At 55.4% G+C, this 117,182-nt stretch overlaps 8 protein-coding genes across 25 annotated transcripts; 5 read left to right on the forward strand and 3 right to left on the reverse strand.

Annotated features, from left to right (window-relative positions):
* Positions 1-10,665: 10,665 nt before the first annotated feature.
* Positions 10,666-12,636, forward strand: LOC138824310 (protein ZNRD2). Its single transcript, XM_070018114.1, has 4 exons — positions 10,666-10,768; positions 10,860-11,011; positions 11,126-11,210; positions 12,268-12,636. The coding sequence occupies exons 1-4, from the start codon at positions 10,750-10,752 to the stop codon at positions 12,609-12,611; spliced, it is 600 nt and encodes a 199-aa protein (XP_069874215.1). The 5' UTR covers positions 10,666-10,749; the 3' UTR covers positions 12,612-12,636.
* Positions 12,637-12,729: 93 nt separating this feature from the next.
* Positions 12,730-14,847, forward strand: LOC138824311 (leucine repeat adapter protein 25-like). The gene is made up of 2 exons (XM_070018115.1): positions 12,730-13,683; positions 14,043-14,847. The coding sequence occupies exons 1-2, from the start codon at positions 13,393-13,395 to the stop codon at positions 14,319-14,321; spliced, it is 570 nt and encodes a 189-aa protein (XP_069874216.1). The 5' UTR covers positions 12,730-13,392; the 3' UTR covers positions 14,322-14,847.
* Positions 14,848-16,450: 1,603 nt separating this feature from the next.
* On the forward strand, positions 16,451-36,294 carry LOC138824303 (EH domain-binding protein 1-like protein 1). Of its 8 annotated transcripts, none has more exons than XM_070018098.1 (21): positions 16,451-16,880; positions 19,290-19,347; positions 20,397-20,492; positions 20,818-20,871; positions 20,964-21,142; positions 21,221-21,363; positions 22,002-22,037; positions 22,145-22,210; positions 22,303-22,465; positions 22,571-23,315; positions 24,972-25,154; positions 25,631-25,788; positions 25,874-25,922; positions 26,841-27,455; positions 33,985-34,090; positions 34,213-34,271; positions 34,370-34,493; positions 34,736-34,835; positions 35,423-35,496; positions 35,578-35,692; positions 35,798-36,294. In XM_070018098.1, the coding sequence occupies exons 1-21, from the start codon at positions 16,777-16,779 to the stop codon at positions 35,895-35,897; spliced, it is 3,327 nt and encodes a 1,108-aa protein (XP_069874199.1). In that variant the 5' UTR covers positions 16,451-16,776; the 3' UTR covers positions 35,898-36,294. The 8 variants fall into 8 exon arrangements, with proteins under 8 accessions (XP_069874199.1, XP_069874200.1, XP_069874202.1 ...); XM_070018099.1 differs by having other exon boundaries at positions 24,978-25,154; XM_070018101.1 differs by lacking the exon at positions 24,972-25,154 and having other exon boundaries at positions 16,452-16,880.
* Positions 36,295-37,003: 709 nt separating this feature from the next.
* On the reverse strand, positions 37,004-39,915 carry LOC138824309 (potassium channel subfamily K member 7-like). Its single transcript, XM_070018113.1, has 3 exons — positions 39,594-39,915; positions 37,584-37,982; positions 37,004-37,362 (listed from the first exon to the last, which is right to left on the reverse strand). Exons 1-3 carry the CDS (start codon positions 39,910-39,912, stop codon positions 37,157-37,159), a joined length of 924 nt encoding a protein of 307 aa, XP_069874214.1. The 5' UTR covers positions 39,913-39,915; the 3' UTR covers positions 37,004-37,156.
* A 1,631-nt stretch (positions 39,916-41,546) lies between these two features.
* On the reverse strand, positions 41,547-59,528 carry LOC138824306 (mitogen-activated protein kinase kinase kinase 11). Of its 2 annotated transcripts, none has more exons than XM_070018107.1 (10): positions 58,237-59,528; positions 52,505-52,685; positions 52,164-52,312; positions 51,882-52,057; positions 51,515-51,758; positions 50,866-50,979; positions 49,696-49,831; positions 49,523-49,614; positions 44,245-44,622; positions 41,547-42,429 (listed from the first exon to the last, which is right to left on the reverse strand). In XM_070018107.1, exons 1-10 carry the CDS (start codon positions 58,973-58,975, stop codon positions 42,119-42,121), a joined length of 2,520 nt encoding a protein of 839 aa, XP_069874208.1. In that variant the 5' UTR covers positions 58,976-59,528; the 3' UTR covers positions 41,547-42,118. The 2 variants fall into 2 exon arrangements, with proteins under 2 accessions (XP_069874208.1, XP_069874207.1); XM_070018106.1 differs by having other exon boundaries at positions 41,547-42,453; positions 58,237-59,526.
* Positions 59,529-59,554: 26 nt separating this feature from the next.
* Positions 59,555-86,304, forward strand: LOC138824301 (pecanex-like protein 3). Of its 7 annotated transcripts, none has more exons than XM_070018088.1 (35): positions 59,555-61,263; positions 61,617-61,804; positions 62,017-62,116; positions 62,229-62,268; positions 62,370-62,465; positions 62,701-63,831; positions 64,269-64,392; positions 64,475-64,653; positions 65,091-65,181; positions 65,578-65,713; positions 68,209-68,369; positions 69,719-69,872; positions 70,379-70,411; positions 70,605-70,776; positions 70,888-70,998; positions 71,294-71,385; positions 71,541-71,650; positions 71,843-71,948; positions 72,061-72,153; positions 72,249-72,399; positions 74,257-74,401; positions 74,711-74,888; positions 76,393-76,501; positions 76,630-76,759; positions 77,531-77,589; positions 77,684-77,899; positions 78,693-78,946; positions 83,253-83,483; positions 83,662-83,765; positions 84,158-84,305; positions 84,410-84,640; positions 84,726-85,000; positions 85,080-85,213; positions 85,297-85,580; positions 85,656-86,304. In XM_070018088.1, exons 1-35 carry the CDS (start codon positions 61,111-61,113, stop codon positions 85,848-85,850), a joined length of 6,114 nt encoding a protein of 2,037 aa, XP_069874189.1. In that variant the 5' UTR covers positions 59,555-61,110; the 3' UTR covers positions 85,851-86,304. The 7 variants fall into 7 exon arrangements, with proteins under 7 accessions (XP_069874189.1, XP_069874192.1, XP_069874193.1 ...); XM_070018091.1 differs by having other exon boundaries at positions 68,227-68,369; XM_070018092.1 differs by having other exon boundaries at positions 68,248-68,369.
* Positions 86,305-89,066: 2,762 nt separating this feature from the next.
* Positions 89,067-102,630, forward strand: LOC138824316 (signal-induced proliferation-associated protein 1). Of its 3 annotated transcripts, none has more exons than XM_070018117.1 (16): positions 89,067-89,152; positions 91,432-92,214; positions 92,943-93,070; positions 93,156-93,332; positions 96,197-96,371; positions 96,920-97,023; positions 97,322-97,479; positions 97,572-98,181; positions 98,503-98,777; positions 101,010-101,228; positions 101,309-101,423; positions 101,504-101,612; positions 101,706-101,807; positions 101,901-101,955; positions 102,134-102,212; positions 102,286-102,630. In XM_070018117.1, the coding sequence occupies exons 2-16, from the start codon at positions 91,536-91,538 to the stop codon at positions 102,430-102,432; spliced, it is 3,132 nt and encodes a 1,043-aa protein (XP_069874218.1). In that variant the 5' UTR covers positions 89,067-89,152; positions 91,432-91,535; the 3' UTR covers positions 102,433-102,630. The 3 variants fall into 3 exon arrangements, 2 of the variants coding, with proteins under 2 accessions (XP_069874218.1, XP_069874219.1); XM_070018118.1 differs by having other exon boundaries at positions 89,099-89,177; XR_011371062.1 differs by lacking the exon at positions 102,286-102,630 and having other exon boundaries at positions 101,044-101,228; positions 102,134-102,167.
* Positions 102,631-106,959: 4,329 nt separating this feature from the next.
* Positions 106,960-116,098, reverse strand: LOC138824317 (transcription factor p65). Of its 2 annotated transcripts, none has more exons than XM_070018120.1 (11): positions 116,016-116,098; positions 115,423-115,449; positions 115,175-115,326; positions 114,857-115,005; positions 113,877-113,968; positions 113,396-113,527; positions 112,456-112,560; positions 112,037-112,249; positions 109,685-109,765; positions 109,519-109,590; positions 106,960-108,299 (listed from the first exon to the last, which is right to left on the reverse strand). In XM_070018120.1, the coding sequence occupies exons 1-11, from the start codon at positions 116,020-116,022 to the stop codon at positions 107,680-107,682; spliced, it is 1,650 nt and encodes a 549-aa protein (XP_069874221.1). In that variant the 5' UTR covers positions 116,023-116,098; the 3' UTR covers positions 106,960-107,679. The 2 variants fall into 2 exon arrangements, with proteins under 2 accessions (XP_069874221.1, XP_069874220.1); XM_070018119.1 differs by having other exon boundaries at positions 115,175-115,329.
* Between the last annotated feature and the right edge of the window lie 1,084 nt (positions 116,099-117,182).

A 117,182-nucleotide genomic window follows, 5' to 3' on the forward strand; every position in this document is an offset into this window, starting at 1 on the left:
GGCTGGTGGGCACGTGCCAGGTCATTTTCATTTCACACGTGAAGGTGGTGCTGTGACAGAATAGAGCAGGAGTCAAATCCCAGTACAGATGGGGAGGGGGAGCAGAGATGAAGGGAGCGAGGAGGGAACCGGAAGCTGGTCAGGAGGTAGGTCACGGAGTCCAGAAAGTCCCGAACAAAAGAACTTTATAGCTAGGTATGGTGGCACACTTCTGTAAGCTCAGCACTCAGGAGGCAGAGGCAAGAAAGTCTGAGGCCATCCCAGGCTACATAGTGAAATCTTATCTCCAGAAACAAACCCCTTCCTTTCTACCAGAGGCTGAAGGGTGATGCGGAGGGCACCTGGGAAACTGAAACAGCTGAAGAAGAGATTTTGCAAGGAGTGTGCAGAAAGGAGGTGTGGGAGGCGGGAGGAGCAGCAGGGTGAGGAGGGGAGAGAGCAACAGCAGAGCCGCGCAGGGAGTAGGACAAGGAGCTGTAGAAGCAAACAGCAAGGCTAGCTTCTGTCTGGGGTGCAGTGCTCTGAGAGTGGGCTCCTGGCATGCCCCAGGCAGCAGGAGGATGCTAATTGGGAGCTAGGTAAACTGAGACTGTCCAACACGTGGCATCCTCATCCTGCCCACCATTTCTATCTTCTCACCACACGTGGTCCCCTCAGCTCCCTAGCAGCTGCTGGTTTGTGTGTTCTGCAATCTGCCATCTCCTCTAAGATCAAAGACATAATCATCTAGATTATTAGGACTGCTCACGTGGCTATTTTACCGCCTCTAGTCTCATTCACTTGATGCCAGAGTGACTTTTATGTGTGTGTCTGCCGTGGGGCTTGAACTCAGAGCCTGGGCACTGTCTCTGAGTTCTTTCACTCAAGGCTAACACTCTACCACTTGGAGCCACAGGGCCACTTCTGATCTTCTGGTGGTTAATTGGAGTTAAGAGTCTCACAGACAGCTGGGAATGTAGCTTAGTGGTAGAGTGCTTGCCTGGCATGCATGAAGCCCTGGTTCGATTCCTTAGTACCACATACACAGAAAAAGCTGAAAGTAGTACTCTGGCTCAAGTGGTAGAGTGCTAGCCTTGAGCAAAAAGCTCAGGGACAGTGCTTAGGCTTTAGTCTCACAGACTTTCCTGCCAGTGCTAGCTTCAAACCACAATCTTCAGAATTCAGTCTCCTGAATAGGATTACAGGCATGAGCCATCAGCTCCTGGGCAGGATGACTTTTTTTTTTTTTTTTTTTGTCAGTCATGGGGCTTGAACTCGGGGCCTGGGCCCTGTCCCTCAGTTCTTCAGCTCAAGGCGAGCGCTCTACTACTTGAACTACAGTACCATTCTGGTTTTCTGGTGGTTCATTGGAGATAAGAGTCTCACAGACTTTCCCGCCCAGGCTGGCTTTGAACTGCGATCCTCAGATATCAGGCTCCTCAGTAGCTAGGATTACAGGCGTGAGCCACCAGCACCGGGCTAGAATGACTTTTTTTTTTGGAGTCCGGTTGTGGGGCCTGAACTCTGGGCCTGGGCGCTGTCCCTCAGCTCTTCAGCTCAAGGCTAGCGCTCTACCACTTGAGCCACAGTGCCACTTCCAGCTCCATGACTGGACCACCCCCCCCAAAAAAAAAAAATTCCAGGTTGAAGTGTAGCTTAGTGGTAGATTGTGTGCTCAGCACATGCAGGTCTTGGGTTCCAGCCCCAACTCTTCCAAGCACTTTACACCTTGGCTTAAAAAAAAAAAAGACCTTTTCTCACCTGGGCTTTCCATATTGTCCATTTCTCAGAGACGCTAAAGTTGTTCATCTGCCTGGGTGCTTTTTTCTTTTTTTTGGGTCCGGTCGTGGGGCCTGAACTCTGGGCCTGGGTGCTATCCTTCAGCTCTTCAGCTCAAGGCTAGTGCTCTACCACTTGAGCCACAGCGCCACTTCTGGTTTTTTTTCTTTTTTGCTTATGTAGTGCTGAGGAATGGAACCCAGGGCCTCATGCATGCAAGGCAAGCGCTCTAACACTGAGCCACCTTCCCAGCCCCTGCCTGGGTGCGTTTCCATTTTCATACCTCCTTTAAAGTTTGGTTTACTTATTGTATAATGCATCCCATTCCCAGAAAGATGCAACCTTGTCTCTAGACAAGGGAGGTGGCTCATGCCTTTAATCCTAGCTACTCAGGATACTTCTATCCTTAGGGATAGAAGCTCAAAACTAGCCCAGGAAGACAAATCTGAGATTTTTTTTTTTGGGGGGGGAGTCCGGTCATGGGCCTGAACTCTGGGCCTGGGTGCTGTCCCTCAGCTCTTCAGTTCAAGGCTAGCACTCTACCACTTGAGCCACAGCGCCACTTCCGGCTTTTTTCCTTTTTGCTTACGTGATGTTGGGGAATCGACCCCAGGGCCTCATGCATGCAAGGCAAGCGCTCTACCACTGAGCCACCTTCCCAGCCTCCTGAGAGATTTTTGTCTCCAACTAACCAGTGAAAAGTGGAAAGTAGAGGTGTGGCTTAAGTGGTAGAGTGCCAGTCAAGAGTGGAAAAAGCCAAGTGGGGATGCTACAGTTTGTTGGTTGATCAAAGGAAGAACATAAAAACAAAAATTCACCTTCATTTACCATGTACTCTGCACTGTTAGGTCCCTTCCCTCCAATACTGTTTCCTCCCAGTGACCTTACATGGGAAACCAAGGCTCTGAAGTTGACTCAGGGAACCTAGTAAATTAGTTTCAGGGATTGAACAAATCCAAGACTGCCTCATTTAAAATGTAGAAGAAGCTGGGTACCCATGGCTCATGCCAATAATTCTAGCTACTCAGGAGACTGAGAGCTAAAGGTCTTGGTTCAAAGTAGCCCTCGCAGAAAAGTCTGTAAGACTTGTTTCCAATCAACTACCAAAAAGCTGTGGCTTATGTGGTAGAGCACTAGCTTGAGCAAGAGCAAGAGCTCAGGGATAGCTCCCAGGCCCTGAGTTCAAGCCTCAGGAATGGTTCAAGTATAGTGCTCCATCACTTTGAGCATAGTGCTACTTCTGGTTTTTGAGTGGTTGATTGGGGATAAGAATCTCACTGGGACTTTTCTGCTTTGTTTGGCTTCAAACCATGTGAGATCCTCAAATCTCAGCTTCCTGAGTAGCTAGGATTACAGGTGTAAGCTACTGGTGATCAGTTCATAGTGGGTTCTTCTTCCCCAGTTTTTTCTTTTTGGTCGGTCGTGGAGCCTGAACTCTGGGCCTGGGTGCTGTCCCTCAGCTCTTCAGCTCAAGGCTCTACCACTTGAACCATAGTGTCACTTCCGGCTTTTTTTCTGCGTATGTGGTGCTGAGGATTCGAACCCAGGGCCTCATGCATGCAAGGCAAGCACTCTACCACTGAGCCACCTTCCCAGCCCCCCAGTTTTTTAAATTTTTTTTCCCAGTTTTGGGGCTTCAACTCTGGGCTTAAACCCTGTCTCTAAGCTTTTGTGCTCAAGGCTTGTACTCTACCACTTGAGCCACAGCTCCACTTCTAGCTTTTGTGATTAAATGGAGACAAGTGCCCCAGAATCTGGTGCTGCTGGCTCATGCCTGTAATCCTAGTCACTTGGAGACTGAGCTCTGAGGATAACTATTGAAAGCAGCTCAGACAGGAAAGTCTGTGAGACTCTTAGTTCTAATTAACCACAGAAAAAGCCAGAAATGGTGCTGTGGCTCAAGTGATAGAGTGCTAGCCTTAAGCAAAAGGAGCTCAGGGGTAGCACCCAGACCCAGAGTTCATGCCCCAGGGCTGGCAAAAAAAAAAAAAATCTCATGAACTTTCCTGCCCAAGCTGGCTTTGAACTGCAATCCTCAGATCTCAGCCTCCTTTGTAGCTAGGATTACAGGCATGAGCCACCAACATCTGGCTTTTCCCAGGGTTTTATGTCCCCGAGTCCAGTCCCTAGACTGGGCCAGCTATGTAAATTGGGAAAATCTTTAAATTTCTCTATGCCTCTGTTTCCTTATTTTCCACAGGGAACAATGAACTGATATCTATGAGACCCTGGTGCATGATGCATGATAAGGATTCAGTGTACGTCAGCTCTTGTCATTATGTCTGGGTCTGGAGGCCATGCTGGGCTGAGTGGTGGGAAGAGAACTGCCACTGAATGGGGCCAGCCCTGTGCCAGCTTTCATCTGGGAAGTTTATAGGCTCTGAGGAAAGATCTGGCTCTGTGGGTGGGGTTGGCAATGGGAAGGCAGGGAAGGACACTGCTCATTAGGTTGAAAGGGGAGGGACAGAGTTACAGAAGCCTTAAGGGCACAATTCTACCCTGAAGCATCTATCTCTTTGCAAAGATGCTGTTCTGAAAGTAGCAGTTACTGGGTCCCTTGAATGTGCCATTTAGTATGGGCAAAGACAAGCAAATGTGAGGCAGGATTAGACATGAAATGAACCTACCTTCATGCCTAATAGAACTTATTTTGTGTGTGTGTGTGTGTGTGTGTGTGTGTGTGTGTGTGTGTGTGTGTGTGTGTGTGTGTGTTGGTCCTGGGACTTGAACTCAAGGCCTGCGTGCTGTCCTTGAGCTTTTTGGTTCAAGGCTACCACCTCTACCACTTGAACCACACCTCCACTTCTGGCTTTTTGGGTGGTTAGTTGGAGATAAGAGATCTCATAGACTTCCTTGACCAGGCAGGTTTTGTACTATGATCCTCAGATCTCAGCCTGAGTAGCTGGGATTATAGATGTGAGCCACTGACGTCTGGCTGTTCTTATTTTTTTCTTTTCACCTGTAGTTTTCCCTGTGCTAAGGATTGGATCCAAGACCTTCTACATGCTAGCCACGGCTCCTCTTCGTGCTTCATACGTCACGATGCCAGCACTCTTCTTGTCAAGTCAGAAGGCTCTTCTGCCCTCACCACTCCTCATCCTGCACATGCAGGGTGAGTCTGCCAGTGACCACTCAGGCCCAGTGGAGCCCCAGTCCTGCCAGTCCCAGATCGGTGGCAATCAGTACATTTTTTTTGGGGGGTGTTGGTTGTGGGGCTTGAACTCTGGGCCCAGGCACTGTCCCTCAGCTCTCCAGCTTAAGGCAAGCACTCTACCTCTTGAGCCACAGTTCCACTTCCAGTTTTCTGAGTGGCTTATTGGAGATAAGAGTCTCATAGACTTCCCTGCCTGGGCTGGTTTTGAACCTCAATTCTCAGATCTCAGCCTCCTGAGTAGCTAGTATTACAGGCATGAGCCACAGCTGAATCAGTACATCTTACCCACTTCAAACCTTAGCTTCTTCATCGGCAGACTAGAATAAAGATAAGAACCAGCTCACAGAGGACAAAGTGAGACACTTCCTGAGAAGCTATTAGCTCAGTGCCTGGTCCCCCCAAACTACACCAAGTAAGCTAGGGAGCAGCTCGGTAATACGTACATCACTGTAGGGACATCAGGTTCCCTTGTCACCGGCTCTCATGGGGGTGATACTAGTGGACCCAGTCTGCCCATGGAGTAGGTTATATTCTGGATGAGGACATAAGTTTAGAAAACTCAAACCCAAAGTCATGTTTATCCTTTGCTCAGAAGGGAGAAACCCATCTTTCGTGTTCTTTGCTATACGGGTATCTTTAAGAAGAAATTCTAGAGCAAAGGACTTGCTTGCAAGATGTGCAAACACTGGAGACCCATTGGAGAATTATCTTAGATTAATATCCTCATCACTGTACCAGCTTGCACTTTGGTGACTTTTGGCAGAAGTACACCATTCTCTGTTGGCAAATCTTAGTAGTCCAATCAACAGGGCTGGACTAAAATCTAATGTGTCACAGATAATATTTAATTAAGGCTAGTACACAAGATAAGGACAACTTGAGATACTGACTTTGGCCTTGCCACTCAGGGTCCCAGGTCAGCAAATCCATAAATCCAGGTTTCCATTGACTTCTCCACTTGGTTTAAAGTGTTAATTTAGATACTGGAGGATATATGAACAACTCCAAAGACTTTGTTTGGGCCCTAAAAAAAATCTAGTGTGTCTGGTGCTGGTGGCTCAAGCTTTAATTCTAGCTACTCCAAACTATGATCTAGGGATCATAGCAGGGCAGCCTGGGCAGGAAAGTCCATGAGACACTTGTCTCCAATTTACCACCAGAAAGTGGCATTGTGGCTGAAAGTGCTAAAGCCCTAGCCTTGAGCAAAAGAGCTCAGGGACAGCACCAGGACCTCAGTTCAAGCCTCATGACTGACCAAAAAACCAAAAAAGAAAAAAGAAAAAGCTAAGAGAAGCCAGGCGCTGGTAGCTCATGCCTGTACCCCTAGCTACTCAAGAATCTGAGATCTGAGGATTGAGGTTCAAAGTCAGCCAAGCAGGAAAGTCCATGAGATTCTTATCTCCAATAAACCACCAGAAAACGGGAAGTGGTACTGGGGCTCAAGTGGTAGAGCACTAGCCTTGAGCTGAAGAGCTGAGGGACAGCGCTCAGACCCAGAGTTCAAGCCCCATGACTGACCAAAAAAAAAAAAAAGAAAAGGCTAGGGATAGCACCTAGCACCTAGCACCTAGGCCTTGAGTTCAACCCCTAAGACCCAGACCCAGCTGGCCCTCAACACAAAGTCTAGAGAGACTCTATTGACTCTAACAACCTTGGTCAGTGAGTTGAAGATGACCTTGATGAACCATTGGTAAGATCCCTGTTATTCTCATAAATCAGGAAGGCTAAATAGAGTAACAGTCAGTCACAATCAAAACCTTCTGACAGAGAATGGCAGACACAGCAATTGGTTAAGTTTGGGAGGGGTGGAGCAGGTATTTTCCTTAGGAAGGAAGGCTCTATTGGGGAGAAGGTGAGAGAGACAGAGATCATTAACGTCTCTCCTCCCATATCTCCCCAGGGTCTGAGTGTTCCTTCCTGGGTACCAAAACTATTGCCATTTCTCCCCTTCTCCCCTGCGACAAAAATCAATTCATTTCTTGTCAGTAGCTAGACCTTCACTTCTTTTTTTTTTTGGTCCGGTCGTGGGGCCTGAGCCCCAGACCTAGGTGCTGTCCCTCAGCTCTTCAGCTCAAGGCTAGCGCTCTACCACTTGAGCCACAGCGCCACTTCTGGCTTTTTTCTTTTTGCTTATGTGGTGCTGAGGAATTGAACCCAGGGCCTCAGGCATGCAAGACAAGCACTCTACCACTGAGCCACCTTTCCAGCCCCTAGACCTTCACTTTTTGTTCAGTTCACCCCCAATCCATGCCTTTCACCTGGAAAGACAGGTACTTCAGAGGGACAAGGGCATTTTATCCATCTCACTCTGCATGAAGGCCCCTGTTGAAGGACTCAGAGACAGGTAGTTAACTGGGTGACAGTGGCTCACGCCTGTAATCCTGGCTACTCAGGAGTCTGAGATCTGAGATCTGAGGATCACAGCTTGAAGCCACACCAGGCAGCAAAGTCCATGGTATTCTAATCTCCAACTAACCACCAAAAAACTGGAAGTGAAGCTATGGCTCAAGTGATAGAAGGCCAGCCTTGAACAAAAAAGTTCAAGGATAGCACTCAGGACCTGAGTTCAAACCTAGGACTGGCATAAAACAAAACAATAGTAGAAAAAAAAAAAGGAAAGGAAAGAGAAAACAGTTATTCTCAAGGTTCAGGACCTGTGTTGGTCTACAAGACAGTTCTGGAAGCCTGGACCACATTGTTTGAATTTCCTAGGTCCCCTTTTTACTGGGTTTCCCCTTCAGTGTAACTGATTAGGGTGGCTAGAGTTGCTTTCAGAAAGAAACATCATGGTCAAGTATAGAACCCAGAATTTAAACAATTAGTCCAAATATACCCATACGCCTCTCATTTTGATCATTACAAATGAAATACCTAGAGTAGTTGATCCCTTCCTGAGGACAGCTGTGTTCATTTAGTGATTAGACTGCTTGCTAAGGTGTGAGCCCAGATCATTTATAATAGGCCATGACTAGACCCGCTCTCTATAACAGTACTCAGCCAAAGGCTGTTCACTATATAAACAGCCTTGAAAAGCTTGTCCAGAATAAAGGCATGCATTCACAAGAGGCCTTGTGTCTCTGTTCACAAGACCTGCATGAACGTATGAGACAGACTGGTGGAGACCTCTCCAATGCCTCTCTCCTCGCATCTCCACACTAAATCTCCACAGCAGCCCTCTCAAATCCATACTGCCTGTTTCAGAGGAGGAACTGAAGCCTAAATTGGTGAAGTAAATTGTTCCAGGTGATAGAACTAGTAAGCAACAGATCCAGGACAAACCCAGGCATGCTTGATCTTAGGTCTGTGCCTTTTCCACCCTACAGTGAAGTAGAGAGAGAGGCTCTTAAAAGACGTGTTGGGGTCCCCTTGACTATTTGAAGAGGAGAAATGCAGGGAAAGCAGGTCCCATGGGTCAGCTCTGTAAGACCATGGAGACTGAAGTAAGGACTTCGGATTTTTGTCTCAGTGTGATAGGTCTTTGAGCAAAGCTAACATGATTTATATCTTGAAAAATTACTTGGTGGGAAGGGAGGAAATGAGAAAGAGGGAACAGCTGATGCTAAGCAAATGGAAAGAAATGTAAATATCACCCAATTTGGAAGAAATAGTTTTATTAACGTTCCTAGAGTTCATAAACTTTGTAGATTAAGATAATGATGATTATCATTGTGAAGGTTAAAATGTGTTTGTGACTTTAGCTATGTATAACTATGCCACAGTATTGTGAAACTTATGTAGTCAATCTCAATAAAGAAATATTTACTTGCTGGGTGCCAGTGGCTCTTACCTGTAATCCTAGCTACTCAGGAGACTGAAAACTAAGGATCACAGTTCAAAGCCAACCCCGGCAGGAAAATCCCTGAGACTCTTATCTCCAATTAATTTCCAGCAAGTTGGAAATGAAGTTGTGGCTCACATCAATGATAGAGATCAGGTTTCAGCAAAAAAGCTCAGGGACAGTGCTCAGGTCCTGAGTTCAAGTTCCAGTGCCCAACACACACACAAAAGAATTACTCATCTTCCTGCTCTGTAAAGTAGGAGCAATAGCAGTACCTGGCTCCATAAAGTCCTCATAAGAAGTAAAAGGGAATAGGTGGGAGGAGAAGTGTAAGGGTCTTAGTTGATACCAGGTAGAATTGGCAATTAAGTGGGTTTGGGCTATGGCAATGACCCCAGAGGGTGCACTGGGGAATACAGAATAGGGCTGGAAGGTGTGTGCATACAGGTTGGAGTACAAGAGATGGTTTATGGACAGTCCCTTTAGTCAGCCTGGGAGAAATGATTTGGGGTATAAGTCCTGAGTTAGTTACTGTGACGCCCAAGAGCCTGCTGGTGATAGAGAATGGAGAGGGGCACTGAGCTCATAAACAGGAAAAAACAAGGATGAGAAAAGGCAATTCTGGGGTTCCTAAAAGGATAAAAACATGGGGCTGGGAAGGTGGCTTAGTGGTAGAGTGCATGAAGCCCCTGGGTTTGATTCCTCAGTAGCACACAAACAGAAAAAGCCAGAAGTAGGGGTGTGGCTCAAATGGTAGGGCCCTAGCTTTTGAGCACAGACAGGCTCAGGGACAGAGCCCAGACCCTGAATTCAAGCCCCAGGACTGGAGGTAGGGGGGAAGAGAGGATAAACCCAGGGGCAGGGGAAAGAATGGCACTTCAGGTAAGATGGTGAAAGCATGTTTGTACAGTCAAACGAGGCTGCAGCTGAAATTATGAGTCTCTAGTTCTAGGCATCCTTTTCCATTGCTTAGGTTTGTAACCTTGAAGCCTATGTGGGAGCCCCTACGGATCCCCAACCTAATAAAGGAGAGGACATATATGGAAAAAGAACACAGGAGGGTTGGGGTATTAGAGGGCTTGTCTAACATGGGCTTGAACTCTGGGCCTGGGCGCTGTTCTTCAGCTCTTCAGCTCAAGGCTAATGCTCTACCACTTGAGCCACAGCACCACTTCTGGCCTTTTCTGCTTATGTGGTGCTGAGGAACCAGGGCCTCATGCATGCAAGGCAAGCACTCTACTACTGAGCCACCCTCCCAGTCCCCCAAAACGGTACTTTTTGCAGATTTGTTGTTGTTGTTGTGGGGCTTGAACTTGGGACCTGAGCACTGTTTCTGAGCTTTTTTACTCCAAGTTAGTGCTCTGAGTTTTACTCAAGGTTAGTGCTCTACCACTTGAGCCACAGCTCCACTTTCAGATTTTTGCTGGTTAACTAGAGATAAGAGTCTCAAAGATTTTCCTGCCAGGGCTGCATCAAACCGCATTCTTCAGATCTAGCTTCCTGGGTAGCTTTGCATCTGTCCCAGGCCTTGGTCGGAGGCATGGACAGACTGGACACTGCACAAGGAGGGGAAAGAGCTTAATGATGACCCCCCACCTGCCTGCCCAGCCCTGCGGGTCTGCGCACCAGGTCCGGGGCTCCATGCGCTGCAGCGGCTGCGTGATGCCGCCGCTGCCTCGCCGGTCCCGGGCTTGGCATGGCCGGTGTGGGAAGGACAACGCCCAGGCAAGCGGAGGCCGCCACGATTTCTCAAGCCTCCATCTACGGCGGGCAGGAAAGGCGACGCGGTGCAGACACTTCTCAGTCTGAGACCGGAGGAGCGTTACCGTGCATAACCGAGGAAGTTCCAACCCTCCAACGGACAGCTGACTGACGCCTGACTGACACGCCTCCTGGGCTCGGCCAACGCTGCGGTACACACGCCCCATTTTGGGCAAAGCGAAGTCGGAAGACCACAGAGATGCGTCACTTCCGCCCTCACATCGGGCCAATATGGAAGGGGCGGGACCGCACCGTAAATTTACGTCACTTCCGGTGAACCATTGGCGACAACGGCAACATGGCCCTGAATGGCGCTGGTGAGAACTGGGGTCGCGGGGTCCTGGGGCTGCGGAGTACGAGGGGCAGCTCGTTCCAACACCCCGGTTCTTTGTGCCTCTCTTCCCCCAGAAATCGATGACTTGTCCTGGGAGCCTCCGACTGAGGCGGAGACAAAGGTGTTGCAGGCGCGCCGGGAGCGGCAGGATCGCATCTCCCGGCTCATGGGCGACTACCTGCTGCGCGGTTACCGCATGTTAGGCGAAACGTGCGCGGACTGCGGGGTGAGTTAAGAGAAGACTCGCTGGAGTCACCGGGGATGGGCTGCGGGCCAGTCCGCACAGCTCTTAGCCCGCCCAGCATCTTACACGTGCCCCGTTGTGCTTTCCGGTCCACAGACGATCCTCCTCCAAGACAAACAGCGGAAAATCTACTGCGTGGCTTGTCAGGAACTCGATTCAGATGTGGATAAAGATAATCCCGGTGAGGAGCCGAGTGTGCTCGGTGGAGAAGCAGCGCGGTAATAGAGGCTCAGGAACAGACCCGGGAGGTGACAGTGGGGTCTGTGAGGGGAATGGAAGTTAGGAGCTTTCTCCTGTCTTCTTCAGAGAGATCCGTTTCATTAGGGGCACTAGCACTTTTCCCAACCTGAGGGAGAATGTAAGCTTAATCAGCTGACCTTCCTCCATTGTGAGACTGGAACTCCGGGCCTCAGGAATGCCAGGCACCTTCTCTACCACTGGACTGTGTTCCCAGTCCTGGGACACAATTTTCATGGGGAGATAAAGCCAGAGCTTAAAAAACTGATGACATAGTAGAAAGTGAAGTGTGCCTAGGACCGTAGCTCTGTAGTAAGATGCAAGGAGAACGGAAAGAGCTGGGCTTAGTGGACCATGGCTGTAATGTCAGCACTCAGGAGGCTGAGGCAGGAGAATGATGAATGAGTGAGTCAGCCTCGGATATTTAGTGAAATCCCATCTCAAAACAAAACATAGCCACTGGCTCATATCTGTTACCCTAGCTACTCAGGAGGCAGAGATAGGAGAATTACAGTTTGAAGCCAGCCTGAGCAGGAAAGTTTGTGAGACTCTTATCTCCAATAACCACCAGAAAACCAAAAGTGGTGCTGTGGCTCTAAGCGGTAGAGTGCTAGCCTTGAGCTGAAGAGCTCAGGGGCAGCACCCAGCCCCAGCCCCATGACTGACAAAAAAAAAAAACAAAAAACAGGGGGGCTGGGAAGGTGGCTCAGTGGTAGAGTGCTTGCCTTGCATGCATGAGGCCCTGGGTTCAATTCCTCAGCACCACATAAGCAGAAAAAGCCGGAAATGTCACGGTGGCTCAAGTAGTAGAGTGCTAGCCTTGAGCTGAAGAGCTGAGGGCCAGCGCCCAGGCCCAGAGTTTAGGCCCTACAACCACAAATACATAAATTAATAAATCAGGGAAAACAGCACAGAAAGAGCAGAGCAGTAAAGAGCAGGTGGCTCAGGGATGAGGTGAGCCAGATATCTTGACTATCCCCCCCCCCCCCTTCTTCTTTTAGCTCTGAATGCTCAGGCTGCCCTCTCACAGGCTCGGGAACATCAGCTTGCTTCTGCCACAGAACTCCCCTTGAGCTCTCGGCCCACACCTCAGCCCCCTGTACCCCGTCCAGAGCACTGCGAGGGAGCTGCAGCAGGGCTCAAAGCAGCCCAGGGTCCACCCCCTCCTGCTGCGCCCCCAAATGCAGATGTGGTATCTTGCACACAAGAGGCCCTCCTGCAAAAGCTGACCTGGGCATCAACTGAGCTGGGCTGTAGCACCTCTCTGGAGACTAGTATCCAGCTGTGTGGCCTAATTCGGGCATGTGCTGACGCCCTGGGTAGCCTGAAACAGCTGCAGCACTAAGAGACCCCCCCCCCCCCCAGAAAAACCCTCTAGAAAAACTGCTGTTCTTCCGTGTGGTTTGTTCTTTCCTTGGGTCTGAGTGTGCATGCCAGTCCCAGCTCCTCTCACATTTTTCTTATTCTCTGCTTCTCACCTTTTCCACTGTCTGCTCTTCCTGAAAAGATTTCCTTGAAAGATGAGTTGTGCAGCCAAGATGAGGGGTAGATGGTGAGGTCTGCGGTACTTGACGCTGAGGATGAGGTCTTAGCCACCTCAAGGGCATATCAGCATTTGTCTTCTCTTGGGGCTCTCCTTCCCTCCCCCCAAGCCGCCTCAGTCATTGCGGACCTGTGGCTTCCCCTCCGAGCACCTGGATGCTACCACCTGTATCATCTCGTGTACACCCCGGGTCCCCCGTCTCCTGAGCCCCAGTCTACTGACTCTCCACTTTCACATCCTTTTCCTTGGGAGGGTAATTTTGCAGAACCCAAAAGCCTCCAAAGAACCACACCTGCCTCTTTTGGCCTCTCTGCTCCCCTTTCTCGCTTCCCTTCCTGGCACCCCTATAGCTTTTCTCCTCTATGCCATTGCGGTCCTGCAGCCCTTGCCTTTTTAAGAGAGGCCCCGCCTCTGTGTGGGGGGTGGGTCGGAGGCGGAGTCGGTGGAGCTGGGGAAGGAACAAAGCGCGGCCTGCGGGCGGCGGCGGCGGCGCGGCTGGGCTCGGCGCTGCTCGGGGGCGGCGGGGCGGCCCGGGCGGCTCCCAAAGGTGGGAGGCGGCATCACCAGCCCTGCCGATTTTGCCATGAACGGGTTGCCCTCGGCCGAGGCGCCGGGCGGCGCGGGCTGTGCCCTCGCGGGGCTCCCTCCGCTTCCGCGCGGCCTCAGCGGCCTCCTCAACGCCAGCGGCGGCTCGTGGCGGGAGCTGGAGCGCGTCTACAGCCAGCGTAACCGCATCCACGACGAGCTGAGCCGCGCCGCACGCGCTCCCGACGGGCCCCGCCATGCCACCGGCGCTGCCAACTCCGGATCTGCAGTCGGTGCGCGTCGCCCGGTCAACCTCGACTCGGCCCTGGCCTCACTGCGCAAAGAAATGGTGAGTGGGTGGGCGCTGGAACAATGGGCAGTGCAGGGGGGTCACCTGCAGACAGCCTGGGACTCGGAGGTGTTTGCAGTAATTGTAGCCATGCATGGCATATTGACGGGCTTATGTTGCTCGTGTTCCCTTTATCCTGCTTAGATGGATGTTACCCCATTTTACAGATGAGGATCTGTGACTTGCTTCAAGTTACATAGCTCGCAGGTGCCATCTGTTGTTCCCCAAACTTTTGCTTTAGGAAGGTGCAAGTAGATTGGCTAGAGCTGGGGCCTGGGGCTGGGGGTTTTGGATTTCTGGAGGCAGGAGCTGGGGGGTGACCCGGACCCCAACTCCAGCCCACTGTCAGTTGTCTGCAGGTGGGGCTGCGGCAGCTGGACATGTCCCTGCTGTGCCAGTTGTGGGGCCTGTATGAGTCTATCCAGGACTACAAGCACCTGTGCCAAGACCTGAGCTTCTGCCAGGACCTGTCCTCCTCCCTGCACTCAGACAGCTCTTATCCGCCCGATGCCGGCCTGTCTGATGATGAGGAGCCTCCGGACGCCAGCCTGCCCCCAGACCCGCCACCCCTAACGGTGCCCCAGACGCACAATGCCCGGGACCAGTGGCTGCAGGATGCCTTCCATATCAGCCTCTGAAGAGCTAGGGTGGGTGGGAACGCACCCATGCAAAAGGCGCAGAACTTGTCTATCAGCAAGTCCTCAGACGACAGTGCCTGCTCTGCCACCTCACCTCAGCCCGGCGAGGCGAGTGTCCCTCAGGCAACACCGCTGAGCCCCCTCCTGGTTAGCGGGCACTGGGTTAGACACCTAGGTGACAGGCTCTGCCTACCGCCTTGGGCCTCCACTTCTTCTATATGTGTGCACCCCAGCTTAACCTACCTGCAGTCTGGCGGTGGGACCCAAAGCATCTTGCACTGCCCATGCCATCTCTGGAATTTGGATCCCAGAGTGCCTAGCGCCCACCTTTTTCACCTTCGCTGCTACTTGGCAGCGGCTGGCTCAGGGGCACGCCACCTGCAGTCCTGGGCACCCACTGCCCCGGACAAGGACTCCAGGACCCATCCCTGCAACCACCCACGGCCAGGAGGGCAGAGCTTCAGACTGGATGTGTTGAGGGTCCACTTCCTGGATGTGTTGATAAATAAATAAATAAATAAATAAATACTCAAGCTTCCCGAGTGCCTGGCTGCGGGGCGGGACTCAACGGCTTCTGGGCGGTGAGAGCCGCCGGCTGCCGGCAGGTGGCGTCGCGGCGCCCGAGTGGAGGCCTCGCGGGGCGGCTGCGGGCCGCTCAGCGGCGTCGGGCGCTTTCCAGGCCGGCGGAGCCAGGCCCAGCAGCTGTGTGACTGCGGTCCTGTCACTTCCCCTCTCTGGCTGGTCTCCTCCGAACCCAGCCCCCCTCCTCACTGGGCTTTGGACTTTCCTGGTCTGCGGCAGCGGAAAGGAAGAAGGAGCCGCCCATCTTGAGGAGAGAAACTTTCCACCTCGAGCAGGGGCGGAGCTGGGGCTGCACAGGAAATGGGTGGGCCGGGACGAGGGGCCTCAGGGAGAGGGGAGACCAGGCCTCTGGGAAAGCCCGGGAGCCAATGCCCGCGGGCTGGAGGCCAGACTAACCCTGGAAAGGAGATAGGAACGGAAGCTTGGGCGCTAGAGACGCAGCAGCTAAGGGAGGTGGGGTCTCCGCACCCGGATCCCCCCACCCCTCCCTCAACTCGGGGTCCTTTAGCGGTGTAAATAACGGGCTTCCTCTTAGGAAGGATCACTGGGCTGGGCCTGAGAGCCAAGCCCACCGGGGGAAGCCCCCACGCTCCCAGCGTGCCCACTGGGGGGTGTGGACACCCCATCCACGCCCCCTTCCCCCCAGCCGCTTCCTGCCCCAGTCCCTTGCCTCCTGGTGTTGTGGCCCTTCTGGGTCTCCTGGCAGATAGGAAGTCCTGTTCAAACCCAGGACTTCGCAGGCACCGGGCTTTTAGTCCACGCAGAAGCCTCGTGGCTGGCTGGCACGAGCAGGCTGCTGCCGCGGTGCCCGGGCCGCCCTCTAACTGGGATCTTCAGCCTGCAGGGCGGGCGGGCGGGCGGGCGGGCGATAAGGACTCTCCTGGGAGCTGACAGGGCGCTAACGCCCCTGTGGACTTGGGGAGGAGCGGGAAGGACATTCGTGCAGCACACGTTCCCTGCCAAGATAACGGATTTCTGTGTGACTGGACAAAAACGAGCCCAGGTCTGCTCTCCCAGCTTTCAGCCTTTACTGTCCGTAAAAGATGGAACCACAATGATTTCCACTGAACTGAAGCCCAGACGGAGGCGCGGGGTCCCAGGGCTTGGCCTGAGATCCCACGCTTGCTTGGACGTCGGGATTTGACCCTCCAGCTGCTCGTGGGAGGTCGCCGCCCTCCTCCCCTTGCCAGCCCCCGGCCGTTCTCCGCCACGCGCGGGGGAGGTGCCCGGGGGCTGGGGCCGGGTCCGCCGCGCCGGCTGCAGGACTCCGTCCCCCCCCCCCGGCGTGGGCAGCCCGCCGTGGCCCGGAGGCTCGGGAGGACGGGGCGAGTCCTTTCCTCTTTCTGGGTCTCTGTTTTCCTAGCCTGGGAAATGGGGTCACGGGCATCACGCTGCGCCTAGGAAAGGAGGTGGCCCTAGGGCCGCGCCGGGCCTGCGGCATCGCCCCGCCTGGCACGGAGCCGCTAGAGCCGGGCGTGGCCCTCGCTCCCCGGCCCCCGCCCCCCCCACGCCGGTTCGCGGCACCAGGCCCCGGAAGCCAGGCGGCCCCGCCCTCCGCCCCGGCCCCGTGCCGGGCCCCGCCCGCCTTCCGACGGGGGTGCGGCTCCAGGAAACGGCGCGCTGGCCGCTCCGCGCTCGGCCAGCCCGGCAGTCCCGCTCCGCGCTCCGGACGCCCCGCCGACCCCGCGGCCGCCCGTCTGTCCCAGCGGCGGCAGCCAGGCGCGCGGGCCCGAGCCGCGGACGCCCCTGCTCAGAGGGGGCGGGCGGGACGTGGACGGGAGTGCTGGCGACCATGGGGACCCCGTCGGGGCCAGCCGACGCGGGCCAGCGGGAGCCCCGGGTCTGAGGAGTGGGCAGCGGAGCGGCGGGGGCGATGACCTCGGTGTGGAAGCGCCTCCAGCGAGTGGGCAAGCGGGCCGCCAAGTTCCAGTTTGTGGCCTGTTACCACGAGCTGGTGTTGGAGTGCACGAAGAAGTGGTGAGTGGGAGGGAGGTCCGCGGAAGCCCCTACATCGATGTGGAACCCCGTCAGCTTGCGCCCTGGGATCCCAGGCTGCTGGACCTCTAGGATCAGAGGGAGGGGAGCAGCCTGGAGATGGGGGTCAGGACTCGGGTCTGAGAGTCACCTGTGCCCACATTTTGCATAGCTGTGGTGGTCAGGGCTCAGGAAGCAAACCACGTGTCTTAGGGGAGAGACGGCTTGGGCAGCAGGTTTTGAGGTGCACAGGTGTAGCCCAGCGCTGGGACAGAAACTTCAGTGCAGCTTAGAACAAAGATTCAGGCCTCTTCCCCTGCCTTCTGGTGGAGCCAGGGGCCCTCCCTGCTTCAGCCCAATGGGCGCTGAAAAGCTGGAAGCATCTTCACCATGTCCTTAAAAGGGGAAACTGAGCACTTGGAGAGATGAAGAGGGAGGCGGAGAGTGGCTTAAAGGGGCCCCGAGAGCAGAGAAGGTTGTGGGTCCCAGAGGACAGGCTCCTCAGAAGGCAAGGTAGTGGGGTATCGGGGGACTCATTGGAGGGTACAGGCCCTGGCCTGGAGTGTTGAAGGGCCCCAGGGCATGTGGCTCACATGCCCCCACCCGCAGCTGCCCAGGCCCCTGCGTCACACCCTAAATATACGCGCTCCCTGGTGTCGGCTTCCCTTGGCTGGATTAAGGCACAGCTGTGGGGGCCTCGCTCACCAGGCAGGGCTAAATTTAGGTTCCCAAGGGGAAGAGCTCCAGTCTGAAAAGATCATAGGGTCTAAAGGGAGGGGAGTGAGCAGAAGCTGGGGTCTCTGAAGCAACAGTGTGGCCAGGCTTGCTTATACCAGGCCTGTTGGCATGCCCTTCATTCAGCAAAGGGCTGAGAGAGGACGGGCTCTGGCTAGGGCAACCATACTCACAGAGCACATGAACTCTGACCTCTGGCTTCTGCCCCAGCATCCTGGATGAGGTCAGTCAGAATGTTGAACATGGTCCTGGTGAGCAGGCTGAGGAAGGCAGGCCGTATCAACGGGGCTGAGTCACTAGCAGCCTTGGGTAAGGCCTTCTGCACTTCTTAGCCCGGAGCTTAGGACAGGAAGCTGCCCAGGTCTCCCCAGGAAGGCGTGCCTGGCCTGAGTCAAGCTGCCCAGCTGGGCTCCACCTTATCCAGGCACCCTGATTTGCTTCCCTTTTCTGGGAAATTCCTTGCTGGGCCAGTGCCTGTAGTTTGAGGGTTGAGAAAGGGAGTTTAGCTCTGGGTCAGAGGGCTCTACACTCAGCTGTGTGACCTTGCGGTCAGCCTCCCTGGGCCCTTGGTATCCTCAAGGGATTACCAAACAGGTGAGCCACTTATCCTGCCTTGATCTCCACAGGAGACAGGAAGCTAGGTGGACTCAGACCCCAAGCATCCTGGCATGGGGCGGAGAGCCGCCCAGAAGAGCTCTGGTGCTGTCTTTGGTCCTCACCAGCCTTCTGGGTTGGACACCAACCCCAAGAGGGGCCCTTTCCCCTGGCCTGGACACGTGTCAGTTCCGATGTGGGATGAGGCCCTGTGTAGCCATCTCTCCTCCTCACTTGGTCTCTGCCTCTTCCTCTCCTCTGAGTCTGCCCAACCTTTGCTGTTCAGCTTAGACATCACTGCCTGCAAGTCTTCTCCTGGGTGCCATTGTCACCGTCTCTCTGCAGAGCCAGTGTCCCAGGCTCTGAGTTTGGGGAAACAGGAGTCCTGGCTGACTCTTCTTGGGGCCCCTGAACCCTTGTGGGGTGGGAGGGGGGAAATCTAATGACAAATTAACCCTTTTCCTTTCTGGCCTCACTTCCCCACTCTGCCCCTCAGTTTACTCCTCCCCCAACCTCCTGCACCTGCCATTCTCCGTGCCTGGAGCCCAGGCTTCAGCTCCACCCACGGCCTCCTTCCCTTAACCCTCACCTCTGCTCAGTCAACCCTGAGACCCCACAGGCCCTCTCTCACATCCACCTGAAGTGAGCTTGCTAACTTCCTTCCTGCCTACACCCTGCCACAGAAGGGTCTTCCCTCGGCCTTCCTCTGTACCCCAGAGAGGGCTGTGTGTAGAGTGAGCACTCCACAAATAATGTGCTTATGAATGAATTTGTGTTATTCGGAGGCTTTGTCTCTGGCCGTCCCTGGCTCTGTGTGTGCCTGGCTCTGGCTCTGGCTCTTGCTGTCTTCCACATCAAGTTCATGCTGGCCTCTGCTGCCCAAGCCTTTGCTCTTTGGCCTTGGCCCCACCCTGCTTCAGCAACCCCACCCTATACCTTGTGGCCTCAGATAAGAGGCTGCCCAAGCCTCTTTTGACCCGGTAAGGAACTCAAGCTGAAGGAAGACCCAACATGGGCTAGGAGAGGATGGGGAGGCTGGGGTGGGCCTGACTGAGCACCCTTCCCCTCTCTCCCCTGCCCCAGGCAACCAGATAAACTGGTGGTGGTATGGACCCGTCGGAACCGACGCATCTGCTCCAAGGTGGGAGAGGGTGGCATTGGGGTCCAGTTGGGGATGGGGTCAGAAGGGGGCCCAGGGAAGCCAGAGGGACTCTTAGTGGATTCAGGAGCATATCATAATCCACAGAGGAAGAGGGAGCTGGCCTCAAAGTTGAAGATAGGGGAAGTGAAGGTGTGGCTCAAGTGATACAGTGCCAGTCTTGAGTGGAAAAAGCCAAGCAAAAGCTTAAGGCCCTGAGTTCAAGCCTCAATACTGGCACACTCCCTAAAAATGTAAATCTGGTGCTGGGAGCTCATGCCTGTAGTCCTATCTACGCAAGAGGGCGAGATCTGAGGACTGCGGTTTGAACCTAGAAGACAAATCTGAGAGATTCTTATCTTCAGTTAACCAGCAAAGAGCTGGAAGTGAAGGTGTGGCTCAAATGGTAGAGCACCAGCCTTTTTTTTGGGGGGGGGGGGTCCAGTCGTGGGGCCTGAACTCTGGGCCTGGGCGCTGTCCCTCAGCTCTTCAGCTCAAGGCTAGCGCTCTACCACTTGAGCCACAGTGCCACTTCTGGCTTTTTTCTTTTTTGCTTATGTGGTGCTGAGGAATCGAACCCAGGGCTTCAGGCATGCAAGCAAGCGCTCTACCACTGAGCCACCTTCCCAGCCCCAAGAGCACCAGCCTTTAACCTAAAAGCTAAGGGAGAAGCCAGACACTCATGTCGATAATCCTAGCTACTCAGGAGGCTGAGATATGAGGATTGCAATTGGAAGCCAGTCTGAACAGGAACAATTAGCCACTAAACAGCTGGGAAACAGAACTGTGGCTCAAGTGGTTGAGTGCTAGCCTTGATCCAAAGAAAAGCTCAGGGTCAATGTAATAGCAAAGGGAGAGCACAAGGCCCTGAGTTCAAGCCTTGTGTGCCTGCCTGTGCATGCACACACACACACACACACACACACACACACACACACACACACACACACACACACACACACGCGCGTGCATATTCATACAGAGTTGAGGATAAGGGTGTAGAGTTGTGGGGATGGGAGGGAACTTCAAGACTCAGAGAAGGTCCCTTGTAGGCCCACAGTTGGCAGCCTGGTATCCAGAACCCATACCGTGGCACTGTGGTGTGGATGGTGCCTGAGAACGTGGACATTGCCGTGACGCTGTACAGGGTGAGTCTCCACCCCGGTCACAGATGCCCACAGTCAGATGATTGGAACACTCTGAGTGTTCATCTAGATGGCAAAGAATAGAGGGGCGGAAGCAAGAATCTTGGGAAGGGGCCTGCTTAGCACGGGTCGCCAGGAGGTCTTCTTGGAGGAGGCAACAATCACCCAATCCTGCAGTAGGAGAGGCTGCTGGAATAGAAGCCCAGTCCCAGGGTAGGGGGAACAGTGGGGTGAAGGCTCCACCTCCCCGTTAGTCCTAAGCAACCATAGACCCTCCTCCCTACACTGCCCTCCCAGGACCCCTTACCTACCCTGCTCTTCACCCTAGGACCCCCACGTGGAGCAGTATGAGGCCAAAGAGTGGACATTTATTATTGAGAACGTGAGTGCCAGGGTGGACTGGAGCCTGGGGTCTCCAGGGGCAGCAGGGCAGCACTGATGCTCCCTTTCTGTCCCTCTCCCTCGGGACCATAGGAGTCCAAGGGCCAGCGGAAGGTGCTGGCCACCGCCGAGGTAGACCTGGCTCGCCATGCGGGGCCTGTGCCTGCCCAGGTTCCACTGCGACTGCGCATGAAGGCCAAGTCGGTGAAGGTGGTGCACGCGGAGCTGAGCCTCACCCTCTCCGGGGTGCTGCTGCGGGAGGGCCGTGCCACGTGAGTGCTCACTTGCCCTCCTGGGCCCTGGCCTGTGACCTCTGACCCCAGCCCTCATCCCTGACCTCTAACCCCCAGGGATGATGACATGCAGAGTCTGGCCAGTCTCATGAGCGTGAAGCCTAGCGATGTGGGCAACCTGGATGACTTTGCTGAGAGTGATGAGGATGAAGCTGATGGCCCAGGGGCCCCTGAGGCCCGGGCCCGGGGTCCCCAGCCAGGTAGGCTCACGGCTTGCTAACATGGCCTAGGGGAGGGGGAGGGCCAGGACACAAGCCTCTCGCTATGCTGGGGTAGGACGGGGAACTCATTACTGCGCAGCGGTCCTGAATGCCCCAGCTTGGCCCCTTAGCCAAGTCCTGCAGGATGGGTTCCCAATCCCTCCATGCCCTGGCTCTCTTATCACTGCTGGGTCCCTGTCTCTCCCCTACCTGGCCTGAGAAGCCAGGTCAAGAGCTCAGAGTGGCCAGGCACGCTTGTAATCCTAGCTACTCAGGAGGCTGTGATCTGAGGATCTAGGTCCAAAGCCAGCTAGGGTGGCCAAGTCTCTGAGACTCTTGTCTCCAATTAGCTACCAAAAAGCCAGAAGTGGAGCTGTGTGGCTCAAGTGCTAGAGTACTAGCTTTGAGCGTAAGAGCTCAGGGACAGCACACAGGCCCTGAGTTCAAGCCCCTTCCCCCCCCCCCCCGACCCCCACAAACTCAGAGGGGCTGCAGCCTGGTTTTCCTACCCCTACCACCTGAGCCAGCCTCTCTCCCTCCCTCCCTCCTTTTTACTCCTTAAAGCTTTTGTCTGCTTGCTCTATTTTTCTCTCCTTCTTTCTCTTTTATTTGGTGTCTGTGGGCCTGTCTCTTCCTAGGCCGGGGCGGTGCCCTGAGGCTGGGGCGTTTCCCAGGTAGGCCCTCTACTTGAGTTGGGGGGAAAGGAGTCCAACCTTTAGGCCCCCCCACCCCCCATGACATGGGCTAGCTAACTTTGTGCTTGCAACATCCCTACCTCTAGAGGCCTCCCGGGAGCTGAAGACGCTTTCTGAGGAGGATGAGAGCCAAGGACGGCCCTGGCAGACAGGTGGGGACCAGGCTGGGGTGTGGAGTTGGGAACTGGAACTCAGGGGCCCAGGGCCCAGGCCTCAGCTCCCCTTCCTTTCCACCCCCCCTCAGCTGCCAGCCCTTCTAGTGCTAAGGAAACCAGCTCTGCCCCTGTGAGTGCTCCCGCACCCCCGGCCAGGGCCTCCCGGGGGCAGGGGGCAGAGCCAGCTGCTATAACCGGGGGCCAGGTGGGGCCTAAGGCCCCCAGGCCCCCAGGAACTCCACCGGAGACAAGGTGAGCTCGGGAACCAGCCCCACCCGCCTCTCCAGTGCCCCTCCAGTGGGATGAACTGACAGTGGGGCCTAAAGCAGCCCCCCAACACGCCTGCTCTCTCCTCAGGTCTTCAGTGCAGCCAGGCCCGGACATCGCCCCCACCCCAGCCCCTCGGCTCCGGAAAGGCTCTGATGTCCCCAGGACCCCAGTTCCCCAAGTGGGGGATGAGGTCCCTAAGGCCTCCGAGGCTTCCCCTGCGGAAGTGGGTTCTTCTGGAGAGACCCAGGCCCAGACAAGCCCTCGGGAAGAGACAGAGGTCCAGGGAGCCAAACTGGACTCCGACGTTGAGAATGGAGGCTCCAGAGATGCCCCGGGAGGGCGGAGACCCAAGGCTGAGGAGGGCGACTCTGGGGACAGACCAGTGATGAGTGGGGTAGACACTGAACAGGGCGCAGGAGTCAGAGGAGTGAACACGAAGAGGTCAGGGGCCCCAGCGGGGGCCACGGAAGAGAGTTCAGAACTTAGCCAAGCGGATGCTGAGCAGAGGTCAGAGGTCAGAGTGGCTATGGAGGAACCCCAGGCTGCAGGCCTACTGACCAAAGCAAGTCTCAGCATGACTCCTGAGGCTCCTCCGAGGGGCTCTCAAGGGAAGATGGGGGTCAGGACCCCAGAAGAGGCTCCCACAGGCCCCAGCCCATCCCTAGAAGAACCTGTTGGGCATTCCGGGCCTCTCAACAACCTCAGGGACGCAGCAGTTGCTGCAGGACAGGAGACAGAAGAGGGTGCAGGGGTGAGGGGCAGAGCCCCTGGTGTGGGGAGGACTGGCCTGGAGCAGGGCCCCTCTGCTGCAGCAGCAAACACTGGGCTCCAGGTGAGCAGTTTGCAGGGGACCCCATCACCAGCTGACCAGGGGGTGCTGTCCTGCCATCCGAGGGCCTGGGAGGCAGAGGTGGGAGACTCAAGGTTCCTGGGAACAGAGACTGAGCTGGCAGAGCAGGAGGTATTGGGGATCCAGAAGACAGATACAGGGGGATCAAGGTTCTCAGAAAGAGATACTGGGACAGCAGCAGTGGAGATGTTGGAGGCCCAAGGGATAGAGGCAACAAGATCAGGGATCCTAAAGCTAGAGGCTACTGGGATGGCAGAATTGGAGCTACTGGCAGCCCAGGGAAAAGAGCTGAAGCCTCCAGGAAAGCTGGGGACAGAGGCTGGGATACCAGAACCTGAGGTATTGGGGCCCCAGAAAACAGAGGCTGGGGTTTCAGCAGCTCTGGGGATTAGAAGAGCTGAGGCAGATATGCTAGAGACCCAGGAGGGATCTGGGGATACTGGTATACTGAGAACAGAAGCTGAGGTACCAGAATCTGAGATATTGGGGGCCAAGAAAACAGAGATGGGAGGTTCTGGGAAACTAGAGACCAAGGCTGGTGGGGTAGAGGCTGAAATATTGGGGATCCAGAAGATAGCAGCTGAGTACCCAGGGGTTCTAGAGACAGAAGCCAAAATGGCAGAGTCTGAGATATCGGGGGCCCAGGAGACAGAAGTGGGCGCTCAGGGACAGATTTCAGGAACAGAGACGGGAACATCAGAAATGGAGATACAGGAGAGCCAGGAGATAGCGTCTGTGGGTTTAGGGGATCCTGGGATTCAGTCTGAGAGAACAGAGGCCCACCAGACAAAAGTGGGGGATTCAGAAATTACAGTGGTAGGAACTGAGACAGCAGAAGCTGAGATATTGAGGTCTCAGGAGACAGAAATAGGGGTTTCTAGGGCCTCAGAAATAGAAGCTGAGATGCTAGAGTCTGAGCTATTAGGGGTCCAAGAGACAGAGGTAGAGGTTTCTGGGGCCTCAGGAACAGAAGCTGAGATAAAGTCTGAAATACTGGGGACTCAGGAGACAGACATAAGGGGTTCCAAGGCTGAGACAGTGGAGTCTGAGATACTGAGATCCCAGGAGATAGAGATAGGGGGTTCCAGGCCCTTAGGACCAGAAGCTGAGATAGACTCTGAGATCCAGGAGACAGAAGGAGAGGGTGCAGGGGCTCTGGTAACAGGAATGAGGACAGTAGAAACTGAGATTCTGGGGAAGGAGATGGCAGGTGGAAGTTCCGGAATTTCAGAGACAGAAGCCGAGCTAGCTGGGACCCAGGAGACAGAAGTGGAGGGTACAGAGGTCCCAGGGCCAGAGACTGGTGAAGCAGATGACGAGGTACTGAGGGCCCAAGGGTCAGAAGGCACAGTTCCAGGGGCTGAGGAGGGGGCCCAGAAGGATGGAGTGTGGGGAGTGCTCAAATATGAGGCCTTAAAGGTCCCATTTCATAATCAAGAAGTTTTAGGGTCCCAGAACATAGAGGCAGAGATATCAGGAGCACAAGAGGCAGAAGCTAAAGTTTTCACTGACCAGGGGACAGAGGCTAGGAAATCTGAGGCGTTAGGGTCTCAGGAAGTAGAAATGGCAGCTTTCGGGGCTCAGGAAGTAGAAATGGCAGCTTTCGGGGCTCTAGAGAACAAATCTGGTATTTTTGAGGCCCAGGAAACCGAGTCTGGGGTCTTAGGAACCAAGAAGGGGAAAGCAGCTGGGGGAAACCTCCCGGAGGCCAGCCTGACGGAGGCACAGGTGGCCAGTGGGGCAGAGGCTGGGGAGCCCAAGCCCACTGGGGCCTCTTCCCCAGAGGAGCCTGAAGAGGACAGGAGGCTGCCAGGCAGCCAGGTAGGGATGGGGGCCGCCCAGGGCATCATCTGCTTCTTCCCACTAACCTGAGGCTGAGCGAATGGCAGTTCTGCATGGACCCACCCAGTGGACTGAAAGGGGGGTGGGGTGGGGGCTCAGCTTCAAGAAGCCCCCTCACCACCTCCTCCCTCAGGGTCCCCTGGTTCTCCCACTCTGTCTTCTTTGGCTCTGCATGGAGCTATATTACCCTTTGGCTGATGATTATCTGGGCTGATTTTGAGAAGTAGCTGCTAGTGATCTCTGATCTTGTTGGGAGATGACTGACCTTTTAGGTGACCTTGGGCAGATCATCCCCAGTGCTGGGGGCCTTTTTGTCTGCCCAAGGTTCTAGTCAGGTCTCTGAAGATCCCTCTCTTCAGGATCCCAGCAGTTTTGTGCCAGGCCTGAGCTTCCCCAAGGGGCAGAGGGCACAGGTCCCTAGAACGCATCCCTTAAATCCATCCCTGTGTCCTCAGGTGCCATGTGCCCAGGTCAGCTCCAGCCAGTCTCTGCTGGAGTGGTGCCAGGAGGTCACCGCTGGCTACCAGGGTGTCTGCATCACCAACTTCACCACATCCTGGCGCAACGGCCTGGCCTTCTGTGCTATCTTGCACCGATTCCACCCAGAAAAGATGTGAGCTACCATGGTGGGGGGCAGAGATGCGTGGGGGACTGAGGGAGTACAGTGCCATCCGCTCTGACTAGCACTTTCTCCACAGCAACTACGCTGCCCTCGACCCGCTCAACATCAAACAGAACAACAAGCAGGTGAGATGGGAGGGAACCATGGCTGGTAGGAAACCGGGGAAGAGCAAGGGTAGGAGTCCGAGAACGGAGAACCTGCAGCCACAGGGACCCAGCCCTGCTTTTTGTTTGTTTTGCCAGTGCTAGGGCGCTGTCTCTGAGCTTTTGTGCTTAAGGCTACTGCACTACCTTTATTATTAGTATTTCTTTTGTCAGTCATGGGTCTTGATCTCTGGGCCTCAGTGCTGTCCTTGAGCTCTTCAGCTCAAGGCGAGCGCTCTACCACTTGAGCCACAGCACCACTTCCTGTTTTCTGGTGGTTAATTGGAGATAAGAGAGCTGGCTTTGAATTGCAATCCTCAGATCTCAGCCTCCTGAGTAGCTATGATTACAGGCATGAGCCACCAGTGCCTGGCCCAGCCCTGCTCTGCGTGTGTGTGTGTGTGTTGGTACTATGGCTTGAACTCAGGTCCTAGGCCCTTGCTGTCCCTTAGCTTTTTTGCTCTCAAGGCCAGTGCTCTACCAGTAGAGCCACAGCTCCACTTCTGGCTTTTTGTTGGTTATTTGGAGATAAGAGTCTAGAACTTTTTTGCCTGGGCTGGCTTTGACCCATAATCCTTAGATCTCAGTCTCCTGAGTAGCTAGGATTACTGACAAGAGCCATCTGCACTTGTTTTCCTCATTGATCATTAAATTGGTTGTTTCTCATAGTTTTGTTTTGGTGGTGTTTTTTAAGCGTATTTTCCTCAAGATGACTTTTCCCAAACTATTCTGGGGAAGGGGTGGCCCCTGCAGCTTTCCGTCAACACAGGAGGTAGAAGCTTGAAGCATTACTAGGCAAGCGCTGGCACATGGGGTGCAGGGAGCCGGGCTGTCCCAGGAGAGTTGGGGGGGCGGAAGGGGGGATTCCCCTGCATGGCTGACCAGGGGCGCTCTTCCTAGGCTTTCGATGGCTTTGAAGCCCTGGGCGTGTCGCGGCTGCTGGAGCCGGCAGACATGGTGCTGCTGTCGGTGCCCGACAAGCTGATCGTCATGACTTACCTGTGCCAGATCCGCGCCTTCTGCACCGGCCAGGAGCTGCAGCTGGTGCAGCTGGAGGGCGGGGGCCGCGCGGGCACCTACCGCGTGGGCGCGCCGGCCCCGCAGGCCGAAGACCTGGACGCGGGCGGCCTGGCGCGGCGGCTGCGCGAGCGCGGGGCCGAGGCGGGGCCCGCGGCGCCCGGGGAGGCGGCCGGCGGCGGGGCGCCCTCCGCCTGCGCCCCGCGGGACGGCGAGGCCGCGGCGGCCAGGGCGGCGCCCGCCGCAGAGGCCCCGGCGGCGTCCAGCGAGGAGCTGGTGAACGGGGCTGGGGCCGGGACGCCGGGCGGGGCCGGCGTGAAGCTGCGGCGGCCGTCGGTGAACGGGGAGGCGGGGCCGGTGCCGCCGCCCCGGGCGCACGGCTCCTTTTCCCACGTGCGGGACGCGGATCTCCTGAAGAAGAGGCGCTCGAGGCTGCGGAGCAGCAACTCCTTCTCGGCGGATGAGCCGGACGCGGGGGCCGCGGGGGCCGGGCCTGCGGTGAGTGCCCCGCCGCGGCCGCTCGGGGCCCGGCAGACAGAGCTCGAGGCCGGGCTCTACCTGAACTACTACTGGCTTTTTATTTTCTTTTGGTCGGTCGTGGGGCTTGAACTCTGGGCCTGGGCGCTGTCCCTCAGCTCTTAGCTCAAGGCGAGCGCTCTACCGCCTGAGCCACAGCACCACTGGTGGTTTTCTGGTGGTTTCTTGGAGATAAGAGTCTCACGGTCTCTCCTGACCGGGCTGGCCCTGAACCACGATCCTCAGATCTCAGCCTCCTGAGTCGCTAGGATTACAGGCGAGAGAGCCATGGGTGCCTGGGAATGCATTTGTTTATTTTTTTATCTGTTTATTTATTGCTTCCATTTCCTGGAGTTCATTTTTATAAATATTGTTTTATATGGTCAGAGACACATAGGCTTTGCACCTTTGTGTTCTATCCTTCCTTTGGTCTCACTGTGTGTGAATGCCTAGAGACCTATAGGATGGATCATGTCCCAGTGTATTTTAGGCCTAATTCTGCATTTGAGAGAAAACATACACCTTTTGTCTCTCTGAGCTTGGCTTACCTCACTTAACATGATTTGTTCTAGGTTGATGGGTTTCCCTGCAAATGACATACTGTTACTCTTTCTAATGGCTGTGTAAAGTTCTACTAGGCACATATCTTTTTGGATCCAGTCATCCATCGTAGGGCATCTAGGCTGTTTCTATAACTTGGCGATTGTGAATAGTCAGCAATGAACACGGATGTACAAAGGTCTTGACAGTACCGTGACTTGTAATGTTCTGTAGGGGAAATCTATGTCTGTTTGTTTTTGCTGTCAGGAGTGGTTGCACTAGTTCTCATTCCCATCCACAATGCAGTAGGGTTCCTCTCTCCACATCCTCACCAACATTTGTTGTTTGAATTCACAATGTTGGCCCTGGGGACGAGATGGGATCTCAACATTGTTTTGATTTGCGTTTCCTTATGGCTAGGGATGATGAGCATTTCCTCAGGTGTTTCTTTCCCATTCTTACCTCTTCTTCTGAGAAGTCTCTCCTTAGCTCCTTTGCCCATTTAGTGATTGGTTTATTAGCTTTGAGAGAGGTTAGTTTCTTGAACTCCTTGTGTATTTGGATTTTAGGACTTTGGCAGATGTATTGGCATTAAAGATCTTTTCCCAGCCTGTCGGCTGTCTTTTTAAAAAAAGTACTAGTACTGGGTTTGAGCTCAAAGCCTTGTGCTTTTTTAGTTTTCTTGCTCAATGCTGCTGCTCTACCACTTGAGCCACAGCTCTACTTCTAGCTTTTTGGTGGCTACTTGGATTTTCCTACTTGGGCTGGTTTTGAACCGTGATCATCAGAATTCACCCTCGTGAATAGCTAGGACTACAAGTGTGAGTCACAGGTGCTCAGATTGCTCCTTCCTTACCTTTCTGCCTCCCTCCCTCTCTCCCTTCCTTCTTCCTCTCTTCCTTCCCTTCCTTCCTTCCTTCCTTCCTTTTCTCCTCTCTCCTTCCTTCCCTCCCTTCCCCTTTTCTTTCTTGTTCTTAGTGGTTTTGGGGTTTGAACTCCAGGCCTTTTGTGTTGTTTTGTTGGTCATAGGGGTTGAACTCAGAGCCTGAGCACTGTCCCTGAGCTTTTTCACTCAAGGCTAGTGAGCTACCACTTTGAGCCACAATACCACTTCTGGCTTTTGCTGTGATTAATTGGAGATAAGAGTCACAGACTTTCCTGCCCAGGTTGGCTTTGAACTGAGATCCTCAGATCTCAGCCTCCTGAGTAGCTAGGATCACCCCCCTGCCCGGCATACCAGAACTCTTGCTTGCCAGGCAGGTACTCTGCCACTTAAACTATCCTTTGTGTTCTCTGCTTTGAATCTTTAGCTCCAGATGCTGGAGACCAGTTTCCTCTTTTCCTATAGTGGAGGTTGGAGGTGGGACAGCCTTCTGGGGCATGCCCCCTCCCCTCTTTGCACAGAGCTCAGATGACTTGCGCAGGAGTCCTGTCACTGTGCTGAGTAGTCTTGAAGGGAGCAGGAACTGGCAGGGTCTTGCAGCCCCAGAGGTCCAGGTCACAGGGCAGCTTTCAGGCATGACACCCACAACTGTCCAGTGATAGATGCTGAGCTTGGAGGAAAGGAAGGAGTAATTGAGAAAGGCTTTTTGGAAACAGCAGTGGCCATCTGAGCTAGTTGAGAAGATGGGAGGGGGTGGTGCTCAAGTAGAGGGACTTTTGCAAGCCATCATGCAACATTAGGGAAGTGTGGGGCTCAGTAGGGAACTGCCAGTCATCTCCCAAAGGCTTCCAGATGGTGGGGAAGCCAGGCTGAGAGCAAGAGGCCCCAGTGTGGGCTCAGAGACACAGGGCTGAGGTTACAGATGAGACCATGAAGGGCACCAGGGGCATGTCTTAGGGGCTACTTTAGGCCAGTGAAATACAGCCACTTCTAGCCCAGTCATTTATGTATGTCATGGAATTGCACTGCGCCTTAAATTCAGGGCCTGGGCCCTGTCCCTTAGCTTTTTTCGCTCAAGGCTGGGCACTACACCACTTGAACCACACGATTTGTCTGCTCAGACTTTGACAGGTTTCAAACTGTGATCCTCAGATTTCAGCCTTCTGCATATCTAAGATTCAGGTGTGAGCCACTGGTGCCCAGCTGTCATGGAGGTTTTTGGTCGGTTGTGGGGCTTGAACTCTGCGCCTGGGCGCTGTCCCTCAGCTCTTCAGCTCAAGGCAAGCGCTCTACCACTTGAGCCACAGTGCCACTTCTGGTTTCCTGGTGGTTAATTGGAGATAAAAGTCTCATGGACTGCCGGGCGCTGGTGGCTCACGCCTGTAATCCTAGCTACTCAGGAGGCTGAGATCTGAGGATCGCGGTTCAAAGCCAACCCCGGGCAAGAGAGACCGTGAGACTCCCATCTCCAATAAACCACCAGAAAACCGGAAGTGGCGCTGTAGCTCAAGTGGTAGAGCGCTCGCCTTGAGCTGAAGAGCTGAGGGACAGCGCCCAGGCCCAGAGTTCAAGCCCCACGACCGACAAAAAAAAAAAAAAAAAAAAAAAAAAAAAAAGTCTCATGGACTTTCCTGTCTTGGCTGGCTTTGAACCATGATCCTCAGATCTCAGCCTCCTGAATATCTAGGATTACAGGCGTGAGCCACTGGTGCCGGCCTCGTGGAGTTCTTTCAGTCATAAAGCAGAGGCTCATCCCATCCTACATGCTTTGTTCTGCCTCCCAACCTCTGGGCCTCTGAGGCAAGCCCTCCTCTAGCCTCTGCCCCACAAGAGATACTTGACCCTTCTCCTCATTGGCTGTGCCTCCAACACCCTCCCAAGTGGGAGGTGGCATGGCCTGGCTGCACCCTTAGAAGCTCCCAAAGGCCTAGAGTGGGTTGAGGTCAGGCACATTCTCATAGCAACGCCTTGCAAAGAGCAGCCTGTTGCAGGCACAACCCACAGGACTTCCTGGAGGAGGGAGCATACATGAGAGTACCGAAAGAGGAATTGAGTCAGGCCTGAGGAGGAGGCACCGGGATTCCCATCGCGGTTGGCATGAGTAAGCGCGATTGTTGCTGAAGTTGGCTTTTTTTTTTTTTTTGGTTATGGGGCTTGAACTCGGGACTGGGTGCTATCCCCGAGCTCTTTCTGCTCAAGGCTAGCGCTCTACCACTTTGAGCCACAGCGTCATTTCCAGTTTTCTGGGGGTTATTTGGAGATAAGAGTTTCACAGACTTTCCTGCCTGGGTTGGTTTTGAAGTGTGATCCTCAGCTCTCAGCCTCCTGAGTAGCTAGGATTACAGGCATGAGCCACTAGATCCCAGCTTGAAGTTGGCCTTTTCTATCTCCTACCTGTTGGTTAGGCCCTCTATTTTATTTTATTTTTTGTTGGCGTGGAGCTTGAACTCTGAGCTTGGGCGCTGTCCCTGAGCTCTTCAGCTCAAGGCGAGTACTCTACTGCTTGAGCCACAGCACTACTTCTGGTTTTCTAGTGGTTAATTGGAAATAAGAGTCTCACAGATTGGGGCTGGGAAGGTGGCTTAGTGGTAGAGAGCTTGCCTTGCGTGCATGAGGCCCTGGGTTCGATTCCTCAGCATGACATAAGCAGAAAAAGCCAGAGAAGTGGTGCTGTGGCTCATGTGGTAGAGCGCTAGCCTTGAACTGAAGAGCTGAGGGACAGCGCCCAGGCCCAGAGTTCAGGCCCCACGACCGGACCCAAAGAGTCTCACAGACTTTCATGCCTGGGCTGGCTTTGAACTGTGATCCTCAGATCTCAGCCTCCTGAGTAGTTAGGATCACAGGCGTGAGCCACTGAGACCCGGCTTTAGGCCCTCTCTTTGGCCTTTCTCCAGAAGCCCTTGGCTCCTTAGAATGCCCCTTCCAAGGGGAGGGGATTGTCATCCTGTTTTACATGTGGGACACTTCTGTTCAGGGAGAGGAAAGATGTAAGCCCAGTTCGGTAGGCCTGAGTGTTCATTGGCACCCTGTGCTGGGCCCAGCTCTTTTGACTGACTGTGACTCTGGACTGTGACTCTCTCTGCTCTTTTCTTTGGCCAGTCCTGGGGCTTGAGCTCAGGGCCTGGGCATTGTCCCAAAAGGAGAGTGGCCAGGCACTGGTGGCTCACCTCTGTATTCCTAGCTACACATGAGGCTAAGATCTGAACATCCCAGTGTGGAGCCATCCCGTCAGTCCATGAGACTCTTATCTCCAGCTAACCACCAAAGCCAGAAATGGTAGAGCACCAACTTTGAGCAAAAAAAAAAAAAAAAAAGCTAAAGAACAATGTCCAGGCCCTGAGTTCAAGTCTCAGTACTGGCACAGAAAAAGTGCCTGAAACATAAATGCTTAGAAGATAGTAGCGTTATTATTTGTCAGTGTTCCCTGGGTGCAGAAGCTAGGCCAATCTGAAGAGATTACCTCTGGGCAGAAAGTCATTCATAACCACCAGCATGGGGGGGGGGGTTGGACTGTTACCAGGGGCCCTGGCAAAGCTACTACCCACCCTCAGAATCAAGATTCAGACCTTCCCTGGCGTTGGTGGCTCACACCTCTCATTCTGGCTACTCAGGAGGCTGAGATCTGAGGGTCGCAGTTCAAAGCCAGCACAAGTGGGAAAGTTGTGACTCTTTTTTTTTTTTTTTTTTGTCGGTTGTGGGGCCTGAACTCGGCCTGCGCGCTGTCCCTCAGCTCTTTAGCTCAAGGCTAGCGCTCTACCACTTGAACCACAGCGCCACTTCCGGCTTTTTCTGTTTATGTGGTTCTGAGGAATCAAACCCAGGGCCTCATGCATGCAAGGCAAGCACTCTACCACTGAGCCACCTTCCCAGCCCTGGAAAGTTGTGACTCTTATCTCCAGTGAACCACCAGAAAGTTGGAAATATACTGTGGCTCAAAGTGGTAGAGTGCTAGCCTTGTGTGAAAGAGCTCAGGGACAGCACCCAGGCCCTAAGTTCAAGCCCCATGACTGACCAAAAAAAAAAAAAAAAAAATTAAGACTTGCTTCCAGAGGCAAGAAGTTCAAGTTCAGGAAGCAAGGCCAAAAGAGGTATGGGAGCCTGAGGCGCCTGCGCAGGCCCTAGGCTCAGCTGAGCCGGGCTGTGCAGGTCAAGTTGGTTAGGGCAGCTCAAGATGGAGCCTGAGGAAGGTTTTAGGGAAGTGAAAGTCATCACTATAACCAGAGTGTAGTGTCTCAGGGGCCGGGAGGGGGGAGTGAAGAGGGGCAGTAGGAGGCAAGTGGAGGCGGAGCTACCCCAGGCCTTGGCAGTGAGGCTGGACTATAAAAGGGGTACAGAGAGTTACACCATTGAAGGTTTGGGAAGGTCATGATGGCAGCTGGTAAGGAGGACACCACTGACCCAAGCGAGAGCTTATAGCACCTGACAAAGGGTTGTCCAGAGCTGCCTCTCAGAGCGTGCGCCTTGGGGCAGAATTTGGGGACTCAACACTATGGCCTAGAAGCATAATCAGAACTGCATCTTCAAGGGTCACAAGTTGTTAGCTGAGGGTCCCCAGAGAACCAGTCCCAGAAAGCCGATGGAACTGGGGCACATTAGGCCCAAGCCCTGACCTGTCGGCTGTTCAATTCACAGGTCCATACAATCTGTCTGGTTTTGGTGCTGTGGGAGGAATACAGTTGGCTCCCTAGGTGTGGAAACTCATAAAGCAGGAGGGCGCCCCCTTTTGGCCAGAGTATGGATGTGCTGGCTTAAGACCTGGCTCTGGATAACCTAGCTTGGGCGATGTGGCTGCATTGGGGCTTACTAAGGGTCACCTTGGGAGACTCTAACCATAATGGAGATGCCAGCACTAGGTGATAGGAGACCCTGTGAGATCAGGGACTTGGTGCAAAGGTGAGTATGGATGGGTCCAGGACTATAGGCAGGGGAATAGAGTGAGGGTCTGGGCCATCATAGAGCCCCATTCTCCCAGGAAGGCAGGGTCTGGGATTGAGGAGCCTGCCTACCTTTGCTGTGTGAAGTTTTGGCTAGGCCCAGACTGGGCTGTCTGGAGTTTCCTCCCAGCCTCAGTGGCCTCTTTCTCCGCAGGAAGGCCCGATCCCTGACCCCAGTTCTGCCCCCGGCCCTAGCTCTGCCCCCGGCCCCAGCCCTGCCCCTGGCCCTCCGGCTGCCACAGCCCTGCAGCAGCCCGCTGGTGAGTAGTTTTGAAGGGTCTGTGACCCAGTTCAGTTCAGGCTGCTCACAAATCCTGGTCTGGGGCCTTTGGGGAGGCATTTTCTGGTTAGAGGAGCCTTATAACCTGATCTCTGTCTGCAGGTGGGAGTCCCCCCTCAGAGGAGGAGGTACCCCTAATTCCAGGGGAGGAGTCTGGACTGGTAAGGAGGGCTCAGTGGGGAGGACTGATGTGTGGGTCTTTCTGGGAAAGGCCTGGGGTGAGCCTACCCATCCCCTGCACCCCTTTCTACTCCCCCAGCAACGATTCCAGGACACAAGTCAGTATGTGTGTGCAGAGCTGCAGGCCCTGGAACAGGAGCAGAGACAGATAGATGGGCGGGCAGCGGAGGTGGAGACACAGTTGAGGAGCCTCATGGAATCAGGTAGGGTGGCATCTGGGGTTCCCTCCTCCACACATCACTCCCTCTGCTAAGAGGGTGGGAGGAACTGAGTGGCACAGCCGGAACCATTGTCCCCTGCTGAGCCCGGAGTAGGGAAGACCCTTGCTAGAGGCACACAGCGCAGGCATCCAGGATGCCTCGAAGCAGCAAGCCTGCTCTCCAAGATGCCTAGTTGCTCAGCCGAGACAGAAGGCAGTCCTGGTGATTGCCCTGGCTTGATTCAGGTGTCAACAAGCTGGAGGAGGAAATGCTGATCCAGGAGTGGTTCACCCTGGTCAACAAGAAGAACGCTCTCATCCGTAGACAGGACCAGCTGCAGCTACTGTGAGTATCTGCTGCAGTGACCGGCGTCCTGCCCCACTCCACACTTCCAGTAAGGTCCCTCCCCTCCCTGCCGGCATAGGCCCCGCCCCACCTGCAAGGCCCCGCCCTACAAGGCCCCGCCTCCAGCGGGTCGCAGCGGCCAGAAGTAGTAGCTTACTTTAGTTAAAGCTGCTACTTGGAGCCTGTCGCAGTGGCTCACGCCTGTAATTCTAGCTGCTCGCCATTCAAAGCCAGCTCCACACGAAAGTCCCTGAGACTCCTATCTCCAATAAACCACTCAGAAAACTGGAAGTGGCGCTGTGGCTCAAGTGGTAGAGCCCTCTCCTTGAGCTGAAGAGCTGAGGGACAGAGCCCAGGCCCAGAGTTCAAGCCCCACGACCACAAGAACATACTACTACTACTACTACTACTAATAAAAGACTAGTTGAAACAAAATAAGGAAATACGAATGAGGACTAAGCTATAATGCTGGGATCAGCCCGGAACCTCTAAGCAAACTGGTAGGGAGGTGGGATGGGTCTCCGGGTGCTCGGAGCCGGGCACCCCCTCCCCCGTCCCCTGTCCTGACTTGGCACCTTGCGGCCCAGCATCGAGGAGCAGGACCTGGAGCGGAGGTTCGAACTGCTGAGCCGGGAGCTGCGCGCCATGCTGGCAATCGAAGGTGGGCGATGGGGCAGGAGGGTCGTGGGGCAGGCCAGGGGCAGGCTGGGCATCTGCTGACCTTGGCTCCTCCTCTGCTCAGATTGGCAGAAAACCGTGGCACAGCAGCACCGGGAGCAGCTCCTGCTGAAGGAGCTGGTATCCCTGGTGAACCAGCGGGACGAGCTGGTCCGCGACCTGGACCACAAGGAGCGGATGTGAGTGGAGGCCCGGAGGCGCCGGGAGGTTGGGGAGGCAGCCGGGTGGAGGACTGGACCCGGAGGCCGTGCGGGGTACTGATCGCAGCCCTTCCTGCCCGGCAGCGCCCTGGAGGAGGACGAGCGCCTGGCGCGCGGCCTGGAGCAGCGGCGCCGCAAGCTGAGCCGGCAGCTGAGCCGGCGGGAACGCTGCGCGCTGAGCTGAGCCCCGGGGGCCGCTCGCCTTGCCGGGGTGCCTGGACGCCCAGCCGGCGGACCCCAACCCTGCGGTGTCCGCGCGCTCCAGGCCCTATTTATTTGTCGGTATGAATGTGTGCGTGTGTGTCCCCAATGGCTCAGGGACCTGGGGGGACCAGGACCCTTGCGCCACCCCCGCCCCCCAACCCTTCCTGAGACTCCCTAGCAATAAAACCGGACACCGACACCCAGCGCCCGCTGCTTTCTCTCTGGACAGCTTGGGTTTCAATAGGAGGAAGAGAAGAGAGCAGGCTCTCTCTGCCACCCTAAAAACTGCCAGGACAACTTGGCAATTCCCGGAGGTAGACTGAGGCAGGAGCTAGGTCTTCCAAAGACCATGACCTAGGAGGAGATTTTCATTTTGAAAGAAGACATGGAAATGGTCAACTTGTCTCCTGTTCTGTTTACTTTTCTTTGTGGTGGTGGTGGAACCTCACTATAGTAGCAATCCACTTAGTTATTTGTTTGTTTATATTTATTTATTTTTGTCAGTCATGGGGCTTGAACTCTGGGCCTGGGCTCTGTCCCTCAGCTCTTCAGCTCAAGGCGAGCGCTCTACCTACCACTTTTAGCCACAGCACCACTTCCAGGTTTTGAGTGGTTGGGGATAAGAGTCTCACAGGGACTTTTCTACCCAAGTGGGCTTCAAATCCTGATCTCCAGATCTCAGCCTCCTGAGATCCAGCTAGGATTACAAGTGTGAACTACTGTACTTGGCTTTTTTTTTTTTCTTGTTAATTAACTGGAGATAAGAGTCTCATGGACTTTCCTGCCCAGGCTGGATTCCAACAGGGATCCTCCAGTCTCAGATACTGCGTAGTTAGGATTACAGGCATGAGCCACTGGTGCATGGACCATTTTATTTAATTTTAAATATAACTATAATTTTATTTTTATTGTTAAGGTGATGTATAGAAGGGTGACCATTTCATAACTCAGGTGATGAGTGCATTTCTTTTCGGACAATGTCACCCTTTCCTTTGCTTTCTCCCAGTTTTCCCCTCCCATCCCTGCCCACAAATTGCATAGTTCATTTCCCACATAGTGTCTACTGCATACCATGACCATTTTATTATTTTTTTATTAACACATTATTCCCTGAGGTCCTTATTTATACCCCTGGCTTCACTCCACTTCCCCCATCTCCAGATTCTTCCCCAAGCACTCCTGATGATTGCCTCCAGCTCCTTCACCTAAAAAAGGGTGAAGTTGGGCACCTGTGTCGTGTCAGCAAGGTGGGGTCTGGTCTGAGGTGGGAGTGGGGGGAGGCAGGGTGCTCAGATCCAACTCGTCTCGGCTTAGGATGCCATGTTGGTCCTCAGCTGTCACAGGGCCACTGGACCCAAAGAACTTCACTATGGCACGGACTTGTGGCAGCTCAGAGAGGGTCTCTACAGCCAGTAGCATGGCAAGGAGTCCTAGCAGCAAGTAACCTGGGGAGGAAAGGTTGCTAGGGCCGCTCTTGGATGCTCTTGATGTTTGTTCCCCAGTGAGATGACCCACCCCGACACCTGGCACCACGTCCAGCACTGCCCCTACGGTTCTTTGGACTGTGAGTAGCAGCCCCCCCCCAGTGGCTTATGGGAGCCATAGTCCAAGCGCGCCCTCCCCCCCCCCCCCCCCGCAACACCTCCCCGCTTCGCTCTGGACTTACCAAGAAGGGAGAACTGGCCAAGGTGGTAAATCCCTGGATGCAGGCCACGGCCCTGGCCAGGCAGCAGGTCTCCCAGGCCAATGGTGCTTAGGGAGCCGAAGCAGAAGTAGATGGCCTCTAGCAGGCTGCAGTCACCCTGGACACCCCACAGCACCAGAGCTGGCAGCAGCACGAAGAGGGTAGCCACTAACAGGCCGAATCCTGTAGCCTGAAGCAGCGCAGCCCGGGCTGGTGTCAGCTGCCAGCGGGTAGTTGCCCAGACACCCAAGCAGCTGAAGGAAGGGAGCAGGTAGTGTTGCAGGGCAGCCACAAGGGCTAAGGAAGCTGGCAGCCCCAGAGCCGCGTAGACCACACAGAAGGCCTTCCCAGCTGCCGATAGTGGAGCCATGTGGCCATAACCTGGAGGAGAGAGAGACATCTACCAGTGATCTTGAAAAGGGGTCCCCATTGTCCCGCCAGAAAGCTGCCCTCTAGTGGCTCACATTGCACACGCTCTTCAGGCTCTGCTCTTTGGCTAGGATCCTGGGCAAGTCCCTCAACTCCTCTGGGCCACTCCCGTCTTCCGTAGAAAATGAAAGGCTAAAGGAAGACAATACATTCCTCAGGCCTGTTGTAGCTGGGACAACTCACAACTACTGTCCTGCCTTGGGAGATCTTGGCCGCCTTCCTTCCTTCATTTGTTCTTTCCTTTTCTTGTTTTCTGGTGCTGGAGATTATGCTAAGCAAGTGTACGACCATTAGCCACACCCTCAGGCTGAGCCAGACTTTCTGAGAGATTTCCTTGGCTCTGCTTTTGACCTATATTTCCAAGTCCATAGCTGGTAGCGTGTCCTCTGCCCATGTCCCAAAGGGACATCACGTCTGTCTATGTGCCAGGCCATGAGCTGGAATTTGCTCAGGCCCTGACTTATAGTTGGAGAGCAGGGAGGAAAACACAAAGGACTACAAAGAGGCAGGATGAATGAGAAGGCATTTGGGTCTGGAGAAGTACGTGTTAAGGGAGAGGTGGGAGAGCAAGGCATGCTGGGATAACAGGATCAGCTGGTCCAGAGGTTGCAAACTGCAATGTCCTCAGAAGCCAGATGTGAGATAATACAAGGGTATTGAGGTGGCTGGAGAAGCTGGGCTCTGGAGGTGTTCCTGTCCTGTTCTAGCTTGTATGTTGACATGTAGGGATTCAGGCTCAGGATGAATTTGTTTCTTGAATTTCCGAAAGAAATTGGAAATAAAGGTTTGGATTCAAAAACTATTGGGAAGCCAGGTACCGATGGCTCACACCTGTAATCCTAGTTACTTAGGAGGCTGAGATCTGAGGATCGTGGTTCAAAGCCAGCCAAAGCAGGAAAGTCTGTGAGACTCATCTCCAATTAACCAACCACCAGAAAAAACTGGAAGTGGCGCTGTGGCTCAAGTGGTAGAGTGCTAACCTTCAGCTGAAGAGCTGAGGGGCAGCACCCAGGCCCAGAGTTCAAGCCCTACAACTGACAAAAAAATCCAAAAAACAACCCTCCCCCAACTATTTGGCAATTTGCAGAACAACAAAAGCCAGGTTGGGTCTCTGCTTTATTTCTCTGGGCCTAAGTACATGCTATTCCTGAAGACAGGAATTCTTCCATCCTTTGTCAGCATCCTGTTCCTTTGGTGAATAGATCATCATCAGAACATCCTCACATTCCTTCTGCCCTGTTTCCTCCACATCCCTCCATCCAAGAATCCACCCCACCGTGTGTGTTTTCTGCCATATCATGTGGACTAGGTACTTTTCCCAGGTCCCGATCAGCGCCTCAGGTGAGGCTGTGGAGGCCACACCCCTTCTGGCAGCTGAAGTGGAGGCACCAGTTGGGGTGTGTTGGTGTGGGGAGCCCCAGTGGTGATGTCAGGCCTGATAGAGCTGGAGCTTCATCTGGCGCTATGGCGCTGGGGGAAGGGCTGCACTGCTAGGGTCCTGGGGTGTGGGGGGAGGGCGGGGTCATGACCTCAGAAGCCTCCTCGCGTGGCATGGTGGCCTACCCGCGGTGGTGAGGATACTGGCAGTGAAGAGCAGGGCTGAGGGAAGATCCCAGTTGCTGGCGTCTGAGCCGTTGGCCAGGCTGGAGACTCCGTGGGACTGTGCTCTCAGGGTGGTGCCCAGAAGCTCCTCCAGGGCTCCAGGTGGCAAGCAGGCCCCATACTCCGCCAGGAAGGTAGCCAGCTCAGCCTTGAGCTGGGCTTGGAGGCGGAGTGCTGGAGGGCCCTCCAGGGCCTGGAATACCACAGCCCCAAGCCCCAGGGCCAGCAGGTGGGCCACAAGCAGGAGCAGATATCGGGCCCAAGGCCTCAGACCCCCCATAGCACGATGCTGAATCTGGGGTGCTGCTGTGGGAGCTGACTGCTCCACCGCAGGCCCCTGGGAGGGGCTGGGCAGGGCGGGGCTGGAAGGAGGTGCTGCGTGGGTGGCTGGGAGAGAAGTGGGGTGAGTGTGCACCGGAGGGAGGTGAGCTGGAGGGCTCCTCCCAGTTTCTGGGGCAAGACCCAGCAGCTGGGGCTGTGGGGGCGGCAGAGGAAGGTGCTGTGGTAAGGGTGGGGAAGCCGAGGCCTAGCCAGGGCCTCGCACTTATTCGAGGTCTTGTTCCCTCAGCCTCAAACTCCATTTCACCATTCAGACACAAGGGAAGTGTGTCCTCCTGGTGCTTGCCTAGAAAACTTGTGAGCAAGCAGGGCAGCAGTGGGTCACACCTGTAATCCTAGCTACCCAGGAGGCTGAGATCTGAGGATAGTGGTTCAAAGCCAGCTGGGGCAGGAAAGGCCGTGAGATTCTTTTTTTGGGGGTCCGGTCGTGGGGCTTGAACTCTGGGCCTGGGCGCTGTCTCTCAGCTCTTCAGCTCAAGGCTAGCACTCTACCACTTGAGCCACAGCGCCACTTCCAGCTTTTTTCTTTTTTCTTATGTGGTGCTGAGGAATCGAACCCAGGGCCTCATGCATGCAAAGCAAGCGCTCTATCACTGAGCCACCTTCCCAGCCCCCCCCCCCCCCCACACACACCCGTGAGATTCTTAACTCCAACAAACCACTCAGAAAACTGGAAGTGGTGCTGTGGCTCACTCGGTAGAGCACTCACCTTGAGCTGAAGAGCGCAGCGACAGTGCCCAAGCCGAGTAAAAGAAACCTGTGAGCAAAGTAACTTGAAACTTTATACCGTCCTAAATCCCATGGCGGAGATGCTCAGGTAATGGGGGGGGTAGGGTGGGGCTGTCTGTGGAGGAGGGCCAGCTCCCTGGGGAAAGCGCCTCTAAGTGTGGCCCAGGGAGCCCCATGGAGGAATACTGGGGCATATTGGGGTACGATGGTAGCTAGACAGAGGGATGAAAGGAAAGGTGGGATTTTGGGTGGCAGCAGCTGGGGCTGAGTGAGGTGAGGGGCGGGAACTCAAGGATGACTAGAGCCACGTAGGCAGGTGATGTTTCCAGCTTCCGGCCTACCCTCGAGCCTCCTTGCCTGTCTGCGTGCCCTAGGATGAGGGGAAGACTAGGAGCCCGAACCTCTAACTATAAACCGCAGATTCTGAGTGCCAGAGGCCAAGGAAGGGCGCTGGCCCAGGGCATAGTGTGAGAACACAGTCCGTGTCTGGCGCTCACCATGCCTGGAGGTGGTGGGATTGTTCCTCGTGCATCCAGACCCTGGGCTGGAGATCAACCCAGGCCAATCTGAGGATGTCACCTGAGGGCTATCGACTCTGGGAAGTGGGAGATCTGTACCGGGTGGGGGTTCTGTGGCCAGCGTGCAGAAGACAGGCAGGGTCAACAGGGAGGACCGGGACAAATACAGTCACCGGAAACACATGCAGACGTGGAGTGAGTGTGAGGAAAACACCAGTGAACTAGTGTTTGTGGTTGGGGGAAGTTGAGAGGCACGCGTGGCAAAGCGATGTGGCCTGGACCACGTGCCTGGGGGTGGGGTGGGGATGACAACACCAGCCTGCTGCACTTGGGAAAACAGCTTACAAGTTTATTTGGCTTCATTGGAACCTCAGGCCAAGGCCACAACCCTGGCTGGGGCAGCAGGAAGGCACCCAAAAAATCCCAGCCTCAGACCACTTTCAGAGGTGGGCTAGGGGGGTGGGGGGAGGGGGGCTGTCCAGGAACTAAGCCCTGGGGCAGGAACCACAGTGGCAGGACTTGGTCAAAAGTGCTGGTGACAGCTGAGGTTGGCCTTTCTCCCCTGCGCCTCCCCTCCCTGCGGACACCCCTGCGGGCAATTCCCTGAGTCAGGCTCTGGTCCTCCCAACCAGCTGGGTACAGACAGTGTCAGGCCCCAGTAGGGCAAGGAAGTCAGGGGGACCTCCAGGTTGCAGGTGAAGGGGGTGCAGGCCCCCCCCATCCAGTGTGAAGGCTTCCGGTGCAGTGTAGTGTTCCTGACCACCCCCCCTCCCAAGCGGGGGTGGTGGTGGGGATCCTGGGGGAAACCAAGGCAGCTATAGAGAGGCCTGCCTGGTGCCATTCCAGTGTATGCGGTGTCTCCTCTAAGGTAGCTGGAGCGTGGCGGGTGGCCTGGCCCACTCAAGGCCCTGCCTCTGGCGCCCAGGGGGCCTGGGCACCCATATCTTTGGTCTGCGCCCTGCAGTCTTGAGGGCCTCCCCGGAAGGGGTTGGCAGGTGGGGAGTCCCAGAAGGGATCTGAGTCCGGGAACAAGGTCCAGGGTGCCCGTCGGGGTGCAGGCTGTGGAGAGGGCAGGGGTGAAGGCCGTGGTCCAGCTGACACAAAACTCCACGGGTCAATGCGGCTACGAAGGGGTGAAGGCCGAGGTCGGCTGATGAGGCCCAAGGGTGAACGAGGGGTGCCAGGGGTGCCAGGAGCAGAGCGTGATATTCCTGGTGGGGGTGAGACGGTGCCTCCTATGAGGGTGCAGGAGGGGCACAGGGTTAGGGACCCCTCAGTTCCTAGGTGTCTCCAGGAGGCCCTGCACTGTTCTAGGCCTCAGTTTCTCTTTCTACAAGGGAGCTGCTTAGCTCATAACTTCAGGGATCCTTTATGCTTTGTTTACTGCACATCTGTCTATCGTGAAGGGATGAAGAACCTGACAGTTGGCCATCAGTGGCTCACACCTGGAATCCTCACTCTCCAGAATGCTGAGATCTGAGAGTTGTAGTTCAAAGCCAGCCTGAGCAGGAAAGTCTTTGAGACTCTAGTCTCTACTTAGCCACCAAAAAGAAGGAAATGGAGCTGTGGCTTAAATGGCAGAGCACTAGTGTTGAGCAGGAAAAGTTCAGGGACAGTGCCCAGACCTTGAGTTCAAGCTCCAGTACTGACACCAAAAATTAAATGAATTAGATAAAAAAAAATTTTTTTTTTTTGGGTCTGGTCGTGGGGCCTGAACTCTGGGCCTGGGCGCCGTCCCTCAGCTCTTCAGCTCAAGGCTAGTGCTCTACCACTTGAGCCACAGTGCTACTTCTGGCTTTTTTTTTTTTTTTTTTTTTTTGGCTTATGTGGTGCTGAGGAATCGAACCCAGGGCCTCAGGCATGCAAGGCAAGTGCTCTACCACTGAGCCACCTTCCCAGCCTTAGATCAAAAAACTTTAAAAATCATAAAGCACCTGGCAGGTAGAGCACACAGAACTTACCCATCCACTTACAAGTTGTGAGACCCCTGAACTTCCGGATTCTTTAAATTTCCTCATCTTTTGTGGTTAAGAGCCAAGTCTGTGAGACTCTTATCTCCAATGAACCACCAAAACACCGGAAGTAGAGCTGTGACTCAAGTGGTAAAGTGCTAGTCTGGAGTAAAAAAAAGCTCAAGGACAGCCCCCAGGCCCTTGGTTAAAGCCCTAGGAGTGGCACAAAAAAAACTGGAACTGGAGGCATGGCTCAAAAGGTAGAGTACCAACTACGAGTAAAAAAGCTAAGCAAAGGGGCTGGGAAGGTGGCTCAGTGGTAGAGTGCTTGCCTTGCATGCATGAGGCCCTCAGTTAGATTCCTCAGCACCACATAACCAGAAAAAAAAAAAAGCCGAAGTGGCACTATGGCTCAACTGGTAGAGTACTAGCCTTGAGCTGAAGAGCTGAGGGACAGCGCCCAGGCCCAAAGTTCAGGCCCATGACTGGACCCCCCAAAAAAAAAAAAGCTAAGCAAAGCCAAGTGCCAGCAGTTCATGCCTGTAATCCTAGCTACTCAGGAGGCAGGAAAGTCAGAGAGACTCTTATCACCATTTAACTACTAGAAAACCAGAAGTGGAGCTATGGCTCAAAGTGGTAGAGCACTAGTTTTGAGCACAAAAGCTCAGGGACAGAGCCTCATCCTTGAGCTCAAGCCCCATGACCAACAAATAAATTAACAAATAAAAAAATGAGTATAAGTTTACAGATCCTTTTTTTCCAGAGTCTGATTGTGTAGCTCAGGCTGGCCTGAGCTGGACCCACGGCTGGAATTACAGGTATGTGCTACCTTGCTATAATTACATGGGACAACCTCTACAAAATTAACCCAGCATAAGTAACCACCTAGTAGGAGTCTATCATTGGTACTTCTCTTGTTCCATAGCTGGTCTAGCTCACCCTGCCCCCTTGACCACTCCAGCAGCTGAACACACAGTGCAGTTCTCAGGTATCTCCAGGGCCCCAAGATGCAAGTCCTTGGCCCCTCCCCACACTGGTGGCCACCATCGAAGCACTGGTTCTAGGGACACTCACCTCGTGTCTCTTCACGCCGGGGGCTCTTAGCTGAAGGTTGGCCAGTGGTGACACCCAGATCCAGCAGCAGAGGCCCTGAGGTGGGCTGGTTGCGGGTGTGGGGCATCTTGGGGGAAAGACGGATGAGTGGGGTGGAGGGTGGCTCAGTGGGGCAGGGCGCGGGGACGGACACTGGGGGCACTGTGGGGGACTCCCCACGGTCTCGGCTCAGGCCCCCTGGTGGCTGCAGGTCCCGCCCAAGGCCCAGTGAGGCAAGCAGGGCCGTGCCCCGCAACAGCGCGCGCTGGATCAGCTTGGGTGTTCCGGAGTTGCTGCCTCGTTCCGCTGGGCCCGGTCGTCGCGGTTCCTCGGACTCTGGGCTTGGCCTCGGGGGGTTACCTGGAAGTGAGCAGCAGCAGCAGAGGTCAGACCAAGGCTGGTACATCTTCCCGATGAGGGCCCTGGGGACTGCACAGTGGCCTCAGAATAAGGACTAAGCTCTCTTGTCCAGTGGGATCTTTACTGACTCCATTGTACTTGTAAGTCCAGCTCCTCCCTGTCCAGCAGAACCTCCCATCAGTTCATCCCACCTTTCCTCAGAGATGGAGCTGGATGAACCAGACTGGGAGGCAGCCAAGGGCTCCAGAGCCCAGTGATGGCAGGACAGAGATCCCAGAAGAGGCTGGCTGCAGACTGTGGCCTCCATGGCCAGCCACAGGCAATCTCTAGAGCCAGGGGCAGGGCTGGTCCTACTGGCTGGGACCAGGACCCCATGCCCATTCCGTTCCTCATTGGGCAAGTCTTGACCTTTTTTTTTGGTCCAGTCAGTGGCCTGAACTCTGGGCCTGGGTGCTGTCCCTCAGCTCTTCAGCTCAAGGCTAGCGCTCTACCACTTGAGCCACAGCGCCACTTCCGGCTTTTTTCTTTTTGCTTATGTGGTGCTGAGGAATCGAACCCAGGGCCTCATGCGTGCAAGGCAAGCGCTCTACCACTGAGCCACCTTCCCAGCCCCCCTTTTTGTGTGTGTGTGTGGGTCATGGGGCTTGAACTCTGGGCTTGGGCGCTGTCCCTGCACTCTTCAGCTCAAGGCCAGCGCTCTACCGCTTGAGCCACAGTGCCACTTCCAGTTTTCTGTGGTTTATTGGAGATAAGAGTCTCACGGACTTTCCTGCCTGGGCTGGCTTTGAACCATGATCCTCAGATTTCAGCCTCCTGAGTAGCGAGGATTATAGGTGTGAGCCACTGGTGCCCAGCTTTGGTAAGCTTTTTTAAGGCTGGCACTCTACCACTTGAGCCACACCTCCTCTTCTGGCTTTTTGTGGTTAATAAGCCTCTCAGATTGACTGTCAAACTGCAATCCTCAGATCTCAGTCTCCTAAGTAGCCTGGAGACACTGGGCTCTTCTGCCTACTCCGTTCCCACTCCAACGTAGTTCGGAGCGCACCCTAATGTGGGAATACTGTCCTTCCAGAAATGAAGAAACTGAGGTTCAGAGAGGTAAGTGCCTTGCCGACGATCACAGCTTGTTTAGAGCCTGTGTTTCTCATGATGTAGAGGCATTAGGTGTTTGATTCTCAAGTCCAGAGAGCTTGAGGGCTTGCCTTAGACTGCGCGAGGCCAGTGAGGGTGGAGCAGGCCAACCCTCACCCTCCTCACCCACCATCACTTCCTACCAGATGCTGTCCTAGATTTTAAAAAACCAGCATCTTGATTTCAGACTTTAGATTGGCTTGACTTGGTTCTAGAGCACCTGCGGCTGGGCCTGGGGAACCTCCAGGTCACAAAGTGTCTAAACAGAAAAAGCCAGAAGTGGTTCTGTGGCTCAAGTGGTAGGGAGTTTGCCTTGAGCTGAAGAACTCAAGGGCAGTGCCCAGGCCCAGAGTTCAAGAGCCCACAACTGACAACAACCACCAAAAAAAAAAAAAAAAGAAGAAAGAAAAAGAAAGACCATATATACTGAGTTTAAACAGAAGATGTGTGTGTGTGTGTGTGTGTGTGTGTGTGTGTGTGTGTGCGTGTGCACACGTGTGCATACGCACCAATATTGGGACTTGAACTCAGGACCTGGGCGCTCCTGCCTGGCTTTTTTGCTCAAGGCTAGTGCTCTACCACTTGAACCACAACTCCACTTCTGATTTCTTCCTGGTTAACTTGAACTAAGATTCTTTAGGAAGTTTTCTGCCAGCTGGCTTTAAACCTCGATCTTCAAATCTCAGTCTCCTAAGTAGATTACAGGAGTGAGCCTCAGCTGAGAGGCATTTATTACAGACAAGAGAAGGCTGGGATGTGGCTAACTAAATGGTAGAGCACTTACCTGGATTCCATTTCAGCACCACAAAAAATAAAATGCAAAATAGGTAAGAGAAAGAGACAAAGGAAAGTGTGGGTGGAGGTCAGGCCACCAGGGTGAACAGAAGTTCTTGTAGTCAATCCTCAGAAACAGAGGTCCCTGAGTTAAGTGGCATCCAGAATACTTGAGCTGGGAGTTGAATTTGCCTCTAAAGTGTCCTGGCAAAGTTGGAAACCCTGTTTCTCAGGAGAAGCAGGATGACTATTCCTGAGCCAGAGACAAAGGGGAAATTGCTTCCGTGGGGCCTTGTGGTTAAGGGCTCTGGATTTGTCAGTGCTGCAAAATACATAACTTAGGGCTGGGAAGGTGGCTCAGTGGTAGAGTGCTTGCCTTGCATGCATGAGGCCCTGGGTTCGATTCCTCAGCACCACATAAGCCAAAAAAGCCGGAAGTGGTGCTTTGGCTCAAGTGGTAGAGCGCTAGCCTTGAGCTAAAGAGCTGAGGGACAGCACCCAGGCCCAGAGTTCAGGCCCCACGACTGACCAACCAACAAACAAGCATAACTCACTGTACCCTGGTCCTCAGGGAACAGATATCCAGCTGGGGACAGGGTAGGTGTGTAGGGATCACCAATGGTGACTTATGGCTGGAATAGAGGTTCCAGTCATTGATTCTCAGCCAGGCTTCTGACTCTGGGTAGCTGGGAGATCAAGATGGCAGCTGGGGTGGAGACTTGAACCAGGGGAGGCATGCTCAGCTAGCAGCTAGGCTGGGCAGGCATATCCTTTCAGGTAGCGCAGAAAACTTGTGTTACACTGCCCAGGGAGGACAAGGGCAGAGGGCTGTGCGGAGCGCTATCAGGGTCTGCTCTGACTCACACCCTCGGCACGTTCTAGAACAGGCAAATTTAATCACCTTGGCCTTCCAGATTTTTGTTTAGTCACCACAGCACAACTACGGGGGTGAAAACTGTTTTGGTAGGTGGGGGGTCCAGGGCTCTGCTTCAAAAACCTAGGTTCAAATCCCTACTGGGCTGGATGCCCTAGAGCAAACCACTTAATCTCTTTGTGCTTCCGTTTCCTCCTCTGTGCAACTGTGCTGATAATAATATCCACCTCACAGTAATGCCTGGCACCTAGGAGAGAGCCAATAAACATGGCTACTATTACCATCAACTCAGGCCCTAGTGATAGGGATGGGATAGAGAAGGGGAGCTAAATTGTTTACTGCACTTAAGCCGGGTCCTGCCTTGGGCTACAGGCAGCAGGTAAAGCTGGGGACTAGGGCTAAGATGGTCCCCAGGTTGGCACAGGGATCCACAGGCAAGGGAAACCGTAACTTCTAGCTTGTGCCAAGGTTGGGGAGTATTGAGCTGAGCCCCTGTCATTCTGATTCTGGAGCCCTGCTGTCTGTCTCCTCTAGCCTTCTAACCATTTACAAGTGAGGAGTCCTTCCTTCCAGGAAGCTGGCTATAAGAATGAGAGCCAGGGACTAGGAAGGTGGCTCAGTGGTAGAGTGCTTGCCTTGCATGCATGAAGCCCTGGGTTCGAATCCTTACTATCACATGCACAGAAAAACTGGAAATGGTGCTGTGGCTCAAGTGGTAGAGTGCTAGCCTTGAGCAAAAGAAGCTCAGGGGACAGTGCCCAGGCCCTGGGTTCAAGCTCCAGGACTGGCCAAAAAAAAAAAAAAAAAAAAAAAAAAGGAATGAGAGCCAGAGTCTCTCTTGGCTGAAATCTTCAAAATCTGAAGATTTCAGCCGGGCGCTGGTGGCTCACGCCTGTAATCCTAGCTACTCAGGAGGCTGAGATCTGAGGATCGTGGTTCAAAGCCATCCTGGGCAGGAAAGACCGCGAGACTCCTATCTCCAATAAACCACCAGAAAACCAGAAGTGGCGCTGTAGCTCAAGTGGTAGAGCGCTCGCCTTGAGCTGAAGAGCTGAGGGACAGCGCCCAGGCCCAGAGTTCAAGCCCCACGACCGACCAAAAAAAAAAAAAAAAAATCTGAAGATTTCAGGCAGGTTATTTCTCTTTTTGGAGCCTCAATTTCCTTTATAATGAGGGAAATAACAGTATGTCCCTCACAGGGCTGGACAGAAGAGAAGATGTTATTACCATGGAGAACAGAAAAACTCCAGATTTCTCCAGATGCAGTGTACTTGAACTAGGGGCTTTGTACTCTTGCTTGGCTTTTTTGCTCAAGGCCAGTGCTCTACTGCTTGAACCACAATTCCACTTCTGCATTTTGCTATTAATTGGAGATTAGAGCCTCATAGACTTTTCTGATCAGGCTGCTTAGAACTGTATAGATCTCCATCTTCTGGGTAGCTAGGGATTATAGGCATTAGCCACCGGCCTGGTGGGCCTTCTTACCCTCTGCACCCCCACCAGGGGCTCCCAAGAAGAGCATCTGAGAAACATCCTATGAAAATCACTTGTCTGGCTTCACCCCAGATAAGCAGTTTTCTTCTGGTCCCTAGGCACTGCTTCTCTGGGCCATCAAAGGGAGCCTCCCTCCTCCCTAGAGCCTGCTGTGAGGCAGGGCTGCCACAGGGCAGCAGGTGTGTGTGTTCCATTCTAGGCCTGAACTCAGCCTCTTGCACTCATTCAGCTTGCTTGCTCACATCTGGTACGCTATCACTTTGGGTTACACTTCCAGTCTGACATTTTACTGGCTAACTAGAAATGGAGTCTTGTGGGCTTTTCTGTCTAGTCTGGCTTTTAACCTTGATCCTCTAGAACTTACTCCCCCTGAGTAATTAAGATTACAGCATAAAGCACTGGTGCCCCCTTGAAGGCCCAGGCTTGAACAGGAGGACAAGTCTCTGGGCCCCCTGAGGCCTGGGCTGTGTCCACTCGCTTGTGGTCCTGGCTCTGTCCTGTCTCAGCCAATCACTAGAACGTGCAACGAGGGACAAGATTCCTCCTCTGCCTCCTGGCTTCTTATGTTCTATCTTAGTGTCAAAAGAAGCTCAGCAAGATCCCGTTAGGGGAGAGAAGGCCACTTACCATTGAGTGTTGGGGGTGTGGAAGGAGATCCTAAGGGGGATGAATCATCTGAATCCAGGTACCACGTGGCTTCGTCCATACGAGATCTTCTCCTGGAGAAGGAAAGGAGGGGAGGGTTGAGTTTCAGGTTTGTGGGGAGGAGCACAATCCTGAGGTGGAAGGGGGGTGTTTACCTCCCATTCTGGGCCTCCCCAGGCTTGGGGGAACTGGGACCCCAGGCCCAGCATGCTCGCCGCTCTCCATTGCTCGAGTCCTCCAGACGTCTGGGAGATTGGCGGCCCCACGCCTGGCCTGGCTCTGCGGGCTCCACTGTAAGGGAATCAGATAGACTATGAGCTGACCCTGTCTCCCTCTCTCCCCACCCCGTCATGACAGTCAGACTCCAAGGCAACTCTGGAAGATGGGGACAGGTTAAGCTCCTTATCATTCTCAGTGTGGGCTTCACAGAGGATAGGTGAGTCTGGGTCTCGGGGCCAGAAGTAAAGTGGAACATCTCATTAGTCTTTGTTCTTGTTGTGTTGTTTTGTTGTTTTTGTTTTTTTGGCGGGGGGTGGAGATGGGGGGGAGAGGGGGAGCAGAAGTAGGGCTTGAACTCAGGACCTGGTTGCTGTCCCTTTGATTTTTTGCTCAAAATTATTGTTCTACCAGTTGAGCCACAGCTACACCTGGCCTTTTTGTTGGTGAATCAGAGATAAGTCTCATGGACTTTCCTGCCCAGGCTGGCTTTGAACTGAGATCCTCAGATCTCAGCATCCTGAATAGCTAGGGTGACAGGCATGGGCCACCAATGCAGAAATCTCAATCTTGAAGCTGTTGTGTGTGTGTGTGTGTGTGTGTGTGTGTGTGTGTGTGTTTTCTTTTTGGGTCCGGTCATGGGCCTGAACTCTGGGCCTGGGTGCTGTCCCTCAACTCTTCAGCTCAAGGTTAGCGCTCTACCACTTGAGCCACAGTGCTACTTCCGGCTTTTTTCTTTTTCTGCTTATGTGGTGCCGAGGAATCAAACCCAGGGCCTCATGCATGCAAGGCAAGCGCTCTACCACTGAGCCACCTTCCCAGCCCTTGCAGCTGTTATATACTACATAGAAATAAGTACAGCAAAGCCAACTGCCTGAGTTTGAATTTTAGCTGGGCTACTTACTGTTATGTTGAAAAACGGTTTTACTTTTCTTATCAGCAGAACTTAAATAGCGATGATATTTACCTAACATAATTAGTGTGAGGCACTAGATGGGGGGGGGCGGCCTAGAAGTGGAAGAAAGGGGGTGGTGGTTTTCACTTCCAAGAATGAGGGTTGCTAGAGGGGTTAGGACGTGGGAACGGGCTAGGGAGGCCAGGTATCTTACACTGTATGGCTCGGAACCGAGGAAAGGTGGGCGAGTCCCCAGCCCCAACCTCGAAGACATTTCTCCTGCGGTCAAGGCCAGGTGATGCTTGCACAGTGATCCGGTGCTTGAAATCTGGGGTGCAGGGAAAAAGGGGAGCAGATGCGAGTCTGTGAAGGAGAGCCAGGACTTCCAAACTGCAGGGGCCCTGGGGAAGCCCTCAGACTACGCAAGAAGGCGCTGAGAGTGACAGCAGTCTCTTCTCACTGCCTTTGCAAACTTGGGGGGCGGAAAGGAGATAGGACCACCTGTCACTCAAGCACCCGCCTTGCTGGGCGGAGTCGGAGGTTCCCCGCGCGCCGCCTTTCTCCCGCCCTCCCACAAGCCTTCCTAGAACTTCCAACAGCCCCGCCCCTTCCCGATCGCAGCCACTCCCAGGTCAACGTGAAAATATTCCCTCCCGAACCCTCCCAGACAGGAAAAACATTCCGGGTGCCACCCCTTCTTAGCCTTCAACTCAAGGATCAACCTACCAACACGCTACAACCAATCCCGGTGCATCAAGCAGCCCGAAGCCACACCCCTTTCCAAAACAGCCAATGGGATAGGCATCCCCGCCCCCTGGCGCCAGCAACCAATAGCTGAGAGGCGCCCTCGGGCCCCCCCTTACCGAGGGGCATGCTGATGCGCTCGCCGCCGTCGCGCGCCCGGAGCTTGCTGCGCTTGAAAGTGCCCCGGCGGCGGCGCACATGCGGCCGCTCACGGTCCACCTGCTGCAGGAGCAGCGTCAGCTCGCGCTCGAACACCTCCAGCTCCCACTGGGCCAGCAGGTGCTCTCGCCGCCGCAGCTGCTCCGCTTGCGATCGCTGCTCGCGGGCCGCACGCGTCAGCTCCTCCTCGCGGCTCAGGAGTTCCTGCGCTCCGGAACAGCGAAGGCGTCAGGGTCAGCCCAGTACTGACCCCGGCGCCCACCTCCACTCACTGAGGGAGACCAGGGAAACACTGGTTCGGTTCCTGGGTCCTCCGATTCCTCGTACCTTTTCCTTGGCCCGCAGCTCGTCGAAGAGGCCCTGGATCTCTCGTTTCCAGCCCTCCTGCATGGAATGGAAGGAGTCCCGCGGCATCTCCCGTAGGACCTGAGCTTCTAGCGCCTCCAACTGCTGCAGGATGGAGGCGAAGTCCGGCCTGCGGTGGGGGTCCTGCGCCCAGCAGTCTACGGGCACGTCAGGGAAGAGGGACAGAATAAGGAGGGGGTTGTGAATTGGAGGTGTCCTGGGCCAGGAAATTCAGTCCCTCATCTGCCCACCCTGCCCTCTTACCGGCCATGAGCTGTGCAAAGGGTTCGGGGCAGGTGGACGGGATGGGCAATGTGAGCTTGTTAACGGCCACACCATAGGCCACGGCAAGACAGTCGATACCTCGGTAGGGCACCTCCCCAGTCAGTAGTTCCCAGAGAAGCACCCCAAAGCTGTGGGTAAGACAAAGAGTCTGGGTGGCCTCTTCTGCCTACTTACTGACACTACACCCCAAAGCAAGGAGGAACTAAACTGTCTGAGGCCCTTTCTCTGGGCTCAGCCAGTGCCTACCCCTAGGCTTAGGCAACCACCGCTACCCTTCACAGACCCACAGCAGACCCCATCCAGTCCCCACCAGCCCGCACCTCCAGACATCGCTGCCCTTAGAGAAGGTGGAGGCCTTGATGACTTCAGGTGCCATCCAGGCATAGGTGCCGGCAGCACTCATTTGTGTGGTCTTGTGCCACTCTCGGGCCAGGCCAAAGTCAGTGATCTTCAGGGTCTTATGCTCCATGTCGTCACCCTCAATGGGCTGTAGCAGCAGAACTGGGGAAGAAGGGCAGGATTGTTGGGGTTCCAGGATTAGATGTGGGAACAGGTGAAGAGCTTGCAGCATCTGACAGGTGTCCTGGGCAGGCAACTAGGTGCACAGATGTGACTTGTCTAGATCATACCCAAAGCTGGGGTGTGGAGTAGAACCAGACAAAATAACCATTTGGGACACAGTTATTCAGGGATTAGTGGAGCTCAATACTTTATACTCAGTTCTAGCACTCAAAACCAAAACAACAAAATTTTCAAGCTGGGACCTGTGGCTCAAGCCTGTAATCCTACCTGCTTAGGAGGCTGAGATCTGAGGATCAAGGTTCTCAGCCAGCCTAGAAAGGAAAGTCTGTGAGACTGTTACCTCCAATTAACCACCAAAAAAGCCAGAAGTGGAGCTGTGGCTCAATTGGTAGAGGGCTACTCTTGAGAAAAAAGGCTTACCTCTTGAGAAAAAAGGTTGAGGCACTGAGTTCAAGCTCCATGACCTCACAACACACACAACACATATACAACCTTTTCAGGCTGGGTACAGGGACTTAATGCCTCTCCTCTAGCATAGAGGAGATTTTAGGAGAATAGAGATTTTAGGCTGGTTGTTAGCAAACATCTGTTATTCCAGATCTTTGGGTTGGAGGACCAGGCTGGCCCCTGACAAAAACTTGAGCCCTTATCTGAAAAATAATTAGAACAAAACAGCACTAAGGGGTGGTTCACATGGTAAACTCTTTGCCTAGAGTGTGAGGCTGAATTAAAATCTCAGCACTACAAAATAAATAAATGGGATAGGTTATTATTATTCCCATTTTACAACTGAGGAAAACAGAAGGGAAATAGTTTTGCCAAAGTTGTAAGCACATAAAGCAGAGATTCCAGCCTCCTCTGTGTGGCTCCAAAGCTCATGTTCTAACTTTCCTTCAATATTTCAGGGAATAAAAAACTAGCAATGCAGCAGTTTCTCAATGTCTGTGGCATCAGTGAGTGTGAATCAGAATCCCCCTGGGGACAGGGAACAGACAGGAAGTCCTAGGCGAGCAAAGAAGGCATGCAGAAGCCAGGTCCAGTGGCTCACACTTATAATCTTAGCTACCCAGGAGGCTGAGATCTGAGGATTGTGGATCAAAGCCAGCCCAGGCAGGAAAGTTCATGAGACTCTTCAATTAACCACCAAAAGATAAAAGTCGATCTGTGACTCAAGTGGTAGAGCACCAGCCTTGAGCAGAAAAACTAAGGTGTATTTAATAAACTTTAAACCCCAGTGTACACACACACACACACACACACACACACACACACACACACACACACACACACACACACACACACACACACACACACACACACACACACACACACACACACACACACACACACACAGAATATGCCAGCAGGCACCACAGGCCCTTGGTACTCTCAGCACATGGTGGCTACGGCAGCCATTCCCAGCCATTCCCAGCCAGAAGACTCCAAAAGATATCCACCAAGGCAGCTGCGTGTGAAGAGAAAGGGAGGGGTGATGGTTCTTGGCCATAAAGGAGGAGCCTGCAGCAAAAGTAGGAGTGGATGGTCAGACTTGGCAGGGGCTCCTGGCTTTGATCCAAATGGGGCCACCATACTTAGTACGGGGAAGATAAAGCGGCAACTTGCAAGTTTCTTGCCAGGTTAAAAACAGCTCAAGTGAGAGAAGTTGTAGGGAATAAAAAGGGGACAAAAATCAGAAAGCCATCAAGGGTCTGAAGGGCCCTCCTGTGGGAGAGAAGTGAAATTTTTCCACACAAGTGTCAAGAGGTATCCTTCAGCTCTGCTGAACAGGGTATCAAGTACTGCAATGGGGTGACATACGTACTGACCTAGGGAAGGGCACCTACACAGCTAGGTGAGTCAGGGAGAACTGTTCAAAGGAGGTGGAGACAGGGTGTGCATGTTTGAGAGTCTGAATCCACAATCCCTGGTCCTGATCCTGGTGAAGCCTTGGGGTCTGCCAGGGGCTCTGTCTCTGCTTCCCTGCCCCTCTCTGCTGGCCTCAGCTCGAAAAGCATCTGCTGCTTGGCTCTGCTTCCTTAGCCCTCTTCCACTCTCAGTACCACTTCACTCTGATTCCAATGTTCCTAGGAGCCCCGTTTCTTACCAGCCTCTGCAGCATTACTCCTGGTCTGCCTCAGCCTATTACAGGTGCCAGCTGCCTGTCCTCACTGGCATCTTCCATACTTAGAGCTCTAGACCAGATCAGCAGCCCAGTTCTGCTGCTCATTAGCTGCTCCACCTGGTTTTTCCATACGCCCTTAACAGCCTTTATGGTGTCTCTGCCTGGCAAACTTTTTTGTAATTTCTCCTAATTCAGAGAATGGTCTCGAAATCCACTCATTACACTGAACAAGACTTGGGCTGAGTCCTGCACAGGCAGTAAGGCTGAGGATGACAACAAATTCCACCTCAGAGGGTTGTCATGAGCATCAAACTGATTTTTAAAGCCTTTGCTTGGGGTCTGCCATCTTGCAGGATTATTTTTTCTTTTGTGCTGGTACTGGGGCCTGAAATCAGGACCTGGGTGCTATCCCTGAGGAAAGGTCTTTGTTTAAGGCTAGTGCTCCACCATTTGAGCCATAGCTCTACTTCTGGCTTTTTTTTTTTTAACAAGTCTTAGTGGGGCTTGAACTCAGGGCCTGGGCACTGTCCCTGAGCTTCTTTTGCTGAAGGCTAGCACTCTACTACTTGAGCCACAGTGCTACTTCCAGCTTTTTCTATTTATGTGTAGTGAGGAATTGAACCTAGGACTTCATGCATGCTAGACAAGCACTCTACCACTAAACCACGTTCCTAGTCCCTACTTCTGGCTTTTTTGGTGGTTAGCTAGGTAAGATTCTCATAGACTCATGCCAGGGCTAGCTTCGAACCACAATCCTCAGATCTCAGCCTCCATCCTGAGTAGCTAGGATTACAGATGTGAGGTCACTGGCACCCAGCCTTGGATTTTGTCTTCATATCTGTCAGGCCCACTCTCCTCTCTCTACCCTCAGTCATTCTTTACTTCCAGCTTTTCAGCTGCCTCTTGTGTGGCTGCTGCAGGCTCAGAACCAACCAGTTGTCAGCCCTGCACAAGCTCACCCACGAGGAACCACACCGGGCTAGGCAGGGTGGGAGAGCACAGATTCCCTTTCTGGAGCCAATGCCTATCTCTCCTATGGAGAAGTTGCCTCCAGGCCTAATCTCTGCTCTCCTGTGTCAAACAGGAAAGCTAATCTCCTTTTTTCAGCGGGGGAATCTGAGGATCAGAGCGGGGGAATCTGAGGATCAGAGCGGAGTAGCAAGTCGCCCCAAGTCTTGCTCCAAGTCTCAGGACTTCTTTGTATTGTGGCCTTTCTGGTCCCTGCCCACCTCCAGCTCTGGCACTTGTCAAGTCTCCATCTCAACTCTGTATCGCTTGCTTTTTCTCCAAGCTGCCTGCTGCCGGCCTTGGGTCTTGAACTTGGTGTGTGACAGAGACCTAAGTAAGGCATGGGAGGTACGGAGCCATGCAGAAACGGGCTAGCAGGCTGGGGCAAGCAGGCCGACTCTCGGCATTAGGGGCTCCCTGGCTTTGGAAAGGGACTTGGCCAACCTCCCCACCCCCTTTGTGGGGCTCTAGAGTAGCTTGGGCAACTCACACCTCTTCCGCTTCCCTCCCATGGTCTCTACTTCTCCTTTTGGGGCCAGGTCTCCAACTGGGAGGGGGGGTCCTTTGGGGGCAAATTGGGGGAGGTCAGGCCCAGGCTAGGCTGGCTGGTTGGTCCTGTGACTCGTGGGCCTGGAGAATTCCCCCTTCTCTCCCCGCCAGGCTTTCTCACAAGGCCCCCATTGTCCAGGAAAATCATGCCATTGTTTCCTGCTTGTGCTCCCCCAGCCCAGGGACTCCCCCCTGCCCCAATCCTGCAGACAGCAACTTGGGCCTAGGACTGGGGTCTGTGAGGTTGGATACCAGGCTCAGAGGCTAAGAGCACGCACCTTGCCTGCCCTTCACCACCACCCAGACTCTGGAAGGGAAGCAGAGGAACTGGGGGAGGGAGCATGGGGGAGCAATCCCAGTTCCTTCCTCTCCCGAAACCCCTCCACCCCCAGCTCTTTCCTCCCCTGCAGGCAGCTGGGCTAGGGAGGGAGCAGGGGCTGGAGCAGGGGCAGGAAGCCAGCCCAGGGGCAGCAGGAAACACAGGAAGCGGTGGGGAGGGTGGGGAGCAGGGGCCTGGACTATTGTTCCATTTTTTTCTGGAAAGAGAAGGGAGGAAAAACAGAAGACAGGAGCCCCCACCCCCTGAGCCTTCGGGGAATCCCCCTCAGGCTAGGGCAGAGAATGGGGGGTCCCTAGACAGCTAGGTCACACACCGGGGTCCGGCTGAGACACATGAACTGCCCCTACTATTGCTGGCCTTTGCTGGCACCTCTGGCTCTAGCAAGGACTTGGGTCCTGGTGCTCTGCTTCCCCTAGCCCCTTGTGCATGTCGGCCAAGGCCAGAAGGCTCAAAATATGGATGCTGATATCTCCTAAGAGTCTCTGTGCCTTCCCAGTCTCTGAGCCCACTGAGGCTTTCCTTACTTTTCCTACTGCTATCCAGCTTGTGCTCTGGGTTCCAATGGGGTCCAGCTCCTGGTGTCCACACACCGCTTCACCCCCCCCCACAACATGGTGCTGAGATCTGTTCTGGTCAGGCCCTGCCTAGACACTTCCCATGCGCCTTTCTAAATGCTACCTGTTTGGGCCTGGCATGAAACCAGCCTGCTTCAGAAAGCTCTCTGAACCTGTCATTCACTTGTCTTGGGCCTATGATGGGAAGTGGGGGGGGGGGGGGGGCTAAAATGGCTAGAGACAGTCTCTCTTAGCCAGGCTCCCACTCCCAAGCATGGATTCCAGGCTGGGCCCCCTTGTCAATCCTGCTCTTAAATGCCCCTGTCCATGGCTGAGGCATGGACTACTTATTGGGCACTGTTCACTAGGACTTACCCAGGCCATGAAGCCATTTTGGCCTACTGATCACTCATTTTTATGGGAAATACAGACATAGAGCCTCTGAGTAAAAAAAAAAAAATTTAAAAAGGCCAGGTAAGGGGCAGCTGAAAGTAAGGGACTTTTCCCTCTGAGATCTCTGTCTGGGAGAAGCTCTTTACAGATGCAGGATAGATTAGGCAAAATGAAGGAGGGAAGGGGATTGCAGAGTAGCAGCAACACCATGAATGCAAACTTCAGAGGGAGGGAAGGGGAGGAGGACCAGCCTCCAAGGGACTTCCTGAGGTGGTGAGCACAGCTAGGCAGTCCGCTGACAGCTCACACTGAGTTCTTAACGCAAGTTTCCCAAAGCTGCAGTTTCCCCTGAAGGCTGCAAGGATAGGACACTGCCAGGTTCCTGGAATTCCTGCTTTGGGGCCAGTGCAAGGCCACAGGTACCCCTTAGTCAACTGGGATTCCCCTAAGGCAGACGCTCTTGCCTCCAACAGATCCCTGAGTAGGCTCAGCTGGGATGTGTGCCTGGGTCCCATCTCCCTCGCCTCTTCCAACCTTTCCCATCCACACCCCAGAGAAACTCACTGTTGTTGGACTTGAGATCGCGGTGGATGACAGGTACCAGAGCCTCACAGTGCAGGTAATGCATCCCACGGGCAATCTGCACGGCCCAGTTGACCAGCACGTGTGGGGGCACACGCCTCCCAGCAAGGGCACGACTGAGGGGCCCTCCTGCCGCATACTCCATCACCAGGCAGAGATTTGGTTCCTCCAGACACACAGCTTTGAGGGCAATGATGTTGGGATGGGCTAACATGGCGAAAAGTCGGGCCTCTTGGCGGACGCTCTCAGCTGTCACGCTGATGTCCTCGTCGGGGTCCTGGCGCGCTGCTTTCACAGCCACCAGCTCCCCTCGCCAGCTGCCACGGTAGACCTTGCCGAAGCCACCAATGCCGATCACTTCCTCTAGCCGCAGCTCCTGGAAGCTGGCTACCTCGCAGGGGGGTGGGCCACCACCCCGAGACACGTAGTTGGATGGGAAGATGCCCACCTGGCCACCCACCTGGCCTGCCCACCAGCCCTCATCTCCAGAGATGGCTGCATCCCGGGACAGCACCTCCACACGGTCGCCCTTCCGCAGGGCCAGCTCGTCCTGCCCGTTGGGCTCATAGTCGAACAGGGCTGTCCACACAGGGTTAGCATAAGCGGCCGCCTTCGGGGATCCCTCCGGCCGGCCTCCGCCCCCACCCCCGCCGCCCCCAGTGCCACTGCTGTTCCATGACCCCAGAGGGCTCTTGAGGAAGAGGTTCTTCAAGGGCTCCATGGCCCCGAGCCGTCGTTGGAATGTGTGGGGTCCTCCCGGTGCCCGCGGTCCCCACCCCCGCTGGCTGCCTAGCGCTAGTGCGGGAACCTGGGCATCGGGGTCGTGGCCCTCAGCCCCAGACCCACGCCTCTCTGGGGAGCCGGGAGTGTTGCCTCCCGGTCCCCCGCATCTCGGGCTTCAGGAGGAGGGCACCCAGGGTGGTGTGGTCAGGCTGGAGGGGTGGGGCCCCGGGGCCTCCGGCGCCTCACCATGGCTGGCTTCAAGGGGCTGAGCGTCCCTCAGTTCGGCAGTAGTCCGGGGAGCCCGGTTTGGGCGCCCGCCAAGGGTAAGGTGGGGCCTGCCGGGAGGGTGGGGGGGCGGCGCCCGGACTCCGGCCGGGGTTCTCAGGTGCAGGGCTGGAGAAAGTCCCCAGTAGGCTCGGAGCTGCCTCTCCCCGGCTCTAGTGCTTTTAGCTCCGACGGCTCCGACCCCGTTCCCTTCTTCCTCCTCCCTTTGTACTTTGGCCCCGGGGGCGGGAGGCAGAGGTGGAGGGTGGAGTTTCACTTTTTTCCGCTCTTCTCTCTCTTGCAGGAAACAGCATCAGATGACGCGGGCGGCTTGCACCGCTCCCCTCCCGGAGGCTCCGGACGGCCGGGCCCGGGAGTTCCCGGGAAGGCGGGCCCGGAGAGGCGGAAAACCTGCAAGGCTAGCTCCGGCCCCCCGCCACAGCCGTCTCGGTGCGCCGCGGCCCAGCGTGGAAGTGGGTCTCTGCAAAGACGGGCCATCCCTGCCGCAGCAGCGAAACGGACCCGGGAGGGTGGCGAAGTCGAAGGTGGTTTTTGGCTACGAAGTTGCAGGGACTGTGTGATCCACTGTCCCTGGGCTTCGAATGGGGACCAGAAGCTCTGTTTTTGCACAGCTACTGGGACGGGATGGGGGTGGGGAAGACTGGAGGACCGACGGAACCGACGATTGCTCAAGTTCTAGGGACAGGCCCAAGGCTCTCCTCTTCCCCTCACCTGGGAGATAATCCGCTTCTTCGAGTCTCTTCCCCAGTGGGAGGAAATCTGACACTGCGGTGCAGAACTTTGTTCAGAATGGGATTCAGAATTAGTGGTGTAGCCCTACCGGTTGCTGGAAAGGATTGACTTCCCCGCCCCCAATTGCTTTGACCTGTCACTTTAAGAAAGACGAGGCTATCCTAGCCTACTATTCGACTACTACTGCCTGTTCTAGAGGGTCGCTCGCTACTCGTCAGGTCTGGGTTTAATCCGGAAATAGAGGTGGCTCGGAGTTGGAGCAAAGACTGTGACGTCGAAGGTCTACCCCACGCCCCTGTCTTTCCCCCGCCTCCTGTGATTCATTGGAGAAGCTTTGCGTCAATTACTCCGTTGCTACCCAAAGGCTAGTCCCCTATCCTCCGGGTTCCGCCCCGTGGCCTCCCTCAGGTTGGCCAGGTCTACGTGTGCGCATGCGCCCGAGCCCTTCCAAGTTCTGACTCTTTTGGCCCGACTGCGCACGCCTAAAGGAGACTTCTGCGTCTAGTCGCCCCCGCCACCTCTCTGCGCTTGCGCACTCTTACTGTCGGGTTTTCCTTTTCCGGGTCCTAACTAGGGCTATCGGGCGCATGCGCCACTGCAGGCTGGCGGCTGGCGGCTTCTTCCGGCCTTCCTTTTAGGCCGGCACCGGCAGAAGCGGGGCGAACGCCGTGCCCCTAGCGAGTGACCTGCGACCCCGGAAGTGGACCTCAGGGTCCTAGGGCTTTCCCAGGTCCGGAGAGAAAGGAGCCGTCGCCTGCACTCCGAGAGCACCCACTCCACGCCCACCTCTGGATGTTGCCGACGAGTGCCCGGCCCGTGCCCTGCGCCTGCCTACTGGCTTGGCCCCTCCGAGCGGTTCGGAGCCACGGGTGGGGGCCAAGACCCCGCCCCTGATGCCGCCCCACCCCTGTGCCGGAGCCTCGCACCTCTGACTGTCCCGACCGGCCCCGCCCCCTGCCTGCACCCTCGCCCCGCCGATCCCCTCCCCCGCGGGGGGAGACCATGGCGTGAGCTCGAGGCCGGGCCCCGGGGCCCTCGGGCACCAAGCGGGGCATGGGCCGGGGGCCGCCCCCATGAGGGTCCCGGGAGAAGGACGCGCGCAGCAGCGGCGGGGCCATGGGGTCTCAGGTGTTGCAGATCCTGCGCCAGGGGGTGTGGGCCTCGCTCACTGGCGGTTGGTTCTTCGATCCGCATCAAAGCACCTTCTCCAACTGCTTCCACCTTTATGTCTGGATCTTCCTACTCACCTTTCCCTTCTTGCTGTACATGGTGAGACGCTACTGTAATTCATGCTTGGAAAGGGAGGGCAGGATGTCAGGAAGGGCCGGCAGCCTGGCAGGAATTGGGAGCACATCTTGGCTGCTGGGACACGGAGAGAGATGAATCGCTGTAGAATTAGGCTGTGTGTAGAAAGGACGCCATAGTCCCACTTTCCTGGGTCGGGTGACCTTGAGCCCCTCATGTCATTTCTCTTCCCGGTTAAGCAGAAGACAGAGCCCCCTCTCACAGTCTTTGTACCAGTTACATGTGAGTTTGTGAATCATAGTGAGGACAGTGGTGGCAGGTGAACCCCCAGACATCTGGGCTGTGTAAGAAGGGACCTTACTTATTGCACCTTCCAGGTCTTACCCCCCAGCTTGGTGGTGGCTGGTGTGTACTGCCTGGTGGTGGCAGTCATCTTCACTACCATCAAGACGGTCAACTATCGGCTGCATGCCATGTTCGACCAGGGCGAAATTGTGGAGAAGCGCAACTCTACCATGGGAGAACAGGAGGAGGAGCCTGCCCAGGGGGACAGCAGTCTGCCCAGGTGGGTGGGGCACTGGCTGGATTGGGGAATCACAGCTTTTGTTGGTGTCTGGTCCTGAGCATTGGAGGATGGCACGGGCCAAGGGCTCCTTGGTTCCAAGGGAATGTGCACACTTGCCCTGGGATTGGAAGGGATCCTGGGAGAGGAGGGAGTGGTGTGGGTAGTTAGTAGTCATCAAGACAGGAGAAAGTTGTTTCTCCTTCCACTGCCAGGGACCCTGGTGTAGAGATGACAGTGTTTCGGAAAGTGAGTTCCACACCCCCAGTACGCTGCAGTTCCCAGCATTCTGTGTTCGGCTTCAACCAAGTCTCGGTGAGTGGTCCCATACTGTGGCTATTCCCACTGTTCTCCTGGGAATCAGTCCCAGTTGAGGCAGGGAGCCTAAGTGTGATTCTTGTCCTTTCTGCTCCTTTGTGTCCCTCAGGAATTGCTGCCTCGAATGGAGGACTCTGGGCCCCTCAGAGGTAGGTGGCTGCCACTCAGGGCTAGGGTGTGGTGGCGTTGAGGGGGATGGGGTGAGACTACCCTAGGGTCCTACTGATAACCTGTTGTGCCATGGTTGCAGACATCAAGGAGCTGGTACGAGAGCAGGGCAGCAACAATGTGATCGTGACCTCTGCCGATCGAGAGATGCTGAAGCTCAGTTCCCAAGAGAAACTGAGTGAGTGGGCATAATAGAATAGCGCCTGAGTGGAAGGCTACCTTTCCTGTCTTTGCATCACCCCAACTTTGGCTCCATCCTGAGGCTCCTTTCCTACTGTTGGACAGGACCTCCTCAGTGTTCCTGCCCTGACCGTGCTCAGGGGAAGCAGAGGTTGTGCAAAATCCCCCGCCACCAGGTTCCCATGCAAAATGCTGTTGTCTCATTTTTTTTTTGTCTTCCTTTTTTCTGGCAGTTGGCGATCTTCCCCAGACACCCCCAGGGGTTATCCCAGACCCCTCTTTCCCCAGCACAGACTCTTCAGAGCGTTCTCCCCTGGCTGGAGATGGAGCTCCCTGGGGTGGGAGCAGTGTGGTGGATACACCCATGAGCCCTTTACTGAAGGGGAGCCTAAGCCAGGAGCTGAGCAAGAGCTTCCTGACTCTGACCCGGCCTGACCGGGCCCTAGTAAGGACCAGCAGCCGAAGGGAACATCGCCGGGGCGCTGGAGGTTACCAGCCCCTGGACCGGCGGGGCTCCAGTGAGCCCATGCCCCAGAAAGCCGGCTCCTCAGATTCATGCTTCAGTGGCACAGACAGGGAGACACTGAGCAGCTTCAAGAGTGAGAAGACCAACTCAACCCACCTGGATAGCCCCCCTGGCGGACAAGCTCCTGAGGGCAGTGACACAGACCCCCCCTCGGAGGCTGAGCTGCCTGCTTCACCAGATGCTGGGGTACCCTCCGATGATACCCTGCGGTCCTTTGACACGGTCATCGGAGCAGGGACACCCCCAGGTCCAACTGAACCACTCATGGTTGTACGACCCAAGGACTTGGCCCTGCTTCGGCCTAGCAAACGGCGGCCACCTGTGCGAAGACATTCCCCACCCAGCCGTGCCCCTAGACGCCCCCTGCTCGAGGGTGCAGGCTTCTTTGAGGATGAAGACACCAGCGAGGGCAGTGAGCTGAGCCCAGCCTCTAGTCTGCGATCGCAGCGCCGCTACAGTACCGATGACAGCTCTTCTTCGACTTCTTGCTACTCCCCTGAGAGCTCCCGGGGTGCAGCAGGGGGGCCTCGGAAGCGCCGGGCTCCTCACGGGGCTGAGGAAGGCACTGCTGTCCCCCCTAAGCGTCCCTATGGGACCCAGCGGACGCCCAGTACTGCCAGTGCCAAAACGCATGCGCGCGTGCTGAGCATGGACGCGGCAGGGGGGGATGTCCTAAGGGCTCCCCTGGCAGGCTCCAAGGCCGAGCTGGAGGCCCAGGCAGGAGTGGAGCTGGTTACCGGTGAGCCTGCTGTGGTGCCTGCTGAGCCCCGTAGGGGACCTGCTGCTAACCAGCCCGGCTGGAGGGGGGAGCTGCAGGAGGAAGGTGCTGTGGGGGGAGGTGAGTGCTGGCCCCGGGGTGGGAGTGGGGGGGGGCGTGGGTTTGGGCAGGGTGTGGGCTGGAGCAGACCTGCTCAGGAGGCCCATGGGCGTGAACTTGACGATTGATGTGTGGGCCACCCTTCTTGGGTCAGCAGGGCCCAGCTGCCTGGCTCCAGGTCCCGTGGTTAGCACCTAAGCCTCTGCTTCCCGAGGACTCTCATCGTCCACGCTCATCTTCCGGGCCACCAGTGGGGCAGGGCAGATCAGTGTCATCCTTATTTCCAAATGAGGAAACCGAGGCACGAGTGGCTATAGATGACCTGGCTGGGCCCCAAGCCAGAATGTTGCTGCACTAGGTCTGACCTTTAGCTCCATGCTGGAGCACGTGCCCCCACTCCATCCCCCAGCTCTGTTCAAGGCTCTGTCACTTACGCTTTGGGGCCTCTCTCTGGTCAGCAGCTGAGGAGACGGGCAAGCGAGACCACTCAAGTAACGTGAGGCGGACACAGGCCATCCGGAGACGTCATAATGCAGGCAGTAACCCCACCCCGCCGGCCTCTGTCATGGGCTCGCCACCCAGGTGAGCATCTGCCACCTGGGCTGTAGGGCAGAGGGAGCAGCTGGCTTCCCCTGGTGCTAACCCATAGCCGGCCCCTCCCCAGCAGCCTGCAGGAGGCTCAGCGGGGCAGAGCTGCCTCCCACTCCCGGGCACTGACACTGCCATCCGCCTTGCACTTCGCCTCTTCACTGCTGCTCACCCGGGCTGGCGCCAATGTGCATGAGGCCTGCACCTTTGACGACACCTCGGAGGGGGCCGTGCACTATTTCTACGATGAGAGCGGTGAGCCCTTTCCTAATCTGCCCAGGAGCTCCTCCTTCGCCACGCGGGCAGCTCGCCCAGCACCTGCACTGCTGGTCCTTCACTCCTCCCTTGGGTCTCTGGCAAGCGCCTCAGCCATGCTGCTGGCACCATGTTGCAGCATCTCCGAGGCATGGGTGCACTCCTCTCTGCTCAGCTGATGAGGAAACCGAGGCACAGGCTGAGCAAGTGGTAGAACTGAGAGCCAGATCCAGGGTGGGCTGACTGCAGGACCCAGGCTCTTGGCCTTCAGTCCCAGCAGAGGCTGGTCCAACCCTTGGTCCCCAGAGGCTGTGCCGCCACGACAGGCGACACCTCACAGGGTTCCTCCTCATTCGTTGGCTTTGATGCTCACGTAGGTCGGGCTGTGGCGCTCCTGTCCCTGACACGCCTCCTCGTCTCCCATACCTCTGTCCCAGGTGTGCGGCGTTCCTACACCTTTGGCCTGGCTGGAGGTGGCTACGAGAACCCTGTGGGGCAGCAGGGGGAGCAGGCAGCCAATGGAGCCTGGTGAGTCTTTGGGTAGGTCTGCATAAGCCCGTGCCTGGCAGGCTGAGTTTCTAGGAAGCACCCTGAGCTTGGAGTTCTCTTTTCCTTTGTTGGTGTGCGGCACTAGCAGCTCAGACCTAGCAGGGGAGGTTGGGGGCCTGCAAAGTGCAGATCTCTAGTGCGCCCCAGGCTCCAAGCAGGAGGCTTCCAGGAAGCTGAGGTTTGGCATCCCAGAGAGGAGGCCCAGCCTCAGCTTTTGAGCCAGAGCCTGCCTTCCTCCTCCTGACCCCAGCATCCTGTCCCTTTGGCCCCCAGTCACGAGACAGGCAGCCTCACCTGCCTGGCCTTGGTCTCTGCCCCACCCAGGCCCATGCCCTGCCCATGGCCTTGCCCCTCTCATGGCTGCTGTACCCACAGGGACCGCCACTCACATTCCTCTAGTTTCCACTCGGCTGATGTCCCTGAGGCTACAGGAGGTCTGAACCTGCTACAGCCCAGGCCAGTGGTTCTGCAGGGCATGCAGGTGCGCCGGGTGCCCCTGGAGATTCCAGAGGTGAGGAGAAGCTGTGAAGGGCTGAGCCAGGGGGAAGGGGTCGGGGAGTAAGAATGTGAGCAGGTCACTGAGTTTAACCTAGGTGTCAGAAGGGACAGGTCACCTGAGGGAGTGCTCTTGGGTTCCACTGTCCATCCCAGACTTTGACGGCCAGCAGAGGGTGCACAGCCCTTGGAGCTGAATGGTTCAGGAAGGCATAGGTTGACTTTTTGTTTATGCTGGTGGTAGTGTGTGAACTCAGGGCCTCTTGTTTTTGCTCATCTTGTTTGCTTTTGGCTGGCACTCTACCACTTGAACCATTCCTCTACTTTTGTATCTTCACCTATCTTATTTTTTGTGCTGGCATTGGGGCTTGAAGTCAAGGCCTGGGCACTGTCTCTTTTTTGCTCAAAGCTAGTGCTCTGCCACTTGGGCCACTCCTCTACTTCTAGCTTTTTGCTGGTTATTTGGAGGTAAGAGTTTCATGTTCTTTCCTACCCAGGCTAGCTTCAAACTAGGTCTCAGTCCCCTGGGTAGTTAGGATTACAGACTGTTCGCTTGTATTAATGTGTGTGTCTGGAGTATTTCCTGATCTTGGAGCGACCTACAGTTAAAAAGGATGATGGGTACAGATACCTGAGGAAGAGGCTGCCCAATGTGCCAGATTGTGGCAGCAATGTGCACTGTGTTCTGCACTTCACAAGTATGATTGCTTGGGTGTTATTTATTAACACTCTTTATTTTAGTCTACTTGCTGTTAGTGTGCCTTTTCATTCCTAAGGAGAACCCCATTTGGACAATAATTGACGCAGTCCATCAATTATTAGCAAGCAATAAGAGTGCATAAAAATAATTGGACCTTGCTGAGCACCAGTGGCTCATGTCTGTAATCCTAGCTACTAGGAGGCTGAGATTTGAGAATTGCAGTTCAAAGCCAGCCCAGGCAGCAAAGTCTGTGAGACTCTTCAGTTAATTCCCAAAAAGCTGGAAGTGGGGATGTGGTCTTGAGTCAAAAAACAAAACTCAGTGCCCAGGCCCTAAATTCAAGCTCCAAGACTGTATCAACAATAGTAAAATAAAAAGTTGGTTTTTACCTGTAAGCCTAGCTACTCTGTAGTGAGAGGCAGGAGGCCTCTTAGGAGTTCAGAGGCCAGCCTGTGCAGCACCCTGAAACCTTGTCTCAAGTAAAACACAACCAGAAAACTCCCAACGTGATCTCAGAACTTACAGAGAGTAATCATAAGAAGTATACTCATGTATCTGACATGCAAGGCCACGGATAGACTAAAATTCTAGAAGCTTTGCTGGACCCTTTCCTGATTGAGTAAAGGATGGATGGAGGTAACACTGGGATTTTAATTCAGGACATCACACTTGGGAGGCTTAAACTATGGACTCAGTCCTTTTTTTGCTTTCCTTATATTTTATATAGGATTTTTTTAATCCCTTGGTTGTGGGGCCTTAACTCTGGTCCTGGGTGCTGTCCCTTAGCTCTTCAGCTCAAGGCTAGTGTTCTACCATTTGAGCCACAGTGCCACTTCCAGCTTTTTCTGCTTATGTGGTGCTGAGGAATTGAACCGAGGGCCTCATACATGCAAGGCAAGCATCTACCACTGAGCCACCTTGCCTCCTGCTTATGTCTCCTACACAGCTAAGAGCAGAGGCCTATGCCATCACTGCCAAACTTATCTGTTGAAACAAGTGAGGTCTTGCTAACTTTTTGCTCGGACCTGCCTTGACCCTTGATTCTCCTCATTTCTGCCTCCTGAATAACTGGGGACAAAGACAGGAGCCACTGTACCTGGCTTTTATTTGCTTTTTTTTTTGGACAGTACTGGGGCTTGAACTTGGCCTTGAGCTCTGGTTTTTCTTGCTCAGGGCTAGCACTCTACCACTTGAGCTTTGTCTCCAGTCTGGCCTTTTTACTGGTTATTAGAAGTGGAGTCTCATAGACTTTTTCTGCCTGGGCTGACTTCAAACCATGATCCTCTAGTTCTCGGCCTCTTGAGTAGCTAGACTGTAAGTGTGAGCCACACTGGTGCTTGGCTCCTGGTCATCCTGCGGCAGGGGCATTGCGTCTCAGATTGCTCAACACTAGTCCCACAGCTGTGCCCCAGGAATACTTATTGAACAAAGAGTGAAAGTAGTTTGGGACCCAGAGCACCAGCATCGGCGCTCAGGCCTGTCTTCAGGGCCAGGCACCTACTCCACAGTGCAGTGGTCACAGTGTCAGCAGTGGCTCCGTGATGGAGCAAATAGCATGTGGGCAAGTTCCTGAAATCCACTCTGCCTGCGTGGGGAAGATGGACACAGAAGTCTGTGACTCTGCCATTGGGCTCTGTCCTGGGAACCTGGAGCAGGCCCTGGTGATAGAGGGTCAGGGTGGGCCGCAGGCCCCTAGCAATGGGAACGTCAAGTTTGAAGGAAGTGGTCATCCAGTCCTGTGTGCTGGGGGAAAGGGTGGCGATAGGCCTCGGGGGTGGCAGGGCTGATGGCCGCGGCTGTGGGGACTGCAGTTTGACCTGCTGGACCAGGACTCCCTGCACGAATCCCAGGAGCAGACCCTGATGGAGGAGGCGCCGCCCCGTGCCCAGCACAGCTACAAGTACTGGCTTTTTCCTGGCCGCTGGACCTCTGTGCGCTACGAGCGGCTCGCCCTGCTGGCCCTGCTGGACCGGTGAGTGCACACCTGCCTTGGTCTCTGCCAGAAAGTCCCAGGGCCTTCCAGACTCAACCTGTTGAGTCTAAGAAACTGACTCACCTGCTGGCTAGAGTCTACTATGGGTTTCTTCTCTTTTTATTTTATATTTTTGGGAAGAAGGGGCAGTATTGTGGTTTGAACTCAGAGCCTTATGTTTGCTTGCTAGGTGGGTCTAATCACTGAGCCATACCTCCAGCCCTTTTTGCTTTAGGTTATTTTCCAATTAGGGTCTTGAGTTTTTTTCTGGGGCCAGCCTCAGACCACAGTCTTCCTACCTATGCCTCTCCTGTAGTTGTGATTACAGACATGCACCACTGCTACCAGCCCCTACACGGGGGAGTGAGGGTTCCCACCAGGCTCCTCTGAGGAGGACAAAGAAGTGGCAGAGTAGGGGTGTGTCATAACCCCTCTCCCAAAGCCGTGCTCAAAAACACATGATCCCTATACTCTTTTTTTCTTTTATCTTTTGGCCAGTCCTGGGGCCTGAACTCTGAGCCTGGGTGCTGTCCCCCAGATCTTCAGCTCAAGGCTAATGCTCTACCACTTGAGCCACAGCACCACTTCCGGCTTTTTCTGCTTATGTGGTGCTGAGGAATGGAACCCAGTGCATGCAAGGCAAGCACTCTTACCACTAAGCCACCTTCTTTTTGTTGTTGTTGTTGGTGGTGGTCATAGGGCTTGAACTCAAGGCCTGAGCTCTGTTTCTGAGCTCTTTTGCTGAAGGCTAGTGTTCTACCACTTTGAGCCACAGATCCATTTCCAGTTTTTTGGGGTTAATTGGAGGTAAGAGTCTCATGGACTTTCTTGCCTGAGCTGGCTTTGAACTGTGATCCTCAGATCTCAGCCTCCTGAGTAGCTAGGATTACAGGCATGAGTCACCAGTGGCTGGCTTTATTTTCTTTTTTGGGTTTGATTTGATTGAAAATTTAATGCTATATCCTGTAAACATGATCACAAACCTTTTGTAATTCACCCAGTTCTCCGAGGAGAAATAGAGGCCCAGTCAGTCAGACATAGGAGCCAGATGACATTTGTTGCCTGCTGGTTTGGACTGGTTGTTTTCCTAGCGTTGTGACTGGGTGCTGCTGGAGCCCTGCCTAGGGCCTGCCTGATGCTGTGTACACTGTGGCCCTGTGTCCACGTGAGCTGGATATGGGCAAGTCCTAGGGCTGGTGGCACTCAAGCCCTCACTTCTAGAGGGGCAAAGATTAGAACCCATGGTAGTGAGGGATGGCTTTGTAGAGCAGGTACGACCTGACTTCTACCCCTACCCCCAGAGGTGACCTTTTAGGAAAGGCTGTTCCCTGACTCTCCTGTCTCCACAGGACACGGGGGGTGATGGAGAACATCTTCGGCATCGGGCTAAGCAGCCTGGTTGCCTTTCTGGGCTACCTGCTGCTGCTCAAGGGCTTCTTCACCGACATCTGGGTCTTCCAGTTCTGTCTGGTCATCGCCTCCTGCCAGTACTCCTTGCTCAAGGTCAGGCCGGTCTCCCGTGTCTCCTTACCGTCAGCTTTCCCAGGCCTTCCCCTTCCCACTTCTCCAGGTCTGAAGGGTGGGAGCTAGGGAGGAAATCAAATAATTAAGGTCACTGTAGCCAGCCACCTATCTGACAAGCGAGAACATGGAGGCTCAAGACACTTCCTGGGTTAGACACTGGTGGCTCACGCCTGTAATCCTAGCAACTCAGGAGGGTAAGATCTGTAGATTGTGGTTCAAAGCCATCCCAGACAAGAAAGTCTGTGAGACTCTTATCTCCAGAAAACCAGAAGTGGAACTGTGACTTAAATGGTAGAGTGCTAGCCTTGAAGTGAAGATCTGAGGGACAGCACCCAGGCCCAGAGTTCAGGCCTCAGGACTAACAAAAACAAAACAAAACTTCACAGTCCTTGTCTTGATCACTGCCCAGTAGTAGAGCAGGTCCTGGAGTCTTGCCCTTCTGTAGATACGGACCCTCACTGCTATCACATCCTTATCTTTTCTAGAGTGTGCAGCCCGATGCAGCCTCACCCATGCACGTGAGTACCTGTGGAGCAGGGCTTCCAGCCAAAAGGTCCTGGGAGAAGATGGAGGGGGAGGGACAGAGCTCCCATAGCACCCTGCTCCCACTCTTTAGCTAGGCCCCACAGCCAGGCCTGGGGCCTTGCCTGTGTGCATGTGCCTGTGGGGGTTAGTAGAAAAACCCAGCTTCCTATTGTCATAATTCCCCAGGGCCACAACTGGGTGATTGCCTACAGCCGGCCTGTCTACTTCTGCATCTGCTGTTTGCTCATCTGGCTGCTAGACGCCCTGGGCTCAGCTCAGCCCTTCCCACCCGTCTCCCTTTATGGCCTCACACTTTTCTCTGCCTCCTTCTTCTTCTGTGCCCGAGATGTGGCCACTGGTGAGTCTGCGCAGGCCAAAGATGGAGGTGAGGGAAAAGCCCTGGAGGGCAGGTCCAGGGCAGGCCAGCGTGCTAACCAGTGTTCCCTTTCCCTTTTCCCCTCCTGGCCAGTGTTCACCTTGTGCTTCCCATTCGTCTTCCTCCTGGGCCTCCTGCCTCAGGTCAACACCTGCCTCATGTATCTGCTGGAGCAGATAGATATGCACGGCTTTGGGGGCACAGGTATGATTCCCATAGATGGCTCGGGTCTGCAGGCAGAATGGACCCAGTAGGGTCTACACATGGTGTTGATGGCCCCAGCCTTGCTGAGCCTCTATGGCATTGCCATGAACACGGGGGCCTGTTCCCTCTTCTCCTCTCCCTTCCCTGGGCAAGTGGTTTCAGAATGCTATAGGCCCTGGGCTAAGGGTGGTACACCAAGAAGCCAGCCCCTGGTGGTTGAAGGGCAATGGGTCGGGTGAGAGAGAGATGCCAGCAGGTTAGAGCTGGGCTTTACCTTCTCCTTCCTTCAACACAGCTGCCACCAGCCCGCTCACTGCAGTCTTCAGCCTTGCCCGAAGCCTGCTGGCTGCCGCCCTGCTCTACGGCTTCTGCCTTGGCGCCATCAAGGTAGGGGTGGCCCGTGGCTGGCGGGCCTGCTGAGGCATACTGGGGTTAGGGGACAGGGCTGTGAGATGAGCTCAGCAGTGGCTTCTCACACCGGTGCGCCCCTGTCCCCAGTGCTTCGCCCTGCCTCCCCTGAGCAGCATGGGTTCTCTCCCCAGACTCCATGGCCAGAGCAGCACGTCCCTGTCCTCTTCTCCGTCTTCTGTGGCCTCCTGGTGGCGCTGTCCTACCACCTGAGCCGGCAGAGCAGTGACCCCACCGTGCTCTGGTGGGTGCTGCATGTGCCTATCCGTGTGCACACATGTGTGTGCTCCGTGGGTGTGGGTGTGTATCTGTGCATGACGGGGGTGGGGAGTTGGTGCATGCACCTGTGACGGATCTATCGTTGATTGATGGATCAGACTGTTGGAGGAAGGGGTGTCCACCTTAGTCTTGGCCCCTGAGTCTTTCTCCTCCCCAGGTCTCTGGTTCGGAGCAAGATCTTTCCTGAACTAGAGGAGCGGAGCCTGGAGACAGCCCGGTCCGAGCCCCCAGACCCACTGCCAGAGAAGATGCGCCAGTCGGTGGTGAGGGGGTGGAGCTGGTGCAGGGGTGGAGGTGGTGGGCAGGAGTAGTATACCCAGGTGGGGTGTGCCAGCTCAGAGGGGCCCAGCCGAGCTGTCTTTTCTGGTCCTACAGCGAGAGGTCCTGCACTCTGACCTGGTGATGTGCGTGGTGATTGCTGTCCTCACTTTCGCCATCAGCGCCAGCACCGTCTTCATCGCCCTGAAGGTTTGTGTGGCACAGGCCTCCCCCTGTAGTCTTGGCTGTTGGACTGCAAGGTGGCTGAGCCCTGGGCTGACGTCTGGCGTCTCTCTCTCTTGCAGTCAGTGCTGGGTTTCGTGTTGTACGCCCTGGCTGGAGCGGTGGGCTTCTTCACGCATTACCTGCTGCCGCAGCTCCGCAAACAGCTGCCCTGGTTCTGCCTGTCGCAGCCCGTGCTGAAGCCGCTGGAGTACAGCCAGTATGAAGTGCGCGGTGAGTGCTACCCGTGAGGCTGCCTGCCACCTCCCGGCCCCTATGCTCAGCCTGGCCGTACGTTCAGGAGCACGATCTGGTGACAGTTGTGGTCCTCTCAACTCAGGGTGCCAAGAGACAGCAAGACAGCAAGCAGGTGTTGCCTATGCTGCACACCACTGCTCTGCTCTTCCCTCTGCCTTGATTCAGCCCCTGCTGTGTTGTTGTCCTGCCAAAGTGGAGGTGGGAAAAGAGGAATTTCAGAGCCCCAAAGTAATCTCTCGTCCTGAATTGCAAATGCAACTAGTGGACTAAGACTGGGCTGTGTAATGGTTCGAATGATCTCCAGCTTATATCTAAACACCTTCATTTGTGATATGAAGATCACACTCCTTAGTGAGATTGTTTGAAGGTACAGGAGGTTTGAACTTAGGACCTTGCTCTTGCTAGGCAAGTGACCTACTGGTTGTGACTTTTTGTTAGTCAGTTGGAGATAAGTCTCAAGGATTTGTCTACCTAGCTGGCTTCAAACTGTGATGCTTAGATTCCAGCCTTCTGAAGTCAGTGGTGTCTGACCTACCTTTGTTCATTTTTTTTGGGGGGGGGGTCCAGTCGTGGGGCCTGAACTCTGGGCCTGGGCGCTGTCCCTCAGCTCTTCAGCTCAAGGCTAGCGCTCTACCACTTGAGCCACAGCACCACTTCTAGCTTTTTTCTTTTTGCTTATGTGGTGCTGAGGAATCGAACCCAGGGCCTCATGCATGCAAGGCAAGCGCTCTACCACTGAGCCACCTTCCCAGCCCCCTTTGTTCATTTTTTTTTTTTTTTTTTGTCGGTCATGGGGCTTGAACTCCAGGCCTGGGCGCCGTCCCTCAGCTCTTCAGCTCAAGGCGAGCGCTCTACCACTTGAGCTACAGCGCCACTTCCGGTTTTCTGGTGGTTTATTGGAGATAGGAGTCTCATGGTCTCTCCTGCCCGGGCTGGCTTTGAACCGCGATCCTCAGATCTCAGCCTCCTGAGTAGCTAGGATTACAGGCATGAGCCATCAGCGCCCGGCTCCCTTTGTTCATTTTTAAGTAGAGTCTTTTTTCTTTTTTCTTTTGTCACTCATGGGGCTTGAACTCTGGGCCTGGGCTCTGTCCCTAAGTTCTTCAGCTCAAGGATAGCACTCTACCACTTGAGCCACAGTACCACTTCTGGTCTTCTGGTGGTTAATTCGTATAAGAGTCTCACTGACTTTCCTTGCCCGAGCTGGCTTTGAACCATGATCCTTAGATCTCAGCTGAGTAGCAAGGATTACAGGTGTGAGCCAGCGGCTCCCAGCTTTGAGTAGAGTCTTGAGTTTATGCTGGCTTCAACTATGCTGGCTTCCTATTTATGCTTGCCACAGCGCCACTTCCGGTTTTTTTCTTTTTTGCTTATGTGGTGCTGAGGAATCGAATCCAGGGCCTCATGCATGCGAGGCAAGCGCTCTACCACTGAGCCACCTTCCCAGCCCTGCCACTGTCATTCTTAAGCAATAGGAGATCTTACCCCTCAGAAGGGCCTTGCAGCTCAGGGTCACTCCATACCTGGCCCCTTCAACGTGCTGTACATGACCTTGACGATCTTCAGTTGGCATCTGAGGGTTTCATGGGGGCTTTGTTTCTGCAGGTGGCAAAACAGAGCAAAGTACCTGCCTGAAGCCCATACCTAGCTCAGTGACACATGGAACACTTGTCCTATTCCAAGCTGCCAGGGATCAAGCCCTTCTCATTTGCTAGAGTCTCTAGAGACCCAGGACAGTCCAAGCCTTGGTTTGCTCTCTCTTCCAGGTCCTCTCTGGGCCCCAGGGAAGTGGAAGGCCAGGTGAGGACCGACAGTCCCGCTTTCTCACTGCAGGTGCTGCCCAGGTGATGTGGTTTGAGAAGCTGTATGCCATCCTTCAGTGTGTGGAGAAGTACCTCATCTACCCTGCTGTGGTGCTCAACGCTCTCACAGTGGATGCCCACACCGTCGTCAGCCAGCCGGACAAGTTCTGCCTCTAGTGAGAACTGTGTTATCTCCCTCTCTCCCATTCAATTCCCAGTTGGGAAAACTGAGGCCCAGAAAGACAATGAGTGGTACCCAGCAACCAAAGTAGATCCTAGCTTTGATCACTATCCATTCGAGCAGGTCTTCCTTTGCCCTTCCAGATGGACTGAGCCTAGGCAGTACTAGCCCCAAAGAACTGGCTAGTCCAGCAGAGAACTGAAACCTGGGGTTTGGTCAGGTCAGGTTGGCAAGAACTGGGCTATTTGTATCCATTGCTCCCTGTGTCCTGCCCATCTCTGAACTGCCTGCTCTTTTCCCCCAGCTGCCGGGCACTGCTGATGACAGTGGCGGGGCTGAAGCTGCTGCGCTCAGCCTTCTGTTGCCCACCCCAGCAGTACCTGACCTTGGCTTTCACCGTCCTGCTCTTCCACTTCGACTACCCGCGTCTCTCCCAGGGCTTTCTGCTGGACTACTTCCTCATGTCCCTGCTTTGCAGCAAGGTGAGTCGCTGGCTACAGCCTCAAGTCCAGGCTGACCAATCAGAACAGAGCAGAACTCTGCTGCCTGGTGGGAGAGGACAACCCAAGATCTATGGCCCTGCCACCCGCCACTCATTAGCCTTGCTGTGGGCCTTACAGCAGCTCCTGGAGAAAGGCGTTCCTCCACCCTCTCCTTGCAGAGAGGAAGCTAAGGCTTAACAAGGGAGTAATTGCTCAGGTTGTGCAGAGACTTAGTGTTCAGCCTGAATCTGACCCCAGCTCTGTCTGGCCCCACAACTACCTTCCTCAGAAACAGGTAGCATTGTTAGGACACAGGCTTGTCCTCTGGAAGTCTCAGCGCTGTGCCCTCTGCCAGTCCTAGAGACCAGTTCAAAGCTGAGTTCCAGAAGCCCTAGGGACTGGGGATGGATGCTCTGTCAGGCTGTGGAATTCCCCACCCAGGGCCTGGGATGGGGGTGGGGGTCACTAAGCAAAGTACTCTTTCTATTTTTTGGGGGGTGGGGGGAGTCCTAGGCCTTGAATTCAGAGCTTGGGCACTGTCACTCAGCTTCTTTTGCTCAAGGCTAGCACTCTACCACTTGAGCCACAGCACCACTTCCAGCTTTTTCTGTGTATGCGGTACTGAGGAATCGAACCCATGCCTTCATGCATGCTAGGCAAGCACTCTACCACTCAGCCACCTTCCCAGCCTAAAAGAAGGTGATCTCTTTTTTTGGTACTGGTGATTGAACCCAGGACATTGCACTTGCTTTACCACTGAGCTACATCCCAGCCCTTACAAAGTACCATTTCTTACACCCAACTGAAGGCTTGCTATGGAGACTGGGACCTTGCACAGTCCCAAGTCTTTTTCTCACTCACTTGAGCATTTGATTCTTGCTTGCTGGCCTGGCCCAGGTTGGTGAGCCTTCAGACTGTGTACCCATCAGGCCAGGGCCTGTGGCTATGTCTTGACTTTCAGAACTGCAGTCCAGGCCCAGCCTTACCACCTCGCTTGGCTGCGTGACCTGATCAAGTCTTTTTTTTTTTTTTTTGTCCGGTCATGGGGCCTGAACTTTGGGCCTGGGCGCTGTCCCTCAGCTCTTCAGCTCAAGGCTAGTGCTCTACCACTTGAGCCATAGCACCACTTCCAGCTTTTTTCTTTTTGCTGATGTGGTGCTGAGGAATTGAACCCAGGGCCTCATGCATGCAAGGCAAGCGCTCTACCACTGAGCCACCTTCCCAGCCCCATCATTTACCTTTTCTATTTCTCTAAACCTCAGCTTTCCGAACTGTGAAATGAGGGCAGCCATAGTTCTTAGGCCCATCCTAGGAATTAAATGCTCTTTTAGAGCTTAGTCAGTTGTTTGTTGCATTGGCTGCCTCAAATCAAACCCAGAGAAAAAGGGCCTGGGGCCTGGGCAGCCACTGGACAATGAGGCATGGTATCTTCAGGGTGGGGCAGACCCCACCACCATGACTGACCCTGTATGTTTTCTATTGCCAACTCTTCTGACCCTGCCAGCTATGGGACCTGCTGTACAAGCTGCGTTTTGTGCTGACCTACATCGCACCCTGGCAGATCACCTGGGGTTCAGCCTTCCATGCCTTTGCCCAGCCCTTTGCTGTACCACGTACCCAGCTGCTGCACTCTTGTGGGTTGGGTGTGGGGGAAAGGCTACTGCCTGGGGCTGTGGGAGGAGTGGAGGTGAGGGGGGAAGGAAGGTCCCGTGTACCTGCTGCCTCCTTGACTTGTACCCAGACTCAGCCATGCTGTTTGTCCAGGCCCTGTTGTCAGGGCTGTTCTCCACCCCGCTCAACCCCCTCCTGGGCAGCGCTGTCTTCATCATGTCCTATGCGAGGCCTCTCAAGTTCTGGGAGCGTGACTACAAGTGAGTCTCACTGGGGACAGGTGGGTGCTGTGCAGGGCAGGAAGGGAGGACCTTGGATCCCAGGCCAGATGATGCCCAGGAAGGGGCTCTGTGTACCAATACCAAGGGTATGAGTGCCTGGCTGCAATGAAGTCAAATGAGGGCAAAACCTGTGCCAGGGGCTGGAAGGTGGCTCAGTGGTAGAGTGCTTGCCTCGCATGCATGAGGCCCTGGGTTCGATTCCTCAGCACCACATAAGCAGAAAAAGCTAGAAGTGCCACTGTGGCTCAAGTGGTAGAGCGCTAGCCTTGAGCTGAAGAGCTGAGGGACAGCACCCAGGACGAGTTCAGGCTCTACAACTGACCCAAAAAAACAAAAAACCTGGGGCTGGGAAGGTGGCTCAGTGGTAGAGTGCTTGCCTTGCATGTGTGAGGCCCTGGGTTTGATTCCTCAGCACCACATAAGCAGAAAAAGCTGGAAGTGGTGCTGTGGCTCAAGTGGTAGAGTGCTAGCCTTGAGCTGAAGAGCTGAGGGACAGCGCCCAGGCTCAGAGTTCAGGCACCATGACTGGCAAAAACAAAAACAAAAACCTGTTCCAGTCCAAGGCCTCAGGGAGGCAGGCAGGCAGGCATGGTAAGAGCCTGGCCTCTACATCCTAGCTGTGTGATCCAGGCGAGCAGAGCTGCCCTGGGGCGGTCATGGATGACACCTGTTCCCATCTCAGAGAGGACATGCTTATAGGCAGGCAGAACCTGTCACCCTCTGCTGATACATGTTGTTCTCTCTAAACAGCACTAAACGTGTGGATCACTCCAACACCCGCCTGGTGACACAGCTGGACAGGAATCCCGGTGTGTACCCAACCATCCTGGGGCTAAAGGGACAGAGCCTCCCCTGGAGGGATCCTGTCAGCCACTTTGCCTATGTCTCTGTTCTGGGTCCTAGGCGCTGATGACAACAACCTCAACTCCATCTTCTATGAGCACTTAACACGCTCGCTGCAGCACACGCTGTGTGGAGACCTGGTGCTGGGCCGCTGGGGCAACTATGGCCCCGGTGACTGCTTCGTCCTGGCCTCCGACTACCTCAATGCGCTGGTGCACCTCATCGAGGTTGGCAATGGCCTGGTTACCTTCCAGCTGCGTGGCCTTGAGTTCCGGGGTGAGCTGCAGGGCCAAGCCTAGAGGGGCGGGGCACTGTGTCTGGGAGTGTGTGGGGCCCAGTTTCCAGATCAGCTCACCCTGGCTGACCTTATGACCAACGGCAAGACAGTCTTTCTCACTGTTTCTTTTCCAATTTCAGTCTATGCAGTAGCTTGACCTCTGCTGGCCATCCCCGCTCTGGGTGCTGCCTTTGAGTCCTTAGTGACCCCACGGATGGCTGTGTTGAAAGCTGGGGCCTAGAACTTAGGGTACTCAGCAAACCAGGGATGGTACACAGCCCTGGATTAGTGAGCTAGCTCCTTGCTTTCAGTAATGTGTTTATGCTGGATGCCAGCTTCAGAGGAAGCTACAGGGAGGGAAGGGGCTCTGACTTTGAGTGAATCACTTTTCTTTTTTTGGTCAATCATGGGACTTAACCTCTGGGCCTGGGCACTGTCCCTCAGCTCTTCAGCTCAAGGCTACCACTTGAGCCACAGCGCCACTTCCAGTTTTCTGGTGGTTTATTGGAGATAAGAGTCTCATGGCCTTTCCTGCCCGGGCTGGCTTTGAACTGCAATCCTCATATCTCAGCCTCCTGAGTCGCTAAGATTACAGGCGTGAGCCACCAGCACCCGGCTGAATGAGTTACTTTAACTGAAGGAGAAGGGGTCACTTGGTAGTCCACTAATTCAATGACCTTTACAGCATTCAAGGATGGTGACTACAGGTCTTAAGCACCTTGGTAAGCACTTGCTGAGGGGGAGGCAGAGAATGTCATAGTGGCCCCTGATTGGGCATGCCTTCCTCCACAGGCACGTACTGCCAGCAGCGTGAGGTGGAGGCCATCACCGAAGGCGTGGAGGAGGATGAAGGCTGCTGCTGCTGTGAGCCCGGCCACCTGCCCAGGGTCCTGTCCTTCAATGCCGCCTTTGGGCAGCGCTGGCTGGCCTGGGAGGTGACAGCCAGCAAGTATGTGCTAGAGGGGTACAGCATTAGCGATAACAACGCCGCCTCCATGCTGCAGGTCTTCGACCTCCGCAAGATTCTCATCACCTACTACGTCAAGGTATGCTGGGCAGGCCCATAGCTGGGCAGCAGGAGCCCTCTGGTGAAGACTCAAGGCATCCCAAGTGCTATCTGTCTTCTGCAATGTCAGGAGCCTGTTTTTGCTCAAGGGGAGGAAGGGTCTCAGGAATTTAAGCACTCTCCACCCTTGGGCCACCACCAGGCAGCATGAACAGAGACCTCGGGGGCTCTGAGAACTCAAACTAGGGAGCGATCCATCAACCCCTCCAGAAGGCCTGCCTTGGGCAGTAAATGTAGGGAACAGGTGGGCAGTAGATGCACAGATCTCCCAGGTCACTGCCCCAGGGCAGTCCCAAAGAGCACCAGCCTTACTCGTGCTCCACCCAGCACAGTGAGCAGTCTGCCTACCCAGGGCTGGTCTGTGTGCCAGGCACCTTTCCCCAGCTGAATAGACCTTGCCACACCTACCAGGAGGGGCTCCATGTCCTTGCATGGAATTTGGATCACCAAGGCCAGGTGATTGGCTGAAGCCCCAGAATTAGGAGGACATGGCGGCACTAGGCTGTGAACACAGGCCTGCCCTATCAGCAGCTGTGTTCGTTTCCTCAGCCTGGGGACTCACAGCTGGACCCAGGCATCTTTGAGACCTGTTGGGGTAGAGTGAGGCCAAGTTTTGGGTATCAAAGAAAGTGAAGATTAGTGAGGATATGGGTTCTCACCAGCCTAGAATGCCACTTCCTTGCTCTGCCCCAGTTTACCCCTTAAGTGAAGACCTCGAAGGTCTGATGGAGCAGGAATGATGGGACTTTGTGGGGCTCAGAATGAACACTAGGAGACTATGTGGTCCCTCCAGGCCCCACATGCTCTCTTAGGCTCTATCTTGGGACTCTGTGAGGTCCGAAGGGATGATCTTTGGGGGCTCAGTTGAGTCCATCTGAAGTTCTCTCTGGGTTAGCTACATATAGCCCCACCTGTCCTCCCGCCCCAGCCCCCAGGGACATCTCATCCCTGTCACATGCTTAATACACCGAGAACCTGTAACTTCTGTCATTCCTTCTGTTCTTCCACCTGCTCCCAGAAAGAGTTTACAAGGCTCTGTCTGCTTCTCATTTTTACTGCTTAGGTCACTGTCCAGAGAGACGTTCCAACCCCAGCTCATGCAAGGACCAGTGTCCTGTCCACCTTTCTTTCTGTCCCATCTCAAGAGCAGTGCCTTTGCCCTGCTCACCTCACTGCCTCCTGCAAGTCCCACCCAAAGCCACACATAGCCTTCTGACCACTGGAAGCAGGCACTAGGCAGGTTGACATTTACTCTCCCATGGGAAGTGACTTGCCACAGACCCCGGGTAGAATTGGGCTGGGGCTGGGTGCTGGTGGCTCACACATGTAATCCTAGATACTCGAGGCTGATATGTGAAGATCGTGGTTCAAAGCCAGCCGGGGCAGGAAAGTCCGAGACTTTTTTTTCTCCAATTAACTACACCAAAAAGTTGGAACTGTAGCTGTGGCTCAAATGGTAGAGTGCCAACTTTGCATGAAATAGCTAAGGCACAGTGCCCAGGCCCTGAGTTCGAGCCCTAGTAGGAGTACACAACTGTGCGCGCGCGCACACGCACGCACGCACACACAGTGGAGCTGGGCAGAGGTTCCATATGAAGGGGTGGTCTGGATGGATAAGTCAGGCTGGCAGTGGGGGTCCTGACCCATTAGCAGTGCTGGCCACGCCTTCCTGTGGGCCAGACTGGGCCCACTGTGCAGCTTGACCAAGCCCCAGCTTGTCCTGGAGCTTGAACTCAGGCCTGAGCTCCATCCCTGAGCCTCTCTGTGCTCAAGGGTAGCCTCTACCACTTGAGCCACACCACTTTCAGCTTTTTCTGTGTATGTGGTACTAAGAAATCAAACCCAGGACTCCATGCATGCTAGGCAAGCACTCTAGCACTAAGCCACACTGCCAGCCCTTTCTTTGCAGCTTTGACTACACTTTGGTACCTTATGCCATCACCCACAGCTTGACCTTCCTGTGGGAACCATTGAGCATAGTGGGTGAGAGGTGAGGTTCAGCCTTTGTGGCCACAGAGCCGTCGGCCCTGGAGTCATCTGCAGACAAGCCCCCACTTCGTGCCCTTGGCTTTCCAGGCCAGCCATGTTTATGATCGTATTGCATCCTCTAGTGACCCGCAGGGGAGATGGAGCCAGTGTGATGGGCCTGTTACATCGGGGGAAACAGCCCACAGACGTGCTCCTGCAGGAAGATAATCATGGTCCTAATGCCCATATGTGTTCCTCAGAATGAATCCTGGTAGCCTCTTTGACAACCCCCAGGGGCACTGGGAGGCACTGTTAGTCATCTCGGACCCTAGTCTTCATATTCCCCTGATGGTCATTCTGGGGGAGTCACAGAAATCCATGGTAGTAGCTGGGCACCAGTGGTTCACACCTGTAATCCTAGCTCTTCAGGAGGCTGAGATCTGAGGATTGTGGTTCAAAGCCAGCCCAGACAGGAAAGTCCATAAGACTTTTTTTTTTTTTTTTTTTTTTTTGTCGTGGGGCTTGAATTCTGGGCCTAGGCACTGTCCCTCATCCCCCAGCTCTTCAGCTCAAGGCTAGTGCTCTACCACTTGAGCCACAGTGCCACCTCTGGCTTTTTCTGCTTATGTGGTACTAAGGAATTGAACCCAGGCCTCATGCATAAAAGGCAAGCACTCCATCACTGAGTCACCTTCCCAGCCCCCCCCCCTTTTTTTTTTGGTTGGTTGAGTGCTTGAATTCTGGGCCTGGGCACTGTCCCTCAGCTCTTCAACTCAAGGATAAGAGTCTCATGGACTTTGCTGCCCAGCCTGGCTTTGAACCATGATCCTAGATCTCAGCTTCCTGAGTAGCTAGGATTACAAGCGTGAGCTACCGGTACCCAGCTTGTAAGACTCTTATCTCTAATTAACCACCAGAAAACTAGAAGTGGCACTGTGGCTCAAGTGGTAGAGCACTAGCCTTGAGCTGAAGAGCTGAGGGACAGCACCCAGGCCCAGAGTTCAAGCCCCACAACCAACCAAAAAAAGAAAAGAAAAGAAAGAAAAAAATCCATGGTAATGGCTGGAGGTAGCCATTCACAAACATGCCAGAGCAACGCCTCTGCCCCCAAAGCGTTCATTTTCTGTGTGCCCAGATCATAGAGATGGTGTGTAGGACTAAAGATGTTGTCTAGGCAGAAACACCAGTCTGTAGCCTGAAGCTGCCCTAAAGCCATGTTGCGTCCATGAATCCAGTAAGATTCTTCCCTCTTAAAGCAGCCTCGCCCTCCACCTGCCTCTGACTGGCCATTTGGGTGCCATGCCAGGAAGGAAGTTACCAATGAAGTCTCCATTAACTCCATGTTGTCCCAGAAAGCAGGGAGCCCGGGCTTTTCCCAGGAAGTATCTTGGCTATTTTGGTCTCCTCATCCTCCCACAGCCACCCCTACTTCAGGATAACCTACTGCCTGAGTATCTTCTGCTCATGGACAGCTATACCACCGGTTACTCAGCCTGAGGGCCAACCCCATTGGCTCCAGCCTTTGGCAGCACATAGAATCCCCATAACCTCATTGGCTGCCAGCCCACACACTCCCCAACCCTCCCAGCTGTACTGCTGTTTCCCTTCTGAAAGCTCTTCCATGGGCTGAGCCCTTGCTTAAACTTATCAGCAGGGCTGTCTGTGGTGTGTGTTCTGGTCCTAGGGCTTAACTCAGGGCCTGGGCACTGTCCCTGAGCTTCTTTTGCTCAGGGCTAGTGCTCTGCACTTAAGCCACAGCTCCACTTCTGGCTTTTTTGGTTTTTCGTTGAAGATAAGAGTCTCACAGACTTTCCTACTCTTTCTGGCTTCAAACCATGATGCTCAGATCTCAGCCTCCCAGTTATCTAGGATTACAGGTGTGTGCCATGGGCACCCAACCCAACAAGGTCTTTTTAACCAGGGGTCAGGAACTCCCAAACTACGGCACCACATGTATGCCTCTGGCTATTTTTCTGAAGACCAGCCCGGTGACTGGTATGCTTCATCTGCCTAAGGCACCTATGAGGCAGGGCACGTAGGCTGTCTGGCCGTAGGCAGCCCTACTACTTCAGCCTGACCCTTCCAGGCCGAGATCCGGATTCCACAGAGTCTTCAACTTCCAGCTCTGTCTGCCCCATGCAGCTGTGGCGGACGGGAGCGTACTGCTCCATGTGGCTTCAGATTGCTGGGCAGAGCTGCAGAGTCTCGGAACACGCACTGGAGCTCAGGCTGGGGAGGAACTTTCTTTTTTTATCCTGTGCTTCCTCCCCCAATAAGTAGCCGGCCTGACACCTGATCATCTGCCCCTCTTCTCCCAGAGCATCATCTACTATGTCAACCGTTCCCCCAAATTGGAGGCCTGGCTGAACCACGAGGGCATCGCAGCTGCCCTGAGGCCAGTGCGGGCCCCGGGCTATGCTGACTCAGACCCCACGTTCTCGCTAAGCGTGGATGAGGACTACGACCTTCGCCTCTCTGGCCTCTCCCTGCCCTCCTTCTGTGCTGTGCACCTTGAATGGATCCAGTACTGCGCCTCCCGGCGAGGCCAGGTTAGCCTGCCACTACCCCAGGGCTTGCCCACCCTGGGCTCTGGGAATCTGGGCTTACCACTTCTCCCTCCCTGTTCCCACTTGGATATTCCCTTGGCCTGGGCCCTGGCCTCACCCCAGGTTCCCAATCCCAAGTTTGAGCTGGGCTCTGGGACTGGGGGGGTGGTTTGTGTCACAGCCAGTCGACCAGGATTGGAACTCGCCACTCGTCACCTTGTGTTTTGGCCTGTGTGTGCTGGGCCGTCGGGCCCTGGGGACAGCCTCCCACAGCATGTCTGCTAGGTGAGTGCCGACGCATATCTGGGCCTACTTTCCCCCTCCTGTCCCTCCCACAAAATGATTGGTGCTTTGTAGGGGTTTCTTTTGATGGTCCTGGGGCTTGAACTCAGGGCCTGGGCTCTGTCCCTGAGCTGCTTTTGCTCGGGGCTTCATGCATGCTAGGCAAGCACTCTGCCACTAAGCCGCATTCCCAGCCCTGATTGGTGTTTCTGAACACCCAAGTTGGGCCTTGGTGTGGAATGAGTGAGGCACGCCCCTCCCTGCCCTGTGAGGAGCATGGCCGATCCAGCCTCCTTGGCAAGATGGGGAAACTGAGGGTGAGGAAAGTTCTCTGCACGGGTCCTTCGGGACCCTGGCTCTCACCACCCATTGCTCACCTCTTCCTTCTCACGCAGCTTGGAGCCCTTCCTATATGGCCTACACGCCCTGTTCAAGGGGGATTTTCGCATCACCTCCCCACGGGACGAGTGGGTCTTTGCCGACATGGACCTGCTTCACCGAGTCGTGGCACCTGGCGTTCGCATGGCCCTCAAGCTTCACCAGGTGGGGGAGAGGCGTGCCCAGGCAATGTGGGAGGGTGGGAGATGAGGCTCCTCCCTCAGGGCAAAGGTCCTTGACCCCCCCTGACCTCCCATCCTCCCCACCAGGACCATTTCACATCCCCAGATGAATACGAGGAGCCCGCGGCCCTGTATGATGCCATTGCAGCCAATGAGGAGCGGCTGGTCATCTCCCACGAGGGGGACCCGGCCTGGCGCAGCGCCATCCTGAGCAACACGCCCTCGCTGCTGGCGCTGCGCCACGTCATGGATGACGCATCCGATGAGTACAAGATCATCATGCTCAACCGGCGCCACCTCAGCTTCCGGGTTATCAAGGTGTGCACGGCCCCTGGCCCCATCCTGCCGCCCAGGCCCCTGGCCCCATCCCGGGTGCCCTGACCCTCGCTGTGGCTGCCCACAGGTGAACAGAGAATGCGTGCGCGGCCTGTGGGCCGGGCAGCAGCAGGAGCTGGTGTTTCTGCGCAACCGTAACCCTGAGCGGGGCAGCATCCAGAACGCCAAGCAGGCGCTCCGCAACATGATCAACTCCTCCTGCGACCAGCCGCTCGGCTACCCCATCTACGTGTCACCCCTCACCACCTCGCTGGCCGGCAGCCACCCCCAGCTGCGGGCGCTGTGGGGTGGCCCCGTCAGCCTGGGAGCCATCGCCCGCTGGCTCCTGCGCAGCTGGGAGAGGTGAGCCCTGCCCAGCTACTCCGGACTGTGAAGCCTCCGCCCCTGTGTCCCCTTAACCCTCCCCACCTGTCACCCTCAGGCTGCACAAGGGCTGCGGCGCTGGCTGCAACAGTGGCGGCAATGTGGATGACTCTGATTGTGGGGGGGGCGGCGGCCTGACCTCCCTCAGCAATAATCCCCCCTTGGCGCACCCCACACCTGAGAACACAGCAGGTGAGCCGAGGAGGCCGGGTGGAGCAGGGGGTCAGGGCTGCGGGCCAGCTGAGGTCTCTGCCCTCGTAATCTGTCTCCTGCAGGCGGTGGGGAGCAGCCCCTCCCTTCAGGCCCTGGCTCGCTCAGCAGCTCCGGTGACGGGCGGCCCCCGCCTCTCCTGCAGTGGCCTCCCCCTCGGCTCTCTGGACCAGCACCCGCCTCCCCTGCTCTCACTGAGGTTCCCCGCCCCTCACGGCCCCCTGGCCCTGGGCTCCTCAGTTCCGAGGGGCCCAATGGGAAGTGGAGCCTGGGGGGTCGGAAGGGACTGGGAGGATCCGATGGGGAGCCAGCCTCAGGGAGCCCCAAAGGAGGCACCCCCAAGTCTCAGGTAAGGAGTCTCAGGGAGAATGGAGTCAGAGGACACTTGGGTCTGTCCCCTGCCAACTAGCCTTCTCCCGCTCAGGTGCCTCTGGACCTCGGCCTCAGCCCTGATGTGAGCTCCGAGGCCTCACCTCCTAGAGCAGCCCAGGACATTCCTTGTTTGGACAGCAGTGACGCCAAGAGTGGTACACCCACCGGGCTCCCGGGTGACTGGCCCGCCCCTGCCGAGGAGCGCGAGAGCCCAGCGGCGCAGCCCTTGCTGGAGCACCAGTACTGAGCGGCCCGGCGCCCACGGACCTGTCCCAGGACCCAATGACTCGGACTCCCTCTGCTGCCTCCGGCCCTCTCTGTTGGACCACAGAACTGAGTAGCTTTGGCTCCCAAGCCTGAACCCTGACCTCTGTCTGCCTCAGCCAGAGTACCGGAACTGAATGGCCCAGACCTCTGACCTTGACCTCTGATCTCTCCCTAATTCATGGCCTGGGTGCTCTAAGCTGAGGCAGTCAGCCTCCCAGCCAGGCCCCAAGAGCCAAACCCATGGGCTGGTCCCTCTTTGAGCCTGTGACCAGGACTGACTCTGCCCTGGGCCTGCACTGCCTGAAAGGCTGGTCCCTCGGCCTGACCTGGGCCCGAAATGTGGCAAGGCTGGTTTGTTTTTTCTTTCCTTTCTTTCTTTTTTTTTTTTTTCGTGCTTCAGAGACACCAAATTAATAACACTATTTTTGATTTTGGTTGGCAGTTTCTTCTTCTCTCGGGGCATGGGTGCAGGGTGGTAGAGGTGGTCAGGTTGGAGAGAAGGATGTAGGGCTGAGGTGTGAAGGTCAGCTCAAGGTGAGGATTGGATGAGATAGATCCCCTTCCCACAAGCCTGTTCCCTTCACAAGGCTTCATGTAAAGATTGCTGGGTTTCGTGTCCCTGTGTAGTCAAAGGACTCTAGGTCTAGTGGCTCCCACGTTTGTCTGCCTTGATCTAGGCCTCTGAACCTCAGTTGTTCCAACCTTAGACCATAGGATCTGTGTAAGGTGTTTGTTTCTTTGTTTTGGTTGGTTGTAGAACTTGAACTCTAGGTAGGCCTGGGCACTGCGCCTGAGTTTTTAAACTCAAGGCTAGCGCTCTACCACTTGAGCCACAGAGCTACCCTCGAATTTTTCTGTTTATGGGGTGCTGAGAAATCGAACACAGGGCCTCATGCATGCGAGGCAATCACTCTACCACTGAGCCACATTCCCAGCCCCATGTAAGGTGTTTTAAGAATAAATGGGCTGGACATCCGTGGCTCACTCCTGTGATCCTGACTACTCAGAAGGCTGAGATCTGAGGATTGCAGTTCAAAGCCAGCCTGACCAGGAAAGTCCATGAGACTTGTCTCCAACTAACCACCAGAAAACTAGAAGTAGCGCTGTGGCTCAAGTGGTAGGGCACCGCCTGAGCTGAAGAGCTGAGAGACAGCATCCAGGCCCAGAGTTCAAGACCCATGACAGACAGAAAAAAAAAAAAAAAACCCGCTTGCCTGGTACTACTAGCCCACTCCTGCAATCCTAGCTACAGGAGGTTGAAATCTGAGGGTCAGGGTTCAAAGCCAGCCTGGGGAGGAAAATAGTTGAGATTTTATCTCTAGTTAATCACCAAAGAGCTGAAGTGGAGCTGTGGCTCAACTAGTAGAGTGTTAGTCTTAAGCAAAAAAGCTAAGGACAGTGCTTAGGCCCTGTATTCAAGCCCTAGTGTGGATGCACGTGCACACGCACACACACCACAAATAGGTTGGATTCCCATTCTTAATCCTAGCTGAGGAGGCCGAGACCTGAAAGATCATTGTGGGAAGCCGGCCTGGGCAGAAAAGTCTAGGACCCCATCTCCAATTAACTAGCAAAATGCTAGATTGCAAGGGGCTGAGAATGTGGCTTAGTAGAGTTTTTACCTAGCATGCACAAAGCCCTGGGTTCAATTCCTCAGTACTACACAAACAGAAAAAGCCAGAAGTGGTGCTGTGGCTCAAGTGGTAGAACACTAGCCTTAAATACAGAGAGGCTCAGGGATAGTGCCCAAGCCCTGAGTTCAAGCCCCAGGACTGACCAAAAAAAGAAAGGGCTAGGGAAGCCAGTGCCTGTGTCTCAGGCCTACAATCCTAGCTACTCTGGAGGCTAAGGTCTGAGGTCATGGTTCAAAGCCAGGCAGTAAAGTTCATGAGATTCTTCCAATTAATTACTAAAAGCAGGAAGTGGAGCTGTGGCTCAATTAATAGAACACTAAGCCTTGAGCAAAAAAAGCCCAAGGACAGGGCTGGGAAGGTGGCTCAGTGGTAGAGTGCTTGCCTTGTATGCGTGAGGCCCTGGGTTGGATTCCTCAGCACCACATAAGCAAAAAGAAAAAAGCAGGAAGTGGTGCTGTGGCTCAAGTGGTAGAGCGCTAGCCTTGAGCTGAAGAGCTGAGGGACAGCGCCCAGGCCCAGAGTTCAGGCCCCATGACCGGACCCCCCCCCCCCAAAAAAAAAAAGCTCAAGGACAGTACCCAGGTTCAGGACCCAAGACCTGCACACAAAAGGGATGGGGTGAAATACAAAAGGGGTGGGGTGGAGCAGAGAACTGGGCACTGGTTGCTCATGCCTGTAATCCTAGCTATTCAGCAAGCTGAGATCTGATTATCCTGGTTCAAAACCAGCCTGGATAAGGTGGTCCATGAGGGGTCTGGGAAGGTGGCCCAGTGGTAGCATGCTTGCCTTGCATGCACGAGGCGCTGGGTTCAATTCCTCATCACCACAAAAAAAAAAAAAAAAAAAAAGCTGGAAGTGGGACTGAGGCTCAAGTGGTAGAGTGCTAGTCTATAGCTGAAGAGCCGAGAGACAGTGCCCAGGCCTAGAGTTCATGCCCCACGACCACCACCACCAACAACAAAAAGAAGGTCCATGAGATGTTTTACCTCCAATTAACCACCAGAAAACTGGAAGTGGAGCTGTGGCTCAAAGTGGTAGAGTGCTAGCCTTGAGCTGAAGAGCTCAGGAACAGTGTCCAAGCCCTGAGTTCAAACCCCAGGACTGACCAAAAAAAAAAAAAAAGGCAGGGGGAGGGAGAAGGACTGACCAAAAAAAAGAGGGGGGGGGCTTGATGAGCAGGCCTTGAGTTCTAACCTCAGTGATCATGCCCAACCCCAAGGGAATGAGACAGCATGTGTAACGAAGTAACTCAAGGCCCAGCACTTAATGATCAATGAAATAGCCCCAGTGCCTGAGCACCTGCTGTCTGCCAACTGAGGGCTGGACGCTAGGTGGCCTCCTCTGGCCCTCCCCATCTGTCTGTGCATTCGTTTCCGTTTCTCTGCCAGGTGGCAGCGAGTTAGAAGGATGGTTGGAGGCCCGATGGCTGTCCTGGCCTCGGGCCATGCGGGGATGACCAAGTCCAGGCAAGGCATCCCGCCCGCGGTGCTTCCCGCCTTGGACGGCTCGCCGTGGCCACGCCCCCTCCAGGCCACGCCCCTCCAGGCCACGCCCCCAGGCGGAGCCGGCTCCCGGAGCCGTAGCGGGAGAACAGACAGCCGGACCCGGCGCGGGAGGCGGCGGTGAAAGCCAGACGGGACCCCCAGAGGTACAGCGGGAGCAGGGGGCTGAAGGTATAACCGGTCGGGCCAGACAGGGAACGAGGTGGCCTGGCTGTAGGCTCGGTGGTGGGAGGGACGGGGTTCCCCGCCACCCGCACCGCCCTGCCTCGCTCCGGCTGCAGCTCCGTCCGTCCGGAGTCCGCGTGTCCAATCCCCTGCTCTGGCCGGCGGCTCCCACTCCCTCCCCGGCGTGACAGCCCGGCCGGGCCGGTGAGCTGAGAGGATTCACCGGCTCCCGACTTTTCTTGACGGTTCTGGCAAGTGCTCCTGCTGCCCAGGGCGTGGGGGGCTCCCCCTATTCTGGGGCTCCCCTTTTTCCCTGGGAGACCTCCTCCTTAGCCTTTACGCACATTGCTCCCCTCCCGTCCTCCACTCCTGGCCTGGAAGGAAACATCTGTCGCGCCCCCTGGCAGTAGAAACAGGGTCATGACCTCCAGATGTGTTGGGAAGCTTCCAGCGCCTTCTCCTGGGGCAGCCAGGCCTTCCGGATCTGTGGGGGCGGGGCAGCCCCCCTTCCCCCCCAGTGACACAGGCTACAAGGAATGTCCTGGCCTCAATGGACCCTGTGTGAAGCCGTGGGATGGGGGGCAGCGCCCGAGAACACCCCTTAAGACAGGGCCAAGAGCTGGGCACCAGGCCAGAGCAAGAGGCAGCACAAGGGCTGGGCTGCACACATTCAGAGCTCATGCTCGCGAGCTGCACACTCACACGTGTACAGAGCTCAGCCCACAGGGTCAGGGCCCAAACAGACACCCTCCTTGAGCTTCTCTATAGCCCAGGCCCAAGCCTGCATGGGTCAGAGCTTGGCACTCGGGGCTGGGGACTGAGCTCTGCACACAGGTGACCAGCTTCACAGGCTTCAACCTCCTTTCAGTCACTCAGCAGTCGTGGGAAAAAGTAGGAAAAGTTAACCCTTTGTTTAGAGATGAGGAAATAGTGGTTCTAGATCAGCCTGAGAGCTTGTCCTCAGAGAAACCAAGGTAGGAGGCCCCCTGAGCTTTGGAGGCTTACCCTTATTTGGTTCTGGAGGCCCAGCTGAGGGGTGCATGGAGCCCCTCCCCTCACTCAGTTCTGGCCCAGCCCCCGGAGGTGTCACTGGGTAATATATGAAGATTTACCCGACCATGTCTACACCCACAATGGCCCCTGTCCTACCTGCCCACCCATCTGTGGTTCACCCGTGGTTCACTCTGTCGTGGTCTCACACTACCCTCACCCCTGACTCTAGCCTCCCCCCATTTCCGCACTTAGTAGGCCCCAGGGGCCTTGAGTGTGTCACTCTTACATCCTGTGAGGACATGAACTGGCCCCAACCCCCACCTGCCCTACACCTACACACACACGGAGAGGACGAGGCTCACATGTGAGCTCTAACACAGAATCGCTCTTATTGCTTTCTGGAATTGTTTGCTTATCTGGACCTCCGTTTGGCCTTCTGTTACACTGGGTGCAGACCAGGGAGGCAGAGGTCCTATGGACCCTCGTTCCAGCAAAGGTCCGCCTTATCCTCTTTCTTGCACAGTAACCTGCGAGAGGGGAAGCCTAGGCCTGTCCTTCAGGCCAGGGTGCCCTGGAGTCCATGATTGAGCTGGTGTGACCCCAGCACCTTCCTCAGGATGTGGAAGCCAGGCAGGGGGCTGGGCCCAGAGTTGGGGCCATTTCCTGAGTTGCAGGAAGTCCTCTTGCTGTTCCCTGCTGCCCTGCAGCCATCCCCAGGAGCCAGTATCCTTGAAGCATTGAGGCTACATGTAGGAGCCAGGGCATTGAGAGCAGGCCTTGGGTGCTCAGCTCCTCAGGGACCCTGGAGGAAGTGGGAGGTGCAGGGAGGAAGGTCTCTGGGGACAGGACGTCCTCCCTTTGTCAAGAGGGCAGGACCCAGATACTAGTAGCCCCGTGGGTTTCCCATCCCATCCGAGAGTTATCTGTCCAGTTGGGCTACAGTGAGGACCATCGGCTGGGCCCAGGCCACAGCCAAAGGTGTGTGGATTGGAACTGGAGACCCTGGTAGCTAAGTTTTGCTCGGGCTCTGGGACCCTCAAGGCCAAAGTCCCACAGGCCAGCCTCTAGCCCTGCCTCCCACTACTAAGCCTGGGAGGGGGCTGGAAACCTCAGCTCTAGGCAGACAAGGAAGTGGCCAGGAAAGCGGAAGCAGCTTTGATGGTCTTGGAGGGGGCCGGAAGCCAGCCAGGGTGGTGGAGGACCAGCCTGGGGGCCTGTGTTCCTGTTTTCTCCCCAGGCCCATGTGAATAGCCCCCTCTTCCTTCAGGACAGGATCTGCCGCCGCAACCTCAGCCTGCGGGCTGTGCACCAAGCACCCGTGCCCGCCAATGCGTCCCGGCCCTCAGAGAGTCAGGCCCACAGATCACGTCCATGTGGGCTGGCGGTGTGGGGAGCCCTCGGAGGGGCATGGCCCCTGCACCCACTGATGACCTCTTTGCCCGTAAGCTCCGCCAACCAGCCCGACCTCCACTGACACCACTCACCTTTGAACCAAGGCCAACCCCAACCCGGGGCCCACTCCTGCGAACTGGCAGTGATGCAGGTGAGGCCCGGCCTCCTACGCCAGCCAGTCCCCGGGCCCGGGCCCACAGCCATGAGGAGGCCAGCCGTCCTACCGCAACTCCCACCCGGCTTTTCACCGACCCATTGGCCCTGCTGGGACTGCCAGCCGAGAAACCAGAGCCCACCTTCCCACCAGTGCTGGAGCCCCGGTGGTTTGCTCATTATGACGTCCAGAGTTTGCTCTTTGATTGGGCTCCACGACCACAGGGGACAGGGAGCCACTCAGAGGCCAGCTCTGGGACTCCAGCCTCCGCTGAGAACCAAGCTGCCAGCTCAGAACTGCTACTTGGGGCACCCGGCTTTGTGAGTGAGCTTGGGGGTGAGGGGGAGCTAGGCCTAGGTGGTCTGGTTCCCCCACCAGTGCCTCCTGCACTGCCCAATGCTTCCGTGTCGGTCCTGGAAGAGCCACAGAACCGAACAGCAGCCTACAGCCTGGAGCACGCGGACCTGGGCGCTGGGTATTACCGCAAGTATTTCTTCGGCAAAGGTAAGAGGAGCCAGGGGACAGGCCGGGAAGGGTCTGAGGTGCTCACAGTAGGGTCTGTGTGGGCTATTTCCTGTCATAGTGGCCATAAGAAGAAACAGGAGGGGCTGGGGATGTGGGTTAGCAGTAGAGTGCTTGCCTAGCATGCATGGAGCCCTGGGTTCCATTCCTCAGTACCACATAAACAGAAAAAGCTGGAAGTGGTGCTGTGGCTCAAGTGGTAGAGTGCTAGCCTTGAGCAAAGGCAGCTCAGGGACAGCGCCCAGGCCCTGAGTTCAAGTCCCAGGACTGGCAAAAAAAAAAGCAACAACAACAACAAAGAAACAGGAGCTGAGTTAGCTGCTGGCCGACCTCCAAGCCCTAGTTCCCACAGCCTGGCCCGCATGTCCTCTGATCTGGTTCATCCCCACAGCCCTCCTGGCTGGGAAGAGATTTCCTATCTACATTTCTGTGACCGAGTTCCTTGCATTTAGGAACCTTCTGGCCATTGCTGAGGGAAAGGCATTCCTTCCCCTCCCCTCACCCCCCAGCTTTGGAAGAATTCATGTGTCCTGGGCGGAGCGGCCCCGCGGGAAGGCGGGGCGGGGCGGGGCGGGGCGGGACTTAACCAGCGTCCACACTGGTGCGATTGGCTACCGGAGGCGGGACTTCGTGGTGGGCGTGGCAGAGCCGGGTGGAGGTGGGTCGCTTGGGGGTGGGAACGAGCGCCCATTCCGGCCCCCTCTCTCCAGAACACCAGAACTTCTTCGGGATGGACGAGGTGCTGGGCCCCGTGGCCGTGAGCCTGCGGCGGGAGGAGAAAGAGGGCAGCGGAGGGGGCACCGTGCACAGCTACCGCGTCATCGTGCGGACCACACAGGTGGGCAGGGACCCCGGGATCCGGCGGGGGGTCACCTCCTCCACAGCCTGTTCAGATCCTGAGCGCTCTCACACCCCCTTCTCAGCTCCGGACCCTCCGAGGCACCATCTCGGAGGATGCACTGCCACCAGGGCCCCCAAAGGGCCTATCTCCAAGGAAGCTTCTGGAACACGTGGCGCCAAGACTGAGCCCCACCTGCCTGCGCCTAGGCTCAGCTTCCCCCAAGGTGCCACGTACGCTGCTTACGCTGGATGAACAAGTGGTGAGTGGCCGGAAGGGAAGGAGGTAGTCCTGATCTGACCTCAGCCGGCCTCGCTTTCACCCATGAGCCCTGACCTCAGGCTTGAACTGGGCACTGACCCCAGAGCTGGTCCACCTCCAATGTTCCAGAGGGAAAGACCAGAGGTCATCTGGAGCCTTGCTTGTCAAAAATAGGAGCTGCACCACACAGCCTCTATAGTACCTTGAATTTTGTTAGAAATGCAGATTCTGAGTGGGCACCTGTATTTCACCCTTGTAAATCCTAGTTACTCAGGAGGCTGAGATCTGAGGATTCTAGTTCAAAGCCAGTCCAGGCGGAGAAGTTCCTGAAACTCTTATCTCCAATAAACCACCAAAAACACTGGAAGTGGTGCTGTGGCTTAAGTGGTAGAGCACTCGCCTTGAGCTGAAGAGCTGAGGGACAGCGCCCAGGCCCAGAGTTCAAGCCCCATGACCAACAGGGAAAAAGAAAAAAAAAAAAAAATGCTGGGATGTAGCTCAGTGGCAAAGTGCTTGCCTAGCAAGTGCGACATCCTGGGTCCAGTCTCCCCAGTACCAAAAAAAGACAAAACAAAATAGTTAAACAAAAACCCTATGGACTGAGAATGTGGCCTAGTGATATAGCATACTTGCCTAGCACGCACGAAGCCCTGGGTTCGATGCCTCAGTACCACATACACAGAAAAAGCCAAAAGTGGTGCTGTGGCTCAAGTGGTAGAGTGCTAGCCTTGAGAAAAAGATCAGGGATAGTGCCCAGGCCCTGATTTCAAGCTCCAGGACTGACAAAAGAAAAAAGAAAGAGGAAGGGAGGAAGGCAGAGGGGCAGGGAGGCATGGAGGTAGATTGTGGCATCCTAGTATAGGCTTACTGATTTACACGGTATTTTGAAGACCACAGCATTTTAGAAGCCCTGGTCTGATGGGCCCCACTGCATCTAGTTACTTCATCGTTCTTGGCCAATTTGTCTTGCAGCACTGCTTGGTCTTCTCTCAAATGGAGTGTTGGTTCCTTCTTAGAGTTGCCTGTCCTGCTCTGGGACAGTCAGACTAATTGGAGCTCCTTCCGAGCCCTGAGCCAGAAGCTACCCACTGTCTCTGACTCTCTTCCTTTGTGTTGATCAGTTGCCATCAGTCACTCAGTAAACACATCTCATACCTTCTTAATACCAGACTGGATGCTGGGATAGGTTCATAGTGGATAGTTTCTAGGAGAGACCCACAGGAAACTGTTTAAATGGAGCAGGAGTCAGTGAAAGGAGTATGTACGGGGTCTGTGGCACTCAGGGTGATACTGATACTCTCTGTGTGTGTGTGTGTGTGTGTGTGTGTGTGTGTGTGTGTGTGTGTGTTGTATTGGAACACGAACTCTGGGCTTCAAGTTTTGTTGTTTTCTGCTCAAAGCTGGGCTCTACCACTTGATTCATACCTTCACTTCAGCATTTTGTTGGTTAACTGGGGCTAAGAGTCTCAGATTTGTCTTCCTGGGCTGGCTCCCAACTGTGATTCTCAGATCTCAGCCTCCTGGGTAGCTAGGATTATAGGAGTGAGCCACCAATGCCTGAGCCTCACAGTCCTTTCTTTTCTTCTTTTCTTTTTTTGTCAGTCATGGGGCTTGAACTCTGGGCTTGGGCGCTGTCCCTGCGCTACTCAGCTAGAGGCAAGTGCTCTACTGCTTGAGCCACGGCACCACTTCCAGTTTTTTAGTGGTTTATTGGAAATGAGTCTCACAGTTTCTTACCCAGGCTGGCTTTGAACCTTGATCCTCAGACCTCAGCCACCTAAGTAGCTAGGATTATAGGCGTGAGCCACCGGCACCCAGCTTTCTCATAGTCCTTTCTTCCAAGTTTTTTCACCATGGAAGAAATGCAAGAGCACAAGCTGGCAAGCATGAGCTGGTATTTCCTGGGCAGGCAGGTTGAGCAAGGCTTTCTGGGCTGAAGTAACAAACACCGTGTGATGGCTTAGAGACTGAATGCGTGTCAGATGCAGTTTCTGGAGGGAAGGACATGGGACAAGCTTTCTTGTGGTGCCATGGGCACGGGGGAGGGGCACCATGGAGGGATTCCATGGAGGGGCACAGTGGCCCTCTGATCCTCTGACTAGGCTGGAGGGCAGGACACTCAGGCCAAAGGGGAAGGTAATAGTCCAGAGGTAGGTAGCACGATCACTGACTGAAAGGTGGGGAAGGTTGAGATTCCCCAGTTTCTTGGCTTCTAGGGAGAGGATGGTCTAGCCTTGAGTTTAGAAAGATGACAATGTGGAGATTTATTAAAAGTGAGAAGACTGTATAGAGGCCTTCCTTCATTCCTTCTTTCCTTCCTTCCTCCCTCCCTCCTTCTCTTCCTCCCTCCTATCCTTCCCTCCTGTGCTGGTACTGAGACTTGAACTCAGGCCTTCATAGTCTTGCCTGGCTTTTCTGCTCTAAGCTAGCACTCTACCACTTGAGCTACACCTCCACTTCTGACTTTTGGTTGGTTAATTGGAGATTAAGTCTCATGGCTGAGTGTGCCTAGGCTGGCTTTGAACTGTGATCCTCAGATCTCAGTCTCCTATGTAAGCTACGATTACAGTTATGCCCAGCTCAGGGTCTTTTCTGTTCATCACCTCCTGCATTGCCACTGGAGAACCATCCCCCACCTCCCCTCCCCCCTCCCCCGCCCCCGCCCCTTACTTCTCCCCTTCTGCGCTTAACTGTCCTGTTGATTGGTGGGGGCACTGAAGGGACTCAGAGAGGGCTGGGAATTGGTGTTACACACTGAAGCAGCCCACCTCTCAGGTCAGTGTCTAGATCATTCCTCCTGGCATGGCAGGAGTGATGCTGGAAGGAGACTGAGGCCTTTGCCTTCTCCTTCCCCTTGGCCCCCAGCTGAGCTTCCAGCGCAAGGTGGGTATCCTGTACTGCCGCGCAGGCCAGAGCTCGGAGGAGGAGATGTACAATAACCAGGAGGCCGGCGCGCCCTTCATGCAGTTCCTCACCTTGCTGGGTGATGTAGTGCGACTCAAGGGCTTTGAGAGTTACCGAGCCCAGCTGGACACCAAAAGTAAGGCTCAGAGGGCACTTGGGGTGGGGGTGGGGGACCTCATGTGGAGTGGTACAACTTCCTTGCCACTCGTACATTGGGCAGGAGCTGGGGCAGAGGGCTGAGACTTGAGTAGGCTGAGGATGCGAGTCCTGGTACAAAAGCCAGTTGTGGGCTGGGAGGAAGGGCTGGGAGTATCCTCCAAAGCCTGGTACCCTGTTTCCTTAGCGGGGCCCAGGTGGTTTGGGGGTACCATCTACTTCATCTCACACATCCCGGAAGCCCAGTCTCCAGAGCCAGCCTATCTTCCTGATAGAAGGGATCCAGGGCCTCTGGGAGTTGTTTTTAGAGACACACACTCTCCCAGAATTCCTTAAGGGCTCAGCCCACCATCTAGCCTCTCTCCAGCACCCTCCCTGCCTTCCTCTGAGGAAATTCTCACTTCTGTCTTCATTCTAGCGTCCCACCCCTGCCCCGAACCCCCTTCACCCTGTGGGCAGGGATGGCAGGTTCAAGCCACCCACACCTCCCCTTGATCTCCCTCTGTATCCCCAACTTCCGGTCCAAAGCGGATTCCACGGGCACGCACTCCCTCTACACCACCTACCAGGACCACGAGATCATGTTCCACGTGTCAACCATGCTGCCTTACACCCCTAATAACCAGCAGCAGGTGTGAGGGGATGGGGGGTGGGGAGGGAGGGCTTCTGGGGAGTCACAGAGGGTGTTGCATGGGGGAGGGGGTGGGTGGTGGTGTCAATATATGGGTCTTGGCCTGAGTTGTGCAGACTCCCGGCAACCTTTCTCAGTGGTGGCATCTTCCCAGGTGCGTGTGCACACAGCCCCCTAGGTCTTCAGGCCGTTGGCGGGTGGGTGGGGAGCCACAGGAGCCCAAGCGTTGCCCGGCTGGTGTGAGGAGGGGCTTGGGGACATGCAGCCCCTCCCACCTCTCCCCCACCATCTGATTACAGCTCCTGAGGAAACGCCACATCGGCAACGACATCGTGACCATCGTGTTCCAGGAGCCGGGCAGCAAGCCCTTCTGCCCCACCGCGATCCGTTCTCACTTCCAGCACGTGTTCTTAGTGGTGCGCGCGCATGCGCCCTGCACCCCGCACACCTCTTACAGGTGGGTGCCCCGGTGGCTTTTGGATCTCCCACTGCTGCGAGATCGGCACCGACTGCTGGACACCCCCCTCACCCCGGCCTCCTTCCGCGCAGGGTGGCCGTGAGCCGCACGCAGGACACCCCGGCCTTTGGGCCCGCGTTGCCCCCGGGCGGCGGTCCCTTCGCAGCCAACGCGGACTTCCGGGCCTTCCTGCTGGCCAAGGCGCTCAACGGGGAGCAGGCGGCCGGCCACGCCCGCCAGTTCCACGCCATGGCCACGCGCACGCGCCAGCAGTACTTGCAGGACCTGGCGGCCAACGAGGTGACCACCACGTCGCTGGACTCGGCCTCCCGCTTCGGCCTCCCGTCCCTGGGCGGCCGGCGCCGCGCCAGCCCGCGGAGCCCGGGCGCCGAGCTGCAGGCGGCGGGCGCGCTGGCCTGGGGCGTGCGCGCGGCGCCCGGGGCGCGGCTGGCGGCGGGCGTGGAGGCGGGCGGCCCCGACGGCGCCGAGGTGCCCTGCCTGCTGGGCATTTCGGCCGAGGCGCTGGTGCTGGTGGCGCCCCGTGACGGCCGGGTGGTCTTCAACTGCGCCTGTCGCGACATCCTGGCCTGGACCTTCTCGGAGCAGCAGCTGGACCTGTACCACGGCCGCGGGGAGGCCATCACGCTGCGGCTCGACGGGCCTCCGGGGCAGGCGGTAGGCGAGGTCGTGGCTCGCCTGCAGGTGAGCCTGAGAGGGAAACTGAGGCAGGCCCGGGCCTGCCTGCGGGGGTGCCCGGGGGCGGGACGCCACGCCCCTGCATCGGGGGCGGAGCCCCACCTCTTGCGGGGGGGGGGGGGGGGGGCCGGGCGGAGTTGACAGGATACCCGGCTTCGGCCAAGGGACCCCTGATCTCAGCGCCCCAAGGACTAGATTGTAGGGTGTGCTAGAGCCAAAGCTCTCCTCGCCAGGCGTGGAAAGCTTGGTGGGTCCCCCGTACCCCGCACGGGGCCCCACAGGGGCTGGTGTCGGGGTGCCCGCGCCTCATCCTGCCCCGTCCCTCAGCTGGTGAGCCGCGGCTGCGAGACACGTGAGCTGGCGCTGCCCCGCGATGGCCAAGGCCGCCTAGGATTCGAGGTGGACCCCGAGGGCTTCATCACCCACGTGGAGCGCTTCACCTTCGCAGAGACGACCGGGCTGCGGCCCGGAGCGCGCCTGCTGCGCGTGTGCGGCCAGACGCTACCCGGCCTGGGCCCCGAGGCTGCTGCCCAGCTGCTGCGCGCTGCGCCCAAGGCCTGCGTCACCGTCCTGCCCCCCGACGAGAGCGGCCGGCCCCGCAGGTCAGGGCAGCGGACGCGGGGAGGTGGGAGAGCTCTGCAGCGGGCTGGGTGGAACATCAAATAGGCTGGGAAGGTGGCTCAGTGGCAGAGTGCTTGCCTAGCATGCATGAAGCCCTGGGTTCAACTCCTCTGTACCACATACACAGAAAAAGCCGAAGTGGTGCTGTGGCTCAAGTGGTAGAGTGCTAGCCTTGAGCAAAAAAGCTCAGGGATGGCCAGGCTGAGGTCAAGCCCCAGGACTGGCAAAAAAGAAAAAAAAAAAATCAAATAGATCAGCTGGGCGCAAGCCTGTAATCCTAGCTACTTAGGAGGCTGAGATCTGAGGATTCTAGGCAACCAGATCAGAAAAGTCCATTGTGAGATTCTTATCTCCAGTTAACCAGCAAAAAGGTGAAAGTGTTGGCCATGCCTGTAGTCCTAGCTTGAGGCTGAGAGCTGATAATCAGTTTGAAGTCAGCCCAGACAGGAAAGTCTAGAGATTCTAATCTCCAATTCACCAACAGAAAACAGGAAGTAGAGCTGTGGCTCAAGTTGTGGAGCTTTAGTTTAAGCAGCAAAGCTCCGGGACAGCACCCATGCCCTGAGTTCCAACCCCACAACCAACAACAACAACAACAAAAAAGGCCGAAAGTACAAGTGTGGCTCAAGTGATAAAACATGAGACTTGAGCAAAAAGCTAAGCAAGAGCAGGAGGCTTGGAGTTTAAGTCCTAGTACCAGTACAGAAACAAACATAATGCCCAAACAGCATAGTTCCTACGATTTTTTAAAACCGACCCAGAGCTGGGCACCAGTGGCTCATACCAGTATGTAATCCTAGCTACTCAGTAGGCTGAGATCTGAGGATCGCTGTTCAAAGCCAGCCCAGGCAGGAAAGTCAGGGAGACTCTTATCTCCAATAAACCACCAGGAAACCAGAAGTGGTGCTGTGGCTCAAGTGGTAGAGCACTCGCCTTGGGCTGAAGAGCTGAGGGACAGCGCCCAGGCCCAGAGTTCAAGCCCCATGACCGACTCCCCCCCCCACAAAAAAAAAAAACTCAGGCAGTTTTTGGATGCTAAACTGCAAGTGTTGTTTAAACTCTCCTGGCAGCCAGAGGCTGGTGGCTTACACCTGTTATCCTATAAGAGTCTGATAATGGGAGAATGGCAGTTTGAGGTTTAGCCTGGGCAGAAAAGTTTATGACATGCTGTCTTACCCATAGCGGGGTGTGCTCACTTCTGCCTGTCAGCCTAAACCACGAAGAAAGCCAAGATAAGGAGGATTTTGATCCAGGCCAGGCCTAGTAGAAAAGTTGATGAGTCTCAGTAGGAGAACTGGGTGAGGTTGCACACACTTACAATCCCAGCAAGAACAGAACACCTTAAATATCTAGGAACATGCTTCAAAAATACCCAGCCAATGCCAGACGTCAGTGGCTCAGGCCTGTAATCCTACCTAGTCAGGAGGCTGAAATCTGAGGGTTGCAGTTCAAAGCCAGCCCAGGCAGGAAGTCTATGAGACTCTTTTTTTTTTTTGGGTCCGGTCGTGGGGCCTGAACTCTGGGCCTGGGTGCTGTCCCTCAGCTCTTCAGCTCAAGGCTAGCGCTCTACCATTTGAGCCACAGTGCCACTTCCGGCTTTTTTCTTTTTGCTTATGTGGTGCTGAGGAATCAAACCCAGGGCCTCATGCATGCAAGGCAAGCGCTCTACCTCTGAGCCACCTTCCCAGCCCCGTCTATGAGACTCTTATCTCCAGTAAACCACCAGGAAACTGGAAGTGGCTCTGTGGTTCAAGTGGTAGAGTACTAGCCTTGAGCTGAAATGCTGAGGAACAGTGCCGAGGCCCAGAGTTCAAGCCTTACGACTGACAAAAAAAAAAGCCAAGAAATGGGATTGGAGGCATGGCTCAGCAGTAGAGCACCTGCCGAGGAAGCTTGAGATCCCGAATTCAAACCTCAATATTGATAAACAAACTCATAGCATGCGAAGAGCAGAACTGGCATTCCATTTCACAGACAGAGAAACTGACATTCAGAATGATTTCCCCCCGGCACATGGGCCAGCTCTGGGATTTGGAGGCAGGTCTGGAAAATGGCCAGTAGCTAGGTGTACATGTGTCAGGGGTGCCAGGGAGTTTGGGGAGCTCCCCTCCTGGAATCGAACCTCTGGCAGCACGTGGGCTGGGGCTGGTGAGACAGGACACTGGAATACTAGGGAGCCCTGCCTGACGCTGCCTCCCGCCCCCCACCCCCAGGAGCTTTTCGGAGCTGTACACGCTGTCTCTGCAGGAGCCCAGCCGGCGGGGGGCCTCGGAGCCCACGCAGGATGAGACCCCAGAGGTGGTCCTGCTGTCCCACACAAAGCAGCTGCTACACCTGTGCCTGCAAGATGGCAGCTGCCCTTCAGGGCCCGGGGAACTGCCCGAGGAGAGAACCGAGTTCTTGCGCTGCCAGAACTCACCGTCTCCGCGCAGGTGCGCTGTCTCCCCTGGCTGGCGGGGCCGGGACACACAGTGGGGGGAAAGCAGCAGTGCGAGCCGCCCGCTCTCCCCAGCTCCCTGTCAGATGAGGCGCCAGTCCTGCCCAACACTACCCCGGACCTCCTCCTGGCTGCCACAGCCAAAGCCCCCGCAGCCCCCAGTGCTGGCAGGAACACACCCCCCTCCCAGGTGAGCAGGGCCCGGGGGCTCTGGAAGCTGGCAGCAGGGGAAGGTGGGTGGCACGACTCTACCCCCTGCCCTGCCCCTAGGACCTGCCAGGCAGCTCTCGAGGGCATGAAGACCAGGAGCAAGCGGCCCCAGAGCTGCGGGCCTCCTTCCTGCCACGGACCTTGTCTCTGCGCAACTCTATCAGCAAGAGTGAGTCGGGAAGAGGGGGAGGAGGGGGGAGGCCCAGGAGGGCGGGTCCGAGGATCGCCCCTCCCCCGTGACCCGCCTCTCCTCTGGCCACAGTCATGTCGGAGGCCAGCAGCGAAACCCTGGAGGACGAGTGGCAGTCCATCTCAGAGATCGCCTCCACCTGCAACACCATTCTAGAGTCACTGTCCCGAGAGGGTGAGGCGCCCCCTCCCCCAGGCACTGGGGAAAGGAGCCAGGCTGGGGCTCTGTTTCCCTGTCAGCCCCTCCCACACCACCCCTGTTCCACAGGACAGCCCGTGCCAGACGGCAGAGACCCCCAGGGAACGCCTAAGTCTGATGCTGAGTAAGGCACCCCCACGCTCATCGCCCACCCCCATGCCTGTGTGGCCACCCCTCCTGTCCTTCCATGAGAGCCCAGCCACACCCGAAAATAGGGGTGGGGGTCCCTGCTATTCAAGGCTGCCTGGGAGTCTCCCCTGCTGGGCGCCCCGCTGAGCTGAGTTCCGCTCTTCCTGCGGTAGGCCAGAGCCCGGGAGCCTGTCGGAGAAGGTCTCGCACCTCGAGTCCATGCTGAGGAAGCTGCAGGAGGACCTGCAGAAGGTGAGGGAGCTTGGCAGGGAGTCTCAGGGCCGCCGGGAAGGGGACGGCCGCCCTAACCCCCGCCCGTCCCCAGGAGAAGGCGGACCGGGCCGCCCTGGAGGAGGAGGTGAGGAGCCTCCGGCACAACAACCAGCGGCTGCTGGCCCAATCCGAGAGTGCGGCCGCGCGCCTCCTCCTGGCCTCCAGGCCGCGGGGCGCGCCTGCCACCGACCTGGCCTGACGGCGGACTGCCCGGCTCTTGTCAGGATCCCTGGGCCACACAGGCGGCCCTGGGCCTCAGGACCTCGCGTGTTAGCGGCGCGTGTTAGCGCTGCCCGCGCACTCCCCAGCCCATTTGGTGGTGAAGTGCTCTCACCTGCCCCATGTGTAAATATTCTACGGAAAAAAAGGGACAGCAGGGAATAAAGAAGCCACGTTATTTGAGTTTGTTCTTGTGTTCATGACACTTAGCAGAATTTGCCCACAAGCCACACCTAATTCAAACCACTTTGTGTGTGTGTGTGTGTGTGTGTGTGTGTGTGTGTGTGTGTGTGTGTGTGTGTGCACGTGCGTGTTGGTATTGGGCTTGAATTCAGGACATGGGTATTGTCCCTTAGCTTTTTTGCTCAAGACTGGTGCTCTGCCACTTAAATCACATCTCTCTTTCCAGCTTTCTGCTGGTGGATTGAAGACAAACACAAGCCAGGTGCCAGTGCTTACGTCTGTAACCCTAGCTAATTAAGAGGCTGAGATCTGAGGATCGTAATTCAAAGCTAGCCCAGGCAGGACTTTTATTTCCAATAAACTATCAAAAAAGCAGGGAACGGAGTTGTGGCTCAAGTGGTAGAGCTCTAGCCTTCAGAAAAAGAAGTTCAGGGACACTAACCAAGCCCTCAGTTCAAGCCCCAGGGCTGACACAAATAAGTTTTCATTTGTCTTCAGAAACAGGTGGCCATATCTAGGGATATCTCCCAGCCCTGGAAACAAACTTGAGGGGCTGAAGTCAGAGATGGGAAAGCAGGGTGAACCTCAAGGGACAGGAAAGGATGGAGTTTTTAGGGGGTCAAGGACAGCCTAGCCATGCCTCATGACACCTTGTCTCCCAAGACAGGCTTGCTTGCTTGCTTTCGTGCCATCACTTGGGTTTGAACTCAGGGTCTGGAGCTCTTTTGCTCAAGGCTGGTACTGTACCATTTGAGACACACAGCTCCACTTCTAGATTTCTGCTGGTTAATTGGAGATAAGAGTCTCTGATTTGGGGCTGGGAAGGTGGCTCAGTGGTAGAGCGCTTGCCTTGCATGCCTGAGGCCCTGGGTTCGATTCCTCAGCACCACATAAGCAAAAATAAAAGCCGAAAGTGGTGCTGTGGCTCAAGTGGTAGAGTGCTAGCCTTGAGCTGGAGAGGTGAGGGACAGCGCCCAGGCCCAGACTTCAGGCCCCATGAAAAAAAAAGTCTCTGATTTGTTTGTTGGGGCTGGCTTCAAACCTCAGTCCTCAGATCTCAGCTTCCTGAGTCACTAGGGATTAAAAAACATGAGCCACTGGCCCTCAGCCAGGCCTCCATTCTCCAGACAAAGAGCTCCTGAACCTGGTATTCCTTTGGCCAGGCAACTGACCATAGCTTGCAGACTCCAATTCAAAGGATGGCAGCTTCTCTATGTCCCAGAGGACCCACTTCTTGGCTCACTGGCTCATGACGCCCTCTGTACACCAGGCTGGGCTTTTCCTGTGAGTGGCATCATCAGGTTCAAACTTGGACTTTTATCTAAACCCTTTGTTTTGTAATCTGAGTCCCAGCCAAAGCACTGACTTGCTCAGAATCACATGCTTCACCCAGCCCTTGCTCCTGACTGGCTTATTCTGAGAAGCTTGTTCTGAGACGTAGGCCCCGAACCTGTTAACTTAGGTTCTGGCAGGATGTTATAGGCTCAGTAGCCTATACTGTGAGTGAGTATGAAAAGAGATATGAAGGCCAAGTTGCTGTTTTTGTGTGTGTGTGTGTGGTTTTATTTGTTGTTGTTGTTGTTGCCAATCCTGGGGCTTAAAGTCAGGGCCTAAGCACTGTCCCTGAACCTCTCTGTGCTCAAGGCTAGCTCTCTACCACTTGAGCCACAGTGCCACTTTGGCCTTTTCTGTTGATGTGGTACTGAGGAGTAGAATCCAGGGTTTCATGCATGCTAGGCAAGCACTCTACCACTAAGCCCCACATTCCCAGTCCTGTGTTTTGTTTTGTTTTGGTTTGAATTTCCCCAGTCTTAGGGCTTGAACTCAGGGCCTGGGCAAGTCCCTGAGCTTCTTTTGCTCAAGGCTAGCGCTCTACCACTTGAGCTACAACACCACTTTGGTCTTTTCTGTTTATGTGGTTCTGAGGAATGGAACCCAGGGCTTCATGCATGCTAGGCAAGCACTCTACCACTGAGCCACATTTCCAGCCCTGAAGGCTGAATTTTGAGGTTGAGTAAGAGTTTACCTGAGAGAGATGTCAAAGGTACCCCAGTAGGGCCAGTCTAAGGCCTAATGAACTAGAATTAGGCACATGCAGAACCCAGGGTGGAAGAGGCCAGAGCTGGATGGAAAGGGTTATGATGGGTACAGTAGGGATCCCAGATCAACAATTCCTGGGACTTTTCTTTTTTTTTTTTTTTTTTTGTCGGTCATGGGGCTTGAACTCCAGGCCTGGGCGCTGTCCCTCAGCTCTTCAGCTCAAGGCGAGCGCTCTACCACTTGAGCTACAGTGCCACTTCCGGTTTTCTGGTGGTTTATTGGAGATAGGAGTCTCATGGTCTCTCCTGCCCGGGCTGGCTTTGAACCGCGATCCTCAGATCTCAGCCTCCTGAGTAGCTAGGCGTGAGCCACCAGCGCCCGGCCCTGGGACTTTTCTGAATGGAGATTACAGTGAGCAGCCTTCAAGGGCAGTGTGGATGGCTCTGATCACTCAAGGGGTGTTTCTGCACAGACCTGGATCTGACCATGTGGTTGATACATTATACACAGGGAGAGAGGTTCCAGAGGTTACCACACAACACTGAGAAAGAAGAGCAAGCGCAGCCTGGGCTGGAGGATCTGGATCCCTAGTGACTGGGGTCCTTCTTACTTCAGGGAGGCCAGGAAGGAAGAAAGCTATAGCAGCAGCGCTGAAGGGAGGTAGTGGTGACTTAAACCAGTGTTAGTGACTCATACCTGTAATCCCAGCTACTCAGGAGGCTGAAATCTGAGGATCATGACTCAGCCTGGGCAGGAAAATCCACCAGACTTGTATCTCCAATTGTCTACCAGAAGGCCAGAAGTCGAGCTGTGGTTCATCTGCTAGCCTTGAGCAAAAAAGAGCTCAGGGACAGTGCCCAGGCCCTGCGTTCAAGCCCCAATATCGGCACACACACACACACACACACACACACACACACAGTGGTGACAACAGGCAGAAGTAGGGACTGGGTGCAACTTGTCGGGCAGAAGAGGGGGCCTCCACAGTGGGAGCCCTGCAAGTTGAGAGGAGGTGGCTTGGACAGGAGGGGCAGGCTTGGGGAGGGCCTTGGACCAGGGTAGGTTTCTAGTGGAAGTATCTAGAAGGCTAGCCCGTGAGAGGTCTGGGCTGGAGACATGGCCTTTGGGCCGGATGAGGCATGAGCACGATGAGGTCACTCAGGGAGTGTGGGAAGGACCACGAGAGGGCTTCCGGGGGTCACCGGAGGTCACCGCAGGACACTGGGAAAGCCAAGAAGAGCAGGGCGGGCGCATCCCGGCGGGAGAATGGGCTCGGCACTTTCTCCACCTCCAGCGCGGACGCGCTCCAGGTTACAAGCCGCCCGCAGGGCCCCGCCCCGAGGGCGGGACTCCGCCGGGGCTCCCCATTGGCCCGGTCCTCGAGGAGCGGCCCAGCCCGGGTCCTGTGGCCCACCCTGGACTCCGGCCCCACCCCCTCCCTCGAGACCGACGTGGGACGCCTTCCGGCTGCCGTCTCTTCTCTCGCAGCCACCGTCTGGTGCGGCACCCGGGGTCGGGCTCTTAGGGGCCTCGCTCACTTTTGCAGCAAATCCCACGGATGTCCCGGGAGTCAATCAACACTCAGGCCTCGGCCCCGGGGTTTTCCCGAGGGCAGTACGTGCCCCGCCCCCTCATGTTACCAGTGCTCATGCGCCATAGAGGCGCGCCCCCCCCAAGTGCGCATGTACATTGGGGGATGGCCGGCTCTAGGCAGGCAGTTCGCTGCTGCGCGTGCGCTAGGTTAAAGCCGGAAGCATGTCCGACGTCCAGCTTCAGCACTAAGGCGATGGCCGGGCCTTGGCCGAGGCCCCCTGAGGCAGTGGATTAGGATTTCAGCGCTCCTCCCAGAACAGGGATCAGAGCTTTGATGGAATAAGCAGAGATCTACCCCCCCCCCCAACCCTAAGTAAACCCCTTGGTCACCCAAGAAATGAATCCCAAACTTGTTTGGGCAGCGTTCCAGAGCGCTCACAGGCTGCCCCAATTGTTTTCTTACCAGAATGGCTTCCAAAAGCTGGCTAGCTTTTCTGTGAGATCCACCCTCTGTTGACCTAAGACCTTGAACGAGTGTGAAGGCCTCCGTGAAGGATCTGAAAGCGCTCCATCCCGAGGCAGTACTGGGGGCCCTGCTTCAGCTGCCTGGTCCCTGAACTTGGACGGTAACTACAGGTGTCTTTCAGGGTTTCCCTGTTGACGGCATAGTAACTCGACTCTATCGCCTGTGTCCTGCATGACAGGATGAGCCCAGTGAGCTCAGTGTTTGCTGAAAGACCACAAATCCCTGGCCAGCTTGGCAACATATTTATTAGTTCAGAATAGAAAGAGCGAGAGTCCAACTGCTTCGATTCTTCGGTTAAAGACTTGCTTCTTGGCTGAAGAGCTTCCAGCCTGTTCTCCACTAGTCTCATACAATTTGCCCTGCTATTAAGGCACTTGAGAAAAGGGGGAGCAGGGAAGTCTCCACACTCCCTTGGGGAATCCTGGACTTCAGCCTTTGCTGAGCAAGGAAGAGCTGGTACAGACCTACAGGGCAGGAAGGCCAGCCCCTCAAGTGCTGGTGTCAGGCAATGCCACACGGAGGCTGCAACAGGAGCATTATTTTAGCCCGTGGTGTAAATGAATTTGTGATGTGAGGAAGACACTTGATAATAAGGCTTTGTGGCCTTGAAGGCTATAGTTCCAGCTGCTCCTCTATTCAGGAGAGCACTATAAGCTGGAGGATGGGGAAGGGGCCTCCAGAGTTCCCTACAGGGAAGGGAGCCCACCATCAAGACAGGGGAAGAGAGAGTAAGAGTCCTCCCCATTTCCAGAGAAGTTAATGCTTCTGCTTAAGCACCTCCAAAAAGGAGAGAGACACTGCCAAAGAATAAAATGGGCTGCCCCCAGAAGATGCCACCCAAAGAAGGTGGGGGCAGTTGGAGCACATTCCCCAGAATCCACAGTGCTTTGGGGGGGGCTTCAGTCCCTGCAACCTGGTGCTCTGGGTAGGGCCGGCATCACCCTCTTAGGAGCTGATCTGACTCAAAAGGGCTGAGAAGTCCATGTCCACAATGGAGGGGAAGTCCTCATCACCTGAGAGGCCATTGGGGAGCCCTGAGGCCCCCAGTGGGTTAGGAGCTGGATCGTGGGGCCTCTGGGACCCGGTTACCAGGCGAGTGATAGCCTCAGGGTACTCCATCAGCATGGGCTCGGTTGTGGGGTGGGGCATGGATACACCCTGGTTCAGCAGCTGCTGAAACTCCGAGTTGTCAACAGATGCCAGGTCTGTGAACACAGCTGGGTCTGTGCTGTTGCCAAGCAAGGCCCCCAGGTCTTCATCAGCATCGAACTGCAGTTGTAGCAGGGCCTCCGACAGTGTGCCTTCCCCAGCCTGGGTGGTCTTTGGGGCAGGTGGGACCACAGACTGGGGAGGGCCCGGGGGTAGGCTTGGCACAGGGGCTGGGGCCTGGCCCAGAGCTGATGCCATGGCTGATGTAGGGACCAGAGTTTGGGCCAGGACTTGGGTAGGGGCAGGTGCCAAAGCTGAGGCCTGGTTTGGGATCTGCCCTGAAGGTAACAGCATGGGGGAAAACTCATCAAAGTTGATGGTACTGAGGGATGGTGGAAAGGCGTAAGGCTGGGGGGCTGGAGGAGAGACAAAGAGACTGGGATCAGAGACAGCACAAGAAACCCACCCCATCCTCTGTACCCCACACCCTGGCAACGGTGCTCAGGATCAACCCCTCCCTTTGCAGTCACTACCAACACAGTAGCTCCTTCCACTTACTCAATCTGCTTGCTGGCTTGCTGGATCTGCTTCCAGCCCTTGACCTAAGCCCACCAATTCCCTTAAAGCTCTTCTCTAAGTGGGCCCAATCTGTGGCACGCTCAGGGAGCAGTGGCTGGCCTGCAGTGGGTACTTGTCACTGTTTGAGCCATCCACCAGCACGTACATCTTGCTACTTTAGCAGTGCTATGTTTTTTTGCTTTCCTAATTCATTTGAGAGCTTGAAGTAGCTAGCCCAGTTCTGCATCTGTATCTTGAGGAAGACAAATCTGGTTGTCAGTACCTCATGCCTGTAACCCAAGCTAGCCAGAAAGTTGAGATCTGAGGATCTTGGTTCAAAGCTAGCCCAAGCAGGGAAGTCCATGAGACTTATCTCCTATGAACCATCAAAAAGCCAGAAGTGGAGCAGTGGTGCAAATGACTGAGGACCAGCCTTGAGTAAAAAAGCTAAGGAACAGCACTCAGGCCCGAAGTTCAAGCCTCTTAGTGGGGCGCGCGCGCGCGCACACACACACACACACACGCACGCACGCACGCACGCACACACACACACAAAGATGTGCTAGGTGCTGGTGGCTGATGCCTGTAATTCTAGCTACTCAGGAGTCTGAGGTCTGAGAGCCATGGTTCAAAGCCAGCCTGGAAAGGAAAATCTATGAGACTTTTATCTCTAATTAAGCACCAAAAAAGCCAGAAGAAGGGCTGTGGCTCAAGTGGTAGAGCACTAGCCTTGAGCAAAAAAGCTCAGGGACAGTGCCCAGGCCCTGAGATCAAGCTCCTGGACCAGTACAAAAAAAAAAAAAAAAAAAAAATCCAATTCAGGTTTTACCTACTGCAATGGGCCTCAGACTTCCATGGACAGGAAGTTGCTGGTCCTGCACCACACTTCCAAAATCTCCATTCTGAGCCAGGACCCAAGAATGCACGCCACGTGCATGCTCCCCAGATGAGCCTGACTAGCGCTAGATGCCTGTGGGTGAGGCGATGCCTCAGCTCATTGCTGTCATAGAATGTGTCCCAGCTTCAGCTTGTGGAAATTTGAGCCACTGCTCCAGGGAGACCAAAGAAAATCTTTACCTGGCTTTGGGACAGTTGAGTTTCGGGAAGGCACAGCGATGCGCCGGGGTGAAGGCCTGGGATCAGTAGGTCCTGCAGGGCAAAGGCTGGGTTAGCTCTCAGCCCCTGAGGTTGTCCCGGTCCTGCTCCCGGCCTCTATCCAGGGCTCTCCCTACCCCCGCCTCACCACTGAAAGGACTCTTCTTCATGATGCTCTTGAAGGTTTCATATGTCCTTTTGCGTTTCTCCTCAATCCGATGGCGATCATCTGGGAAAGTAACAGGGAGAGTGGGGCTGGTACTCTTCAGCCAGGCCCTGGTGCTCCCCAAAGACACCCATACTTCCGACCAATTGCTGGAGATGTGTAGCATCGAAGCTCAGCAGTTCCAACACTCCGTGGCTGTCTGAGAAAGCTTTGTTGGCTGAATATCCCCCTGGAGGGCCCTGGGTAGAGCCAAGCTCAGGAGCCCGGCTCTGGGGGGGGGACACTCTCCAATTGCTAAAGGCTTGACACTTTAGTGACAGTAACAGCACCGGAAGTGTGATCTGGGGGCTGAATTAGAGGTGGCTGGGGAAGGATTGGTGTGAGCCATCCACATGGATGTCTGAGCCTCCTTCCTGGAAAATGCACTTCTAGGTGTTTCTCTATGGTAAAAGTCACCTCCTGTGCGTTCTGGCTCCTACAGACGTGCTCCCAGGGGCACTCTGCACCGACCTCCATTTGCCTGCCATTCTTTTTTTTTTTTGTCAGTTGTGGGGCTTGAACTCTGGGCCTGGGCACTGTCCTTGGGCTCTTCAGCTCAAGGTGAGCGCTCTACCGCTTGAGCCACAGCACCACTTTCGGTTTTCTAGTGATTTATTGGAGATAAGAGTCTCACGGACTTTCCTGCCTGGGCTGGCTTTGAACCGCAATCCTCAGATCCTCCTCCTCCTGAGTAGCTAGGATTACAGGCGTGAGCCATCAGCACCCAGCAATTTGCCCGCCATTCTTGAACTAAGGATGTGACTTGCATGGCTGTGTGGTGATTGAGTTTGTGAAGGGCAAGGATCTGGCTCAGTCATCTTTGTATTTACAGAATCTGGCATACATGGGCTGGAAAGATGGCTCAGTGGTGGAGTGCTTGCCTTGCATGCATGAGGCCCTGGGTTCGATTCCTCAGCACCACATAAGCAGAAAAAGCTGGATGTGGCGCTGTGGCTCAAGTGGTAGAGTGCTAGCCTTGAGCTGAAGAGCTCAGGGACAGCACCCAGGCCCAGAGTTCAAGCTCCCCAACCAACAACAACAACAACAACAAAAGAATCTGGCATACACCTGCCACCACACAAGCATATAAAGCTTAACCAAAACATAGCTGGCTTGAATGGCAGAGACAAGAGACACCAATGGGATGTGTTAAAAACTGTTTAAAAATGGGTGATAAGAATTATGGAGGTGGGGCTGGGAGGGTGACTCAGTGGTAGAGTGCTAGCCTTGAGCTGAAGAGCTGAGGGACAGCACCCAGGCCCAGAGTTCAGGCCCCACAACAGGAAAAAAAAAAAAAAATTCTGGAGGGCTGGGAAGGTGGTTCAGTGGTAGAGTGCTTGCCTCACATGTATGAAGCCCTGGGGCTAGTCTTGAGCAAAAGAAGCTCAGGGACAATACCCAAGTCTTGAGTTCCAGCCCCAGGACTGGCAAAAAAAAAAGAAAGAAAGAAAGAAGGAAGGAAGAAGGAAGGAAGGAAGGAAGGAAGGAAGGAAGGAAAGAAAGAAAGAAAGAAAGAAAGAAAGAAAGAAAGAAAGAAAGAAAGAAAGAAAGGAATTATGGAGCCAGGTGGCTGAAATATGAGGATTGTGGTTCAAAGCCAACCTGGGCAGGAAAGCCCATGAGACTCTTATCTCCAATGAACCACCAGAAAACTGGAAGTGGTGCTGTGGCTCAAAGAAGTAGAGTGCTAGCCTTGAGCAAAAACACTCACGGACAGAGTCCAGGCCCTGAGTTCAAGCCTCATGACCACCACTACCAACAACAACAAAAAATTATGTAGAAGTATTTGCTCACAGTACATCATACACATGTATGGAAGTAGCACAGTGAAATCCCTTTATGTTAACATAAACTAATAAAAAAAGAGAGAGGAAAAAGAAAAGACACACAGCAGAGTAACAGATCTGGAGCCAGGGACCTGTGATTAGATGCCTTGTCCCCACTGATAAAGGAGCATAGACCAGTCTCAGTCCCCAAAAACGTAGGGAGAGCTTAAAATTATTTTGCTGAAACTCTTGGAACAGGGGCAGATGTAGTTAATTAACCTTACTCAAAGTAAGCTTTGAGTGTCACTATTTTAAATGAGGTATGAAATGAGTTCTGGGGAGACACGTGTCAGAGATGGGGACCCTGAGAAATGCAGTTTGATGAATTCACCGTTATAGGACCCTCAGGATGTGACCAAGATGTTATGTGGGGCTGACATGGTAACGATTAACAGTATAAATCTCAAGTTTTGCCCCCACTTGTTGGCGGAGGCCACGCGAGCGGGCTGCAGCCTCCCCCGCTGCGTACCTGTGTCTGGCAGGTACTGGAACTCCATGGGCTCACTGAGCTCGCGATCAGAAGGCCTCCGCAGCTGCATGGAAACACGCACGGGCGCCTGCAGGCTGGGGTCTGCGTAGGGAGGGGTCCGGAATACGATGGCCACTTGCCGGTGCACATCAGCTTGAGAAAAGGAGCCTCGGGCCTCCCAGCCAGGTCCCGTGAAATAGACCTCAATGTCCTCTGCAGGAGATGGGCAGCAGGTCAGTCAGGCATTGAAACCTCCCAAACCTGCTGCCCCAACCTCCGGCGCTTGTCTCCAGAGACTTCACCCTGCTGTCCAAGACACCAGGGTGCACCGAAAGCCAGATACATGGCACTCACCACCTCTGCTCAGCCCTGCCCTCACCGCTCAGCCCAAAGAGTCCAGTCCTGCCCCTCGAGTGTACCTTTCTGCACCTTGTCACACAGCAGGAAGATCTCATCCCCGCCCAGGCAGCTCCCAGAGTTTCGGTTCACTCGGCAGATTTTCAGCTCTGCAGTGTTGGGGGCGCCTGAGGGTGTGACAATCAGGAAGGAAGCCCTGAGCCACCACAAGTCCCCAGGGTGGCCTGCTGGAGTCGCAACAGCCCAGCCCAGTGTCAAGATTACCCAAAGCTTGTCAACCTCACCTCCGTGCTCAAAGTCAGACTATTCCAGTTGCTCCTAGAACCCAACCAATGCAGCAACTAGTTCACCTGCTAGGTTCAGTGCGCAGTAGGACTCCAGGCCAGGGGAAGACAAGAGTGACTAACACCTAAGCATCAATGTCCTTGTGGTGGGAATTAGCTGGTCTTGCTTTCTCTTTCTCCACCCAACCCAAGCATAGGTTCAGGATCTGGTTTATCCCCCATCTTGGCAACAAGCTCTCCCCCACCCCCCGCCCACCCCCCCTTCAGTTTATCTTGGTTTCCTGTCTTTGGGGCTCCAGAGCCCTTTTATTTTCATTCATCCTGCTGGTTACTGAAAGACTGTGATTGGTCAATGTCAGCTCAGTTCACCTCGAAGTTCCTAGAAGCCTCTGTCATTGCAATGTTATTGTCTAGCATGGCCAGTTCCGGGGAGTCCACTTCCTAGAGTCATTAGCACAGATCCTGGCATGCCACCCTCTGGGCACATGATATGCAAAACATCCGATTCCCAGCACACTCCCAGACAGCCTGGGAGCGACACTTGGGGGGGCACTTCTGGGTCTTCCCCTGTCCTCAACCAGCACCATGGGCCCAGAAGAGGGGATGAACGTGCTGGACAACTACACAAAGCCCCTTTCACAGGCCACACCCACCTCAGCCCCCTCCTCCTACCCAGGTCCACCCTCTCGCCCCTTCCCTAGGCAACCTGGCCACTCACGGTTGTCAAAGATAGGATGAGAGAGGACAGGCGGCAGGCGGAGTGGCCTGCCGGATGGGTCTCGGACTGTCACCTGGAAGCAGAGCCTCACAGCATTCAGGTCATAGTCCCCACGCTGCTCTTCTATGGGAACTGCCAGAAAAACAGATGGGGTTAGGGAGGGGCAGAGGGAAGGGATGAAGGAGGGCAGGGAGCTCTGGCAGGGATGGCTGTTTGAGCGCGGGTGTGACAGAAGGCCTGGGAGGAGGAGGAAGACCGGGTTCTGGTCCCATTGCTGACTCCACTGTGACCCAGAATGTCACTCCGCATCTCTGGGCCTGTGTGTCAGTGGTAAAATGGGAGCGTGGCAGGTATGGGAGGGAAGAGTCCATCTATACTGTGAGTCTTGGCATTGAGGGACAGGCATGACAGACCGCCAGGGGAAGATGACGGCAGTGGGGGTGGGGCACAGGCTCCAGGTCTTTTCTCCCCTGCCCCTCACCTTGGAAGGGGTTGTTGTTCGTCTGGATGCGCTGGCTGATGGCCTGTTCCAGGTCCCGCTTCTTCACACACTGGATACCCAGGTTCTGGAAGCTGAAGTAACCCCCCCCCCAAAAAAAAATGACTTCCCTGTCTCAGCAGGGCCCAGATGGCCCCTCCTCAACCCACAGGTAACTGCTGGGGTACTCCACAGCCTTCAAAGGCTTTCTTCTCCTTACCTTTGGGGACAAGACACCCTCCCCCCACCCCAGGGCTCCCCATTCTTGGCCACAGGGGCTTCTTCCCCATTCCCTAATCAGACTAAACTCACTCCTACTTCAAAGTCATTGTTCCTTTGGTTTGGAATGCTTTTTCATGCATCTCTATTCTTTCTTGCCAAGTCTTAGAAAAAAGGTCTTCTCTGATTTCTCAATCCAAAAGAATGAGACCAGCTCCCCAGCCTTGGGTTAGTTATCCTTTCAACCTGTTACCCTGATTTATTTTTTCTTTATTTTTTTGCCAGTCCTGGGGCTTGAACTCAGGGACTGGGCACTGACTCTGAGCTGCTTTTGCTCAAGGCTAGCACTCTATCACTTGACCCACAGCACCACTCCTGGCTTTTTCTGTGTATGTGGTACTGAGGAATTGAACCCAGGACTTCATGCATGCTAGGCAAGCACTCTACCACTAAGCCACATTCCCACTTCCTACCCTGTTTTCTTTTTACTAGCGAAATCATTACTCTCAAGGAATTTTGTCTATTTATTTGTGTAATTAATTCTTGTCAACAGGTAGTTCATTAGTTACAAAGTCCATCAGTTCAATAGATATATTCACAGATTGATTTCAAGACAAAGAATTCAGCTTGCAGAGCTGGGGCAGAACAAGAAGAGAGAAATTTGACTTTGTGCCCAGAGAGGAGAAACTTTGTAACCACTCCCCAGCCCTCTGCCTCCAGTCCCCTCCCCTGACCTCCCCACCTCAGGCCTGCAGGGCCCTCACCTGTGGATGCTCCTATCAGGGCAGAGCTCAGCCTCATAGAAGCCATCATGGCAGTCCTTCCCCACGAGCTCATGAGGGTGAGGCCGGTGTGGAGGATCCTTGGTGACCAGGGAGATGCGAACTGTCCCTGGTCCTGTGTAGCCATTGATCTGTCCAAAGTACAGAGTATTCTAGAAGGCCAGCAATCCCAAACTTGGCTCTCAGACACGGGGGAGGGGGGATGGATATAAAGCAGCCTGAGAGGCAAGTCGGCTGGGGTTCCTGGGGTGCCTTCCATTCCATCCGTTCTCCCACCCATCCCTGGGGGTCAGTGCTGACCTTGATAGTGGGGTGGGTCTTCGTGGTATCTGTGCTCCTCTCACCAGGGATGCTCCCCGCCGAGCGCCCTTCGCACTTGTAGCGGAAGCGCATGCCCCGCTGCTTGGGCTGCTCCATGATCTCCACATAAGGGCCAGAAGCCTGGGCTGGCTCTGCTGGAGGCACAGCCAGTGGCATCAGGGGCTGCCCCTGTGGTCCTGAACCCCAATAGCCCCTCCTCTGCTACTACCAAAGGCCTGTCCACTTACCTGAGGGGAAGATGAGGGGAAACAGGTCTGAAAGGGAAGGGGAAGACACTGTCAGTCCTTACAGGGTAAGGAGGGGCATCTGATGGAGCCGGGCTCCTCTAGGAGTCAGCACCTGCCCCTACAACCTGCGGTGAAACTAAGGGAGCAGCAGCACCTGTTTCTAAAGAAGAAGGGTTATGGAATGCCTACTCTGCAAAAGGAAACTGAGTCAGGGCAAGTTTCACTTTCATAAGGGGCACTGAAAAGAGGGCACTACCCCCCCTTCCCTGCCCCCCGCGGAAAGCAGGCTCAGATACGTTCTCCCCTAACAAGGAAACGAACTCAGAACTGCCCCCCCCATGGGCCCTGGAGGGGGGAAAAGTGAGTCAAGGCTCCCCCCACACTCCCACCCGGGGAGGTACTGCGCAACGCTCCCCCTACACCGAGAAGGGAAACTGAGTCAGACCCCTCGCTGCCCGCCCCGCCCCACGCCACCATCCGGCCGGCCGCTCCCTGCGCAGCACCTCGCGCGGCGCAGAAGGCGGGGTACGGGGGCCGCCACTGCCCCGCTCGCCCGGACACGGCTACCCCGTGGGGTTAGAGGGCGCCCTCACCGTCCATGGCCGGGGTCCCGGGGGCGGGGCCGGGGTCGCAGCTGAGCCCGCGGCGCGCGCTAGAGCGGAGCCATTCGCCAGAGGCGGAAATGCGCCGCGCGCGCCCGCCGCCGCGTCACTGCCCGGAATCCGGCCGCGCCTGCGCGCTGCGCCGCTGCCCGAGCCGCCGCGCGCGGGGATCCGCAGCCAGTGCGCGCCGCGCTGAGGACGGAGAGGCCGCGCGCGCCGCCGGGAGCCGGGGAGCCGGGGAGCCGGAGAGCCGGAGAGCCGGGGCCGGGGACCGGAGCGCACCGCGCCGGCGACAAAAGCGCTCCCGCCTGGAGGCCGCTCCTGCGGCTGGCGCTGCGGCCGCTCAGCTTGTTCTTGGGTCTCGCCCCGCCTGGAGGGCGGGCCGGCGATTACTCACTCTGTTTTTAGGGGATTTCGGGTCCCCCCCCCCCCGCGCGGAACGGAGGAGTGTGGTGATGTCACCCCGGGCCGGGTCTGGAGCCGAGCCAGGGCTGCTTGCCCTGCAGCCGCCCGCCCCGCACGGGGAAAGGCCCGGGCCTGCTGCGCCCGCGAAGGCCGGTGGTGGACGGCACCCGGGTAGCCCACGAGGCGCCGTCTGGTACCGAGGTACAGGGCCACGATCGCCGCCGCGCGCGACCGGGCTCGGGGCTGTCACCTGCCCCGCTAAACTGCGGCCTTCGGGGGCGCCCACGAGTAAACCCCGAGCTTCCTCCCTGCCACTTTGGGGGAGTGTGGCCCTAAAGATCCCAGCCCCCCGGGGGTCACGCTAAATGCCCGGCTCCTCGGGCTGAGCGCGCGTGTGCGCCCCACGCAGCTTCCTCCCCGGGCGGCCCCGGGAGTCGTCTCCACTTGGAGACTTAGGTTCTCTCAATTTAAGTTAGGAAATGATGTGGGAATTGGAAAAGATTAGAAATTCTGACTTGCTTTCCCAGTCTCTGACAAAACAGGAAGGGAAAAGTGAAAATAGTTACCGCCCCTCCCACTCGTTTTAGTTTCTCCCTTGGCTGGCCCGACTAGGAAAGGCAATTTTACTGTTTTGGGGAGGCGGACTTCAAGTCGACCGAATGGATTAGTTATAATCTCTAGTTAATGACACACAATCATCATTGATCCATGTGTGAGCCTCATTTTAAAATTGACATCTGTTTATAACTTAAT

Source organism: Dipodomys merriami, unplaced genomic scaffold (genome assembly GCF_024711535.1).
Source record: "Dipodomys merriami isolate MVZ:Mamm:240054 unplaced genomic scaffold, mDipMer1.0.p SCAF_128, whole genome shotgun sequence".
Taxonomy (NCBI): domain Eukaryota; kingdom Metazoa; phylum Chordata; class Mammalia; order Rodentia; family Heteromyidae; genus Dipodomys; species Dipodomys merriami.

Excerpts from the sequence above, each read along its gene's own strand:
- LOC138824303 (XM_070018098.1), top strand. The coding sequence starts at position 16,777 with ATGACCTCGGTGTGGAAGCGCCTCCAGCGAGTGGGCAAGCGGGCCGCC. Across the intron at positions 34,272-34,369 it reads CAGGGGAGGAGTCTGGACTG|CAACGATTCCAGGACACAAG; the intron begins GTAAGGAGGGCT and ends CTACTCCCCCAG. Across the intron at positions 35,497-35,577 it reads CGCCATGCTGGCAATCGAAG|ATTGGCAGAAAACCGTGGCA; the intron begins GTGGGCGATGGG and ends TCCTCTGCTCAG.
- LOC138824311 (XM_070018115.1), top strand. The coding sequence starts at position 13,393 with ATGAACGGGTTGCCCTCGGCCGAGGCGCCGGGCGGCGCGGGCTGTGCC. Across the intron at positions 13,684-14,042 it reads CCTCACTGCGCAAAGAAATG|GTGGGGCTGCGGCAGCTGGA; the intron begins GTGAGTGGGTGG and ends AGTTGTCTGCAG.
- LOC138824301 (XM_070018088.1), top strand. The coding sequence starts at position 61,111 with ATGGGGTCTCAGGTGTTGCAGATCCTGCGCCAGGGGGTGTGGGCCTCG. Across the intron at positions 62,269-62,369 it reads GGACTCTGGGCCCCTCAGAG|ACATCAAGGAGCTGGTACGA; the intron begins GTAGGTGGCTGC and ends CCATGGTTGCAG. Across the intron at positions 70,777-70,887 it reads TGCCCGAGATGTGGCCACTG|TGTTCACCTTGTGCTTCCCA; the intron begins GTGAGTCTGCGC and ends CCTCCTGGCCAG.
- LOC138824317 (XM_070018119.1), bottom strand. Across the intron at positions 113,969-114,856 it reads CCTGATAGGAGCATCCACAG|CTTCCAGAACCTGGGTATCC; the intron begins GTGAGGGCCCTG and ends GGGTTACTTCAG. Across the intron at positions 108,300-109,518 it reads CTCAACTGTCCCAAAGCCAG|CCCCCCAGCCTTACGCCTTT; the intron begins GTAAAGATTTTC and ends TCTCTCCTCCAG.
- LOC138824316 (XM_070018117.1), top strand. The coding sequence starts at position 91,536 with ATGTGGGCTGGCGGTGTGGGGAGCCCTCGGAGGGGCATGGCCCCTGCA. Across the intron at positions 93,071-93,155 it reads TCATCGTGCGGACCACACAG|CTCCGGACCCTCCGAGGCAC; the intron begins GTGGGCAGGGAC and ends CCCCCTTCTCAG. Across the intron at positions 101,956-102,133 it reads ACGCCTAAGTCTGATGCTGA|GCCAGAGCCCGGGAGCCTGT; the intron begins GTAAGGCACCCC and ends TTCCTGCGGTAG.
- LOC138824309 (XM_070018113.1), bottom strand. The coding sequence starts at position 39,912 with ATGGGGGGTCTGAGGCCTTGGGCCCGATATCTGCTCCTGCTTGTGGCC. Across the intron at positions 37,983-39,593 it reads CAGTATCCTCACCACCGCGG|GTTATGGCCACATGGCTCCA; the intron begins GTAGGCCACCAT and ends TCTCTCCTCCAG. Across the intron at positions 37,363-37,583 it reads TGGCCAGTTCTCCCTTCTTG|GTTACTTGCTGCTAGGACTC; the intron begins GTAAGTCCAGAG and ends TTTCCTCCCCAG.
- LOC138824306 (XM_070018106.1), bottom strand. The coding sequence starts at position 58,975 with ATGGAGCCCTTGAAGAACCTCTTCCTCAAGAGCCCTCTGGGGTCATGG. Across the intron at positions 50,980-51,514 it reads GCGCATCAGCATGCCCCTCG|ATTTCAAGCACCGGATCACT; the intron begins GTAAGGGGGGGC and ends CCTGCACCCCAG. Across the intron at positions 42,454-44,244 it reads CCGGCGTGAAGAGACACGAG|GAGGCACCGTCTCACCCCCA; the intron begins GTGAGTGTCCCT and ends GCACCCTCATAG.
- LOC138824310 (XM_070018114.1), top strand. Across the intron at positions 11,012-11,125 it reads AAACGTGCGCGGACTGCGGG|ACGATCCTCCTCCAAGACAA; the intron begins GTGAGTTAAGAG and ends TCCGGTCCACAG. Across the intron at positions 11,211-12,267 it reads TGTGGATAAAGATAATCCCG|CTCTGAATGCTCAGGCTGCC; the intron begins GTGAGGAGCCGA and ends TTCTTCTTTTAG.